Genomic DNA, 144,179 nt, shown 5'->3' on the forward strand with positions numbered 1-144,179 from the left:
TAATCCTGGATCCACCATTTATTCATCTTTAGTCATCCCCCCTCCCAGTCCCACAGCACTTATGTTCATAACTGTAATCTATTTATTTATATTAATGTCTGTCTCCCCCAACCTCTAGATCATAAACTTGTTGTGAGAAGGGAAGGTGTTCATTTATTGTTATACTGTACTCTCCAAAGTGTTTAATGCAGTGCTTTACACACGGTAAGCACTCCATAAGTGTGATTGAATGAATGAATGAACCATTTGCCTGCTGTGTGTTCTTGGGCAAATCACTTAACTTCTCTTTGCTTCAGTTTCCTTATCTGAAAAATGGGGCTGAAATACCTGTTCTTCCACTTTACATGGAGAGCCACATGGGAGACAAGGACTGTTTCTGACCTGATTATCTTGTAGCTGTCCCTGTGCTTGCTACAGTGTTTGGTACATAGTAAATGCTTAAATACTTCAATTATTGGCATTTGTGTTGGAAATTCCATATTCCAGGACTGTGACAGAATATTAACCCTCTCAGGATTGCACCTGTAGAGTTTCCAATACTTTAACAATCTTGGCTTTGGGAGGGAGAGACAAGCAGAGGCATACTTATTCCATTCCTAGCTTGGACACTGGCTAGCGAGTGGAAGGCAATCTGCTAAAATTCAAAACTCACCTGTGCTGGGCAGCAGCGGCATGGGAGAGAGTCAAGGGTGGTGATTCAAGTTTACTGCATGAAAAAAGGCAATGGTAAACCTCTTCCATATTTTTAACAAGAAAACCCTATTTATTCATTCAGTTGTATTTATTGAGCTCTTACTGTGTGCAGAGCACTGTACTAAGCACTTGGAAAGTACAATTCGGCAACAGAGACAATCCCTACCCAACAATTCATTCATTCATTCATTCATTCAATCGTATTTATTGAGTGCTTACTGTGTGCAGAGCACTGTACTAAGTGCTTGGGAAGTACAAGTCGGCAACATATAGAGATGGTCCCTACCCAACAATGGGCTCACAGTCTAGAAGGGGGAGACAGACAACAAAACAAAACATGTAGACAGGTGTCAAAATAATCAGAACAAATAGAACAAATGTGCAAATAGCTATATGCACATCATTAACAAAATAAATAGAATCGTAAATATGTACAAGTAAAATAAATAGAGTAATAAACCTGTACAAATATATACAAGTGCTGTGGGGAGGGGAAGGAGCTAGGGGCAGGGGGGTTGGGGAGGAGGAGAAGAAAAAGGGGGTTCAGTCGGGGAAGGCCTCCTGGAGGAGGTGAGCTCTCAGTAGGGCTTTGAAGGGAGGAAGAGAGCTAGCTTGGTGGATGTGTGGAGGGAGAGCAGTCCAGACCAGGGGAAGGATGTGGGCTGGGGGTCGATGGCAGGAAAGGCGAGAACAAGGCACAGTGAGGAGGTTAGTGGCAGAGGAGCGTAGTGTGTGGGCTGGGCTGTAGAAGGAGAGAGGGGAGATAAGGTAGGAGGGGACGAGGTGATGGACAGCCTTGAAGCTGAGAGTGAGGAGTTTTTGCCTGATGCGTAGGTTGATTGGTAGCCACTAGAGATTTTTGAGGAGGGGAGTAGCATGCCCAGAACATTTCTGCACAAAGATGATCTGGGCAGCAGCGTGAAGTATGGATTGAAGTGGGGAGAGACATGAGGATGGGTGATCAGAGAGGAGGCTGATGCGGTAATCCAGTCAGGATAGGATGAGATACAATGGGCTCACAGTCTAGAAGGGGGAGACAGACAACAAAACAAAACAAGTAGACAGACATCAATAGCAACAAAATAGATAAATAGAATTATAGCTATATACATACCATTAATAAAATAAATAGAATATTTAATACACTAATAATTGATAAACTAAATACTGATATACTACCAGAACGATTGCAGATTGAGGTGAGGCATTCTGGGAGAGATGTGTCCACAGAGTCCCTGTGGGTCAGAGACAACTCGACAGCATAAGACAAGAAAAGACTAAGTACTGCCACAAAATCATTTGCAAACTGTGAAATGATTTGCCAATTTATGGGACATATGGCACTGGAGCTGTATTCTCCTTTATGTTCTCTCATCCTTCCTGTTTCTACCAGTGCCTAGTCATCATTATCATCACAAGAAGCAGGGTAGTATAGTGGAGAGAGCACAGTCCTGGGAGTCAGAAACACCTGCATTCTAATCTCAGTTCCACCACTTGTCCGATACGTGACCTTGGGCAAGTCACTAAACTTCTCTGGGCCTCAGTTCTCTTATCTGTAAAATGGGGATTAAGACTGTGTGCCCCAGGTGGGATGTGGACTGTGTCCAGCTTGATTAGGTTGCATCTACTCCAGCGCTTAGTACAGTGCCAGGCACATAGTATGTGTCTAACAAATACCACAAAAAGAAAAAAAAAATAACCTAAATTCAAGTTCTAAGACTTTAATAATAATAATGATAATAATAATTATGGTATTTGTTAAGCGCTTACTAGGTGCCAAGCACTGTTCTAAGCACTGGGGTTGATACAAGTTAATCAGGTTGTCCCACGTGGGGCTCACAGTCTTAATCCCCATTTCAAAGATGAGGTAACTGAAGCACAGAGAAGTTAAGTGGCTTGCCCAAGGTCACACTGCAGACAAGTGGCATAGCTGGGATTAGAACCCATGTCCTCTGTCTCCCAAGCCAGTGCTCTTGCCACTTCTTTGTGCAAATGGCATGGCATGGCAAGTAAGGAGCTAACTAAACATATGACATCTTTGTTTTTAACCTGTCCCATGTTATTTTAGATCTGTATAAGCATAAATCTGTCCATTGTCAAAGATCAATCAATTAATAGTATTTATTGAGTACTTATTCATTCATTCATTCAATCATATTTATTGAGCACTTACTATGTGCAGAGCACTGTGCTAAGCACTTGGGAAGTACAAGTTGGCAACATATAGAGACGGTCCCTACCCAACAGCGGGCTCACAGTCTAGAAGGGAGAGGTAGACAACAAAACAAAACATATTAACAAAATAAAATAAATAGAATAGTAAATATGTACAAGTAAAATTAATAGAGTAATAAATCTGTACAAACATATATACAGGTGCTGTGGGGAGGGGAAGGAGGTAGGGCGGGGGGATGGGAAGGGGGAGGAGAGGGAGAGGAAGGAGGGGACTCAGTCTGGGAAGTCTTCCTGAAGGAGGTGAGCTCTCAGTAGGGCTTTGAAGGGAAGTCCTACTCTTCACTTCAAGGGTACTCTGTGAAGAGCACCCGGGGGAGTACAATAGAGTTAGCAGATTTGAACCCTGGCCTTAAGGAGTTTTACAGCCAGGATAGAGAGACAGATGAGGTGTAGATGAAAAGACCCTTACATGACTGACACTCCATTCCACACAAAGTCTGTCCTCTGCCATGATGATTCATTTACCTCTTGCCATGCCCTGTGCTGCTTTCGATTCTATATCATGGTCTCAGAGTCTTCCTGAAGACTCTTCTCAAAGCAAGTAAAGTCTCTCTTAATTGCTATACATCATCTCTGATGAAAAGTTTATGGGCTACCATTTCTGTGAAATAATTTTTAGGTAAATTTTCCCTCTCAAACTAGATTGAATTCCTATGGCTTCCTTATATTCACTTACCCCTTACAATTTTACAAGCACTCTAGCATTTTTTCAGTACAAGTTTCTCTGCCATTGGCAGTGTTGCTTGGGAACAACCTTTAATTTTTCTGCCATTTAGTAGAACAGCAAAGAATTCTTTAATCCTGAAAACCTATGAACCACCCACAAGACCAACGTCAATCATTTCTAATTCATTCTGTGGTTCAGAAACCAGGAAAAGGTTTCTGGTAAATACTTGAGTCTGTTTTCAAAGTACATCAATCAATCAATCAATAGTATTTTTTGAGTGCTTACTGTGTAAAAAGCACTGAATTAAGCGCATGGGAGAGTACAATATAACAGAGTTGGTAGACATGTTCCCTGTCCACAACAATAACTTACAATAGTAATAATAATAATGGTGTTTATTAGGAACTTACTATGTGCCAAGCACTGTGCTAAGCTCTGGGGTACACAGAGAAGCAGTGTGGTCTAGTGGATAAAGCATGAGTCTGAGACTCAGAAGGACCTGAGTTGTAATTCTGACTCTGCCATTGCCTGCTTTAAGACACTGGGCACTTCAGTTCTCTGTGCCTCAGTTCTCTCATCTGTAAAAGGGGGATTAAAACCGTGAGCTCCATGTGGGACATGGACTGTGTCCAACTAAAGCATGAGTCTGGGATTCAGAGGACCTGAGTTCTAATTCCAGGTCTGCCACTTGCCTGTTCTGTGATCTTGGGCAAGGCACTTCAGTTCTCTCTGCCTCAGTTCTCTCATCTGTAAAAACGAAGATTAAAACTGGGAGCTCCATGCGGGACATGGACCGTGTCCAACTTGATTAGCTTGTATCTACCCAGAGCTTAGTACGGTGCCTGTCACATAGTAGACATTTAACAAATACCGTTAAAAAAAACAAACAAAAATCCGGTAAACAGATCATTCCAGTGGCTGGGATAGTAGAAAATACTAACCTACTGTATCACCATACAATAAAAACTCACAGAACATTCTGGTTGTGTTTTTCCACATATCTTCAGATGCTGCTGCTTCTGGGTCACAATCATGAAAAACTGGGGTTTCATTCTGGGTTGCAGATTTTTAAGAATAATTACAAAATATATTGATGAGAAGTTGGAAAATCCTATCATCTCTTCCTCAAAGGGCCACCTAGGCCTTGCTGAGCGGCCTGGGTGACTCTGTGACATAAGCCATTCTAGTACATTGTGGCAACGATCCCCTTGGCTGGAGTTTGAAGGAAGCAGGTAGCAGAGGTGAAAACCAAAGCAGGTCTGGAGTGCTCTCTGGGGCTGAGGGCCGGGCTGCCTTGAAGGGTTCCATGACACTGCGGTACAGTCAAATCCTTGAGTTGTCAGTCAATCGCATTTATTGGGTGCTTACTGTGAGCAGAACACTGTACTAAGTACTTGGGAGAATACAGTGTAACAATAAACAAACACATTCCCTGCCCACAATGAACTGACAGTCTAGAGATGAGCTTGCAATCTGGAGTTGTCCCATGCTGGCATCATTGGATAGCAACCAGTAAACCTACCCTTCCTTATTCTGTCCCTTTTCCTCTTCCGGCTTGCCCTGGCCCACCAGTTTTTAAAAACTCTCTCCCTTTCTCCCCCTCTCTGTAAATTATATGTTTTTTCCCTCCTTTCTCTGTGACTCCCATGCAGCTCCCACCTCTTATGCTCCGAAACCCACTGCCTCCCTGCCAATCAGTTCCCTGCCCTCATAGATCTCCATTTTCCCCACATGGCTGGTGCTGGATTGTAATAACAATAAAACTGTGGCATTTGTTAAGTGCTCATGATGTGCCAAGCACTGAACTATGCACTGGGGTGGATACAAAATAATCAGTGCTGCACAGAGCCCACAGTCTAAGTAGAAACAGATATTGACTCCCTATTTTACAGGTGAAGGGAGTCACAGAGAAATTAAGTGACTTGCCCAAGGTCACACAGCAGGGATGTGGCAGAGCTGGGATTAGAACCCATGTCCTCTCTCAGGCTTGCGCTTTTTGCACTAGGCCAAACTGCTCCTCTAAATCAGTCAAGGAATGCCTCCTACTGGTGGGGGTTTTGGAGGGCTCTGAATATGGGGAAGGATGTGACTAAGAAAATTGATTTTACGTTTGACCATTTTGATTGGCATGGAAACAGGACATGCTTGTAGTATTAAACATTGGGGTTCAAGGCTTGTCGGGGGATTAAGCATAGACTTTGTTCCAAGCTTACATGGGCAAGGTCTGTTTTGGGACATTGCTGACCAGGGACCAAAGAGGCGATGCAGCTTCTAAAAGGTAATAAATAATAATAATAATTGTGATATTTGTTAAGTGCTTACTATATGCCAGGCACTGTACTAAGCACTGAGGTGGATACAGGCAAATTGGGTTGGACACCGTCCCTGTCCCACACAGGTCTCGCAGTCTTAACCCTCATTTTATAGATGAGGTAACAGCCCCAGGGAAATAAGTGACTTGCCCAAGATCACACAGCAGGCAAGTGACAGAGCCAGAATTAGAACTCAAGGTCCAATCTTCCCCTCAGAAATTTGATTCACCCTGGCAGGATTAATAATGATTTTTAGATTTATTAGTTCTCACCATTAGATTCTCAGGGAGCAGCAAACTGGGGTTGTTTTGGGTGAGCTCCAAATTTAGGGCGAGGGGTTGGGGCACGCACTTATATACATATCTGTAATTCATTTATTTATATTAATGTCTATCTCCCCCTCTAGACTGTAAGCTCCTTGAGAGCAGGGAACCTGTCTACCAACTCTGTTATATTGTACTCTCCCAAGCATTTAGTACAGTGCCCTGCGCACAGTAAGTGCTCAATAAATATGATTAATTGATGTCTTTTGGTGGTTTGTCTGAAAGCTACTGACGCTGGACATTTTCCCTCTGGAATCACCACCCTGGAAAATCTAACTGCAAAATCCCCAAGGAGCAAGTTCCATTCTATAAAAAGTCAGAAAAGTGTTTCTCCACTCTACTAGTCCCTGGATTTGCCCTGGGCATGATGAATTGCCAAAATCCCAGAGAAGAATCTCATTTTATTGGGCTGAAGCAATGGGCTGGTAGGTTGTCATTTTTTATTCAGATCTGATACTATGGATCCATCTGTCCTAGGACATGTGAGCAATACTAATAAATGATAAAATGTCTTGCTGTACATGTAACAAAGATGAGCTGTGATAAACAAACTGGATTCTAGCAGTTCTCCCACACTACTCATGAATCAATGGGCTTGATTTTTCCACGTTTGGCTCATGATCCATTGTGGAGATTTGGAATGGCTAGTTGGATGCCCAGATTAAACAACTCTGGACTTCTTTTGGGAAAATGCAATCAATTATTTATGAGATAAAGCCAAACCTCCTTCAGGTTTGATGCAGATATTTTGAAAGGGATTAGCCAACACAACATTTGAGGAAAGGTAATCCAAGCCAAATGGACTCAGAGCATCAGCTCATGTAAGAAGCTGGAAACTTTATATATGAGATTTTTAAACTGAAGATAAAAGAATAAACCCATGCCTAAAAACTGTGGATGGTACTATCAAATGTGAATGGGTGGGGAATCTCATGAATAGGAGAAATGGCGGGAGGGAAGTCTTGCCCTGTTTCCAATCCACTTCAAAATCAGGAAAGAATTTGTCAAACTTGGAAAAATTATTTAAATGCATGTCTTACCCACCTGCCCCCTTCATTTTCTCTTTTCTTTTCTGCAATTCACACAGATGTGAGTGCAGTTGGAGATAAAGTATGCTCTCCTTCTGGATTGTTTTACAAATATTTCCTAGCAACAAATTTCATAGCAACAAAGTTTTCACATATTTGTCATATTTTTCCTGAATCATTAATCTCTGAAACCACTGTCACTTTGCTGGTTCCATGAAATGCTATTACTAGACACTCACTGAGCTGCAAAATAATAAGATAAATGCACTTTAAAAAAACAGTGTAAAAATAAGTGGTTCAATTGTTCATGTAAAATCAATATTTTTTTCCAGTTTCTATGAATGTATTTATCTTAGCTAGTTATTCTTCTGCTACTCCTATGGAATTTTTCCAAAATTTTGTGATTCTGCCATCCCCTGTCCTTGGTTATCCAGATTTTCCATTTTTAAAGGCATTTTCAGATATCTATTGCTACAGAAAGATAGCCTTTGTCTAGAGTTTATGACATGAAACAGTCGTGATTCTGAATCCAAGTTACTGAGCTATGATGAGGAAATATGCCCAGCTAGCTTGATTTCTGGCAATTGTGGGCTACCTATGCCTCATCTGCAGGCAGCCAGGTTGTTAAATGGGTCAGGGGGCATCCCTAACTCAGTTGTACCATTTGCTGGGTTACAAATTAGGAAAATTACAGGCCTGCATCAGACAAAATGACTTCTAATGAACCAAAATCATTTGCCTCTGCATCAAAATGATTGTCCAATTATATGGAAAAAAAAACCCTTTTTATGTTTTCAATAACATCAATGTTCTGTAAAAGGGGACCATGAAAACAAGGTGGTTTTCCCAGGGGTCAGATAAGCCGAATTGTCAAGATTCAACAGACTCCAAATTCTGGTCAAAGGTTATTGTAAAACATTTCATTTTTTAATCATTATTGTGGAACTGAACCTTTGCCCACAAACTGTAAATTATTAAAAACAAATCCTCTGTCTCCTCAAAGATGCTGCCTTGGTAGTGTTTTTGCTTTCTTTAATTGCCTCCTGGCAGTTTCCCATTTCAAGTTAACTGTTTAAGCTAACTTTTTGGTCAGTATTTTCACTGATGCAGTGAGGAAGTGTGGGCTAGTGGAAAGAGCATGGGCCCCAGCCCGTCAGGGGAACTGGGGTCTACTTTCGGCTTTGCCACTTGCCTGCTGAGTGATCTCAGGCAAGTCACTTCACTTCTCTGTGGTTCAGTTTCCTCACCTGTGAAATGGGGAGTAAATACTTCTTTTCTCTCCCCCTAGACTATAAGTTCACCTCCGTATCAAACAGAAATTCTTCACCATTGGCTTTAAAACACTCAATCACCTTGCCTCCTCCTACTGTACCTTGTTACTCTCCTACTACAACCCAGCCAGCACACTTTTCTCCTCTAATGCTTTCTCACTGTACCACAATCTTGTTTATCTCACCACCAACCTCTCCCCACATCCTGCCTCTGGCCTAGAATGCCCTCCAACCTCATATCCTACAGATGATGATTCTCCCCCACTTCAAAGCTTTATTGAAGGCACATCTTCTTCAAGAGGGCTTCCCTGACCCAACCCTCCTTTCCTCTTCTCCCATTCTCTTCTGTATCCCCCCTCCCAGCCCCACAGCACCTATGTACATATCTGTAATTTACTTGTTAATATTAATGTCTGTCTCCCCTCTAGACTATAAGCTTGTTGTGCTCAGGGAATGTGTCTGTTTACTATGTACACTCCCAAGAGGTTAGTATAGTGCTCTGTATACAGTATGTGTTCAGTAAATACAACTGATTTAATATAACTGATTTACTGACTAACTGCCGGGGACTGTGTCCAATCTGATTATCCTGACATCTACTACTGCTTAACACACAGTAAAAATTTAACAAGTACCACAGTCATTATTATTATTAGTATCCTGATGCATTCAGTCTAACAAAATTTCTAGGTCATTTCTGGACCTCTTCCCATTTACACTTCAAAAATCTGGTAACCGATAGCAAACATTTACTCTGGGCTAGAATTTGGCACTAGTTCCTTAAAGGACCTATTTTTGCATGGTCTAGTGGATAGAGCACGGGCCTGGGAGTCAGAAGGACCTGGGTTCTAATCCCAGCTCCATCACTTGTCTGCTGTGTGACCTTGGGCAAGTCACTTCACTTTTCTGTGCCTCAGTTACCTAATCTTTAAAATGGAGATTAAGAGTGTGTGCCCCATGTGAGACAAGCTGATTAGCTTGCATCTCCCCCAGTGCTTAGGACAGTGCTTGACACATAGTAAGTACTTAAATACCATTATCACTGGAGAAGCAGTGTGGCTTAGTGGAAAGAGCCCGGGCTTTGGCCACCACTTACCAGTTGTGTGACTTTGGGCAAGTCACTTAACTTCTCTGGGCCTCAGTTACCTCATCTGTAAAATGGGGATGAAGACTGTGAGCCCCCCGTGGGACAACCTGATCACCTTGTTAACCTCCCCAGCACTTAGAACAGTGCTTTGCACATAGTAAGCACTTAAGAAATGCTATTATTATTATTATTATTAAGGAAAAGGAAAGCGCTTAGTACAGTGCTCTGCACACAGTAAGGGCTCAATAAATATGATTGAATGAATGAATAAATATCAGACCCTTAAACATCTCTACTGCTAGTTGATCAAGTCAGACTCCATTAATTCCATTAAGACTTAGCTTGACTAAACTTGTGTTGCTAGAGATAGGAACAGAATCAACATAGGTAATCTCAAAGTATTTTGCTATATGAATTTAGATTTTTCTTGAATTTACTGTTACAATTTACTCTTCTTTCTACTGCATTTGATTTTTGTCTTTGAGTGCAGACTTCTGAATATAATAACAATAATAATAATAATAATAATAATAATAATGGTATTTGTTAAGTGCTACTGTGTGCCAAGGACTGTTCTAAGTGCTGGGGTAGTTACAAGGTAATCAGGTTATCCCATGTGGGGCTCATTCATTCATTCAATCGTATTTATTGAGTGCTTACTGTGTGCAGAGCACTGTACTAAGCGCTTGGGAAGTACAAGTTGGCAACATATAGAGACGGTCCCTACCCAACAGCGGGCTCACAGTCTAGGAGGGGAAGACAGAGTACAAAACATATTAATAAAATAAAATAAATATAAAAGAGTAATAAATATGTACAAACATATGTACATATATACAGGTGCTTTGGGGAGGGGAAGGAGGTAAGGCGGGGGGGATGGGGAGGGAGATGAGGGGGAGAGGAAGGAGGGGGATCAATGTGGGAAGGCCTCCTGGAGGAGGTGAGCTCTCAGTAGGGCTTTGAAGGGAGGAAGAGAGCTAGCTTGGCGGATGTGTGGAGGGAGGACATTCCAGGCCTGGGGGATGACGTGGACAAAGCGGGGGTTGAAGAAGTCGGCCCTGTTGCTCACATGCAAGGGACCCTCCAGGTTGAGGCTCATAGTCTTAATCCCCATTTTACAGATGAGGTAACTGAGGTACAGAGAAGTTGAGTGGCTTACCCAAGGTCACACAGCAGACATGTGGCAGAGCCAGGATTCAATCGTATTTATTGAGCACTTACTGTGTGCAGAGCACTGTACTAAGCGCTTGGGAAGTACAAGTTGGCAACATATAGATTAGATATAGGATTAGAACCCATGTCTTCTGACTCAAGCTCTTTCCACTAAACCAAGCTAGTGACTCCTGTCATGCTTACAAGGATACTTGAGGGCTTCTATTTATCCTTTTTGATTTATACTTAATCCACTTTCATGCTTTGGGCCATAAAACAAAATTAAAGATGCCAATCGAGGGCAGTGTAGGTCACTGAGCTCTCCTGTGCCTTAGGCTTTGTCCTGCTGTTAGTGGATTTGGAATGCACTAGTGCAGAGAGGTTCTGTCCCAGCTGCCTTTTTTCTACACCACCTGCTTGACCTGGACTCTCGCTGCCAACGATAGCTAAGATGACTGCAGAGATGCGTTTGTAGATGCTAAAGTGACTCAGGGCCTTGGTCTTTTCCATTTTACCTTAGAGGCACTTTAAATAGTCTTTATTTCTAGGGTAATTCAGCCTGCCCCACCTGATGAAAGATTCCAATATTGAATGGCGGGTCAACATCTGTATCCGCTCACACTACTGTCACCGACTTCCAATACAGACCCATGTTACAGGGCCCAGCCATTTGGTGATGCTGAGCATCAGTAGATTGGGAAGCTCCTTGAAGGCAGGAATCAGGTCTACCAACTCTACTGTATTGTATTCTCCCAAGCACTCAGTGGTACAATGCAGTGCACAGTGTAAGCACTCAATAAATGTTACTGGCTGGTTGACTACACCTCTAAAGATAGAGAAGCAGCATGACCTAGCGGAAACAGCATGTGCCTGAGAGTCAGAGGACCTAGGCTCTAATCCTGGCTCTGCCATGGGTCTTCTGTGTGACCTTGAACAAGTCACTTAACTTCTATGTGCCTCAGATACCTCACCTGTAAAATCGGGATTAAATCCTATAAGCCCCATGTGGGATAGGGACTGTATCCAACATGATTAACTTGTATCTACCCCAGCATTTAGGACAATGTTTGGCACAAACCAAGTGCTTAACAAGCACTATAATTAGTACTTGTGCTACAGTTTTTATTATTTCCTTTCTCGCAGTCTCATTCCCAAGCACTTAGTACAGTGCTCTGCACACAGTAAGCACTCAATAAATGCAATTGAATGAATGAATTTCTTCCAGGCCCTAAATCCCTAGGGCCAGTGTAATATAACCAGATGTGCTCATCCTCTGCTTTCTCAATCATGCATCCAATACTTTAATGAACAGTTAAATGGCCTTCTTCATGGCATTGATTCAGATTTATCTTCCTATGTCAAATTATTTCCATATGTAGAAAATCGTAAGACAGTTCATCTTCAACTGAGGTTTCGCTAGCAAATTACCAAGGCCAATATTATTACTCAATAATGTTAAAGGGGAGGAGTAGAGACCCTAACAGATGCTTTGGCAGTTTTCTACTATAATAAGAATTCCTTGGAAGCTGGTCATATTAAGTATCACCAGGAGTCGTGGAACAGACACATCAGATACGCCTGGTCAATAAAATTGCTTAGTAGCATGACATTCAATTGATTGCAGGTAATTAGAGCTGAGAAGCACTGGGGAGGTGAAAAATGAAGCAAAATGAAAAGATCTGAGCAGGCTGAAGAGCAGAAACATCAGCAAGGGAAAGCCATTAGCCCCAGAAAGTAAATGAGGCAAAGACAGGCTAATCCCTGAACTACCAAACTGGGTTTGTATTGAACACCTTCTTCGAGCATTTGGAACCATCACTCCTGCTCAATTCAGGCCCTATTGGCAGGTCTAGCTCTCCCCACACATCTCTTGGAGTTGGCCATGCTCATGTTCCTTGGGCCTCTCCTTTCATCAATTCCAACTCCCATTCCTGCCTGCCATAGATTGCTCCACCCCTGATTCCATCCCCTCATAGCCCTCACCACATTGCACCACCTTGAACCCCAAGGGCCTCCTTCTCACCTCTAGGTCACCTGTCAAGACCTCTGACAGTGTGGGACTACCCCCGACCCTCACCAAATACTGCTCTTTCTCTGGGTCCTGAACCACCAAATAATAATTATAATAATTACAGTACTTGTTAAGCACTATGTGCCAAGCACCGTTCTAAACACAGGGGTTGATATAAACTAATCAGATTGGACACAGTCAATACCCCCATATGGGGCTCACAATCTTAATCCCCATTTTACAGATGAGGTCACTGAGGCCCAGAGAAGTTAAGTGACATGCCCAAGGTCACACAGCAGACTTGTGGCAGAGCAGGAATTAGAGCCTGGGTCCTTCTGACTCCCAAACCCATGCTCTATCCACTAGGCCACACTGCTTCTCAATTCTGTATCCTTCATCCTCCTTAATATTAACCCTGCCTACACCTCCCCTTTAGTCCAGCTGTGCTCCCCTTTCCTCTAGCTCTGACTCCCAGCCACTCCAAAAGCACTACCAGAACTCTATCGTTGCTGCCCACTCCAAATTGTTCCCATGTCCTCCCAAGAATTCTGGGTCTCCTTCCTGTCCCAACCCCAAGCTGTCTTTAGCCCCTTATTGGGGTTTGTGTTCACACTATCTGTAAAACAACTTCAGATTGCATCAGGTAGGACATAAGAGCTGTGCCATAACCAGAGTCAAGACTCAGTAAAAATGCAGAGGAGGTTAGTGGTAAACATTTTTTTTTAAAATAGCATTTGTTCAGCTCTTACTATGTGCCAGGCACTGTACTATGCCCTGAGGTAGATACAAGCTAATCAGGTTGGACACAGTCCCTGTCCCACAAAGAGCTCACAATCTTAATCGCCATTTTACAGACGAAGTAACCAAGGCCCACAGAAGTGATATGATTTGCCCAAGATCACACAGCAGACATGTGACAGAGCCAGGATTAGAATCCTGATCCCTCCAACTCCAAAGCCTGTGCTCTATCTACCAGGCCACACTGCTTCTCATTCAGCTGGGAAATGCAGTTGGAAAATCCAGGGTATAGAAATGTTGGCCCACCATTCCCAAGACCATTCAGGGTTTAAGCAAGTGAGAGAAGTTTTGGGACAAGAACTCTTGGAGTAGAGGGCAGGGAAGCAGGGCAATTGGGGGTTAGGATCATTCATTCATTTTATTTATTGGGCACTTATTGTGTGCAGAGCACTTTCCTAAGTGATTAGGGGAGTATACTATGACAATAAACAGACACATCACCTGCCCATGGGCCCTGGGAAGCAGGGAGGAGAGGAAGGGGCTACTCTGGTTTTCATTTTTGAGTCATGTTGATCAGAATCACTTAACATCTGGGATGTGAGTTTTGCCTTGATGACAGTCCATATGTTGATATTTTGATTTTGCAACATCAAGGGAGAGGGATGACAGAGCTACTACTTGCTAGAGGTTTCAGTGTGACGTTTTGAAACATACATAAGGATAAAAGGTTGGTCTAAGGCTAAAAATGCCATTTTACCAGGGGTCAGAAATCAGTCAGTAAATGGTACTTTTTGAGTGCTTATTATGTGCAGAACTCTGTACTAAGCTCTTGGAAGAGTACAACAGAGTTAGCAGATATGTTTCCTGCCCTCACCGCGCTTAGAGTCTAGAGGAATGCCTAGGAACGTTTCTAAAGTGCAGCTGGCCTTATCCATACCAACTCTGTCATCTTTCTGGGTGAGAAATCAAATCTTTCTTCAAATTTCTACCCACTGTCCTGTAACTGCCTTAAAAATACCCGTAACAGCTCTATTCCAGTAGACTGTGAGCTCCTTAGGGACAGGGATCCTGTTTACTACCTCTATTGTGCTTTCCCACTTAGGCTTAGTGGAAAGAGCCCAGGCTTGGGAGTCAGAGGTTGTGGGTTCTAATCCCACTTTCACCACTTAGCTGTTTGACCTTGGGCAAGTCACTTAACTTCTCTGTGCCTCAGTTCCCTCATCTGTAAAATGGGGATGAAGACTGTGAGCCCTATGTGGGACAACCTGATTAACTTGTATCTACCCCAGCTCTTAGAACAGTGCTTGGCACTTAGTAAGCGCTTAAACAAATACCAACATTATTATTCTTATTATTACTTAGGACACCTGCTCACTGTAAGCACTCAGTACCATTGCTTGATTGATATTGTAAATATCTACCAAGAGTTTTTTTTCCAAAATAGACCCAATGTGGGCAAGGTTTTGGGCTTTGTTAAAATTGCTATTTTAAAACTATTTTTTACCCTTCTTATATAAATGTCCTCAATTACATAGCAAGCACAGTAGTTAGAATTATACACAGCTACTTTTGTTCTTCATTGGTGAACAAAGGGAGGTAATTATCCTTATTTTCAACATTTCCTCCCCCTCTTTCCAGGCAGCAATCTGGCCAGAGTTACTCCCACCGAGACAGGCCCAGGGAACACTTACTGGGAAAACTGGATTCAGTGATGATATTCTGTTGGATGAATGAAACAATAATACAGTTAGCCCTTTGTTTTTCTTTTCAGAGCAAAGAATGAAGGGCTAATATCTTGCAACGATTCATACTTTTTAAAACTCAAAACAGGGAGAAACAGTAGCTTTTTAAATAGTGGATTTAATGGCAAACTAATTCTTCAGGGAAAAAAAAAACTAATTCTGAGTTGTTTCTTTAAAGATTTACAAAACCACCACATCACGATAGTTTAGTAAGGTCAACACAATTGTGGCAATGTGCTATTATTCTTAAAAAACAAAACAGAACACAAGAGAAGCAGCTGTAAGCTTGAAAACTATGATTTGGATTAATTACAGTTAAGTGAGGAGAGGTTGGTGATCCGTATGATACAAATGTAGAAAAAGTGATTTCTTCTTTCACCAAAATTTATTTACTATTTCAGTGCTTATTTAGAGTGCTTACAAGAGATGTGATGGCTATGAAGTGATGACTTGATTAATATAGTGCACTCCAGATAATCTGATAACATTTCCTCCATTATTTTCCCTAATAACTGCCCCTCTCCTTTAATATGTACCATCTATCACAAGCTATTCTGGCTTTATGACCATCTGAATTACAAAATCGGAATGTAACTGTTAATTTTGGCTCGATGTCTCTGGGAAATGCATTCAGCAATCCAGACAATATTTCTCATTTCTTGTTCCTTCAGCTTTATGTATGCATAAAATACTCCAAAATGGAATTGCCTGTTGAAGGCGAGCACATTCATTTGAACCTAAGACAAAAAAAGAAATAAATATATTAATCTTGCATTGAAAATTCTGAATTTATGAAAAGGCACTGAGTATGGCTTGGTCAAAAATATTTCCTCATCCTGCTGTTTTACACTCTCACATTAAAGTCAGGACCGGTCAATGTTTTGGACCCAGATAGCCACTCTTGACAACTTGCCTGGCACTCAATGATGAAGTCAGTTAGCCAATAAACATCAGGTTCTCCAAAAGTAAAACAGAAAGGTCCATCTGCTGAACACACAAGTTGCAAAAAGCCTTGCTTGGTCCACCAGCTTTTTTTGACCATTAGCATTTGTTAAGCTATGTGCCAAGCATGCCAGGGTAGATTCATGTCAATTAGGTTTGACACAGTCCCTGTCCCACATTGGGGCTCAGTTTAGAGAAGACAGAGGGGTAGAGGAGCCAGGGGGCCTCTCCTCTTTCTTACTAAAGGCATCTGAGGTGAGGACCTCTAAGTTGGGTTGACTTGATGCTCCTCTTGAATGTAGCTAGAGCTGCAGGGAGGGGAATTAATAATAATAATAATAATAATGATGGTATTTGTTAGGCGCTGACTGTGTTAAGCACTGGGGTTGATACAAGCTAATCAGGTTGGACACAGTCCCACATGGGGCTCACAGTCTTAGTCCCCATTTTCCAGATGCGACAACTGAGGTACAGAGAAGTGAAATGACTTACCCAAGGTCACACAGCAGACATGGGGTGGAGCCACTGTGGGAGGAAGTGATTGGGGGAGAAAATAGTGCTCTGTCCTGCCTTTCCCACGTGGGACAGGGACTAAGTCCAACCTGATTTACTTGTATCCACCCCAACACTTAACACAGTACCTGCCACACAGTAAGTGCTTAACAAATACCAGAATTATTATTATTATTATATATGACAGTCCACCACTCCTGATCAATAGATGGCATTTGAGTGCTGACTGTGCACAGACCACTGTACGAAGCACTTGGGAGAATATTATATGGGTTGGAAGATATACTCCTTGCCCATGAGGAGCATAACTCTCCCCATTTGCAAACCCCTCCTAAAAAATCTGCATCTGCGCATCAGGCAGAAACTCCTCACCCTGGGCTTCAAGGCTCTCCATCACCTCACCCCCTCCTACCTCACCTCCCTTCTCTCCTTCTACAGCCCAGCCCGTACCCTCCGCTCCTCTGCCGCTAATCTCCTCACCGTGCCTCGTTCTCGCCTGTCCTGCGTCGACCCCCGGCCCACATCATCCCCCTGGCCTGCAATGCCCTCCCTCCCAACATCCGCCAAGCTAGCTCTCTTCCTACCTTCAAGGCCCTACTGAGAGCTCACCTCCTCCAGAAGGCCTTCCCAGACTGAGCCCCCTCCTTCCTCTCCCCATTGTCCCCCTCTGCATCCCCCTGTTTTACCTCCTTCCCTTCCCCACAGCACCTGTATGTATGTATATGTTTGTACATATTTATTACTCTATTTATTTATTTATTTTACTTGTACATATCTATTCTATTTATTTTATTTTGTTAATATGTTTGGTTTTGTTCTCTGTCTCCCCCTTCTAGACTGTGAGCCCACTGTTGGGTAGGGACTGTCTCTACATATTGCCAACTTGTACTTCCCAAGCGCTTAGTACAGTGCTCTGCACACAGTAAGTGCTCAATAAATACAATTGATTGATTGATTTAAAAAATCAGCTCTCCTCCAAGAGGGCTTCCCTAAGTCTTCATACCCCTACTTGCCGTCCCCTCAGTCACCTATGCACTTTGCTGTGTATCCCTAAGCACTTTGGTAGCCACCTCAACCCCAAAGCACATATGTACATTATCCTTTTATTCTACTTATTTCCCCCTATTTGTAATTTATTTTAATGTAGACCGTAAGCTCCTGGTGAGCAGGGATAGTGTATACTGGCTTAGCATGGGCCTGGGAATCAGAAGGATCGGGATTATAATCCTGATTCCACCATGTATCTGCTGTGTGACCATGGGCAAGTCACTTCACTTCTGGGCAAGTCACTTCACTTCTCTGTGCCTCAGTTACCTCATCAGTAAAATAGGGATAAGAATGTGAGCCTTATGTGAGGGACTGTGTCCAAACTGATTAACTTGTATCTACCCCAGTGCTTAGAATAGTGCTTGGCATATAGTAAGTGCTTAATATGTACCATAATTATTATTATCATTGTTATAACTTTCCCAAGTAATAACAATAATAATAATAATAATAATGGCATTTGTTAAGTGCTTACTATGTGCCAAGCACTATTCTAAGCACTGGGGGGATACAAGGTAATCAGGTTGTCCCACATGGGGCTCACGGTGTTAATCCCCATTTTACAGATGAGATAACTGAGGCACAGAGAAGTTAAGGGATTTGCCCAAAGTCACACAGCTAAGTGGCAGAGCCAGGATTAGAACCCCTGACCTCTGAGTCCCAGCCCATGCTCTTTCCTTTGAGCCATGCTGCTTCTCTAGTAGAGTGCTGTGCACCCAATAAGCACTCAGTAAATGTCATTCATTGATTGATCAATCCTGGTAGCCCTGTGCTCCCAGAAGACAACCTCATTTTGTTGACCTGTGTTTATTTTGATACAAGGCACAATAAGCAACAAGAAGCACGATCCAGAACCAGAAATAAATGTAAGATAACAGAATAATGGATTTTATACTACTTTTCTTACCTCATGTTCATAAAATGCATCTTCTAGGGTTTTTCCTCCACTGCCATCCCCTAATGCTTCAAACAAAGGCTTGTACTCCTTAACAGAAAAGGGAAGTTTCTCAGTCATGAGTTTTTACAACATCCAAACAATACTGCATCAAATACTTCTTCAAGATTAATGGAGGGAGAGTCTAGAATCTTTCACTTCTCTTCACCAGTAGGGAGAAACTATTTTTGGATGCACTAAAAGGAACAAAGATTAAAATTGCTCAATAAAGAGTGTATATTTTATTATATTAAAGATCCATTTCTAAACTCAGTTGGGAGAACATGGTAGCCCCCATAGGAGAAAATAGGCTGCAGGTGGTCACCATGCATACATACCCCATAATAATCGGCCACATTCTTCATTTGCTCAAAATCTTCTGCTTGGGCGAGGAGGCGTAACCCTTCTGGATAAAGTTTACCACAGGTTGGATACAGAGTCTCTCGTTCACTTTTGGTCAGCTCAGTGCCAAATGAATTAAGCGTGATGATAAAAGCACGTCTGTCGGCCTCAAACTTAATTGATAAAACATAAAAGGTTTCAGAAAAAAAAAAAATCAAGCCATCTGCTAAACTCGATTCATGTAACAGTAGACCATTTTGCCAATCCATTTCTCAAGCAATTTGTTTTCCTTTCCTGACATCTGGATATGGGGTAAAAATGTGGCCATTGGAGGTTTTTAAACAGGGGGTGGATTATATAGCTGGAGATCATTTCCCTTGTCCTTGCCTACAAGTGTACAAAAATAACATTTATCAGGCTTCCCTTGCCAGCAAGCAAAGCCTCAGAGATAAGAAAGTGATTACGCTTATCTAAATGACTCTCCATTGATGAATTGTCACTAGAAAGTTCAGTGGTGATAGATACTCATTAACTACATCTCCCTTTTAAAGTCCAGGGTTGAAGAAAGGGCAGATTGGAGCAGCTCCTTCTTCCTCCAAAGAGGACATTGCTGGAAGATATTTAAGCCAACTTTGGCCAAGGATGAGAGAATACATTTTATTCAGATTAGAGCTGGGCTCCTCTCCACGCTTCCCTTTCACGTGCAGATTCACCTTGAATACTACAGAAATGGGAACTCAAGGCCCAGACGGACAAGCTGGAACATTCCAACAACATCAGCAGGCAAAAAACCAATGGGCGTTTACTGAGCACAATCCAGGGAGGCTGAAAATTACCAACATACTTCCCAGCCAAAGTCTGACTGCTCAATTTACTCTGGTATTGTTGCATTCCTGCACATGGTTTAGAGTAATTGCAGGAAAAGAAGCCTCATGGGTTAGAAAGGGAACAGGTAAATGCTTTAAAATAACTGAGACGCCTCTAATGTACATCTCTTGGCATAAATTGGCATATGTTGCCAACTTGTACTTCCCAAGCGCTTAGTACAGTGCTCTGCACACAGTAAGCGCTCAATAAATACGATTGAATGAATGAATGAATAAAAAAAAAATGAAGACTGCTTTCTTACCTCCAAAATCGGGCACATTATTTCTGCTGTGACATCCCCATGAGCTTTGCAGAATTTGTAGAAAGCTTCAAGGTAAGACTTTAAAAAAAGAAACAAGGTGCAAAGAACTATGTGTTTGACTTTTAGAAATCTGAGAGATCAGCTCCTGATTATTTTTCTGGGTATGGGAATAGCAGCCCCCTCCCAGCACCCCCGCCCACACCATCCATACATACACACACACACACACACACACACACGCACACACACACACACACACACACTCTCTCTCTCCAAATTATTCCTCAAAATTACATTTGGCAAATACATTGAATGCACACATTTCACAACACAGACTGGAACACAGGGTTAATGTTATCAGGGATTGTGTCCCACAGGCAGGGTCAATATTGGGGGCATCACATACAAGTCCCCTAACTCTAGGAACCTTGAGATCACCACATCTGCCTGAGGATTGGACTGCAATGTTGGATTTTCCACATGCAGCCATATCTCCCCACCCCACTGTGACCCCGGGGAAAGGAGGAAACGGGGAAAGTATGGGAGGTCAGACAGACTGTCAGGGGGATAAAAGAAGGTAAAACCAGCAGCAGTCAAATAGGTGGACTTCCAAGTGAATTGGGATGGAGGCCTGAGAATGAAATCTCTTGGAAAAATACCCTGCCAACAATACCTCAGCCTAATGTTTCTCAGCCCTCTGAATTGAATTGTACCAAATGCACCAAGATCAAATCCGGTATCCTACCTGGCTCATGAGGCAGGGACACTAACACGGTTGCGAGCCAGACAGAGTCATGAGAAGGATTTTCATTTGTTCAAACCCAGCTGCTGTGTAAAGCTTAATCAATCAACTGTACTGAGCGTTGACTGTGTGCAGAGAGCTGTACTAAGTGCTTGTACAATATAACAGAATTGGCTCATGTTCTCTGCTCAAAACCAGCTTACAGTCTAGAGGAGAAGTTATAAAGCTATACATGTTTGATGAGTTGAAATCTGTGCTGCGGACAGCCAGCCCTCAGAATGCTGGAGGGACACCGATTTCTTGCGGAGTACACAAAATCAAACCTTAATCTTAATTTATTTTGCTTATAATTAATCCAAAGAGCAGCCAGACTCAAAGAAGTGTGTGAATAATAATAAAAAACAATAACTATAATTATTAAGCACTTATGTGCCAGGGACTGTAGTGGAGACAAGATAATCAGATTGGATAGTCCCTGTACCACAGAGGACTTGTGATGCAAAAAGCAGGGAAACAGGTGTTTTATCTTCCTTTAACAGATGAGGAAACAGAGAAGTTCCATGACTTGTCCAAGGTCACTCAGCAGGCTAATGGTGGAACTGGGCCTTGAACCTGACTCTGGATCCCACAGTTCCATGCTATTTTCTACTAGGCAATCCTTTCTTTAATTTTAAAAATCATCCTTAAAACATTCACCCAACAATTCTCATTTTAGCCTCAGCAAATGATTAAAATTGTTGCTTACACAGTAAGATGGTGCTTGACCTTTGTAGAAAGATAGTGCAGGCGTGAAAAATTTGTCTATGACAGTCTCTGAAATTACCCTAAATAAACCTAAAGACATCAGAATAGGGCCCATGCTACAAATAAACTAAAATGGGGTGACTTCACACTAGGGCTTTGAAGTTCATACTGCTGTTTGGATTATTGGAGACTGACATTGGCTATAACTCGTTTTAGTACCATAATTTCTTCCTAAGAGCTCATTTTCAAAGAACTATAAACAACTACATATTTCAAGAAATATTTTACCTTGTATAACTTGTTACGCATAATTTCAATATTCAGTTCATTAAGAGTATTTTCAGACATGCAGTCTTGGAAAAAAGGAGCTGAAAGAAGAGATGTCACAGGATAAAACCATAAGCACTAACTGGGAAAACCTTTGATCCAAATCCACATAAGCACTTTTCTCCCCTCTGAGAAGAGACTGGGGGGAGAGGTTCTTTGTTATTTTACAGAATTAATGGAGACTTCTTTGAACGAGAAATATGCAGAAAGATATAATCACTGTAATAATTCCTTTGTGTTCTGTAACAGGAACTGACCTTTATAATGAGTGGCTGGCAGGTCTAATTGCTAAGTGGGAAATTGTATCAATCATTCTTTGGGCCTTTTATTTTAAACAGTTGTCACCACAACAAATGACAATATAGTATGAAATTTTGAAAAAAAAATCAATTCTCACAGATAATTGAGAGAACCTGCAGAGCAGCTGATAAGTGTCAGTTCTGTACTGGAATCTCAAGTAGGCCAGTGAAACTGCAAGGTGAAACTGCAAGGTTAAATTACTGTTCCTGCAAATACAACGTTTGCAAAAATGATGAGGGTGTTTTTTTTTAATGGTATTTGTCAAATTCTTTGTGCCAGGCACTGTAAAGATACAAACTTGTCAGGTAGGACACAATCCATACCCCACATGGAGATCACAATCTTAACCCCCATTTTACAGATCGAATAACAGGCACAGAGAAGTTAAGGGACTTGCCCAAGATCACAGCAAAAATGACAAAGGCGGTTTTAAAACTCAGGTCCTTTTGACTTTCAGGCCCATGCTCTATCCACTAGACTGTGCTGCCTCTTTACATTCTATTGCCATCCACCCATCACCTATTCATATTCATGCAACCATCACATTCCCTATGAAATAAGTGTGAACTCAAATGAGCTTTCCAAACACTTGGAAGACACCCGAAGACAATTATGGACTATCTGGCATTTTAATACCTAATGGTGTTTCAACCAGAACAGCATTAAACAGATCAGAGGATGTCTCAGCAATGTTGACCGCTTCCATTTCCATGAAACTGCCCAAAGGGTGGCACTTCAGAAGAATTTCATTTACAGACTTTTTTTGCAATGTCCCATTGATCAGCAGAATCACATTGTCAATCATGTAACTGCACCTGGTTTGGATAGAAAAATGATCTTACTAAGGATAGAAATGGCTTAACATCAACAAGAACAGCCCAACCATAAAGACCAAATGCAGCCTGGGTGTTCAACACTTTCTAATACAAAATTTTATTATGATCATTTGTGCTTTAATTCCCTGTTGAATCTTAAAGTAGGTTCATGGCTGGTCATTGGAGTTTGAAATGAACTCAGTCATGGAGGACTAAGAGTTTGACACCACAAGAGGATAAAGGTATTTTTTTCCTCCAAACTTAATAATAATAATAATAATAATAATAATAATAATGGTATTTGTTAAATGCTTACTATGTGCCAGGCACTGTCCTAAGCGCTGGGGTTGGGCACAGTCCCTGTCCCACATAAGGCTCACAGTCTTAATACCCATTTTATAGATGAGGGAACTGAGGCCCAGAGAAGTTAAGTGCCTTGCCCAAAGTGACATGACAAGTGGCGGAGCCGGAATTGAAACCCATAACCTTCTTACTCCTAGGCCTGTGCTCTATCCACAAGGCCACATTCTCAGCTTCTTCTTCCCCAGACATTGAAGAGCAAAGTCCTTAGATTCTTGATATTCCCACTTCTTTCATGTTCTCTTTGGGAATTTATAGTAATAATAATAATAATAATAATAATAATAATAATAATAATAATAATAATGGTATTTGTTAAGCACTCTCCCACTTTCCCAGACTCACCGGAAAAGGAGGAGGTGTCAGTTTCCTCCTCGCCCCCCAGTGTCGCTTTCGCACTATCCCTCCTCCCCCTTCCCTTCCCTTCCTTTGAAGCTCACATTCGCCTCTACCACCCCCTCCAGATTCTTGTAGCCGTCATCTACCGCCCCCTCCCCCCGGCCCCACCTCCAACTTCTTTAATAATTTTGACCCCTTCCTCACCTTCTTTCTCTCCTTTTCCATGCCCACTCTGATCCTCAGAGACTTCAACATCCACGTGGATATCCCTGGTGACTCCTCTGTCGCCCACCTTCTATCTCTCCTTGATGCTGCCAACCTCTTGCTCCACCCCACCTCACCCACTCAGCAACTTGGTCACACCCTCGACCTCATCATCTCCTACCACTGCACTGTCTCCACCCTCCCCAACTCTGAAATCCCTCTCTCTGATCATAATCTTCTCACGTGCCTCCTCACTCACACTCCTTTCCCCTGTAAATCCATATTACTCCCTCACAGAGATCTCCACTCGCTTGACCCCATCCATCTTTCTGAGCACCTCATACCCCACCTCGCCTCCCTTTCCTCTCTACCCAGTCTTGATGATCAGATTACTTTCTACTGAGCTAGACTCGCTAGCTCCCCTTTCCCTTCGCCACTGTCGTACCACTAACCCACAGCCCTGGATCACTGCCACTGTCCGCCTCCTTCGCTCTTATGCTCAAGCTGCCGAACGCTGCTGGCGAAAGTCTAAACACCATGCCAACCTCGTTCACTTCAAGTTTATCCTTTCCTGCCTTAACTCAGCCCTCTCCTCTGCCAGACAAAACTATTTCTCCTCCCTTATTGACACCCATGCCCATCATCCCCGTTAGCTCTTCCGTACATTCAACTCCCTTCTCAGGCCCCCGGTTCCTCCCCCTCCTCCTTCCCTCACTCACAATGATCTGGCCTCCCACTTCATTAATAAAATTAAATCCATCAGGTCTGACCTCCCCAAAGTCACTCCCCACCCTTCTCCAACCCTCTGGCTCTCAACACTCTCCGCTACTCTCCCATCCTTCCCAGCAGTATCCTCAGAGGAGCTCTCCTCCCAAGTGCTACTCTGGCCACCTGTGCTTCTGATCCCATTCCCTCTCATCTCATGAAATCTCTAGCTCCATCCCTTCTCCCCTCCTTAACTTCCATCTTCAACTGCTCACTCTCCACTAGTTCCTTCCCCTCTGCCTTCAAACATGCCCATGTCTCTCCCATCCTAAAAAAACCCTCTCTTGACCCCACCTCACCTTCTAGTTATCACCCCATCTCCCTCCTACCATTCCTTTCCAAACTCCTTGAACAACTCATCTACACGCGCTGCCTCGAATTCCTCAACACCAACTCTCTCCTCGACCCCCTCCAATCTGGCTTCTGTCCCCTACATTCCATGGAAACTGCCCTCTCAAAGGTCACCAATGACCTCCTGCTTGCCAAATCCAACGGCTCATACTCTATCCTAATCCTCCTTGACCTTTCAGCTGCCTTCGACACTATGGACCACCCCCTTCTCCTCAACATGCTATCCAACCTTGGCTTCACAGACTCCGTCCTCTCCTAGTTCTCCTATCTCTCCGGTCATTCATTCTCAGTCTCTTTTGCAGGCTCCTCCTCCCCCTCCCATCCCCTTACTGTGGGGGTTCCTCAAGGTTCAGTTGTTGGTCCCCTTCTGTTCTCAATCTACACTCATTCCCTTGGTGAACTCATTCATTCCCACGGCTTCAACTATCATCTCTACACTGATGACACCCAAATCTACATCTCTGCCCCTGCTCTCTCCCCCTCTCTCCAGGCTCGCATCTCCTCCTGCCTTCAGGACATCTCCATCTGGATGTCTGCCCGCCACCTGAAACTCAACATGTCTAAGACGGAACTCCTTGTCTTCCCTCCCAAACCCTGCCCTCTCCCTGACTTTCCCATCTCTGTTGACGGCACTACCATCCTTCCCGTCTCACAAGCCCGCAACCTTGGTGTCATCCTCGACTCCGCTCTCTCATTCACCCCTCACATCCAAGCCGTCACCAAAACCTGCCAGTCTCAGCTCCGCAACATTGCCAAGATCCGCCCTTTCCTCTCCATCCATACCGCTACCCTGATCGTTCAAGCTCTCATCCTATCCTGTCTGGACTACTGCATCAGCCTTCTCTCTGATCTCCCATCCTCATGTCTCTCCCCACTTCAATCCATACTTCATGCTGCTGCCCGGACTGTCTTTGTCCAGAAATGCTCTGGGCATGTTACTCCCCTCCTCAAAAATCTCCAGTGGCTACCAATCAATCTGCACATCAGGCAGAAACTCCTCACCCTGGGCTTCAAGGCTCTCCATCACTTCGCCCCCTCCTACCTCACCTCCCTTCTCTCCTTCTACAGCCCACCCCGCACCCTCCGCTCCTCTGCCACTAATCTCCTCACCGTACCTCGTTCTTGCCTGTCCCACCATCGACCCCCGGCCCACGTCATCCCCCAGGCCTGGAATGTCCTCCCTCTGCCCATCCGCCAAGCTAGCTCTCTTCCTCCCTTCAAGGCCCTACTGAGAGCTCACCTCCTCCAGGAGGCCTTCCCAGACTGAGCCCCTTCCTTCCTCTTCCCCTCGTCCCCTATCCATCCCCCCATCTTACGTCCTTCCCTTCCCCACAGCACCTGTATATATGTATATATGTTTGTACATATTTATTACTCTATTTATTTTACCTGTACATATCTATTCTATTTATTTTATTTTGTTAATATGTTTGGTTTTGTTCTCTGTCTTCCCCTTTTAGACTGTGAGCCCACTGTTGGGTAGGGACTGTCTCTATATGTTGCCAACTTGTACTTCCCAAGCGCTTAGTACAGTGCTCTGCACACAGTAAGCACTCAATAAATACGATTGATTGATTGATTGACCGCACCTGGAGAGTTTTCAGTACTCAACTAGTCTCATCTGCAAGAGGGAAAGTCAAGGAGAGGCATACCCATTCCATTTCTAGCTTGGAATATGTTGCCAACTTGTACTTCCCAAGTGCTTAGTACAGTGCTCTGCACATAGTAAGCACTCAATAAATACGACTGAATGAATGAATGAATTGGGCAGTGGCTAGCGAGTGGGAGGCAATCTGCTACAAGTCAAAACTTACCTGAGCATGGGAGAGAGTCGAAGACAGAGACTCAAGTTTACTGCACAGAATCAGGCACTGGTAAAACACTCTCATATTTTTACCAAGAAAACTCTATGGATACACTACCAGAATGATTGTAAATGGAGGTGGGGCGTTCTGGGAGAGATGTGTCCATGGAGTCGCTATGAGTCGAAGATTACTCGACAGCATAAGACAAGAGAAGACTGTGCTGAGCATTGTTCTAAGACCTGGGGTAAATACAAGATATTCAGGATGGACATAGTCCCTATCCAATAAAAGATTCACAGTCTAAGTATGAGGGAATAGGATTTAATCCTTCCTTTCAGATTAGGAAACTGAGGCCCAGGCAAGTTACATGATCTGGCCAAGATCATGTAGCAGACAAGTAGCGGGGGCCAGGATTAGAATCCAAGCCCTATGACTCCCAATCTTGTGCTGTTTCGCAGGCCACGCTGCTTCCCACCAACTTTACTTGCTAGCTAGATTGCTCCTTGATACTAAACCACCAGGCCTGCTTTATCACATCTCTTGCACTGGCTCCAGATATGTTATGTGCAGCTGTCTCTCCTTGCACAACTGCCCTCTTTCTGATCATCATCATCATCATCATCAATCGCATTTATTGAGCACTTACTGTGTGCAGAGCACTGTACTAAACGCTTGGGAAGTACAAATTGGCAACATATAGAGACAGTCCCTACCCAACAGTGGGCTCACAGTCTAAAAGGGGGAGACAGAGAACAAAACCAAACATACTAACAAAATAAAATAGAATAGATATGTACAAGTAAAATAAATAGAGTGATAAATATGTACAAACATATATACATATATATATGTGCTGTGGGGAAGGGAAGGAGGTAAGATGGGGGGATGGAGAGGGGGATGAGGGGGAGAGAAAGGAAGGGGCTAAGTCTGGGAAGGCCTCCTGGAGGAGGTGAGCTCTCAGTAGGGCCTTGAAGGGAGGAAGACAGCTAGCTTGGCGGATGGGCAGAGGGAGGGCATTCCAGGCCCTAGACATCCTGACTCCCAAACAATGCTTCCTCATCTCTCATCACTGTTTCCCACTTCAGTGAGTGACCAGCAAAACCCCCAACCCAGGGTTAGGGTTAGGCTCCACAACTTCTTTGCTGTGTGACTTTGGGCAAGGCACTTAACTTCTCTGGGCCCCAGTTACCTCATCTGCAAAATGGTGATTAAGAGTGTGAGTCCCACGTGGGACAGAGACTGTGTCCAACCTGATTAATTTGTATCTACCCCAGCACTGATAACAGTGCTTGGCACGTAGTAAGTGCTTAACAATTACCATAATTGTAATTATTGTTTTTAGATGGCAATAAGGGAAGCTCTATCCCCTTCAGGCAGCCACATGTGCGTGCGCGCACACACACACACTCTCCCCCTCCTGCAAAAAAAAGAAGCAGCACTTTAAGAGATCAAGCATGGCCTAGTGGCAAGAACACGGGCTCGGGAGTCAGAGGACGTAGGTTCTAATCCCAGCTCTGCCACTTGTCTGCTGTGTGACGTTGGACAAGTCACTTGTCTTCTCTGAACCTCAGTTACTCCATCTGTAAAATGGGGATTAAGACTGTGAGCCCCACTTGGGACAACCTGATTACCTTGTATCTACCCCAGTGCTTAGTACATAGTAAGTGCTTAACAAATACCACAATTACTATTATTATTATTATTATTACCTACCTCTACCTCACACTCCCACTCACTCAACTGCACATATAGCAACCCCCAGACACACACAAATGCATTCTCAAGCTATCACCCCTCCGGAGGGCCTGGACAAGCTAAGTTCTGGTCGCTGCCACAACAGCTTCCATGGGGGCCAGCCAAAGTTTGAGGTAGGGGTCCACTCTTCTCCACAGCATCAGCCTCACTTCTTCCTCCCTCTCACAGGGGCAACAGAGCCTTGTTTCTAGCCTCACTGGCTCCTGGTCAATCAGTCAAGCAATCAATGGTATTTATTGAGTACTTCCTGCAGATCACTATAGTAAGTGCTTAGGAGAGTACAATATAACAGACTTGATAGAGAATTCCCTGCCCACAGTGAGCTTACACTCTAGAGGACTAGTCCACCCTCCCTCTTCATAGCTGACAATTACTCTCTCAGCTTTTAAAGTCTTATTGAAGGCACATCTCCTCCAAGAGGCGTTCCCTGACCAAGCCTTCATTTCTTCTTTGTCCACTTCCTTCTGTGTTGCCCTGATTTGCTCCCTTTATTCACCCCTCTCAGCCCCAAAGCACTTAAGTACCGATCCATAATTTATTTATATTAATGTCAGTCTCCCCCTCTAGACTGTGAGCTCATTGTGATTATCCAGGACTACTTACCATTTATAAAGAAAAATTGTGTAAGCTTGTTTTGCAGGGAACGTATCTACTGACTCTGCTGTATTGTACACTCCCAAGCATTTAGTACAATGTTCTGCACCCAGTAAGTGTTCAATAAATACAATTGATTGATTGGTTCTTGCAGGGTTTCCAAGTGCTCTCACTTCCATCAGGACTAGGGTAACCACTAGCGATAGTTGTCTGATTTTATAATGGACCAGTCGAACTTTTGTGCAGTACAGAGACAAAGGAGCTGTCTATATCTGGCATTTTTTTCTTTCTAATTTTCAGTACCCAACTTTCTCTGAGGCATGCCCTGCCACTGAGCCCTGAGTCTCAGACATGTTGCCTGTGTAAAGTCAGTCATATTTATTGAGCCCTGTGTGCAGAGCACTGTACTAAGCGCTTGGGAGAGTACAATAATAATATGAACAGACATTTCCTGTCCACAACGAGCTTACCAAGCCTAGAGGAAGAGAGACACATTAATACAATAAAATGAAAGATAAGTACCTAAGTGCCGTGGGGCTGTGAGAGGGGGATGAATAAAGGGAGTAAGTCAGGGTGACACAGAAGGAAATGGAAGAAAAGGAAAAGAAGGCTTAATCCAGGAAGGCCTCTTAGATGAAATGTGCTTTCAAAAAGGTTTTGGAGTAGAGAGAGTAATTGTCTATCCCTGAGGGACTTGGGAGGGAAATGCAATAGTTCTGGAGTCAGAAGCTCCCCAGAGAAATGCTCTAGGTTTGGGGGAAATCAGAGTACATTTTTAAAACTGGTATTTGTTAAGCACTTTCTATGTGCCAGGCATTGTACGCCAAGCACTGGGGAGATACAACTTTATCAGATTGGACACAGTCCCTGGCCCAAATGGGGCTCAGGGTCTTAATCCCCATTTTACACATGAGGGAACTGAGGTTCAGAGCAGTTAAGTGACTTCCCCAAGGTCACAGAGTAGACAAGTGGCAGAACCTGGATTAGAATCCAAGTCCTAACTCCCAGGCATGGGCTCTACCCACTAGGCCATGTTGCTTCTCATCCTTTCACAAAGTGGTACCTCGGATGTTACCGTGTTTACACTGTGTAATCAGCTTAATGCACAGGGGATCAGATGGGTCTCTATGTCCAGGGTTCTTGACAGAAATCAGTGGCCAGCCTTACCTGGGGCCCAGCAAAAACTAGAACAGCACAGGAGGAACAGGTGAGAAGAGAGGGCTCGGGGAAGACTCAGCACCTGCCATAGCTGCAGAGGTGGTAGTCCTGTGGACAGGGCATTTGTCTGTTTATTGTTATACTGTAGTCTCCCAAACGCTTCATACAGTACTCTGCACACATTAAGCCCTCAATTAAATACAACTGAATGAATAAACGAACTATGCATTCCAAAGCCCCAGATACAATCATAGGCTCTCTGTGCACAAGCCCAGGGAGACAGTTATATACACAGAAATAATCACAGCCCCTGTTACAACTGATGCCACAGAGAACAAAGGGCCAGAAGCCCATGGTGGATTGTCCTGGCTCACACATTTGGATACAGAAAATGTCACACCTCAATCTAGACAAACACCATGCTGCAAACCCTCACTCTTCTTGTCATCTGGATGATAAGTGTCCAAAACACTGTTTCTAGCTGCAGCACTTTCTAGTTTGAGTAGGAAATGTCACTATTTTTGGCACTGGCAAAGTAGGGTAACTCTGTTTTGCAAATTTTTAAAAATCAAATCTGCTCCTGCTATATAAATAGGAAGTTTCACGATGCTTTAAGTAACAGCTGTGGTTTGGACCTAACAATTCTCTGTCTGTACCAACAGAAGCAGATGGGAGTTAAAAGAAAAAAAAACCTGTGAAACTATTTCAAGCTCACTTCTCTCAGTTGGTCGACCAGCACTGAGCTCTCATTCCCTAAATCAGTGACAAAGCTGCTGTCAGGAGACCAGAATGATGTGCAATTTTCTTCAGATACTTTTCACACATAAACCCAGACCTAGGGGGACAGTGTGAGGAAGCAAATGGAATGCCAATTTTCACAGCACCTGGTCCAACTCTCCTCCAAGGATTCATTGCTGGAAACCTTTTTCCAAATCATAAACTTTACCTACAGGAGGTGTCTGGATGACAGTGAAAATCAGGGAAGATTTTCAAGGTGCATTCTGGGATGTTACGCACATCTAGTTCTCAGCTCTGAAGAGTCTGCTGAGCTACATAATTTTATATGAAAGAATAGGAATGCATTTGAAATAGTAATAATAATAATAATGATGGCATTTATTAAGCACTTACTATGTGCAAAACACTGTTCTAAGCGCTGGAGGGGATACAAGGTGATCAGGCTGTCCCACGTGGGGTTCACAGTCTTAATTCCCATTTTACAGATGAGGTAACTGAGGCTCAGAGAAGTTGACTTGCCCAAGGTCACACAGCAGACATGTGGCAGAGCCGGGATTAGAACCCATGACCTCTGACTCCCAAGCCTGTGCTCTTTCCACTGAGCCATGCTGATCTCCCCATCTAGATTGTAAGCTCACTGTGGTTAGGTAAGATGTCTACCAACTCTGTTGATCCTGCTAATATAGATGCAGCTCAGCTAGTGCTGGCACATACAGCTCTAGCTGGGATGGTTTAGTTATGTCAGGTGGCTGGGACATCTGCACAGAAGTAGCATGGCCTAGTTAATAGAGCATGGGCCTGGGAGTCAGAAGGTCCTGGTTTCAAATTCTGGCTCCTCCATTTGTCTGAGTCCCAGAGAAGTTAAGAGACTTACACAAGGTCACTTAACAGACAAGTAGAAGAGCTGGGATTAAAACTCAGGTCCTTCTGACTCCCAGCCCCATGTTCTAGCCACTAAGCCATGCTGCTTCTACTCTTCCCCAGTGCTTAGTACAGTGCTCTGCACAGAGTAGGTGCTCACTGATTCTTTTGAAAGAATGAAATGCCAACGAAGGACCATGAAATCAAAGCAGAGATTGTTTTCATCAAAATTCTGGTTCAGTGAGCATTAAGACCGGAGTTCCCCAAATTCTTTCTTTCTTAAAAATTCTGGAAGACTTAAAGTCTTTTTTTACTCAGCTTTACACATGTGTAAGTCTGTGAAGCACTACCAGAATATTTTCAGCTTCTCCCTATCTCTTGGTGACTAACTGGGGGCTGCCTCTTTGCAGGGACACAGTTTCACTTACGTAATAAAAGTAAAGAATGTGCTGAGTGGCTCCAAGGAGTGGTTTCTGAAATAGTGAAATTCTGCACATAATTTCTTCCTCATTTCATTGTCAATGGTAGAAACGGTGAGAGGGCCTGTTTGGCTCTCCAAGAAATTTCCATAGTCAGTAGTCTGGAGATGGATCTTCAGATCTGAAATAAAGCCACAAGTCAATAGCCATCCTTTGTGAAAAATATATGAGTAATCACTACTTGTCTGTTGCTTTCACAGTATTTCAAAATTTAAAGAACACAATGATTAAGAGAAGCTGTTGCCCTTCATTTTAAACACGTTGTGTTGAAGTGGATATAGTTTCAATGCTGATAGACTGACAATTCCAGGAGCTTACTATTTGCAATCCTAATAATGATTGTGGTCTTTGCTAAGAACTTATGATGCACCAAGTACTGAGGTAGACACAATACAATCAGATCAGAGACAATCCTTTTCCCACCCAGAGCTCATAGTCTAAGCAGGAGGGTGAACAGTTATTTAATTCCCACTTTACAGATGAGGAAGCTGAGGCACAGAGATGTTACCTCACTTGCCCAAGGTCACACAACAGGCAAGTGGCAGAGCTGGAATTCTAATCATTAATAACGTTGATAACAATAATAGTATTTGATAAATCCTTACTATGTGCCAAGCACTGTTCTAAATACTGAGGTAAACACAAGTATATCAGATCCAACAGCATCGCTGTCCCACATGTGGCTCACAGTCTAGAGGAGAGAACAGGAATTTAATACCCATTTTACGGATGAGGAAACAAACTCAGGTCATCAGATTCCCAGTCCTGGATTTCTTCCACTAAGCCATGTTGCATCTTTTTCATTAAAGACAATCCTGTCTTTTGATTTAAATGGCATACGATATAACTACACATATGTTTCCACATCCAGGCACCATAACCAAAGTTGACCAGCACTACACCTTCATTTCACACTGATACTGTACTCTATTCAGTAGACTTGTGTAATTTGGCTTTTCATATTTATTTTACTACTTTCAGACCATCACTGGATAACTTTGCCTAAGTAGCAGAAGTCACTGATAGAATTCAATTCTGGGTTGCCAGTGAGAATCTTCGTGAGCCCTTCGGAGCCCCTCTGGGAGGGCTTTCCTCATTAATTTTATCTCCCCACCTTACTGGCCAAGAGAAGCAGCATGGTCTAGTGGCAAGAGCACGGGTTTGGGAGTCAGAAGTCATTCGTCTGCTGTGTGACCTTAGACATGTTACAACTTCTCTGAGCCTCAGTTTCCTCATCTGTAAAATGGGGATTGAGACTGTGAGCCTCACGTGGGAAAGGGACTGAGTTCAACTTGATTACCTTATATCTACCCTGTATATATGTTTGTACATATTTATTACTCTATTTATTTATTTTATTTGTACATATCTACTCTATTTATTTTATTTTGTTAGTATGTTTGGTTTTGTTCTCTGTCTCCCCCTTTTAGACTGTGAGCCCACTGTTGGGTAGGGACTGTCTCTATATGTTGCCAATTTGTACTTCCCAAGTGCTTAGTACAGTGCTCTGCACATAGTAAGCGCTCAATAAATACGATTGATGATGATGATGATCTACCCCAGTGCTTAGAACAGTGCTTGGCACATAGTAAGTGCTTAATTACCATAATTATTATTACCCCTTCCTCCCACAGCCACCACTTTAGCAATCAATTGCACTTACTGAGCACTTACTGCATGCTGAGCACTGTACTAAGTGCTAGGCTACTCAGCCTCACATTGCACTTATGTGCATCTCTAGACTGTATTGCTTCCTCCTACTTGTTCTTTAGTGTCTCTCTCAACTGCTAGGTTGATTGTAAAATCTTTGAGGTCTGGGATCATGTCTACTAATGCTATTGCACTCTCCCAAGTGCTTAATTCAGTGCTCATTACAGAGTAAGCACTCATATTTATTGATTGATGCTTTAGGACTGCTGCTGGTCCGGGAAAAGAGCATGCCTCAGATTAAGCACTTAATGCAGTGCTCTGCACACAGTAAGCGCTCAATAAATATGACTGAATGAATTCAGGACACTTGGATTCTAGTCCAGGTTTTTGCTATAGTAATAATATGCCAAGTACGGTACTAAACCCTGGGGTAAATACGAGACACAATACCTGTCCCAAATAGAGCTCACAATCTGAGGAAGAACAGGAATTTAATCCCATTTTAGAGATGAGGAAATTGAGCCACAAAGAAGTTAAGTGTCTTGCAGAAAATCCATAGCAGGCAAAAGGCAGAGCCGGTATCAGAACTCAAGTCCTCTGACTTCCAAGGCCCGGGTTCTTTCCTCTAGGCCACTTTGCCTCCCCAGTGACAACCAATGAGAGAGGAGACCACACAAACATTACAAAAATGTGCTTCATCTGCTTCTCCCAAGGTCTCGTTCTTTGCTCCCCCCAAGTCTGTCTTCTAACTTTACTTCTGTTTTGACTCTCCAACTTTCTACCCCTTGCTCATACTGTTCCCCTGGCTTGGAACTGCCTCTCCTGCCAACTCTGCCGTAATGCAGTCTTCCCCCATCTTCAAAATCCACTTAAATCCTACCTGCTCCAAGAATGGCTCCTTAAAATTAATTTCTAACACCCCAATCCAAAAGATAACCAGGGCATTCATACCCATTCACAGCATTTATGCATATTAAATTTTCCCCTGGCTTGGAACTCCTTCCCTAAATCCCTGCCCTTTATTCTAAACCCCTTTAACATCCCACCTCCTCCAATGAGCCTTCCCCAACCTTCTCTAGTATTTATGCATATTGATTAGATTCATGTTGGGTCCACCTTCACAACATCACTTAAAATCCATCCTTTCCTCTCCAAACTGCTACTATGTTAATCCAATCACTTATACTATACCATCTTGATTTCTGTATCAGCCTCCTTGCTGACCTACTAGCCTCCTGTCCTTACTTCACTCTGCTGCCCAGATCTTTTTTTCTACAAAACCGTTCAGAATATGGTTCCTCCTCCTCAAAAATTTCCAGTGGCTGCCCAGATCATTTTTCTACAAAACCATTCAGACCATGGTTCCCCCTCCTCAAAAATTTCCAGTGGCTGCCCATCTACCTCCACAAACAAAAACTCCACACCATTGGCTTCAAAGTACTCATTCACCTTGCCCCCTCCTATCTTACCTCACTACTCTCCTACAACCCAGGCCACACATTTATCTCCCCTGGTGCTAACCTTCTCACTGTACATCAATCTCATTTATCTTGTGGTCAACCTCTTACCCATATCCTGCCTCTGGCCTGGAACACCCTCCCTCATATCCGAGAGATAATTACTCTCCCCCTCTTCAAAGCCTTATTGAAAGCACATCTCCAAGAGGCCTTCCCTTCTTCAACCCTCCTTTCCTCTTCTCCTACTCCCTGTGTCACTCTGACTTGCTCCCTTTGTTCACCACCCCTTCCCTGCCCCATAGCACTTATGTACATATCTGTAATTTATGTTGTCTGTCTCCCCTTCTAGGCTGTAAGCTTGTTGTGGGCAGGGAATCTGTTTATTGTTATATTGTACACTCCCAAGTGCTTAGTACTGTGCTGTGCACACAGTAAACACTCAAATACAACTGTATATTCATATATAAATAAAATCAATAAATGATTGATTACAGTGGTATTTGTTAAGCACTTACTGTATGCCAAGCACTGCAGTGAACACTGGAGTAGATACAAGATAAAGTCAGACACATGGGGTGCCCACTCAAAGGGTTGGGAGGTAGTGAATCCCCATTTTACATAAGAGGAAGTTGAGGCACAGAGAAGTACGATGACTTGCTCAGGGCCCTACAGCAGCAGATCAGAAGTAGAACCCAGGTCCTCTCTGTCCACTCTGCCATCTTGCTGCAATGGCTAATTGAGAAGGGTGGGGAATTGAATTTCCTGTGGTGTCAGGGACCCCTTAGCTTTCCAAACAATGGTATTTTTTAAGTGCTTACTGGGTGCAGAGCACTGTATTAAGGAATAATTCCCTCTTCTACGTGTCAGAAGGCTGGTTTGAGGAGAGAATATGGTTTGAGGTGGTGGAAAGTAGGCTTCCTTAGTTTTTTCTGGCTCTTAAAAAATTTGAAGTGGAACCCAAAAGAAAAGTCAATTTCTGGAAATAAGTTTTTGATAAAGAATAGTTCTCTTCCTGACACCAAGTCTTCCCAAAATAAATAGCAGGGTAATTTCAGAAGGATTCTGGACGAAGATGGTGATTTTCCTATTGGTTTTACAAAGAGAGGGAGAAATGGGAAGTGGAGGGGTTGTTCCAGACATGGGGAACAGCACGAAGTCTAGAAGGGAGATTGCCTGGCTGGCTCTGTCCTGAACTCAAAATGTTCTTTGGCTCTTTTTAAATGGCACTGTTTGAAGACTACAGTACTAAAACAAAAAACCCCACTCAAATTTCACTAAACTTGCATTTCCAAATGATTCACAAACTATCATTTATGGAGAAGCAACAAACTGCTTGAAGCTGTCTTACACATTAAATATAGTTTCAAACATCTTGATGGGGGCTTGGAAAATCCCTACCAGCTGGTAGTCCTTCTGTGCCAATTCAACATTCTTAACTTCAGTGAATTGCGCTTTTAAAATTGGCATATTGCAGATCTGTGGCTGGCTGACAACGAGGTTCTGCTGCACAGAGGAAAGTCTTCCCTCCAATTTGTACATTTAGCACTGTAAAAGCCTGGGTCTGACTAGTGAAATCATTTTACAAAAAAAAAAGCAAACACACGTGATGACTCCAAGTGTGCGCCTCCCCCCCACCCCCACACAAGTAGCCCCCTCACCACCCTGCACAGATGACCCACCCCCACCCCCCAGAATATTTTACTGCCTCTTGGTAGGTATTTTGTACTAGTTTTGATTTATAATTCGATATGGTAGCTTTCCTTCACAACATTTAAAGATTTGCCAACTGAACTGTTAAACATAATCCTCTTAAAAACACAATATTTTACTTGAGGGACATATGCTCCTTTTCAGTTGGAAAACTTTAGAAGCCTTCTGGCTACTTTACTCAATCCTTCCATCTTACCCTCTTTGGAAAATTCATCTTGGGTCTTTGCAATACATTCCAAGAAGCACAGGCTTCTTGTAGTCAGGGAAGGTATCACAACTAAGAGCAGCATGGCTCAGTGAAAAGAGCACAGGCTTTGGAGTCAGAGGTCATGGGTTCAAATCCTGGCTCTGCCAATTGTCATCTGTGTGACTTTGGGCAAGTCACAACTTCTCTGTGCCTCAGCTACCTCATCTGGAAAATGGGGATTAACACTGTGAGCCCCACGTGGGACAACCTGATCACCTTGTAACCTCTCCTGCGCTTAGAACAGTGCATTGCACATAGTAAGCGCTTAATAAATGCTATCATTATTATTATTATTATTAACTCTATTTTTTTTTGCCAAGGGCAGGGAGGTCAGAGAGGAAGCAGATGTAGTAGGCAAGGAGGGATAACAGTTTTTGGATCAGCAGAGAAGCAGTTTGGATGCAGAGGAACGGGCAAATTTTAGCAATGTTGTAAAAGTAGAACTGACGGGATTTGGTGAAAGACTGAATATTTGGGATGAATGAGAGAGATGTCAAAGATAATGCCAAGGTTACAAGCTTGTGAGATAGGGAGGGTAGTTGTGTTCATTCATTCAATTGTATTTGTTGAGTGCTTACTGTGTGCAGAGCATTGTCTAAGCACTTGGAAAGTACAATTCAGCAATAAAGAGAGACAATCGCAGCCCACAATGGGCTGTCCGTAGTAATGGGAAACTCAGGGGAAGAACAGGTTTTGGGTGGGAAGATGAGGAGCTCTGTCTTGGACATGTGAAGTTTGAGGTGTTGGTGGGACATCCAAGTAGTGATTTCCTGAAGGCAGGAGGAAATGTGAGATGCAGAGAGAGAGGTAGATTTGGGGATCATCCTTGTAGAGATAGTAGTTGAAGCTGTGGGAGCAAATGAGTTTTCCAAGGGAGTAAGTGTAAATGGAAAATGGAAAGGGACTCAGAACTGAGCCTTGGGGGACAAACATTAGATGGGGAGGTGGCAGAGGGGGGAGCCTGAGTAAAAGGCTGAGAAGGAGTGGTCAGAGACATAAGAGAACCAGAAGAGGACCTCATCAGCAAAGCCAAGGTTTGATCATGTTTCTAGCAGAAGGGGGTGGTCGACAGTGTTAAAGGCAGCTGAGAGGTTAAGGGGATTAAGATGGAGTAGAGCCCATTAAATTTGTCAAGGAAGAGATCATTGGTGCGAGAAGCAGTGTGGCCTTGTGGAAAGGGCACCAGCCTGGTAGTCATAGGATGTGGGTTCTAATCCCAGCTCCACCACATGCATGCTGTTTGACCTTGGGCTAGTCACTTAACTTCTTTTTGCCTCAATTACCTCATTTGTAAAAAGGAGATTAAATCTTACTCTCTCCATTTTAGAGTGTGAGCACCATGTGGGATAGGGACTGTGTCCAACCTGATTAACATGTATTCATTCAATTGTATTTATTAAGCACTTACTGTGTGCAGGGCACTTTATTAAATGACTGGGAAAGTACAACAGTAAACAGTGATATTCCCTGCCCACAACAAGCTCAAAGTCTACAGCACTTTCTACTCCAGTGTCCTGTATCTACCCCAGAGATCAGAACATTGCATGGTACCTAAAGAGCACTTAAATACCATAATTACTATTATCATTAGCAAGGGCAGTTCCAATGGAGTGGAGGAGTCACTGACAGCACAGGTAGAATCATCAAACTTTTTGCCCCCTCAGGACAAATAAGACCCAGGCACTTGGGTTTTCCAGGAGAAACCACAGGTAAGAGTTTGTAGGAGCAAGGCTGTCAGTATCCGAAGCCTGGAAATAAAACCTATAAGAGGAAGGGCAGAGATGCCAACAGGTTACCCTTTAGACCATAAGCTTGTTGTATGCAGGGACCATGTCTACCAACTCCTGTGCAATGTACTCTCCCAAGCACTTAGTACAGTGCTCTACATGAAATATAGGCTCAGTAAATACCACTGATTCCTGAGCCCCATGTGGGATAACCTGATTACCTTGTATCTACCCCAGTGCTAGGCACATAGTAAGCATTTAACATCAATGCCATCATTTGTTAAATGTAGAGGGCAGAGAAGCAGCATGGCTCAGTGGAAAGAGCTCGGGCTTTGGAGTCAGAGGTCATGGGTTCAAATCCCGGCTCAGCCAATTGTCAGCTGTGTGACTTTGGGCAAGTCACTTAACTTTTCTGTGCCTCAGTTACCTCTTCTGTAAAATGGAAATAAAGACTGTGAGCTCCCAGTGGGACAACCTGATCACCTTGTAACCTCCCCAGCACTTAGAACAGTGCTTTGCACATAGAGCTTAATAAATGCCATAAAAAAATGTCTTTCACTGCCCATCTTTCACTGGGCACCTGGAGGAGCTGCAGAAGCTGGAAAAGGAGCTGCAGGGTGGCAGGATGGCACCGAGTGTGGCGGGCCCGGCTGCTCCCCACTCCGCGCTGGGCCACGTCTTGGGTCCCCGCAGTCCGCTCTGCTTCCTCCTCCCACTGCTGCTTCTCTGCTCCCGGACTGGGTGTCACCATCTGCACTATGACTTCACCATGGTGTCTGAGCCTTGCCCAGGGCTGCCCCTCTGTGTGGCCCTCGGCTATGTGGACAGGAGGGTCTTCCTGCAGTTCGATGGCGACAGCCGGATGTTGGAGCCCCAGGGCCCAAGGGTAGAGGAGGGTAGTGGCCCAAACCGGGACAAGGACTGAGACAGCAAGACTGAGTATCTTCTGGATCTGGAAAAAGAATTCTCTATGGTCCTGGCGACAATGAACTAGCATGGAAGCTGTATTGGCTCATATCTCCTCCTGCCTTCAGGACATCTCCATCTGGATGTCTGCCTGCCATCTAAAACTCAACATGTCCAAGACTGAGCTTCTTATCTTCCATCCCAAACCCTGTCCTCTCCCTAACTTTCCCATCACTGTGGGCGGCACTACCATTCTTCCCATATCACAAGCCCGCAACATTGTCGTCATCCTTGACTCTGCTCTCTCATTCACCCCACACATCCAATCTGTCACCAAAACCTGCCAGTCTCACCTCCTCAACATCGCCAAGATCCACCTTTTCCTCTCCATCAAACCACTACCTTGCTAGTTCACTCTCTCATCCTATCCCGACTGGATTAATGCATCAGCCTCCTTTCTGATCTCCCATCCTCCTGTCTCTCCCCGCTTCAGTCTATACTTCACTCTGCAGCCCGGTTTATCTTTGTACGGAAATGCTCTGGGCATGTCACTCCCCTCTTCAAAAATTGCCAGTGGTTGCCTATCAACCATCGAATCAAGCAGAAACTCCTCACTCTCGGCTTCAAAGCTCTCCATCACCTAATCCCCTATCTCACGTCCCTTTTCTCCTTCTATAGTCCAGCCCTCACCCTCTGCTCTTCTGCCACTAACCTCCTCACTGTTTCTCATTCGTCCCACCGTCGACCCCTGGCCCATGTCCTACCTCTGACCTGGAATGCCCTCCCTCCACACATCTGCCAAACTAGCTCTCTTCCTCCCTTCAAAGCCCTAACGAGAGCTTACCTGCTTCAGGATGTCTTCCCAGACTGAGCCCCCCTTTTTCTTCTCCTCCTCCTCCCCTCTGTCCCCCTCCCTCCCTCTGCTCTACCCCTTCCCCTCCCCACAGCACTTATGTATATTTCTTCATATTACTTTATTTTATTAGTGATGTGTATATAGCTATAATTCTATTTATTCTGATGGTATTGACACCTGTCTACTTGTTTTGTTGTCTGTCTCCCCCTTTTAGACTGTGAGCCCACTGTTGGGTAGGGACTGTCTCTACTGTTGACTGTTGCCAACTTGTACTTCCCAAGCGCTTAGTACAGTGCTCTGCACACAGTAAGCCCTCAATAAATACGACTGATTGATTGATCTTTATATGTTGCCAATTTGTACTTCCCAAGCGCTTAGTACAGTGCTCTGCACACAGTAAGCACTCAATAAATATGACAATGAATGACTCATTATCATTATTATTATTATTGCCACTGTACACCAGTCACAATCTATGCTCAGCAAGCCTATGTTCCTAATCAGACCAGATCAGAGCTCCCTCCTTTCTTTCCAGGACAACAAAGAACTTGTTGATACATTCACCTTGAAAAAAAAAAAATCAGCAGAACTTTGGCTTCCAGTAAAAACCTCATTATCATGAATCTGATGGGGCAGCTTTTGCAGATTTAGCTATATATAAATCCTTTCTACAGTGGTCTTTAAATCACCCAACAGGTTTCTGAGGCCCAAAGAAAATTTAATTATATGAGATTGGTTAGGTTTATTAGAAGAGAGATTTTACTGTGTTTGCATTCTCATACTTCAGCATGCAAATATGAAATTAAGCAGAGACAGTTAATCCATGATGGATGGTAAGGAACATATCATGTCTATCAACGCTATTGTATTGTAATAATAATGATGGTATTTGTTAAGAGCTTACTATGTGTCAAGCACTAAGTACCATTGATTGGGTCTGTTTCCAATGCTCACGCCCCTGCCTAGTTCAGTCAGGGACATTTCAGACACCAGTTGAAACCGGCTGAAATACAGGTAAATCCCAGTACTTTTCTAGAGTTAAACTGAACAAGGTCAGAACAAACCAATTCCTCAGGAGGAAGGTTGTTATTAGGTGAGGAGCTTGTTATTCCTTAGAAATGCAGCCCAATGTTTGCAAAACACTGAAAAGGGTGGAACTACTTCAGGAATTTGGGAGAAGTCAAATTGCTATGAGTTCCCGACTAGCCCAAAAGCCAGTGTAGGGGTGGGGAGGCAGTTGTTCTTTGGAGATCAGAGGGTTTAAACAAGTAACCAGGAGGGAAAACTTCCTACTGGCACAATTTTGGATCAATTGAGCCATTTGGGGTTTGGGATTTCCAGATAAAAATGCTAATATTTATTCAGTACAAGAGGTCCTGGCACCATTGCTACATAAAGGTACACAGAGCAAGAAATAGAAATCCAATAAAGGTCACTGAATTTCAACAGACATGAAGAAAAAGCATTTCTGGGTTTCCTCCGCCTCAAGTTAGTTCGTTCAATATTAAGATGTATAACCTCATAATGCCTAACGACTTGCAGTAGATATAAGCCCGCAGAAATCAAGAATCACTGATATGTAAACAGTGCTCAGGATAATTTTTCTTGATATAGTTGTTTGTAGTCACATTTATAACTAACATCATTGTCCCATCCCCAATTTATTCTTCATATCCCTAAAATGCAGAGACAGGCATAGTTGTAATGTATATTAAAAAAAAAAACCCACATTTCAATAGTCCTGTAGACTGTAAGCTCACTGTGGGCAGGAAATATGTCTGACATATTGTACTCTCCTAAGTGCCTAGTACAGTCCTCTGCATAGAGTAAGGGCTCAATAAATAAACCTGAATGAACTACCTGGCTCTAAGTAAGCAAGGAACACTTGGAACCAGACAACAGATGGGGGGCCGGGGCGGGGGGAGGGGAGGGGCTACAGCAGCCTATGTGGACACCACCCCACCAGGATACAGGATACCCTGAAAAATCCAGGGTATTCTGGTGAGCCAGCCTCAGCCTGAAAAGCCAAGGGGGCCTTCCTTAGTGGTTCTGGTTCATCCTGGGCCATGCTGCTAAAAAAGGCTATTAGGGAGCACATTCAGATGAGTTCTGCTCCTCACCTCTTAGCTGATCTATCAATGGTATTTATTATTATTATTAATAATAATAATAAAGCTATTTGTTAAGCGCTTACTATGTTCAAAGCACTGTTCTAAGCACTGGGATGGACACAAGGTAATCAGGTTGGACACAGTCCCTATACCACATTTGAGCACTTACTGTGAGCAGAGCACTGTACTAAGCACAATAGACTAGGCAGACATGACCCCTGCCTACAAGGAGCTCCTCCAACCACCTTGTTTTTCTAGTCCCTGTATCCGCATCTTTCTCTCACCCTTCTTCTAGCCCTTCCTCTACTTGGTGATTAGCTTTCTGGTCACCTACGGCTACGACTGTAATGAAAGCCTAGAGAAGCCAGAAGAGGGGGTGGAGAACAAAGGAATTAGTGGATAGGAGTCAAGGTGTAAATTAACACTGGAATGGAGAGAGTATAAAAATAATGCAGTGTAGGCTATGAAGTCCATCAGGGGCAGAAACCACACATGAAGATAAAATGTATGTGGACAGACAGACACTTAACAGGGACTCTCCAAAGATTAGTCAGGTCAAGGAGTCAAAAATAGAAAGTACTGAGGAACAACTGTCCTAGATAAATGTATTTTTCACTCTGACCATCTTTCATTTCAGGAAATCCACATACATATTTTATTACACTGGATGACCACATTTTTCTACTAAGTTTCTAGTACAAAAAATAACTAGAGCCATGTTTATGGCACAGTAAGGAGTACTTGCTTAAGTGTGGCTTAGTGGAAAGAGTATGGGTTTGGGAGTCAGAGGACATGGGTTCTTATCTCGGCTCTGCCACTTGTCTGCTGTGTGATCTTGGGCAAGCCACTTAACTTCTCTGTGCCTCAGTTACCTCATCTGTAAAATGGGGATTAAAATGGGTTGTCCCATATTGGACAACCTGATTACTTGGTATCTACCCCAGTGCTTAGAATAGTGCTTGGCACATAGTAAGCACTTAAATACCATAGTAATAATAATAATAGCAATTGGCCTTCCATCGTTTTGACTATAAAGGGAGCAAAGAAAACAAATGCATTCATTCTGCCACCTCCACTGAGAGATACTGTTTATTCTGACAAGACTTGGAGGGAAAATATTAAGTGTTTCATACATAGCTGCAAGACAAGAACATTCTTTTTGTCATGTGATCTCAGTTTTACATAGGGTTCAAATTGGGTTGCTAGTGCCATGTTATTTGCAGCGATTCATTTCACCTGTAAAATGGTGATGAAGAATGTAAGCCCCACATGGGAGAACTTAATTACCCTGTATCTACCCCAGCACTTAGAACAGTGCTTGGCACATTGTAAGTGCTTAAATATCATCATTATTATTATTTACACGTGATCAGTGGCTGTTCCTAAAGCAAACTTGGGAGAGAGGAAAGATACTACCCCAGCTCTTTGTTCCATGCTTGGTACACAGTTAGGCCTTAAAAAAATACCACAAATATTATTATTATTACTACTACACACCCACACTGTCCTCGGGCACTGGTTCTAACAAGCCTATTTACCCAGGTAGTCTGAGAAACAAGCTGCATTTTCACCATAGCAATTAAAGTCATCTTCCCAGATTTGTTTCTAAACTTCTAATGGGCTTTTTAGGAGAACCAGCACCACATTCATTACCAACTAGAATGAGCTAGGAGCCGTGGGGGGTGGGGGCTTGTTAAAATCAGTCATTTTACTTATTATCAATTTGTGCATCTGTGAGGTGCTCCACCTTTTTCTCATTCATTCAGTCGTATTTATTGAGCACTTACTGTGGGCACAGCATGGTACTAAGCGCTTGGAAAGAACAATTCGGCAACAAATATAGACAATCCCTACCCAACAACGGGCTCACAGTCTAGAAAAGGGGAGACAGACAATAAAACAAAACAGGTTTATGGCTACCTTTTAAAACAAAATACAAAAATGGTGATAATACCTTTTAATTATTTCTGCAGGAGCTTAAAAAAATTCCTTCTCGGGTGGGAACATTGCAGGTCCTGAATTACAATCCATGTTTTGAGCAGTTTACATGTACACTCGAGCTGTGCCTAAAGTTTGGGTAAATCGGTGAAGAAACATAGCTAAAACATTACTCCCCCTAGATCCCCGCCTCTTAGCATTCACCTCTTTGCTTCCAGTGCAGACGGGATGTTCTTACCTTCTAAGGTTTCACATTGCACCAGGTTGTTGTAATCCTGTTGGGTCAGGAGGCCGGCTTTAAACCCTCGAACCAGGCCTTCCAAGTAGCCGTGATCTGCATTGAAATAAAACTCCGCACTCTGCGGCATGGAGGAAAAACAAAAAATCTCAGCTGAAATGGACTGAGAAAGAGGGAGAGCTGAAGCCCTAGCCCACACCAGCGTTTTGCGCTGCTCCTGGTAAGGTGGGAGCCGGTGCCGATCAGGAGGAAGTGAATTTCTGTCAGCTGATGATGACTAGTTTTCACCCGTTTCCTCCAGCTGGCAGCTCAAGCCCAGCCCAGTCCTGCTCGCACATAAGCCAATCAGTCAGGAGCGCCCTTAATTCTATCTAGATAGACTGCTTTGGGAGAAACAGTGTTAGCGGAATCAAGGAAGGGTGTAGCCTCAACACAAAACTGGATCTGACATACTGATTCCTCCCCAGCCTTACAATGGAAAGATGTAAAGGGCATTTCTGAAAATCACATGATGGACTATATAAAAGAATGAAGGACTTATTATTATTGATAATCTTATTTATTGAGTGCTTTCTGTGTGCAAAGCACTATACTAAGTGCTTGAGAGGGTACCATATAACATTGGACACATTCCCTGCCCACAACGAGCTCACACCCTAAATTTCCTAAATAAAGGATTAACCTCGAGTTTTAAAATGGCAAAATTTATACTCTGTAGTCAGTGAGCGTGAAGAATGTGTGGCTCTCTCTCTCATTCAACCTACATATTCAATCTTTCACCAAATTCAGTTGGCTCTACCTTCAAAATAAGTGGTCCAAGTGCTTGTCGTATCCTGGCTTGACTATTATATCAGCCTTGTTGTTGACCTCCTGACACCAGTCTCTCCCCTCTCTAATCCATACTTGATTCTGGAATGATTGTAGACACCGGGGGATGACCACTGGTTTGTGATGAATGAAAATTTGAAAATACCCAACCCCAACCTAGAGTTACAAGTGGCACCGGTTTGGCCTAGTGGAAAGAGTACAAGGCCTGGGAACCAGGGCACCTGGGTTCTTATCCTGGCTCTGCCTTTGCCTGCTGTGTAGCCTTGCATAAGTCACTAAAGTTCCCTCTGCCTCAGTTTTTTCATCTGTAAAGTGGAGGTTCAGTACCTTATCTCCATCCCCTTTAGACTGTGAGCCCTAAGTGGGACAGGGACTGAGTCTGATCTGATTATATCAGAAGCAGCACGGAAGCAGTGTGGCTAAGTGGAAAGAGCACGGGCTTTGGAGTCAGAAGTCATGAGTTTGAATCCCGGCTTTGCCACATTTCTGCTGTGTGACATTGGACAAGTCACTTAACTTCTCTGAGCCTCAGTTACCTCATCTGTAAAATGGGGATTAAGACTGTGAGCCCCACATGGGAAACCTGATCACCTTGTATCCTCCCCAGTGCTTAGAACAGTGCTTGGCACATAGTAAGCGCTTAACAAATGCCATCATTATTATTATTATATCCTTTCTAGCCCAACATTTACCATGGTACTTGGCACATGGTTAGTGCTTAACAAATACCACAATTACTACTATATCTTGTGTTACCCCTAGGGGATTTGGGCTGATTTCTATATGACATCATCACATTATGCTATCTGTCCAACATACTGCACGTATATAACATAATGATGTCATTTGTAATGGGAGAGGAGAGGACATTTTTCCCCAAATCTGAAGCACTGAAATAAGGTTCACCATCTGCAGCATTAAATACTTATTCCTCCTCCTCCTCACTGGATTGAAAGCACCATGCTCTGCTTGGACTGTGCCCAATCCATTATCTTGTATTTACCCCAACCCTTGGCTCATAGTACACACTCAACAAATACCACAAAGAGCAACTCTTACCTGCATCCATCTCTCAACTCCCCTACTTCTGATCCCTCACTAGCCCTGTTCCCCTGGCTTGGAACTTCCTTAATCAATCAATCAATTGTATTTATTGAGCACTTGCTCTGAACAGACTACTGGGAGAGTACAGTAGGTAGTAGACAAGAACAAGCTGACAATCTAGCAGAGAGAAACATACAATAAAATAAGTTACAGGTAGGGGAAGCACCTGAATTTAAAGATATGCACCTAAGCATTATGGGGGAAAGGGACAGCATAAGGACTTAAGAGTTTGGGTGGTGAGATCTATCACTGCTCAACCCACATTCAAAGCCTTCCCCAAATTCTCCCTCCTTCAACAAGCGTTCCCTGAATTGTAAGCACAACAGTCACCCTAATATTTATGTACTTATTTATACCCATCCTCAGCACCTTTGTATACATATTTATTTAACTGTGCATTTCTCCCCATTAGACTATGTGCTCTTTGTGGGAAGGGAACATGCAACTTCTTAATTATGAACTTCCTGTGTATTTAGTACAGTGCATTCCACCCTGGGGGAGCTCAATAAGTACTATCACTACTACATAAGTCCAGGGAACTATAGTAATTATAACATCAATCTACCTGGATAAAACTAAATGTATAATAACATTTTATTCATTTATTCATTCATTCAATCATACTTATTAAGCACTTACTGTGAGCAGAGCACTGTACTATGCACTTGGGAAAGTACAATAAACATAAAGCCTCAAATCAATGTCTTTTGCATAACTGTTCTCCCTCCTTCTTAGACTGTGAGCTCTATGTGGGATTAAGACTTTTTTGATCCTATTATCTTGTATCTATTCCAATGCTTTGCACCTAGTCTATGCTTATTCAATGCTATTATAATAATTATTAGTAATAGTTGTAGTATTTGCAGAAAAAATATTTCTGCAAAAGTTTCTAGGATTGCTAAAACCTCTTGTGTTCGAGGGATGAGAAGGGCTGTGTCAGGGCCACAAACACACTGGAATTTCCCCAAATAGCTTGGGTTTCTTTAGTGAAGGCTGAATCATAGTCACAAGGGTTGTGTCCTGTTGCAGCTCTGCTCCTGCTTTGGATAGGGAAAGCTCTAACTGACATTAACCCAGATCCAGTTTCCTTCTTCTGGTACTGCTTGAGAAATAACCCTCAAAATGCTTGCATTACTAACCTATTTAGTTTCAAGCTGTATAATGGTTCTTGAAAAAAGAATCAGACACAGAGTGAACCATTAGCTTAACTGATGTTATTTTGACCACTAAGATTGATATTATCAATAAGAGTTGGCACAGAAAGTATTTTCTATGGGAGGCTTGACAATTTCTCCCACATCCTTGGGATATTTTAAATGACTGAGACCTGGAAAAGCTGTAAACGCTGAAATTCTTGTGTGAACCCTTCTTTAGTAGATAGAACATGGGCCTGGGAGTCAGAAGGACTGCTATGTGACCATGGCCAAGTCACTTCACTTCTCTGTGCCTCAGTTACCTCATCTGTAAAATGGGGATTACAACAATGAGCCCCATGTGGGACGTGGACTGTGTCTAATCTGAATACCTTGTATCTACCCCAGCCTGGTACACATAGTAAGTGCTTAATAAATACCATAAAAAATAATAACTGTGATATTTGTTAAGTACTTACTCTATGCCAAGCTCTGGGGTAGATACATGATTATCAGGTCAGATACAGTCCTGGTCCCACATGAGGCTTAAAGTCTTAGTAGGAGGGAGAACAGATATTAAATCCCCATTTTACAGATGAGGAAACTGAAGCAGAGAGAAATTAAGTGACTTCTCTAAGCTCTCATAGCAGGCAAATAGCCTGCATACAGCACAGGCCTGGTTTTAATCCCAGCTCCTCCACTTGCCTGCTGAGTGACCTTGGGTAAGTCACTTCACTTCTCTGTGCCTCAGTTTCCTCATCTGTAAAGTGGGGATTAAGACTGTGAGCCCCATGAGGGACATGGATGTGTCCAATTTGATTATCTTATATCTATCCCACACTTAGTAACATTCATTCATTCATTCAATCATATTTATTGAGTGCTTACTGTGTGCAGAACATTGTACTAAGTGCTTGGGAAGTACAAGTTGGCAACATATAGAGACGGTCCCTACCCAACAGCGGGCTCACAGTCTAGAAGTAACATGCCTGCCCATGGGAATGTTACAGATGTTCCCAGACCTGTTGCCATGCAAATCCTCCAGAAACCTGCTACCCTCCCCACATTGCAGCTCCCAAGACCCCTTTTCACAACATGCCCTGCGCATGTCAGGCTATGAGGATTTAAAGCACTGCAAAGCACCCTTCAGGCCCTTCTCTCTTCCAGACAGCCAGACGAATCCTCCGGCAACTTACCACACTTTCACTGTGGCTCCTCAGGCCTTTGGAGTCCTCATATACCTATCTGCCACCCTCCCCAGGATCCCACACCAACTCTCCTCTGTGCCACTGAGGAACTCCATTCTGATAAGCCTGCACCAATGCGGCAGGACAGAGAAAAATAGCAGCAGCATGCCACTTCCACAAAAACTTGGGAAGACTGTGGTGGCTGTTGCTATAGCAGTCACTGTGGCCAAAATTGTGACTGTGAACTCTGAGCAGCGAAATTCTGCTCCTCTACCCACAGTACCCTACTGATCTTTGTTTTGGTCTTTATGTTGTCTTCGTATTTTGTTTCATCTCTTCTTATGTGTCTGTTGTTCATCTCCTCTCCCCACACATGTTAATATTGTGATCCTCTGAAGGCTAGAAACCATGTCTAATTCCCATCTGTGCATTCCTTCCCAGTACCTAGTACCATACTTTGCACACAGTAAGCACTTATTAAATACTATTGCTACTAGAGAAGGTATGGGGGAGTGTATTTGAGGTCAGGTGACCAGACTCTGTCATCACCAACACCAACCCTCCCTCCACCTATTGCTACTTTATAGTTATCAGTTGGGAGGGAAGACCTTGAGAGAAGAAATGCAGTATGGCCTAGTGGGAACAGCATAGGCCTCAGAGACTGAGGACCTGGGTTCTAATCCCACTGTACACATAAATACTGTGTGACCTTGGGCAAGTCACTTAATTTATCTGTGCCTCAGTTCCTTCATCTGCAAACTGGAAAATCAATACCTGTTCTCTCTCCTATTTAAACTGTGAGCCTCATAGGGACCTAATTATCTTGTTTCTTCCCCAGCACTTAGTGCAATGCTTGGCACATAGAAAGCACTTAAAAAAACAGTTATTATTAAGAAAATTTGGGGATGTAAATTCAGTTTGTTCCCTTTGGGAGTCTCTGGATGCTGCCTAGTTAGGCCAAAAAACTTAAAATAGCATCGTTGGTGGGTTTGGGATTAGGGCCATGACACAGGCATGAAATTTTTCACCCAACATCAAGGGCCACCAGAGCCACCCATGGTGAGCTGGGTTTAATAATAGTAGTAACAGTATTTATTAAGTGTTGCAGTGTGCAGAGCACTGTACTAAGCACTGGGAAAGAATACCCAAGTGAGAATTAGACACAGTCCCTGTCCCTCAGAAGGCTCACAATCTATGTAGTTCCCTTGACTCCCAGACCCATGCTCTTCCCTCTAAGCCATAGACTTGCTCTTCCAAGTTTAACTCCATTGTTCTTTTCCAGGAGAAAATACTGTTACGGTTTTCATAAACATCCAGTCTACTCAGTGAGCCTACCACCTGAAGTTTAGGAGTATTCTGCAGTATGGTATCAAGCTTGGAAGAAGCATAATTTGTTTTTGAACTGAACACTGTGTTCAGGTTTCATTCAGATACATACATGAACTTTCTATTTCCAAGTGCATTTGTTCAGAAAAGGTAAAGCCTCCAAGAGCATTTTTTCCCAAACAAAATACTACCTTATTCAGGGTAATGGGGGCTGTCACAGTTTTCTAAAATCTTCACTTATAAATATCCTTATGGGACATATCTAGGAGCAGATGTATTCAATTCTGCAGGTAGCTATGAAGGTAACAACACAAACATTTTCCCCCTCTATACTAAACTATCTTTGATTGCTATTAATAAAAAACAACAATATGGGCTATTTAACTATGTAGAAACTATTTCATCGTAGAAAAAAGTTGGGTTTATCAACAAACGGCCTAATTCATGTTCCTGTAGTCTGCAGATTCTGGCATCTCTTAATCAATCAATCAATCAATCAATCAATTGTATTTATTGAGCAATTACTATGTACAGAGCACTGTACTAAATAATTGGGAGACAACAGCAGAATTAGCAGACACTTCCCTGCCTATAAGAACTTATAGTGATTGCAATGAGTAAACCCAGCAAACATATGTCTGTTTTCTGTATGGAAAAAAATGCAGTCACATCAAGCAGATTATTTCCTGACATTGATTCAAAACAGTTATCCTGATTCTCAGAAAAAGAAAGTTCTGTTTGAGGTCCTGTGGAAAATTTGTTAAGTAACATCAGAGTTGTTGACTTTCTGACTTCTGAGATAGAACAGTGAGTCTATTGTTTCCTAATTTTGCCTAATTTGTTTTGTAAAGAAGGATTTACAGAAGGCACTTTGATTCTATCTTTGAATGCAAGCCTACAGAGAAAATTCAAGGGTTCTCTCCCCTATTTGGTTAGTGATATGCTATTAGCTTTAATGACATTATTTGTCCTTACAAGATATTTTTACTTTGATAAGAGAGTTATATCAAGAAATGACTTGATTCCTTTCCTCTGAGGATCTCAGAGCACTTCAGTCAAACTATTTAATTTCTTCTCAAAGCATTTTTGTTTGGGCAGGTATTTTTAAGAACATTAGCTAAACATAGCGATCAACCAAACTCACTGTGTTTACATTTGAGTATTTAGTTTGTAGAAAAATAATTTGGCTTAAAATTTTCCATGTGAGGACAAAGCTGAGAAATTCAAAAACAGGCATTGTCCAAATATGTCGAGATGCTCAAATGCACAAATAATAATAATAATAATAATGATAATGGCATTTGTTAGGCGCTTACTATATGCCAAACACTATTCTAAGTGCTGGGATCTATCTATCTATACAAGGTTATCAGGTTGTCCCACGTGGAGCTCACAGTCTTAATCTCCGTTTTACAGATGAGGTCACTGAAGCACAGAGAAGTGAAGTGACTTGCCCAAAGTCACACAGCTGACAAGTCTCAGAGTTGGGATTGGAACTCATGACCTCTGACTCCCAAGCCTGGGCTCTTTCCACTAAGCCATGCTGTTTCTGTAGAAAGCTGGGACAATATAAACGTTGTGCATCTTCCCTTTCCCTCTATGAGACTGGTAGAGTTGGGGATGAGGCAAGAGAGTGGTTAATGTGTACCAGCACTCCAAAATGCCAGTACTATACCACAAGTCCCAGAATGCTTTGGAGCCTAATTTGAGCAGACTCAGAAGCCCAAGCATTTACACTGAACAAGAGCGGTTGGCTGTTGGCCCAAGGTAACCTAACCAGTTATCCCGGACAGTCCCAATCTCTGGACATTTAAATATTTTCTAAATTGCTAGGAACAGTATACAGAAAGCCCATTTGATCCAAGTTAAAGCAGGTAATCTATCAGCCCATTACTCCAGAGAAGTATTAGATCTATTAGAAAATATGCTCTCCCCATATGAGAATGAGGTTGAAAATACCCATCCTTGACCAACAATCCATTTCATACTATGAGCATACAAAACTTGTCTTTAGTGGGGCTGATTGATGTATATGCCACTTTAAGGCCTTAACGATGTTTTAGCATCCATCTCTTCAGCTAACAATAATGATAAAACAATATTAATAATAATTTGATATTTGTTAAGCATTTTCTTTGTGTCAAAGTGCTGGGATAGATAAAGTATAGTCACATCAGACATAGTACCCGTATGGGGATCACGGTCTAAAAGGGAGGGATAAGAGGCATTTAATCCCCATTTTTCAGATAAGGAAGCAGATACTGAGAATTTAAATAATTTGCCCAAGATCACACAACAGGCACGTGATTGAGCTGGGATTAGAATCCAGGTCTTTTGACCACCAAGTCATGTGCTCATTCCATAGGTCAAGCAGCTTCCTGGTTGAACTCTAAATCTTTCTGAATCAATCAGTCAGTCAACTGTATTTATTGAGGGCTTACTGTGTGCAAAGCACTGTACAAGAGAAGATTGGGCCCATTTTAAAAAAAATAGTATTTGTTAAGTATTTACTATGTGTTAAACCCCGTTCTTTCCTCTCAGGTTCACACCTGGAGAGTTTCCAGTACTCCACCAGTCTTGGCTATGGGAGGGAGAGTCAAGCAGAGGCCTACCCATTCCATTCCTAGCTTGGGCAGTGGCTAGCAAGTGGAAGGCAATCTGCTACAAGTCAAAACTCACCATTGCTGGGCAGCAGTAGCATGGGAGAAAGTCAAGGGCGGAGACTTGGGTTTACTGAGTGGAAGTATTTTTACCAAGAAAGCTCTATGGATACACTACCAGAAGGATTGCAGATGGAGAGCAGGGTGCTCTGGGAGAGCTGTGTCCGCGGTGTTGCTATGGGTAGCAAATGACTCAATGGCATAAGGCAAGAAGAAAACACTGTTCTAAGCACTGGGATAGATACAAATTTATTAGGTTGGACACAGTCCCTTTCCCACATGGGGCTCACAGTCTAAGTAGGAGGGAGAACAGGTATTGAATCCTCATTTTACAGTTGAGGAAACCAAAGCACACTGAAGCTAAGTGGGTTTCCCAAGATCACATGGCAAGCAATTGGAAGAGCAGGATTAGAACCCAGGTCCTTCTGACTCCCAGGCATGGGCTCTTGCCTCAAGGCTATGCGTTCCTCATTACTGGTTATAGATTTCCAGTTTGGTGGTGAAACCCAGCAACTGGTCATTAGCTCACATTGTGAGCTCCCAAAGGGGCCTGTTGGCCCTTTTGATTTAATTTTCAACTTATGACAATAATAATAATGATAATTATAATAATAATATTTGTTAAGCTCTTACTCTGTGTCCAGCACTGTACTAAGCCCTAAGTGTAGATACAAGATAATTAGATACAGTCAGACACAGTCCCTGTCCCACATGAACCTCACAGTTTAAGTAGGAGGGAGAACAGTTATTAAATCCCCATTTTACAGATGAGGAAACTGAGTCACTGAGAATCAATTAATTGATTAATCACTTGTATTCACTGAGTGCTTACTTTGTACAGAGCACTGTACTAAGCACTTAGAATGTGCAAAATAATAGAGTTGGTAGACATGCTCCCTTCCCATCAGGAGTTTACAGTCTAAGGGAGGAGCTTACATACTGGAGGAGTTAAGTGACTTACTTCAGGTCACACAACAGACACCTGGAAGAGCGGGGATTAGAATCCAGGTCATCTGATTTCTAGGCTCGGCTCTTTCCACTAGACCACATTGCCTGTCTAGTCTTGCACTGCTGGACTACTCTTCAAGTAGCAGAATTTGGTGACAACATTAAATTCTCTTTTGCTGATGAAAATACCAACCTCTGTTTTCTTCGTGTTTATTCTCAACGTAGTAGTTCATATTCATTTGCATATTTTGTTGTGAATATGTCTAAAGATTACAGGCCTCAACATTCAGCAATCCCAGGGGATTATTTCAAAGAACTTTGATGATGCTCATAGCTTGTTGTGTTGGAAGAGTTCACGGATGATTAGGAAGTGAATTCTGACACCAGCTTCCAGATTCCTTTTCTTTTTTTTGATGGCATTTATTGAGCGCTTACTATGTGCAAAGCCCTGTTCTATTCCTTTGTATCCTCAAGTATGATGGTCTAGATTAGGTTGAACAGGCTTGGACATAGCAGTGTCCTGATTTACACTGGCGGTGAGAGGATTGTAAGAGTGTTTTGTAGGTAACACAGAGGCAAATAATATAAAAATTTCCCGGTGTGAGTCTCATAAACATATATCAGTCTTCTAAGGATCCAGACTCCTCTAAATAACACTTTGGCTTATACCCACTAGGGGTCGCCATAACACAATAAACTGGGGTCACCAGCTAACTTTACCCGTGAATTCCAAGCTAAACAATCCTATCAAATCCCCATCAAACCTAGGCTAACAGTGTCTAAACATGTTTTGCTAAATTCTTCTTTTATAATCTGATTGAATTTCAGAATCTCATTTTAATGTTTCTCCGCAGTTTTCCCCTCCCTTGGTGCACCGAGCCAGTAATAATAATAATAATGATTATGGTACTTCATTCATTTATTCATTCATTCAATCGTATTTACTGAACACTTACAGTGTCCAAAGCACTGTACTAAACGCTCGGAAGAGTACAATATAATGACAGATACATTCCCTGCCCACAGTGAGCTCACAGTTTAGAGGGGGAGAAAGACATTAATATACATACATAAATAAATAAACTACAGATATAGTACTTGTTGAGCACTTACTATGTGCCAAGCACTGTTCTAAGAGCTGGGTTAGATACAAGTTAATCAGGTTGGACACAATCCCTATCCCACATGGGGCTCACACTCTTAATCCCCACTTTACAGATGAGGTAACTGAGGCCCAGAGACATGAAGTGACTTGCCCACCAAGGTCACACAACAGACATGTGGCAGAGCTGGGATTAGAACCCAGGTCCTTCTGACTCCCAGGCTGGGCTCTATTCACGAAGCCACACTCCTTCTCCAGGGTTTCTTGGCTCTTACCATGGAAACACTTGAACTTATTTTCTGCTTCCCCCTAACAAAAATATGCTCATTCTACTCATTTGAAAAGATCCTCCAATACCTAATCCTCACATTGCTCTCTTCAGTGCAACCATGGTTTGGGCACAGAGAGACACCCACAAGCATCAGGATCCTTGGATAAAACTGAATTGATATGCTAGTTATTGCTGGGAGATATCAGGCTGCTATTACACAGTTCCATTATATTCAGTCAATCGTATTTATTGAGTGCTTCCTATGTGCAGAGCATTGTACTAAATGCTTGGGAGAATACAATATAACAGTAAACAGACACATTCCCTGCCCACATTACCTTACAGTTTAGAGGACTATATTCATTTTGACTCCATTAGGGCCAATGTTTCAGAGCGGGATAGACACGAAACAGAAATAGGATAAGAAGATTTAGTTATAAATTCAACAAATTTCAAAAACAGGAACCAGGAAAAACTTCTGCCAATGCATTCACTATCGTCCTGCTGTTTTAAAGCTTCGTACTTTTTGTTTGTTATCTTTGTTAAAAGTCACAGGGGAATGTTATACTAAATCATTTGGTTAAAGAGGAAAATAATCTGACTCCCTGTAATGAAGTCACTGGGCCAGGGTGACATAGAAAATAGTAGGATTGCTCTTGGAGGTGATGTAATTACAGTTTGGCAATTTTTGTTGATATTTACAATACTGTACAAGCCAAGAACTGCTTGTCATTAGCTCCTACACACTAGGATGAAGGTACAGGCATTGAAACTCAGAGGTGTCATATTCAAAACAAAGGAAAGGAAAGCCAGCAGGTGATAACAGAGAAGCAGTGTGGCTCAGTGGAAAGAGCCTGGGCTTGGGAGTCAGAGATCGTGGGTTCTAATCCCGGCTCCACAACATGTCTACTGTGTGACCTTGGGCAAGTCACTTAATTTCTCTGAGCCTCAGTTCCCTCATCTGTAAAATGGGGATGAAGACTGTGAGCCCCACGTGGAACAACCTGATCACCTTGTAGCCGCCCCCCCCCCCCCCAGCTCTTAGAACAGTGCTTTGCACATAGTAAGCATTTAACAAATGCCATTATTATTATTTTTATTATAACCATCAGTGATACCAATGGAAGTTGTGCAGGCAGAAAGACTTGATCAGTGGCTTCATGAAGAGCTTGGAAAAGCTAATGGTTGAGCAGGCCAAAATGGATTATTAGAGGGAACAATGAGCATGTTCAAAAATTTATCCCCACCATGCAAGTACCTTCAAGAAACCTGAGCAGGAGGGACCACTCAGTCTGCCCCACTAATGACAATGCAGGTGTATGTGAGAAGCAGCGTGGTTCAGTGGAAAGAGCCCAGGCTTGGAAGTCAGAGGTTGTGGGTTCTAATCCCTCCTCTGCCACTTGTCAGCTGTGTGACTTTGGGCTAGACACTTCACTTCTCTGTGCCTCAGTTCTGTCATCTGGAAAATGGGGATTAATCAATCAATCAATCAATCGTATTTATTGAGCGCTTACTGTGTGCAGAGCACTGTACTAAGCGCTTGGGAAGTACAAGTTGGCAACATATAGAGACGGTCCCTACCCAACAGTGGGCTCACAGTCTAGAAGGGGGAGACAGAGAACAAAACAAAACATATTAACAAAATAAAATAAATAGAATAGATATGTACAAGTAAAATAAATAAATAAATAGAGTAAAAATCTCCAGTGGCTACCAATCAATCTGTGCAACAGGCAGAAACTCCTCACCCTCAGCTTCAAGGCTCTCCATCACCTCGCCCCCTCCTACCTCACCTCCCTTCTCTCCTTCTACAGCCCAGCCCGCACCCTCCGCTCCTCTGCTGCTAATCTCCTCACCGTGCCTCGTTCTCGCCTGTCCCACCGTCGACCCCCGGCCCACGTCATCCCCCAGGCCTGGAATGCCCTCCCTCTGCCCATCCTCCAAGCTAGCTCTCTTCCTCCCTTCAAAGCCCTACTGAGAGCTCACCTCCTCCAGGAGGCCTTCCCAGACTGAGCCCCTTCCTTCCTCTCCCCCTCGTCTCCCTCTCCATCCCCCCGTCTTACCTCCTTCCCTTCCCCACAGAACCTGTATATATGTATATATGTTTGCACATATTTATTACTCTATCTATTTATTTATTTATTTTACTTGTACATATCTATTCTATTTATTTTCTTTTGATTAATATGGTTTTGTTCTCTGTCTCCCCCTTCTAGACTGTGAGCCCACTGTTGCATAGGGACTGTCTCTATATGTTGCCAACTTGTACTTGTCAAGCGCTTAGTACAGTGCTCTGCACACAGTAAGCGCTCAATAAATACGATTGATTGATTGATTAATAAATACGTACAAACATATATACATATATACAGGTGCTGTGGGGAAGGGAAGGAGGTAAGGCGGGGGGTGGAGAGGGGGAGGAAGGAGGGGGCTCAGTCTGGGAAGGCCTCCTGGAGGAGGTGAGTTCTCAGTAGGGCCTTGAAGGGAGGAAGAGAGCTAGCTTGGCAGATGTGGGGAGGGAGGGCATTCCAGGCCAGGGGAATGACGTGGGCTGGGGGTCGACGGCGGGACAGGCAAGAACGAGGCACGGTGAGGAGATTAGTGGCAGAGGAGCAGAGGGTATGGGCTGGGCTGTAGAAGGAGAGAAGGGAGATGAGGTAGGAGGGGGCGAGGTGATGGAGAGCCTCGAAGCCGAAGGTGAGGAGTTTCTGCCTGATGCGCAGATTGATTGGTAGCCACTGGAGATTTTTGAGGAGGGGAGTAATATGCCCAGAGTGTTTCTGGACAAAGACAATCCAGGCAGCGGCGTGAAGTATGGATTGAAGTGGGGAGAGACAAGAGGATGGGAGATCAGAGAGGAGGCTGATGCAGTAGTCCAGACGGGATAGGATGAGAGCTTGAATGAGCAGGGTAGCGGTTTGGATGGAGAGGAAAGGGCGGATCTTAGCAATGTTGTGGAGCTGAGACTGGCAGGTTTTGGTGATGGCTTGGATGTGAGGGGTGAACGAAAGAGCGGAGTCGAGGATGACACCAAGGTTGTGGGCCCCTGAGATGGGAAGGATGGTAGTGCCGTTAACAGTGATGGGAAAGTCAGGGAGAGGGCAGGATTTGGGAGGGAAGACAAGGAGTTCAGTGTTGGACATGTTGAGTTTTAGGTGGCGGGCAGACATCCAGATGGAGATGTCCTGAAGGCAGGAGGAGATGTGAGCCTGGAGGGAGGGGGAGAGAGCAGGGGCAGAGATGTAGATTTGGGTGTCATCAGCATAGAGATGATAGTTGAAGCCGTGGGAGCGAATGAGGTCACCAAGGGAGTGAGTGTAGATCGAGAACAGAAGGGGACCAAGAACTGAACCTTGAGGAACCCCCACAGTAAGGGGATGGGAGGGGGAGGAGGAGCCTGCAAAAGAGACTGAGAATGCTGTGAGCCCTGTGTGGGACAACCTGATGATCTTGTATCCCCCCAGCTCTTAGAACAGTGCTTGGCACATAGGAAGCACTTAACAAATGCCATCATCATTTATATATATATATATATATATATATTTATATTAATGTCTGTTTCCCCCTCTAGACTGTGAGCTCATTGTGGGCAGGAATGTGTCTTTTGTTATATTGTACTCTTCCAAGTATTTAGTTCAGTGCTTTGCACACAGTAGGTGCTCAGTAAATACTATTAAATGACTGAATGAATCCTATGTCTGCATATCTTCCTAGATCAGTTTCCTCAAGAAACTCCTGTGGTTACCCATCCACCTCCGCATCCAACAGAAACTCCTCACCACTGGCTTTAAGGTATTGAATTACCTGTTCCCTCCTACCTCGCCTAACTATTCTCCTACTAGAACCCAGTCTGCACACTTCGCTCCTCTAAGGCTTACTTTCTCATTGTAGTTCAATCTTGTCTATCTCGCTGCCGACCCCTCACCCTCCTCGGCCTCTGTCCTGGAACACCCTTCTTGCTCAAATCTGAAAGACAATTACTCTCCCAAACTTCAAAGCCTTAATAAAGGCACTGCTCTTCTAAGAGGCTTCCATGGCTAAGCCCTCCTTTCCTCTCCTCCCACTTCCTCTGCATCACCTTGACTTGCTCCCTTTATTCATCCCCCCAGCCCAGCCCCACAGCACTTATGTACATATCCGTAATTTATTTATTTATATTAATGTCTGTTTCCCCTTCTAGACTGTAAGCTCGTTGTGAGCAGGGAATGTGTCTGTTTATTTTTATATTGTACTCTCCCAAGCTCTTAGTGCAGTACTCCGCACACAGTAAATGCTCAATAAATACAACTGAAGGATTGAATGAATGAATGACTTCTTACTTGGCTGCAAAATATGAATATTTACCACTGGTTTTCCCACAGTAATGAGAGATCCTCTTCAAGAACAAACTCGTTAGAAGGGAGCATTAGTTTGCTTTAGGATTCTATCATATAAACACTAGCATTTTATAAATATCTGTCAATATATATTTCCCGTGAATCTCTGGAAACTTAATCCTGATTTGTCTCAGCACCTTTATCTCAGAGAAAGACTTGACTCAGAAAAGAGTCTGCCAAAACTGAGTAATGAATGTTTATACCATTCTTATTCCACAAAGAGCTGGTTCATTATTCTTTGTTTACTGGAGGAAATCACATGGAAGATTCCTGGGATGCTACTTCCACAACTCCCAGGGTTTGGCAGAGAGGCTACTTGTCATTGCAAACACTAATTCTACACCTTACTGAAAAGAAACTGGATAAAACCTTTGTTTCCAAATGAATATTTCAGGGGTGAGATTATTTTGAAGAAAACCAGGCCCAGAAGGAGGACTTTATAATTTGAAGAAATTCCCGTTGCTTTAAGAAAAAGTAATCCAAAATGAAGCTAAATCCTAGCTTTAGCTACATCAAATTTACCCTTTTGTTCATAGTTGGTTACTTATTTTGAAAACATATAGTGATTCACAATTGTAGAATTCCTTTCACAATTACCAAATCTTGATCCTCATTCCACATACTGACAGGTGTCACGGTGTTTTGCAAAGGCTGATGATTTGTAGTGAAGGCAAGAACCTATGATGATAATGATGATGATGATGATGGCATTTGTTAAGCGCTTACTATGTGCAAAGCACTGTTCTAAGTGCTGGGTGGGATACAAGGTGATCAGGTTGTCCCGCGTGGGGCTCACAGTCATCATCCCCATTTGACGGACGAGGTCACTGAGGCCCTGAGAAGTGAAGTGACTTGCCCACGGTCACACAGCAGACACGTGGTGGAGCATGGATTCGAACCCATGACCTTGGACTCCAAAGCCCAGGCTCTTTCCACTGAGCCATGCTGCTTCTTAGCCTATAACACTAACCATCAACTTTCCCACTTCATTAGTGGCCAGCAGTATGGAAACTGACTCGACAGGAATGGGAGTCTGGTTCTTTAGCTAGTTTTTCTGGTTAAGGAATTGTTTCCTGCCATCTCTGCTGGGGAGTAACACTCTCTAGGTTTGATGAGCCATTTTACTGAAAAAAAATAGGCACTGGAAAATCAGAACTAGAATCAGGATCAGCATTATCTCCCTGCTCCTAGGCCATTTTTTTCTCATTTCTGTCTGGGGTGCCAGCTCCAACTGGGCAAGGGAATCAATCAATCAATCAATCGTATTTATTGAGTGCTTACTGTTTGCAGAGCACTGTACTAAGCGCTTGGGAAGTAGAAATGGGAAGCCATTGCTCTGATAGAACTGGCACTGTGGGGCAAAACCAATAGCTATCCTGCCCTGGAGCAGGATGCCGCTAGAAGTGAAGCCAAATTGGTGATGTAATTTTTAACCCCTTTCTGGCAGGCTAGGGTGCAGATAATAATAATAATTATGGTACTTGTTAAGCGCTTACTATTTGCCAAGAACTATTCTAAATGCTGGGTTAGCTACAAGATAATCAGGTTGGACACAGTCCCAGCACTAAATGGGGCTCATGGTCTTAATCCCCATTTTACAGATGAGGTAACTGAGGTCCAGAGAAATTAAGTGACTTCACCAAGGTCACAAAGTAGACATGTGATGGAGCTGGGATTAGAACCCGGATCCTTATGACTTCCAGGCCCATGCTCTATCCACTAAGCCACACAGATCAGATTAGCTCCAGAGACCTGCTGGAATCCAAGACAACACTGAAGCCTCTTCTCACCCTCTGGTCCAACCCTGAAGCTGGACAGGACTCTGAGGATGAGCCATGGGCTTATCTTGTCCTTAACTTGACCAGATAGATCCAGCAGATGCAGGACTTCAAGGCTCTGGCCCAGACAGGCAGTCTGGCTAGGGAGTTCCAGATTTTTAGGATTCTGGGCTCTTCCTGAGTCGGCACTCCAAAGTCTAGGTGATTTCCTCTTTGCAGTAAGTACCCCAACCGAGGGCCAGGGTAGGGAGAGATGAGGCAGGTTGGAGGGTGGGGCTACAATCAAACCCACTTTCCTAGGCTTCAGGAACCATGCCAATGTACCTCCCAAAGGTTTCTGAGGGGGCCTGATCTCAGGGGGATTTCCCTGCAGACTCCCAAGGCACCCTGGGATCTCCCTCCCAGGATGAACTCTTCCTCTGCCTCCCACCCTCTGATAGTGGCAATCCTTCAAGGCTCATTTTGGGGTCTCCTTCTACACTCACTTCCTTGGAGAACTCATTCGCTCCCGTGGCTTCAACTACCGTCTCTATAAGAAGCAGCGTGGCTTAGTGGAAAGAGCCCCGGTTTGGGAGTCAGAAGTCATGGGTTCTAATCTCAGCTCCACCACTTATCAGTTGTGTGACTTTGGGAAAGTCACTTTAACTTCTTTGTGCCTCAGTTACCTCATCTGTAAAATGGGGATTCAGACTCTGAGCCCCACGTGGGACAGCTTAATTACCTTGTATCTACCTCAGCCCTTAGAACAGTGCTTGGAACATGCATAGTAAGCGCTTAACAAATACCATCATCATCATTCCCAAATCTCCACCTCCAGCCCTGACCTCCCTCCCTCTCTGTTGTCTTGTCTTATGCTGTCTGCATTTTCACATTTCCCACATTTCATCTCTACTATGTTGTCCTGCAAACAGCTCAAACTTAGCATGTCCAAAACGGAATTCCTTATCTTTCCACCCAAACCTGTCCAACCCGAGACCTTTCCATCACTGTAGACAGTACCACCATCCTTCCTGTCCCACAACCCCGTAAACTTGGCATTATCCTTGGCTCATTTATCTCATTCAACCCACATATTAAATCTGTAACTAAACTCTACTGGTTCAACCTTCACCACATTGCTAAAATTTGTCCTTTCTTCTCCATCCAAAATGCTACCACTCAATCCAACACTTATCCTACCCGGCCTTGATTACTGTATCAGCTTCCTTGCGGACCTCCCTGCCTCCTGTCTCTGCCCACTATAGTCCATTCTTCACTCTGCTGGCGGGATCATTTTTCTAGACGAACGTTCAGTTCTCCACTCCTCAAGAACCTCCAGAGGTTGTCCATCCACCTCTGCATCAAACAGAAACTCCTTACCATCAGCTTTAAAGCCCTGCATCATTTTGCCCCCTCTTAATTCACCTCGCTACTCCTACTACAACCCAGCCAGCACACTCCTCTCTAATGCCAACCTACTCACTATACCATGAGCTCATCTATCTCGCCACTGACCTCTCTTCCACATCCTGCCTCTGGCTTGGAATGCCTTCTCTCATCACCTCCAACAGACAATCATTCCTCTCCCCACCATCAAAGACTTATTAAAAACACTTCTCCTCCAAGAGGCCTTCCCTCTTTTCCTCTTCTCCCATTCTCTTCTGTGATTATGCCCTAAAACTTGGATTTGACCCCTTTATTCAACACTCCCTCAGCCCCACAGCACTCCTGAACAGATTCTTAATTTACTTAATTATATTAATGGCTGTCTCCCCCTCTAGGCTGTAAACTCACTGTGGGCAGAGAATGTGTGTATCAACTCTGTTATAGTTGTGCTGTCCCAAGCACTTAGTACATTCATTCATTCAATTCTATTTACTGAGTGCTTACTGTGTGCAGAGCTCTATACTAAGCGCTTGGAAAGTACAATTCGGCAACAGAGACAGTACAGTGCTCTGCACACAGTAAGTGCTAGATAAATACGTTGGATTGATAGATGGATTGATGGATTGAGCTGCCAGAGCCGTCTGAGAAAGCCCAGCCTCCCTGGAAAGCCTCATCACCCTTGCTGAGAAGCAGCAAGAGAAGCAGCGTGGCTTAGTGGAAAGAGCCCGGGCTTGGGAGTCAGAGGTCATGGGTTCTAATCCCATCTCTGCCACTTGTCAGCTGTGTAACTTTGGGCAAGTCACTTGAATTCTGTGTGCCTCAGTTCCCTCATTTGTAAAATGGTGAAAAAGACTGTGAGCCCCAAGTGGGATAACCTGATTACCTTGTATCTATCCCAGCGCTTAGAACAGTGCTCGGCCTATAGTAAGCGCTTAACAAATGCTATTATTATTATTATTGTTCTTATTGCTCGGGGGTCGCCAGGGTCTCGAGGCCCTCCAGGCTTCTCCAGGGTGTCAGGGTGTCCCTGCCCCGGGGGCTGCGGGCGGGAGGGGTGGTCGGGGGCGGGGCGGCCCCACAGCTCGGGGCAGGTGACCCCGGGTACCCTGGAGACCCCGGCACCCCGCCGGCCGCCTCCAGCGCGCTCTGCCCTCCGCTGCGGCCGGGCACATCAGGCAGGGGTGGCCGGGTTCCCCGGGGTCCTCGGGGGCGGGGGATGGGCTGTGGGGCCAGCCGCAAAGTGTCCCCGGAGCCCGTGGGCCTGGGGGAGGTCCCGGGGGGCGGGGGGCGGCTCGGCCGGGGGGCGCCGGACAAGGCCCGGGAGGAAGAGGCCAGGACGGAGCAGGCGGCCAGGTGCCAAGCACACTTCGACCGCCGGGTCACCGCCAGGTACCGCCCGCTCCAGCTCGCCCCGGGGCAGGCCGAGGGGGGTGCCGAGGGGTTGCCGAGGGGGGGTGCTGATGGGGGTGCAAAGGGGGATGTTGATGGTGATGGAGAGGGGGATGCTGATGGGAGTGCAGAGGAAAATGCAGAGGAGGGGTGCGGAGGGGGATGCTGATGAGGTTGCGGAGGGGGACGCAGAGGGGGGTGAAGAGGGGGATGCTGAGGGAGATGCTGATGGGGGTGCTGAATGGGGTACGGGGGTGCTGAGGGGGGGTGCTGGGGGGTGCAGAGGGGGGTGCAGAGGGGGGGATGGGAGAGTGGGGTGCAGGGGGATGTGGAGGGGTATGCGGATAGGGATGCGGAGGGGGATAGAGAGGGGGATGCTGAGGGGCGTGCAAAAGGGGGTGCTGATGGCGGTGCAGAGGGAAATGCGGAGGGGGATGCTGAGGGGAGTGCGGGGGGATGCTGAGGGGGGGGGGGGGGGTGCTGATCTGGGTGCAGAGGGGGATGCGAGGGGATGTTGAGGAGGTTGCAGAGGGGGATGCTGAGGGGAATGGAGGGGGATGCTGAGGGGAATGCTGGGGGGATGCTGAGCGGGATGGAGGGGGGATGCTGAGGGGGATGGAGGGGGGATGCTAAGGGGGATGGACGGGGGATGCTGAGGGGGATGGACTGGGGTGCAGAGGGGATGCTGAGGCGGATGGGAGGATTGGGGTACAGAGGGTGTGCAGAGGGGGGATGGCGGAGTGGGATGCAGGGGGATGTGGAGGGGTATGTGGATGGGGATGTGGAGGGGGATGCGGAGGGGGATGCGGAGGGGGATGCAGGTAGGGATGCGGAGAGGGCTGGAGAGGGGGATGCTGATGGGGGTGCAGAGGGGGTGCGGGGGGATGACGGAATGGGATGCAGGGGGATGTGGAGGCGGATGTGGATGGGGATGCGGAGGGGGATGGAGGCGGGATGCTGATGGAGGTGCACAGGGGGATGCGGGGGGGATGTAGAGGAGGTTGCAGAGGGGCATGCGGAGGGGGATATGAGAAGAAGCATGGCGTAGTGGATAGCGCACTGGCCTGGAAGTCAGAGGACGTGGGTTCCAAATCCAATTCCACAACTTGCCTGTTGTGTGATCTTGGGCAAGTCACTTCTCTGTGCCTCAGTTCCCTCATCTGTAAAATAGGGATTGAGACTGTGAGCCCCACATGAGATAGGGATTGGGTCCAACCTGATTACCTTATCAACCTGAAGCAGCGTGGCTCAGTGGAAAGAGCCCGGGCTTGGGAGTCAGAGGTCATGGGTTCTAATCCCCTCACTTCACTTCTAAGTCACTTCACTTCTCTGTGCCTCAGTTCCCTCATCTGTAAAATGGGGGTTAAAACTGTGAGCCCCATGTGGGACAACCTGATGACCTTGTATCCTCCCCAGTGCTTTGAACAGTGCTTGGCACATAGTAAGCGCTTAACAAATGCTGTTATTATTATTATTTGCTTGTACCCACCCCAGTGCTTAGTACGGTGCCTGGCACATAGTAAGCGTTTAACAAATACCATCATTAGTGTTACTATTGATGGGGATGCCGAGGGGGATGCGGATGGAGAGGGGGGCTGGGGACGGACCCACAGACAGACAAGCAGACAGGCAGCCCGGAAGGGCTCGGAGCAGCACCACGGGGGTGGGGGGTGGGGGCGATGGGGCTGCAAAACCCGCCCAGGTCCCAGAACCCGGACCAGTGCTGTAAAACAAACATGGGAGAAATGCCTGGGGTTCACCAGACAGTCCACTGATCGAGCTCATACTGCGTGCAGAGCTCTGTACTAAGCGCTTCCGAGAATGGAGTGCAACAGAGTTGGTAGACACTTCCCCTGCCCACAAGGAGGTTCCAGACTAGCTGGGGAGACAGACTGCAAAAGAAAATACCGGTAAAGGAAGCAACCGCGTTTGACGATATGAACGTAAACGTAGTGAGGGGTGGGTTAGTTGGACTGAACCTCAGAAGGAGGGATTTAGGGCAGGCTCGGAAAATGCTTTGAACGGCAAGGAAGTCCGAGTGGGAGTGCCCTTTGGCTGTGGGATCTCCTTCAAGGTGTGATTATTCATTCATTCATTCATTCATTCATTCGTATTTATTGAGCTCTTACTGTGTGCAGAGCACTATACTAAGCGCTTGATAGGTTAGTTTCCCTTTGGTCTGGGATGTTTGGGATTTCCCTTTTGTGTCCCACACTGTGGTTTAGCAGAGAGAAACAATTCTAGACCCACACAAGTGCCACCTCCCGAGTGGGGTGGGGGTGGATAAGAGGGAGCTGGGGAGCTCCATTCAACTACTCCTCTGTTACCTTAGGGCTCTGTCTTAGACTCAGTACTCTCCAGTCAAGGCACCTGTTGGGAACTTGGGTGGAATCTCAAGCTCAGCGCTTTTGGGGTGGCTAAAGGAAATACTCCCCTCTCAGGGTCACATCTGGAGAGTTTCCAGTACTCTACCAGTCTTGACTATGGGAGGGAGAGTCGAGGAGAGGCATACCCATTCTATTCTTAGCTTGGCCAGTGGCTAGTGATGATGATGATGCCATATATTAAGCGCTTACTATGTGCAAAGCACTGTTCTAAGTTCTAGGGAGGTTACAAGGTGATCAGGTTGTCCCATAGGAGGCTCACAGTTAATCCCCATTTTACAGATGAGGGAACTGAGACACGGAGAAGTTAAGTGACTTGCCCAAAGTCACACAGCTGACAAGTGGCGGAGCCAGGATTTGAACCCATGATGTCTGACTCCAAAGCCCGGGCTCTTTCCACTGAGCCATGCTGCTTCTAGTGAGTGGCAGGCAATCTGCTACAATTCAAAACTCACCTGTGTTGGGCAGCAGAGGCACAGGAGAGAGTTGAGGGCAGAGACTCATTTACTGCACAGAAGGAGGCAATAGTAAACCACTTCCATATTTTTACCAAGAAAACTCTATGGATATACTACCAGAACAATTGCAGATGGAAGTGGGGAGTTCTGGGAGAGATGTGTCTGTGGCATCGCTATGGGTTGGACACAACTCTACCACATAAGACAACAACAAAGGACATGCACTATTGTTTGGTTACTGTATGGGGGAGCTGCTGTCTTTATTTGATGGGAGAAAGACCCTGGCATTGCTCTTTCCAGGGCAAGCCAGGGTTCATGGCTGCTGTTCAGTCAATCAGTCAATCGTATTTATTGAGCACTTACTGTGTGGAGAGCACTGTACTAAGCGCTTGGGAAGTACAAGTTGGCAACATATAGAAACGGTCCCTACCCGACAGGCTCACAGTCCACAGCTGTTCAACCATTTAAGGCCTGGAGGGTATTGGGGTGGCAACTGCTCTGCTTGGCATCTCCTCATCCCGTCTGGGCCTGTCTCATTTGCTGCTTTTATCTGGGCTTAAGTCTTCTGCCAGTTCTTAATCTCCTTGACCCATTCTCCCTCAAATAATTTGAGTATTAAAGCAGCTTACCAATGTTTAAAACAGCATCAAAATTTGTTTTTTTTCAAATGGTTAATTTGCCAAAGAATGATGATTGAGATAACAAATGGATCTGTCTTACAGTCTGAGAGCAGCGTTTTAAATTAGTATTTCCAGAATGCTTTTTATCTCCATTAGATTGAGTGAAAAAAATCATATGGGCAGGCTGCAAAGTGGTAGAAGTTAAAATTCCCACAACTGCCAGCAGGCCCTCACTGACCGTCCATGTGATTAAAAACCAACGTGGATAGGTGAGAAAAGAGACAAGGAGAGAAGAATGGGAAAATGTACCCATCATCATTTTTTCAGTAAGCAGTAGAAAACTAAAGAATAAGTAAGGAGGTAAAAAGGGAAAACTAGAAAATAAAAAAGCTTTACGTTGCTATAAAACACAAACCTACAACTTCGAGATGGAATTCCTATACTACTGCATCATTCTATTGGTTTAGTAATTCAAAGAGAGTGTTAGCACTGCCACATTCTATTTTCCTAAGAATTCAGGCCCTTGCTGACTTTTACAAGGTCACCTAGCACATCTGGGACACCTCTCTGACAGGAACAGGCTCTAAATTTCCAGTTGCTCATTCTCCTCTTAGCCATAATGTGCTTTCAAACCACTTGATCTGTCATTTTATTTTCTAGAACACTTGTATTATTTGCTAATGAGAAACTGTGTGCTCTAGTGAATAGAGCACAGGCCCGGGAGTCAGAGAACCTAGGTTCCAATCCCAACTCTGCTACTTGTCCACTGTGTGACCTTAGGCAAGTCACTTCACTTCTGCACCTCAGTTACCTCACCTGTCAAATGGGGATTAAGACTGTGAGCCCCGTGTGGGACAGGGACTGTGTCCAACCTGATTAACTTGTGTCTACCCCAGTGCTTAATACAGTGTCTGGCACAGAGTAAATAAATACCATACCATACAAATACCATAAAAATTGCTTAGTGATTAACAGTGCCTTTTATTTAGATTATATTTATCACAGATGTATTTTTCTTCTTAGATATGACATCAAGGCTGTCATTGGAAGGGGTAGCTACAGCAGGGTTATGAGAGTGGAACAGAAGGCTACCAAGCAGCCTTTTGCCATAAAACTGATTGAAACCAGCAGAAAGGAAGGCAGAGAAGTGTGCACATCTGAATTGAGTGTCCTCAGGAGGGTCAGCCACCGCAACATCGTTCAGCTGATAGAGGTCTTCGAGATCCGGGATCGTGTATACTTAGTGATGGAGTTGGCTACCGGAGGAGAACTATTTGACCGAGTCATCGCCCAAGGGTCTTTCACAGAACAGGATGCTACCCGAGTTCTCCAGATGGTTGCTGATGGAATAAGGTACTTGCACAGTTTACGGATAACTCATCGGGACCTGAAGCCTGAAAATCTCCTGTACTATCACCCGGGGGCGGAGTCCAAGATTTTGATCACGGATTTTGGGTTGGCTAGTTCTGGCAACGTGAGTAGCGACTGGTTCATGACCACTCTTTGTGGGACTCCAGAGTACATGGCACCTGAGATTGTGCTAAGGAACCCTTACACCAGCGCTGTGGACATGTGGGCTCTTGGGGTAATTACTTATATTTTACTGAGTGGCATGTTGCCTTTTGAAGATGAAAATCACTCAAGGCTTTATAGAAAGATTCTGAAGGGCAAATACAGCTACACCGGAGATGTAAGTAACAATTCGGATCTTGTGAAATTTTTTGAGAAGAAATATTTGACCAGGTTGATCACTCAGTTAATTCATTTCAATCACATTTATTGAGTGTTTACTGTGTGCAGAGCACTGTACTAAGCACTTGGGAAAGTACAATATAACAATAAAAGGCACCTGCCCACAGTGAGCTTACAGTCTATAGAGCTTACAGTCTAGAGTCATACAGTCAGCAGTCAATTATTCAATGGTATTTATTGAGCACTTACTGAGAGCAGAGCACTGGTATGAAGTGCTTGGAAAAGTACACCATCATAGAGATGGTAGATGTGATCCCTCCCCTCAAGGAGTTTACAATCTAGCAGGGGGTGAAAACTGGGGAAATCGTAGAGTATAAGGATATGTACATAAGTGCTGTGGGGCTGGAGTGAATATCAAAGTGCTTAAGGTATACCCAGCCACGCCTTTCCTCTATCCAGCCAGACGGATAGAGGAAATGAGGGCTTAGTCGGGGAAGGCCATTTGGAGGAGATGTGATTTCAGGATGGCCTTTGAAGTGTAGCTGTTATTTCTTTCAAAGCAATTAATTTGTTTGTCACCACATGCAGCCCAGAACAGCTGGATATGCAAGCATATACAGCAGTATCCTCAGCATGATTCCTAAGAGTTTGGTGAGAGATTTTCTACTTTCTGAGTGATTGCAGACCTCCCTTCTCTAGCTCTTTAGTACAGCATTGTTATCGCAGTGGCAGTGAGATTTTCAGCCTCTCTAGGAACTTCCTTACTTTTTTAACCCTCCGATTTGAAAGGATTGTTAATTGATGATTCTTTGATCCCAAAATAAGTGAACTATTCAAATGGCATTGCATTTGGGAAAAAATTTGGCCCTATCACTTGCAAATTAATTTAGAGGAAACTGATCTTTTTAATCTTATCTGAATCTCAGATCAAGAACACCATTGCAGTGTGGCTTTCTAATTAGCCCTTCTCTCTGGAAATCTGAGGTAAATATCAAGTATTCACCTGTGGGGGAGGAATGTAGTTTCTTTCATAAAGACACTGTGAAAAAAGACAGAAATAAGAATGATATAGAAAACAAATGATGTGATGAGAAATGTTTAGGACTTCATCAATCTCAAAGTTTTAAGTAGAAGCCACTCCTGTGAATGAATAAAACCCCACTCCCATAATAAATTGCAAAAGATGGACTGCATTTTACTGATTTGAATGAACTCCTCTCCTAGGTTACTGCTGATCAGGAAAGACCAAACCATTAAACTGTATTTTTTTTAACTCTTTGCTTCCTCTTACTGTTTGGAGAAAAGCAGACTTTCAATATATATCTGACAATCTAACCAATTGACTTTTTTATTAGGATATGAAAATAGCCAAGCAACTTTCTGGACCCAAATTATTCAAAATTTTTGGCATCTGAAATTTGGAAAAGAACATTTAAAACTTTCCTTCTCCCTTCACATTGTTTCTAGGTGCAATCATGTCTAATGACTGTACTAAGTGCTTGGGAGAGTAAGTTTACCAGTAGCAAGTGTTCAGCTAGTACTTTGCCCTGTGTTTCACTGTCTTTAAAACCTTTGTTCTGACCTCCTGCATCTGCTAGATTGCCAAAACCTTGAAGGTAGGGATTAGTTATATTAACTGTATTATACTCTTCTAAGTGCTGGAGATCTACAAACTGTACGCATCAATAAATACTATTGATAGATTGGTATGCCCCTTTTCAGTACACTATAGAATAGCTGCTTGGGGAATTTTGTTGTTAACCATTATACTCAGGTGTCCCACCCAGCAAAGTTGTGCTGTAATGAATATTACCTCTATGGTGATGCTTTCCAGGTGATTGCATTCCAGGATCTTATGGAGGAGAACCTTGCACTGTCATTTGCATAAAACTCATAGGGGATGGCAATAAAACTTCTGGAGAAGGTAATTGGACTTTCTGTGTGGGTCCAGATCCCACAACCAGCTCTGCTTTGTAGTTTGATATGAAACTTTTCCAGTCCACGAAGTAAAGTTGGCATAGAGTCTTGCATGAGCTGAAATCCTGAGCCTCAGGAACATATTTCTTTTTTTGATGCCTGCTTACTTGTATTGATGTCTCTGTCTCCCGGCCCACCCACCCCCCGACTGTGAGCCCGTTGTGGGCAGGGATTGTCTCTCTTTATTACTGCATTAAACTTTCCTAGAACTTAGTACGGTGCTCTGCGCACAGTAAGCGCTGAATAAATGCAATTGAATGAATGAATGAATGTGGACTGATCCTTGTGGGCTTCAGGACAACATTCTGAGCCATCTCTTCACTGGTGTTGGAATATTTGGGAGTGGTAGGGGGTCTCTCATCAGAGAGGCAAAAATCATTTCTTTTCAAATTCAAAGCAGAATTTCAGCTTTATTGAATTTGACTAAGAAGCAGCCCCCACCTTGTCCTTCCTAACCCTTTTTTTAAAAAAAAAAGTTTTAGTGGCACTTGTTAAACACTTGCTATGTGCCAGGCACTGTACTAGGCACTGGCATAGATACAAGCTAATCAGGTTGGATGCAGTCTATATCCCACATGGGGCTCACAGCCTTAATCCCCATTTTACAGATGAGGGAACTGAGGTACAGAGAAGTGAAGTGATTTGCACAAGGTCACACAGCAGACCTGTGGTAGTGCTGGGATTAGAACCCAGGTTCTCTGACACCCAGGCCTATGCTCTATCCACTAGACTGTGTTGCTTTTCATGCTGTTTCCTCCCACCACCTGCAATCCACCTGCCTCTTGACTGGAAGCAGGAAAGACAGTGGAGGGAGGGACTCCAGGTGGTGAGATCTGCAGGGGCATTAGAGTATGTTCTTGGGGTGGAGGGTGGGGGGGCAGCTGCAATCAATAAATCATATTTATTGAACATTTACCATGTGTAGAACACTGTACTAAGTGGTTGAGAAAGTATAGTAAAACAGAGTTGGTAGACCTGTTCCCTTCCCACAATGACCTTATTGTCTAGAGGAGGAGACAGACAATAATATAAAGTATGGTGCAGTATGGGAGGAATTGATCAAACATTCAGAAGGGGGAGGGGGTGAGTGAGTCCTGGGTGTGGAAAGCTGACAACTGCCAGGGAGGAGGGGAAAGAGAGAAGGGGATGGGACACCGAGGTTTACCCAGTTCAAATTGCAAGGGTTCTAAAATAAAATAATGTAGGCCCCTAAACCAGTGAAAGTGATCCTCTGCCTGTAGACCTTGTGGGGGGCCATAGTACATGCATCACAATGGGGAAATGGATAGAGCACAGGCCTGGGAGTCAGAAGGACCTGGGTTCTAATCCTGGCTATGCCACTCATCTGCTGTGTGACCTTGGGCAAGTCATTTCACTTCCTTTGTGCCGCAGTTACCTCACCTGTAAAATGGGGATTGAGGCTGTGAGCCCCACAAGGGACAGGGACTCTGTCCAAGTTGATTTTCTTGAATAATAATAATAATAATAATGGCATTTATTAAGCACTTACTATGTGCAAAGCACTGTTCTAAGTGCTGGGGAGGTTATCAGGTGATCAGGTTGTCCCACGGGGCACTCACAGTCTTAATCCCCATTTTACAGATGAGGTAACTGAGGCACAGAGAAGTTAAGTACCTTGCCCAAAGTCACACAGCGGACAATTGGCAGAGCCGGGATTTGAACCCATGACCTCTGACTCCAAAGCCCATGCTCTTTCCATGCCCCAACCCAGAGCTTAGTACAATGCCTTGAACATAGTAAGTGCTTAACAAATACCATAATTATTATTATTATCAGAAGTTTCCAAAAGCTTCCAAAATGCTTGTGCATTCCTGAACACAAATTCCGGAGGCTTTTGAACCATGTAAGACTCATTTTTCTGGTAAGGGCCATCCTCAGCCATTGAGGACTTCATCTACAGGGAGGCTGCTCTGTTCCTTCATCCTACTGGGAAAGGTTGCAGAGCTGGGACCCTTAGGGCTACCACACCATCTGCCCTGACTGACTGTTCCTATTTACAACAGAGGCACGAGCTAATGTTTTAGCAAAAATGCCAGTGGCACTAGCTCATTGTCTATCCTTAGCTATTGTTAGGGGTGATCTGCCCTCACATTTTAATCTAGATATAATAAAGGGGGAAAATGCTCCTCCTTAAGTCATTTCTAGAATGACTTGTCACCCGCAAGGTGATTTTGCCTAGTCTGTATTTAAGAGGATTAGTGCTTTCATTTTATCCTTGTGTATGCTGGAGAGCAGATCATGGAGTCTTGCATCTCTTTGATGTTATTTAATTACAAAATAAAATATTTTAAAAAAATTTAAATTCAAAGTATATAAATATGAAGACAATTGTTGGAAGGTCTTCTCCAGCAGGAGTCTCCCATAAAGTTGCAGCTAGGGACCAAGCCCAAAGACAAAGCCATCAAACGGAAGCTAAGAACTCTTCCGCCTCCAAAATACTGGCTCTTTCCCTGGCACATATGATAAAATGAAAATACTCTAATTAATAAGGAGCAGGGTGGATTAATGGAAAGAGCATGGGTTTGGGAGTCAGAGGTCATGGGTTCTAATCCTGGCTCCTCCACTTATCAGCTGTGTGACTTTGTGCAAGTCACTTAACTTCTCTGTGCCTTAGTTACCTTATCTGTAACATGGGGATTAAGACTATGAGCCTCACATGGGACAACCTGATTACCTTGTGTCTACCCCAGTGCCTAGAACAGTGCTTGGCACATAAGTGCTTAACAAATACAATTATTATTATTATTATTAAGGGCATTGAATTGAGAGTTAATTACCTAGATGCCTGCCACTGCACATTCTGCAAAACTGGATAATGTCTATCCCAGGACTTTCGCCTAGGTTGATAACAACAACTCTATCCTCGACCCCCTCCAGTCTGGCTTCCATCCCCTACATTCCATGGAAACTGCCCTCTCAAAGGTCACCAATGACCTCCTGCTTGCCAAATCCAACGGCTCATACTCTGTCCTAATCCTCCTCGACCTCTCAGCTGCCTTCGACACTGTGGACCACCCCCTTCTCCTCAACACGCTATCTGACCTTGGCTTCACAGACTCCGTCCTCTCCTGGTTCTCCTCTTACCTCTCCGGTCGTTCTTTCTCAGTCTCTTTTGCAGGCTTCTCCTCCCCCTCCCACCCTCTTACTGTGGGGGTTCCCCAAGGTTCAGTGCTTGGTCCCCTTCTGTTCTCGATCTACACGCACTCCCTTGGTGACCTCATTCGCTCCCACGGCTTCAACTATCATCTCTACGCTGATGACACCCAGATCTACATCTCTGCCCCTGCTCTCTCCCCCTCTCTCCAGGCTCGCATCTCCTTCTGCCTTCAGGACATCTCCATCTGGATGTCTGCCCGCCACCTAAAGCTCAACATGTCGAAGACTGAACTCCTTGTCTTCCCTCCCAAACCTTGCCCTCTCCCTGACTTTCCCATCTCTGTTGATGGCACTACCATCCTTCCCGTCTCACAAGCCCGCAACCTTGGTGTCATCCTCGACTCTGCTCTCTCATTCACTCCTCACATCCAAGCCGTCACCAAAAACCCGCCGGTCTCAGCTCCGCAACATTGCCAAGATCCGCCCTTTCCTCTCCATCCATACCGCTACCTTGCTCATTCAAGCTCTCATCCTATCCCATCTGGACTACTGTATCAGCCTTCTCTCTGATCTCCCATCCTCGTGTCTCTCTCCACTTCAATCCATACTTCATGCTGCTGCCCGGATTATCTTTGTCCAGAAACGCTCTGGGCATATTACTCCCCTCCTCAAAACTCTCCAGTGGCTACCAATCAATCTGCGCATCAGGCTGAAACTCCTCACCCTGGGCTTCAAGGCTCTCCATCACCTCGCCCCCTCCTACCTCACCTCCCTTCTCTCCTTCTACAGCCCAGCCCACCCCCTCCACTCCTCCGCTGCTAATCTCCTCGCCGTACCTCATTCTCGCCTGTCCCGCCATCAACCCCCGGCCCACGTCATCCCCCGGGCCTGGAATGCCCTCCCTCTGCCCATCTGCCAAGCTAGCTCTCTTCCTCACTTCAAGGCCCTACTGAGAGCTCACCTCCTCCAGGAGGCCTTCCCAGACTGAGCCCCTTCCTTCCTCTCCCCCTCGTCTCCCTCTCCATCCTCCCATCTTACCTCCTTCCCTTCCCCACAGCACTTGTATATATGTATATATGTTTGTACATATTTATTACTCTATTTATTTATTTTACTTGTACATATCTATTCTATTTGTTGTACTTTGTTAGTATGTTTGGTTTTGTTCTCTGTCTCCCCCTTTTAGACTGTGAGCCCACTGTTGGGTAGGGACTGTCTCTATATGTTGCCAATTTGTACTTCCCAAGCGCTTAGTACAGTGCTCTGCACATAGTAAGTGCTCAATAAATACGATTGATGATGATGATGATAAAAATCTAAGGATAGGGTAGGGGATGAATTGATGTGATTCAATGATTTGGAGTTGGGTAATCACAAGCAAAATGAATGGAACAGAGGGTTCAGAGACTCAGTGAAACAAAAACAAAGAGATCTCGATGTAGATGGCTGAGGTGAAGGAGTGGAGATAGATCAGGTGCACTGTGGCAAATTGTCACTTTTTTATGGTATTAGTTAGCACTTATTATGTGCCAGAAACTGTTCTAAGCCCTGGGGTGGATATGAGCAAATCAGGTTGGACATAGTCATTCATTCATTCATTCATTCAATTGTATTTACTGAGTGCTTACTGTGTGCAGAGCACTGTACTAAGCACTTAATCCCTATTTTACAGATGAGGTAACTGAGGCACAGAGAAGTGAAGTGACTTGCCTAAGGTCACACAGCAGACAAGTGGCAGAGATGGGATTAGAACCCAGGTCCTTTTGACTCCCAGGCCCATGCTCTATCCACTAGACCATATGTTCTATATACCATAGAGGAAGAAAAATTTGAACATCGGCTGGGAGGTTTCAAAAAGCTCACCCTCATGTCTACTGTAGGATAGGGAGGCTCTGGAGAAAGCAGGCCAATTTGCAGGGCTTGTGAGGTCATGTCTTGGAAGTTCTCCTGAGCTGTTTGTACTGCACAGTTTTGAGGACAGAACAATCTAATTCCCCTTCTGCAGACACCTCCACCCATCCCAGGCCACCCCTCCACATCTGTCTCATGGCAGCCTCACCCCCCCGTGCCCCACCTTACCAGTTCGTCATTGCTGAGAACCAGCTGGTGGGCACTGAGAATATTCAGCTTTCCCAAACTCTTCTGGGGCCTTCCCTCCTGCCATATCATACACACTTTGTCCTCCTCCTCCTCCTCCTCTTCCATTTCCCACCACTTGTCCAGACCTATCTCCCTCCCACTGGCTGGCCTGGGCTCCAATCTTTCTCTCTCTCCCTCATCCACTAGCCTGACAGCTTACTGTCCATCACCCAAGCCTGATCAGTAGGGGACTGTAAAGTGTGATCAATCCATGTTTGTCCCAAGTTTCCCACAGACTTGAGCTTCAAGTGCAAAGAAAATCTACAAAATTTATTCAGTATAATGCTGTGTTTAGTACAGTGTTCTGTACACAGTAAGCTCTCAATAAATATGATTGATGGATCAATTCATTGATTCAAACTTAGATTCTTAATGCCCTCATCCAGTTCTTGGGATCTTATTAATGTCTTTGAGTTGAAAAATAACTTAGTTTTGGTTCTTTCTGAAAAGCAGTATGTCCTAATGGAAAGAATCTGGGTTCTAATCCTGGCTCCGCCACTTGCCTGCTGCGTGACTTTGGACAAGTCACTTTTTTGTGCCTAAGTTCCTTCATTTGCAAAATGGGGAGTCAATACCTCTTCTCCCTCCTAGTTAGACTGTGAGCCCCATGTGGGACATGATTATCATGTACATACCTCAGCACTTAGTACAGTGCTAGGCACGTAGTAAGCGCTTAACTGTTATTATTATCATTATTATTATTTATAACTAAGGCTGCTGATCTGGAAGTCTGAGAACCCCAATCACATGCCCTCCTTCTTAGGATTTCTTCTTTAGTTCTAAAACGTCCTTCCTCTCAGCCTCCTATCTCTTTCCAACCTCCTCCTCCTCCTCATCATCAAAAATAGCTACCTTGATTGAAGCCCTTCTCTAGGCTGTAGTCGTAGTAGTAGTAGAAGCATTTACTGACCACTTGGTGCAGTAAACTATACGGGGCCCTGCAATGCACAATAGAAGTAAGCCATGGTCTCTGCCCTCAAGAAGTTTAAAGTCTATTGGTAAGATAAGTAGGCTTGTCTTGTCTTATGCCATCAAGTCGTTTCCGACACATAGTGACACCATGGACACATCTCTCCCAGAATGCCCAGTTCTCCATCTGCAATCATGTTGGTAATGTATCCATAGAGTTTTCTTGATAAAAATATGGAAGTGGCTTACCATTGCCTCCTTCGCGCAGTAAACTTGAGTCTCCACCCACGACTCTCTCTCCCCTGCTGCTGCTGCCCAGCACGGGTGAGTTTAGACTTGCAGCAGTTTGCCTTCCACTCGCTAGCCACTGGCCAATCTAGGAATGGAATGGGTATGCCTCTGCTTGACTCTCCCACTCGTAGCCGAGACTAGTAGAGTACTGGAAACTGTCTAGGTGCAACCCTGGGAGGGGGATAAGTAGGCACACAATGCAAAAACATAAAAGAGTCAGAGCGTTGATACAAATAAGAACCGAAGATTAAATGCCTAAAAGAAAAATGAGTATACTGACATACCCAGGAATGCTAAGGTATCTGATGGTTTGGCATAAAAGAAGAGGCATTGTTCAAGGAAGGCCATTTAGAGGAGCTGACTTTAGTAGGGCTTTGAAGATGGGATGGGAAGGGATGGGATTTGGTGGACTTGAGGCAGGAGGGAGTTTTGTGCAGCTGTAATGGCTTTGAGCAATGGATCCGAGATGGGTGAGCCAGAAACAGGCACAATTAAAAGGGTAATTTAGGAGAAGCAAAGAACAAGGGAAAGTGAGAGAAGAGATGGATCCAGGAACATCCTCAATTGCTGGGTTCTGAGTAAATAAACCAATTCTTCAAGAAATTTGTTTTTCATGTTAAGTATACAATACCCTTTTCCAGTTCCTAAATTCATTAAGCTGTATAACAGTGCTTTAGGTTTGTGGCAGGAACACTCCTTTCCTCCCTCAACTCCTAAGGGGATTAGAAACCAGCCAATGCAGGGCTCTTCCAAGACCACAGCTGGCCTGGGCAAGGAGCAGCTCCCGTGGGTAGTCCAAACTGCAGCAAGTTCCCCTGGCTGCCACCCCGGAGGCACAGCCACAGAAGTCAGCAAAAATACCAATAATCATTTTAATTAACCTTAAATTCAGCATAGACAAAAGGACAAGTGAACTTTGCGTAGCTCAATTATAAAGTGCAGTTCCATGTAAGTAGATAGAAGGGTATCTCTGTGGCAGAGGGTGCTACCACTCATAAGAAGAAACTGGAGGGCTGGTTGGGCTTCCAAGGGGACTCAAAGGAGCCAGTTCCACTCCAAAAAAAATTCAACACCAGAGGGATCACTGCAAGCCTTCTGAGGGTTGGAAACAAGGCCCAGGTGTTCCAAGCCCCTGGCAGTCAAAAGTCTGGGGAGGAAGGTTAAAGAGAATCTAACAATCAACGTGTTGGTGCAGACACCTTTTCCAAGTGACCCATCTAGTAGGAGAGGCCCCAGCTTTATTAAAACCACCTCTCCTCCAACAGGCCTTCCCTGACCAGTTCCTCATTTCCTCTTCTCCCATTTCCTTCTATATTGCTTTGGGGCTAGGATTTGTACACTTCGTTCAATCTTCTCTCAGTCCCATAGCATATCCAATGGCCTTTACTCCATCCTAATCCTCCTCATCCTCTGAGCTGCCTTTCATTCATTCATTCATTCAGTCAGTCAGTCATATTTATAGAGCACTTATTGTGTGCAGAACACTGTACTAAGCACTTGGGAGAGTGCAATAAAACAGACACATTCCCTGCCCACAATGAGTTTACAGCCTAGAGGGGGGCAGACAGACATCAATACAAATAAATAAATTTTGGATATGTACATACATGCTGTGGGACTGGGGTGAGGGGAAGAGAAAAGGGAGCAAGTCAGGGTGACGCCAAAGGGTGTGGGAGAAGAGGAAAGGGGGACTTTGTCTGGGAAGGCCTCTTATAGGAGATGTGCCTTCAGTAAGGCTTTGAAGTGGGGGAGAGTAATTGTATGTCAGATTTGAGGAGGGAGGGCATTCCAGGTCAAAGGCAGGACATGGGCTAGGAGTCGGTGGCAAGATAGACAAAATCAAGGTACAGTGAGTAGGTTAACATTAGAAGAGCCAAGTGTGTATGCTGGGTTGTAGGAGAGTAGCGAGGTGAGGTTAAAAGCCAATGGTGACGAGTCTGTGTTTGATATGGAGGTGGATGGGCAATGATTGGAGTTTTTTGAGGAGTGGGGTGACATGTCCTGAACATTTTTATAGAAAAATGATCTGGGCACCAGAATGAAGTATGGACTGGAGTGAGAAGAGACAGGAGACTGGGAGGTCAGCAAGGAATTTGGTGCAGTAATCCAAGCAGAATAGTATTAGTGATTGTATTAATGGGGTAGCAGTTTGGATGGACAGGAAAGGACAGACTTTATTTATGTTGTGAAGGTGGGACCAACAGGATGATTGAGTATGTAGGTTGAATGAGAGAGAGGAGTCAAGGATAATGCCAAGATTGCGGGCTTGTGAAACAGGAAGGATGGTGGTGCTGTCTACAGTGATGGGAAAGTCAGGGGGAGAACAGGGTTAGGGTGAAAGGATAAGGAGCTGCCTTTACCATTGTGGACCATCCCCTTCACCTGGAAACATTATCCAATGTGAGGAGGCCACTAACCTCCTCACTGTGCCTTGTTCTCGCCTGTCCCGCCGTCGAACCCCTGGCCCATGTCCTTCCCCTGGCCTGGAATGCCCTCCCTCCGCATATCCACCAAGCTAGCTCTCTTCCTCCCTTCAAAGCCCTACTGAGAGCTTACCTCCTCCAGGAGGCCTTCCCAGACTGAGCCCCCTCCTTCTTCTCCCCCCCCATCCCCCCACCCTACCTCCTTCCCCTCCCCACAGCACCTGTACATATGTCTGTACAGATTTCTAACTCTATTTTACTTGTACATATTTACTATTCTATGTATTTTATTTTGTTAATATGTGTTGTTTTGTTGTCTGTCTCCCCCTTCTAGACTGTGAGCCTGCTGTTGGGTAGGGACCATCTCTATATGTTGCCAACTTGGACTTCCCAAGCACTTAGTACAGTGCTCTGCACACAGTAAGCACTCAATAAATACGATTGAATGAATGAATGAATGAATCCAATCTTGGCTTCATTGATTCTGTCCTCTCCTGGTTCTCCTCATCTCTCTGGCCATTCATTCTTAGCCTCCTTCACAGATTTCTCTTCTGCCTTCCACCTTTTAACTGTGGGGATCACTCAAGATTCAGTTCTGGGTCCCCTTCTATTTTTCATCTACACCCATTTCCTTGGAGAACTCATTTGCTTCAATGGCTTCAACTAGCACCTCTATGTAGATAATACCCAAATCTACATCTCCAATGCTGACCTCTCTCCCTCTGTCTGGTCTCACATTTCCTCTTGCCTTCAAGATATCTACTTGGTTGTCCTCCCATCACCACAAACTTAACATATCCAAAACAGAACTCCTTACTTACCAACCTGAACCCTGTCCTCCCCCTGACTTTCCCATCACTCTAGATGGCACCACAATCCTTCCTGTTTCACAAGCCTGTAACTTTGACATTATACTTGACTCCTCTCTTTCATTCAACACATATATTCAATCCTTCACTAAATCCTGTCAGTCCCACCTTCACAACATTAATAAAATCTACCCTTTCCTCTCCATCCAAACTGCTACCACATTAATACAATCACTCATCCTATCCTGCCTGGATTACTGCATCACCCTTCTTGCTGACCGCCCAGGCTCCCGTCTCTCCCCACTCCAGTTCATACATTACTCTGCTGCCTGGATCATTTTTCAACAAAAGTGTTCAGGACATGTCATCCTGCTCCTCAAAAACCTCCAGTGGTTGCCCATCTATCTCCACATCAAACAAAAAGTCCCCACCATAGACTTTAAAACACTCCAGCACCTTGCCCACTTCTTATAGCACTGATGTACTTATATGTAATTTATTAATTGAATTGATGTCTGTCTGCCCCCCTCTAGACTGTAAGCTTGTTGTGGTCAGGGTATGTGTCTGTTTATTGTTGTATTGTACTCCCCCAAGCTCTTAGTGCCATGCTGTGCACACAGTAAGTGTTCAATAAATATGATTGAATTGAATTCACTATCAATAATTTTATTAATTTATTTATATTAATGTCTGTCTCCCCCATTAGACTGTAAACTTGCCATAGGCAGGGAATGTGCCTAGAGACTCTGTTATATTGTACTCTCCCAAGCGCTTAGTACAGTGCTCTGCACACAGTAAGGTCACAGTTAATGTGATTGATTGATTGACTTTCCACTTTGTCAGTACCCAGGGCAACCTATGGAAAGTTCCTTTTGGTTGTCGATTTCATGAAATTTTACAATCACACCAACATCACTTCTCCCATTGATGGAGGGGAAGTGGAATCCTGAAGAGTTACATAAATACATCAATCAATCATATTAATTGAGCACTTACTATGTGCAGAGCACTGTCCTAAGCACTTGGGAGAGTACAATATAACAAAGTTGGTAGGCACTTTCCCTGCCTACAAGGAGCTTACAGTTTAGAAGGAAGAGCTTACAGGTTTTTATAAACTAGGTCATTTGGCTGTTGTGGAGAAAGCTGCCCTGATGTCTCAGTAATTATTTGTATAGAAGCAAAAAGGATGAGAAGCCCTTTGGCTACAAAAGCCTCATTGTTTTGTGTTTTATTTTCCTTGCCTGTTGATGAGCTGCTCATTGAATAGAATACATTATAAAAACCCAAACTTTTTCCCAATGCTTCCTCTGTTCACTGTGGGATTGGGGAAGGGAGAAGAGGGGATGGCTTTTTCATTTTTATTCTAAGAAAATGTATTGCTTCACTGATATACCTTCAAAAGATAGAGGAGCTGTGCTAGACACACTAGAAAAATAGACTGGTTTTTTTTTTTCAGGCACAGTGGGTGGAGCCAAAATTGCAACTTTTTTCATCTGCTTTTAGGTAGCACGCATGATTGATAATACATCCAGTTAGATATTCACAGCTGATTTGCGCTTGAATTAATTTTAAAATACTGTAGTCATAGCCAATCAGGCCTATAATGCCAAAGAGCTGAGCAGGCTAACTGAACTGTCAAAACCCTTCCACATTCTGAATCCCAGTTGTAATTTAACTGGTTGAAGACAATGGGAATTCTTTGTGATCAGTAGAGAACCTCCCCATTGAAATGAACCAATTAGAGAAATCAAACATTCTTTTAGTTGAGGACCCTACAAAATGTTTATTCTTGCATCAGTTTCTTACTGAAGGGGCAATAATCTATAGAACCAAATAACTACTAGCTCTGATTTCTTTCCCCTTTTGTCTTCTCAGCCCTGGCCAAATGTTTCAAACTTGGCAAAAGACTTTATAGACCAGTTGCTAAACGTGGATTCCACTTTTCGCATGTCAGCAGGACAGGCCCTGAACCACCCTTGGGTCTTGGCCACAGCGACTACATCTTCTATGAAGAACCTTCACCGGTCCATATCCCAGAACTTAATGCACAGGACACCCATCCGTTCTCGGAGCTTGAAGTCAGCACCGTCTTCTGAGTCTTGTAATTCAAACAGGTCAAGACCCACCTGAGGGAAGGAAAATTCAAAAGGAGAGATTTATCCTCGACTTTTCTCATGGGAATCCAGGCTACCCATCAAGGCGTGTTTTCCCAGTGTGCAGCCTTGGTCTAGATGAAAACCACGTTTTTGGGAAAGCAGGATTAACTACTTCCAGGCCTCTAAGTTATTCGTCATTTGCTACCTAAGGTTATTAAATGAGGCTTTAGTGGCCTCAAAGGATTTATGGACTTTCCCAAATATCTTACTTTTTCCTATAATATTGTAGGCATTTAAAAAATCTGGATTATAGTTTGGTAAAATATTAACTCTTTATTTTCTGCATCTATAATTTTTCTGACAGATATGTCTATAGGTGAACATTGATGGGACAAATGTGAGTTATCTGGACCAAGGGTAGTTTTATAAATGAAAAGTTTTATAAATAAATGTTTGGATAGTCAAAAATGTTGGGTATGCCCTTGTCTGAAAAAGTCAACGTTATGTTCAGTTATGGTTAAGAAAGCAGCATGGCCTATTTGAAAGACCATGGGTCTGGGAGTCAGATGACCTGGGTTCTAATCCCTGCTCTACCCCTTGCCTGCTGTGTGACCTTGGGCAAGTCACTTAACTTCTCTGTGTCTCAATTTCCTCATCTATAAAATGGGAATTAAATACTTTTTCTCCTTTGTACTTAAGACTGTGAGCCCCATGTGAGACAAGAACTGTGTTCAACCTGAGTAATTTTTTATCTGCCCTAGTTTGGCACATAGTAAATGCTCAATCAGTCAATGAATGATATTTATTGAGTGCTTACTGTGTACAGAACACTGTACTAAGTGCTTGGGAGAGTACACTACAACCGAGTTGGTAGACATGTTTCCAGCCCACAAGGAGTTCACGGTCTAAAGGAAAGTTTACAGAGCAGAGGACGGTGTGAAATGGCAGTGAAAAGGAAGAGGAGGACCTAGAGGTGAAAGACTTGGGCTATAGAGAGAAGTAAGTACCAATCTGAAATAGGACAACATAAAAGAACCCAGGACTGTGAGGCGGAAGATATGGGTTCCCAGGGTTCCAAGTTCTGCCACTTGCCTGCTTGGGCAAATCACTTGTATCAACATCTTAACAAATACCAAAATTACCACCACCATCATCTAATCACTAGTATTTATTGAGCACCTATTGTACTCTAGCTTTTTAGTTGGAGTAAAAGACATAGTCCCTGTCCTAAAGGAACTGAGACTCTAGTAGGGGAGACAAGCGGAACAAATTTCAAACACACAACAGGCAAGAGTTAAAGCATAGTTACAAATGATAAAAGCAAAAGTTAATTCAGTTAATAAATATTCACTTAGGTTAGGGGCACAGGATCAGGTTCAGTGCTGAGCTTCAGTCATCTGGACTTATTTAACTCCCAATTAGCTTGAGTAATCAATACTTTACTACAGAGCGTCCTCCAAAAAAGGCAGTTATGAAGAATTCTCAGAGGAATGAAGTTTATAATTTCATATTTAACATAGGCAATGCATTACATATTTTTTCTCAGAAAATTCCTAATATTACAATTCAGTTTCCTCACGTTAATGAGGAACTTTGTTAAGTATAAAACTGTATTACTATGTAATGAGCTTTCATTTCAAAATAAAGATTTCAGATACAAGAAGGAACTATATCACTAGCCTAGCTGAGTGTTAATGTTCCTAAGTAGTTGTTCAGTAGTTAACTCCGACTTACACTTATCTAAACAACCAATGTGAAAGTTGGTGATTTACAATTATCATGGTACATCAGAAGTCCTTGAGACAGTCAACCATGATCTACCACCTGCTGATTACTGTAATTTAGAAGGACTCCAAGAAGAGGCAAGAGATTATGGACTAATATACAAGGGCCATACATTGCTGCAAACAGCCAAATATTAATAACAGCATCTCTTAACTAAAAGTTGCCAAAAAATTCTGCTTCCTGGACAGTACACATCAGGATAATGGACATTAAGACAAATAAGTAGAAAATGTAATCAAGAAAGTATTAGACTCTTTCTGGGGAAATCAAATTTGGGACACCTTTGCTGTATAGCCATAAACAAGGATCAAATTTAGTCACTTACATTTAGCATTACTAAAGGAACTAGAAACTCAATCAAGGATGACCTTGGAAAATATCTACTAATCCTGTTGTGTTGTACTCTCCCAATTGCTTAGTACAGTGCTCTACACATAGTAAGTGTAGAGCAATTTAATGTTTACAGTCACTGAGGTTTAAGACTGTTAGGGCTAAGGTAAGGATTTGACTAACAAAAGTTGTGCAAAAGCCTTTTGTTGAAATGTGTGCAAGGCTTGCAGAAAAAAGGCTGGGAATTTTGTTTAAAATAAGCAAATAATAATTTATTTTATAATAAAATAAAGTAAGATAATGAGCGAATTAAGATAACAACCCTCTCTAGCTTCCTTTTTACACTAGGTAAAGCTTAACAAAAAAAGAATATATTTACCATAGGAAGGTATCTTCTGGTTGAGTTTCAGGGCAACAGTTGCAGACAAGCGGTTAGGCAAGCCATCAGGCAAGCTCTCACAGCCAACAGGAAGTTCCAATCTCTCACTTCTCCTCATTCTGCTCTCTGGAGACCTCAACTCTGGCTCTCCCACCCTGAGGGGTTAGGACAGGAGCTTCTTATTGCTGGAGTGAGGTGTCAGCCCCCACTCATAATATTCCAAACAATTCTCTTGGGAGAGTAGTTTGTCCTCCTATCAGCCTTGTGACCTTGCTCTCTTAACCCAAAGCAGTATTTATTTTTGAAAGACATGCAAACAGAATACCGCAACAATATGGCAAAACCAAGTTCAAGGTCTTTGGAAGAGTGGTTTTGGTCAACATTCCTTATGACTGTGAGACTAAGAACTGGGATTCGGGTCACGTGCTCAGCTTGGTGGGTAGGGTTGGAGAGTATCTTAAAGTTGAGTGGAATAATGAGACACTTGGAATTCTCTAGTTGGGAATTCTGGTGTTGGGGTCGTCATGACAACTCATCCATGTTGCTAATAATTTCAGGGTCCCTGAATTCCATTTTTCAAACTGGAGGAACAACTTTCCCAACTCATTCATTCATTCATTCAATCAATCGTATTTATTGAGCACTTACTGTATGCAGAGCACTGTACTGAGCGGTTGGGAAGTACAAGTCAGCAACATATAGAGAACGTCCCTACCCAACAACGGGCTCACAGTCTAGAACTCCTTCCCCTTACCCCTTTTCACAATTCCTTCCCCTTAGATAAGGGTCTGCTTATCCAGAAGTCATTTGGTCACTGCCTGCGCATTTGCACTGAGTGCTTGGATTTAAGCAATAATTTGAAACAACTCCAAACATGTACAAATCTCTCAAGTTTCTTAATGTTAGTTTGGTCTAGTCAGGAACTGAAATAGTTCCACTTACTTTTCTCCCTGGGTCTCAGTTTTCCATCTCAATCTCTTTTATTCCCAAAATGCAATCAATCCAACTTGGTTTTAATTAAAAGAAGCGCTTGGGCATTCCCCCAAGTTAAGTGTAGAACTGTTGCACACTTGTGAGTTGATGCATTTCAAGTGTTTTGGCGCTATTCTACCACCATGTGGTTGAGCTGAGATAGTGCAGCGTTGTCCAGGGTAAATTAGATGACTTTTGTTTCCTTCGTTAAGCCCTGGGCACCATAGGAATGCAGAAAAATGGAAAACTGGAACAAGTTAAACTGTCTTTAGAAATCTCGACCACATGTTTATTGTTTTACATTCCTCCATGTCTGTTTTTTTTCCCCCACGCTTTTGTTCTTTCCTCTCACCAGATGGCTTTTATGTCCATGTCGCCCTTTAAGTCCCCTTTCGTCCACTTCCCTCTTGGATGAATATTTTGAAAAGCAGAATTGTCTTTCATTGAGCAATGCTTCAACTCTAGCTGGGACACTGCCTTTTGAATTTGACCTCTACAGATTCTTTATATCAGTTCTTCTTCCTGCAATTTCCTATTCTCTGTTTCTTGCACCCCAAATATCTTAAGGTTTCTCCTAAAACCATGTACAGTTCATTCCCGTTTTGGAGTCAGACAAATAGCCTTCCCATTCTGGCATTCTGTCTAACAATGGCAATAGGATGCTTGGGTGAATGATGTGACTATATGACGACTGCCTGTGTTACCCCTGCATTAGGATTTGCATCTTTTATGCACCCCTCTATCAGCCCGATAGCACTTAGGTACATATCTGTAATTTATTTATTTGTATTAATGTCTGAATCCCCTCTCTAGACTATAAGAACATATGGACAAGGGAATGTGTCTTCCAAATTTGCTATATTGTACTCTATCAAGGGCTTAGTACAGTGCTTGATAATTATGGTATTTGTTAAGCACTTACTATGTCTTATGTACTCTTTTAGGTGCTGGGATCGATACAAGTTAATCAGGTTGGACACAGTCCCTGTCCCCCATGGGGCTCATAGTCTTTATCCCCATTTTACAGGTGAGGTAACAGGCCCAGAGAAGTCAAGTAACTCCCCCAGGGTCACACAGCAGACATGTGATGGAGTCCGAATTAGAAGTCACGTCCTCTGACTCCCAAGCCTGTGCTCTTGTCATTAGGGCATGTTGCTTCTTGGCATATAGTAAGCACTTAGCAAATACCATTAAAAAACCTAAAAACAATGAGGACATGGAGTGCAGTCAATCCATCAACATCAAAGCAGCATCAAAGCAGCGTGGCTCAGTGGAAATAGCACAGGCTTGGGAGTCGGAGGTCATGGGTTCTAATCCTGACTCTGCTACTTTTCAGCTGTGTGACTTTGGGCAAGTCACTTAACTTCTCTGTGCCTCAGTTACCTCATCTGTAAAATGGGGATGAAGACTGTGAGCCCCACGTGGGACAACCTGATAACCTTGTGTCTATCCCAGTGCTTAGAACAGTGCTCAGCACATAGTAAGCACTTAACAAACACCGTCATTATTATTATCATTATTATTATTATCTAAGCAATGCTTGTTGCATCAACCTTTTGCTGAGTGGAACAAGTGGGAGGAATGAACAACAGCAGGATACCCAAATAGCTGCTAAGTAGGCTGAAGGAGGAGGGGAACCATGAACAAGGAGGACAGAAGAAACCTTTTACACTGAGTCTTATAGACTCATGACTCCGCTGTAGATGGTTGGGTGATTGAAGTAGAAGATAGACTCGTCTGGTGTACACCCATTATAAATGGAGTAATTCAGTGACTTGAAGAATTGAGGCTTTCAGAAGATCTTGGCACCCAGAAGCAGATATGAAAATGGCCCAGGCATATAGGAAGTATGTGCTAAAGGCCAGCTGAGGTAATCTTTACAAGGATTGTCAGGCACACATTGGTAGTTCCAGTTGTACACTGATAAAAGTTCACCATTTGTAGTATTATCCTTCAGTATAGAAGGTCAGCTACAGAAATGTGTATGCTTTTTTAAATGACATTTATTATGCCCGTACTAGGTACAAGGCAGCCTTCACCCTCCGCTCTTCTGCTGCCAATCTCCTCACTGTGCCTCATTCTCGCGTGTCCCGCCATCGACCCCCAGCCCACGTCCTTCCCCTGGCCTGGAATGCCCTCCCTCCGCACATCCGCCAAGCTAGCTCTCTTCCTCCCTTCAAAGCCCTACTGAGAGCTCACCTCCTCCAGGAGGCCTTCCCAGACTGAGCCCCCTCTTTCCCCTCCCCACAGCACCTGTATATATGTTTGTACAGATTTATTACTCTATTTATTTTACTTGTACATATTTACTATTCTATTTATTTTATTTTGTTAATATATTTTGTTTTGTTGTCTGTCTCCCCCTTCTAGACTGTGAGCCCGTTGTTGGGTAGGGACCGTCTCTATATGTTGCCAACTTGTACTTCCCAAGCGCTTAGTACAGTGCTCTGCACACAGTAAGCGCTCATTAAATACGATTGAATGAATGAATGAATGAATGAATTTCAGATACAATACGTGATGTATTGGGGAATCTTTTACACTAGATGGAGCTATAAGATACTCACATGCTAGTGTTTTAAGCCCGTTCCGAAACTGGAAGATTTAGGAGGAAGTTTATGTTCGTTAAATTTTAAAATATGTTTATCTTTTAAGCTTTTCTCATGTTTTCTTTCTTTACTAATAGACTAAATTTATTTGAGAAGTGTCTTTTGAAGGATGTTAATTCTAAAGGTTTTTCACTGAGAAAGAGATTTCTCCTTCTGGACTTCAGAAGGTTTTAACTTTTTCAAGTTTTTTTTTTTATTAAGAACTCATCCAATTCTTACCTAATCTGTGAAATGTTCTTGGGTCAAGATAGTTATGACTTGTTTTCTGTAATTTGGATTTGCAACTTTTCTTTCCTGCTAGTTTGAAAATGGGATGCCATTTTGTCCACTTGTTAAGAACTTTTATTAGCAACATGGGATGGTGCTAGGAAGTGAAAAAAACAAACAAACCAGAAGTAATTCATCACCAACGTGCAACTGAAATATTATGACTGAGTTCTAGATCAGGTCCTGGATAGATTAGGAAATATTTGTTCCTGTCTCCACCAGGAAAGAAAACTGAGGTTTTCAGTTTTGTATTTTAGATATCATTTCCCTGTGATTAGGGAATGTATCTGTTATTTTAAGGTTAGTGGCAAACTAAGTGGAGAGTCTTGGTCATAGGGAACTACGAGAAGATTGGCTTTCAAATTCCTCCCTGAAGCTCCTTTATCCCAACTCTTTCTTTGGCCCTTCTGTACATCTCATTAAATGGGTGACAGGCATTAATCAATCAGTGATATTAATTGAATGTTTACTATGTGCAAAGCACTGTACTAAGCATGTGGGAGAGTACAATAGAGTTGGTAGATAGGCTCCCTGACCTGTTGCCCTGCTGTTTAAGTCACTAAGCCACTCCAAAGGCATATTTGTGACTGTTTTCTGGGTTTCCCCTATGAAGAAATAGCCTGTCTTCCAAAAAGGGTGATCATACTTCAACTCCAAGACAGCTGTAGCCAAACTAGACTGCCCTCCAATGGGATTTTTTAAAAAATTTTTAAGTATGAATCTTGTTTTCCTGGGAAATCTCAAAGGTTTTTTTGTTTTGTTCTTAATTCTTCCTGTTTCCTCCCAGTACCTATGAAAAAATTTCAGTGACTGTAGGATGAGACATGGAAACTTGTGGGAATTTTTCATTGAGGTTTTGAAAGCAACAATATAATTTGATTGCAAATGCCCTTTATTTGGAAGTTTATTTTGGAAAGATGAGCAATTACTGTGGAGCAACCACGACTCCTATCAAGGGATGAAAATTAATCCCAGCTTTCTGAATCAATGAAATGTCTCTGGCTTGGGGATTAAAAGCAAGGAGTTTGAGAAGCAGTATTGCCTAATGGAAAGGGCATATGTTCATGAGTCAAAAGACCTGGGTTCTAATCCCAGCTCTGCCAACTGCCCAAGGTCACACAGCAGAGTGGTGGAGCTGCCATTAGAACCCAGGTCCTTCTGACTCCCAGGCCTGGGCTCTATCCATTAGGCCATGCTGCTTCTCCTCCCAGAATTATGGGATAAAATAATGATACCTTTGAAGGAAATCAAGACAAGTCCAATTTTTAATTAAAAAAAAACAGAATTGGGTAATCCTTCTACAAAACACAATACTCTCCCTCTTTGCTTCTTTTTCCTCCACCCCTCCTATAAAACTCACCCAAACCAGGTCTCTGTTGCCAAAGCAAAGCAGAAAGTTGAGACAAATATTTGGATAATGTAGGTGAAAGCCCCATGGACCCAATGCCAGACTTAAATAAGGCACATGCTGAGTTGGGCTTGAGATGGTGTCAGAAAGTTTTGGTGGAAGGAGTTTTGTGATTTGAATTATGTAGATAAATGTCTCAACCTTCTACTGCCTCAGCTTCTGGGGTCAACTGCAGCCCATATAACAAATGACCATTGTGATGATAATGAGGAGCACCCTCTGCTCCTCTGCCACTACCCTCTTCACTGTACGTCGTTCTAACAGGTCCCTCCATCAACCCCCAGCCCACACCCTTCCCCTGGCCTGAAATGCCCTCCCTCCATACATCTTCCAAGCTAGCTCTCTTCCTCCCTTCAAAGCCCTACTGAGAGCTCACCTCCTCCAGGAGGCCTTCCCAGTCTGAGTCCCCTTTTTCCACTCCTCCTCCCCACCCCCCCACACCCTACCTCCTTCCCCTCCCCATAGCACTTGTATATATATATTTGTACAGATTTATTACTCTGTTTTACTTGTACATATTTACTATTCTATTTATTTTGTTAGTGATGTGCATATAGCTTTAATTCTATTTGTTCTGACGATTTTGACACCTGTCTACATGTTTTGTTTTTTGTCTGTCTCCCCCTTCTAGACTGTGAGCCCGTTGTTGGGTAGGGACCGTCTCTATATGTTGCTGATTTGTACTTCCCAAGCGCTTAGAGCCGTGCTCTGCACACAGTAAGTGCTCAATAAATAAAATTGAATGAATGAATGAATTGTTCAGAACCCCTGATAAAATAACACACTCAACTGTTTTCAAAGAATGAAATACAGTCCACATAGAACCTAATGAAGTTCCTGAAGTTCCTGGTACATGCTTGCTTTAAACTGATTTTATAAAACTGTATTAGCAGTTTCATACCACACCCCTCTGAAACACTGTACAAAATAATCTAAAGCAAATAACTTGGAAAGATAGGAGACAGGTACAGTAAATACAACCTTTTCAAGTCACCTGGTACTGGTGGTGGAGGATAAATGTTAGATAAAATGTCTATTGTGCTAGTAAATGATAACTTTCCTAGTGAAAGATTCCAGAGGGAGTATTAAAGAGAAAACAGATTTGAATGTTCTGGATATTTATGAATCAGTCAATCAATCAGTGGTATCTACTGTACACTCACTGTGTGCAGAGTTTAATAAAATTTGACTGGTATTTTGATAATAATGTGTAGGGCTTTCAGCAAGGCAATCCTGTGTGATCTTGGTCAAGTCACTTAGCTTCTCTATTCCTTGGTTTCTTCATCTGTAGCGAATGGGATCAGTTTTCTCCTTCCCTCTTAGATTATGAGCCCCATGTAGACAGGGACTGGGCCTGACCCATTTATACTATACTCACCTTAGCTCTATACCACTTCATTATAATCCTCTTAAAAATTGCTTAGGTGCTCATTCTGTGAGGTCCTCGGTAACTAAATGCATGCTCCTCTTTTTCTTTCATGCCCATTTTCATTGTAAGCAAATTTATCGTGTGATCTTTGCTAGGTGGATTCTTCTTCTTTGTAATCCAGATCTTTCAAACTTTTGACTGAATCACTTCCTCAAACATTCAGTTCCCTTTCCCCCACTAAACAGCACTGGAGGAGCTTATTAGTTTTCTTCTTTTTGATACATTGGAAGAGCCTTGTTTTTCCCTTCTTTTCCAAGCCACAACCCCCACAAGGTTGAATTCACACTGTCACCAGTGTCATCTTCATGTTCGGAGGGGAGTCTACCGCTAGTGTGATTCTATACAACTGAGTGACTGGAATTTGAGGGACTGTTTTTTACACATTGTGCTTACATGAATATAACACAGCTCCTCATCTATGTTGGGGGTGGTGAGCACTGCATTCCTAAATAAGACTCCTCAGACAACAAGGGAGCTGTGATAAAATTTATGTGTTGGGCCTCTCTGGTACTTTTTCATTCCTTATGTTGCTGCACACCAGTATTGCAATGAGGTGTGAAATGGTGAAAGACTACTCCACCATTCTCCATCAATTCAACATGGTTCCCTCGTGGGAATAGCATGGCGTTTCAGCCAGAGGTACCTCTGTATCTTTACCACTCTGAGTCCCAAGACTCATTTCCATCCATCTAATGAGTTCATCACTGTGAACCATCTCCCCTAAGTCTCCCCAGAAAGTTCCTACAGTGAGGAACATGTCCTGTTTTAGATCATTCTGATTATGAGTGACCAGACCATTGCCCTGTTGAGAAGCAATGGACTGCTGGGATTGACCAGACTGCTTTCCAGCAGGCAAGATTACCCTTCCTCTTGGGGCAAATTTAGTAAATTATCATTATTATCACTACACTTATTCAGCACTTACTCTGTGCTGAACATTGTACCAAATGCTGGGGCAGATATAAGATAATCAGCCAGGAAACAGTCCATATCTAACACAGGGCTCACAACCTAAAGGGGAGCAAGAACAAGTATTGGATCTCCATTTTACGGTCAGAAAACTGAGTCACAGAGAAATTAAGTGACTTGCCCAAGGTCACAAAGCAGGCAAGTGATGGCATAGAATTAGAACCCAGCGTCCCTGACTCCCAGGCCCATGGCCTTTGCACTGGGTCATGTGGCTTTTTTGCACAGAGAGTATTTGGGGTGATATACTCTGAGTGGGGTGTTTGGAGGCTGCTATGGGTGGAATCAAAGGCCTCACCTTGCCCAAATCAGTTGGAGTCTTGATGATTTGGTCCATTCAGTACATCTTTACATTAAATATAAGAACCAGAGGGAGGAAGGTAAGGGGAACTTGCCCTAATAATCATAATAATAATTGTGGTATTTGTTAAGTGCTATGTGCCAGGCACTGTACTAAGCACTGAGGTGGATAAAAGCAAATTGGGTTGGACATGGTCCCTGTCCCACATGGGGCTCACAGTCTCAATCCCCATTTTACAGATGAGAGAACTGAGGCACAGAGAAGTGAAGTGACTTGCCCAAGCTCACACAGGAGACAAGGCCTAGAGCGGTTCAGCCTAGGTGATGATGGATAAAGGGAGTCTGCAGTGAGTGGCCATATCTGATAGATTTCTGGGCTGCTGACTGTAGTCCAGCTGGCATCTCAACCACTTATATTCAATACACTTTGAGGGCAGGGGCTGTGTCTTTTAAACAGTCACACAATCATATGTATTGAGCAGTTACTGTATACAGAGCACTGTAATAATAATTAATTATGGCATTTAAGAGCTTACTATGTGCCAGGCACTGTACTAAGCACTGGGTACTAAGGGCTTGGGAGAATACTATACAACAGATTTGGTAGACATATTCCCTGCCCACAAGGAGCTTACAGTTTAGAGTGAAAAACAGAAATTGAATAAATTACAGATACATACTTAAGGGCTGTAGGGGCTGAGGGTGGAGTGAATTGAGGGTACAAATCCAAGGACAATGGTGTTACAGAGGGAGAGGGAGCAGGGGAAATGAGGCCTTAGTTGGGGAAGGCATCTTGGAGGAGATGTGCTTTTAATGAATCTTTGAAGGTGGGGAGAGTGACAATTTGTTGTATAGGAAGAGGGAGAGTCTTCCAGGCCAGAAGCAGGATGTGGGCAAGGGGTCAGTGCCAAGATAGAAAAGATCAAGCAACAGTGAGTAAGTTGGCATCAGAGAAGCAAAGTGAACGTACAGGGCTGTAGTAGGAAATCAGCGAGGGAAGATAGGAGGGGTCAAAGTGATTGAAAGTTTTAACTGCTTTTACTTTTATTATAGGCTTCCAAGTGGTTAGTAGAGCACCTTGCCCATAATAGGCACTAAGTATTGATGATAGGGACCTCTTCTTCCATTACTCCACAATCCCATGCTAGAGCTGGTGGAGTCATCCGCCAGAAGCAACAGGTGAGTCTCATCCTGAGATTTCAGCACCAAGAACCTGAGCTGAGGAATTGCTTATAGTGCTAGTGTTTCACGCCACTCCATTCACACTCAGCCCTGTCAGTCGTGTTTCTGCTAGGCCATGAGCAAGCAGGTGGGGAGGGTATTCGGCACAGTGAGAAGGAGTGCATGTGGTAGTCTTCAACCAACCAATCAATCAATCATATTGAGTGTTTGTGTGCTGAGCACTGTACTAAGCACTTGGGAGGGTACAATTTAGCAGAACTGGTAGACGTGTTTCCTTCCCTCCCTCTTCATATACAACAGACCAGCTAACAGCCTAGGGGGAAGGTAGACACTGATATAGATAAATAACAGTATGTACATAAGTGCTGTGGGGCTGAGGGAGGGATGAATGCTCAGTGGAAAGAGCATGGGCTTTGGAATCAGAGGTCATGGGTTCAAATCCTGGCTCTGCCAATTGCCAGCTGTGTGACTTTGGGCAAGTCACTTAACTTCTCTGTGCCTCAGTTACCTCATCTGTAAAATGGGGATTAAGACTGTGAGCCCCCCGTGGGACAACCTGATCACCTTGTAACCTCCCCAGCACTTAGAACTGTGCTTTGCACATAGTAAGTGCTTAACAAATGCCATTATTATTATTATTATTATTATTAATAACGGAAGCAAATCCAAGTGCGAGTAAGCCAGGCACAGGCAGAATGAGGCCTAGAAGCTAATCTCCCGATTCCCAGAGCAGTGCTCTTTCCACTGGACCAACAGCAGAGCTCTCCTTAGAGCAGAAACCAAAATTATCCCCCCCAAACACCTCAGATTTTAAGTCCTTGGGGGAACTTCCCAAAGTTGATATGATAATGATGGTATTTATTGAGCGCTTTACTATGTGTCAAGCACTAACATGCAATGGCTTCCCTAGGGGCCTGGCATTGTTGCTGTTAGGCTAATGCTATTTTCTGGCAACAAACTTTCACCTAAACTAGTTAATCTCTGAAGAGTCAATCACAAATCAGCACATTTGCAGATCAATACAGATACTTTTTTCTCCTGTTCGTTCAGGCGGTCTAAAGGCTCTGGATTTTCTAACTCAAATAAATGTAAAATGCTCATCAAAAATGAAGGCAGAGATGAGTTGGAAGACAAATATCTGTCAATACAGAGACTCTTCTGGCTCCAGGTTACAATTTTTTAGAAATTAATTATTATATACCGCACAATTTTTCCCAGAGAAAGCTAAGGCTTCCCTAACTCTGTTAACAGTCATCAGCACCGCTACTAAGCCTTAAGGTTTGGCTGATGCTTCAAATTCTGGTCATTCCCATTTAATTATTTTTGTCTTTCTGTCATTCGCATGGTAGAATCATTTCCATGGTTTATATTAATCACAAATCTTTGCCTGACACACAATTATTCAAACCTTCCTTCGGGTTTAATGTGAAAGGATTCATACACTGAACTCAGACCAGTGTGTCATGTCTGTATTCCAGAGCTGACCTATGTTTCTCTGTCTCCTCCACAAGTTAACAATATCATTTTTGAATCAAACTGGCCTCCATCCCAAGTAAATGTATTTGCATCTCATTGTTTAGGGGATAGTGTAAATGTTTGCACAGAACAGAAATGGAGAATCATAGGATGAGATTCAGTTTATGGAAATCTTTAACCTGTACATTATTTTAGTCCATCCTTTGCCATTTATTTATTATTTATATTCGTGCTGCAAGTCCCTGTTGACGGCACTACCATCCTTCCCGTCTCACGAGCCCGCAACCTTGGTGTCATCCTCGACTCCGCTCTCTCATTCACCCCTCACATCCAAGCCGTCACCAAAACCTGCCGGTCTCAGCTCTGCAACATTGCCAAGATCCGCCCTTTCCTCTCCATCCAAACTGCTACCCTGCTCATTCAAGCTCTCATCCTATCCCGTCTGGACTACTGCACTAGCCTTCTCTCTGATCTCCCATCCTCGTGTCTCTCTCCACTTCAATCCATACTTCATGCTGCTGCCCGGATTATCTTTGTCCAGAAACGCTCTGGACATATTACTCCCCTCCTCAAAAACCTCCAATGGCTACCGATCAATCTGCGCATCAGGCAGAAACTCCTCACCCTGGGCTTCAAGGCTCTCCATCACCTCGCCCCCTCCTACCTCACCTCCCTTCTCTCCTTCTACTGCCCAGCCTGCACCCTCCGCTCCTCCACCACTAATCTCCTCACTGTACCTCGCTCTCGCCTGTCCCGCCATCGACCCCCGGCCCACGTCATCCCCCGGGCCTGGAATGCCCTCCCTCTGCCCATCCGCCAAGCTAGCTCTCTTCCTCCCTTCAAGGCCCTGCTGAGAGCTCACCTCCTCCAGGAGGCCTTCCCAGACTGAGCCCCTTCTTTCCTCTCCCCCTCTCCATCCCCCCGTCTTACCTCCTTCCCTTCCCCACAGCACCTGTATATATGTATATATGGTTGTACATATTTATTACTCCATTTATTTATTTATTTATTTATTTATTTATTTATTTTACTTGTACATTTCTATCCTACTTATTTTATTTTGTTGGTATGTTTGGTTCTGTTCTCTTTCTCCCCCTTTTAGACTGTGAGCCCACTGTTGGGTAGGGACTGTCTCTATGTGATGCCAATTTGTACTTCCCAAGCGCTTAGTACAGTGCTCTGCACATAGTAAGCGCTCAATAAATACAATTGATTGATTGATTGATTGATTGATTATTCTAAGCCCTGGTTGCGCATACAAAGCAAAGGAGATATAGCAATTTTGGAACTGTTAGAATTCCTTCCAGGGTTTAGAATACACTTCCCTTGTATCTACAGGGACTCTACTAACTTAAGAAGTTGTGATCCCATTGTTATGTCCCAGTGTCCTCTCTCTCCTCTTACACTGGAACTATTGATGTGCAGTGGGACTGCTACCAGTTACACTGCTCTCAGTGCCTAATACTGTCTTATACGTCTCTTGGATTTGATCAGATATTAAAGGCAATGTACAAAATCACATTATAGTCACCATTTGGTCAAAAAAAATGGGATTCGCTGAGGCATAATTTATCATCCTGGCTCCGCCGTGACCCTGCTGTGTGACCTTAGGCAAGTCCCTTAATATCTCTGTGCCTCAATTTCCTCATCTGTAAAATGGAGATCAAATGCCTGTTCTCCCTCCTATCTAGACTTTGAGCTCCATGTGGGGCAGAAACTGTGTCTGACTTGATTATTTTGTACTTAACCCAGGGCTTAGTACAGTGCTCACCACTGTACTTATACACTGTACTTGTAATATTTTTTGAGTGCTTATTATGTGAAGAGCACTGTACTAAGTGCTTGGAAGAGTACAATACAATAGCCTTGGTAGACATGATGCCTGCCCTCAAGGATCTTTGAGTCTATCAGAGGAGACAGACATTAAAATAAATTATAAATTGAGGAAATGGCAGAATATATGGATATGCACAGAAGTGCTGTGGGGTTGGGGTATCATGATGGCTAAGTAGTACAGACCCAAGTACCTAGGTAGCACAGAAGGGAAGGCAAATAGAATGGGGAATCAATCAATCAGTTGCATTTATTGCATGTAAGTGCTCAGTAAATACGATTGATTGAATGAATGAGTGAATTCATTGAGCTTACTGTCTGTAAAGCACTGTACTAAGAGCTTAGGACAGTACAATATAATAGGGTTGTTAGACATGTTCTCTGCCCACAAAGAGCATACACTCTAGAAGAAGAGACAGACATTAAAGTGAATTACATAAATGTAAATAAGTGCTATGGACCTGAGAGTGCAGTGAATAAAGGGTATAAATCCAAGTGCAAGGGTGATGCAGAAGGGAGAGGGAGTAGGGCAAATGAGGGCTTCGTCAGGGAAGACCTCTTGGAGGAGATATGATTTTAGGGCTGAAAATCAGGAGAATTGTGATCTGGCAAATATAAAGGAGAAAGGTGATCCAGGACAAGGGAAGACTTGGGCAAGGTGTTGGCAGTGAGACAGTCAAAATTAAGGTACAGTGAGTCAGTTGGCATTAGAGGAGGCACTTCTATGTGCCACAGTTTCCTTATCTATAAAATAAGAACTCAATACCTGGTCTCCCTCCAACATAGACTGTGAGCCCCATGTGAGACAGGAACAGTATTCATTCATTCATTCATTCAATCAACTGTATTTATTGAGCACTTACTGTGTGCAGAGTACTGCACTAAGCACTTGGGAAGTACAAATCGGCCACATATAGAGATGGTCCTTACCCAACAACGGGCTTATAGTCTAGAAGGGGGAGACAGACAACAAAACAAGTAGACAGGTGTCAATACCATCAGAATAAATAGAATTATAGTATCTAACGTGATTATCTTCTATCTACCCCAGAGCTTAGCAGAGTTCTTGGTTCACAGTAAACACTTAAGAAATATCACAATTATCAATATAATTATTTTCATTGTCCTCTTTATGATCATTAAGAAATTAGCAAGGTAAGATAGGAGGGGGAGAGCTGATTAAACGCCTGAAAACTGATAGGAAGGATGGAAAGCACTTATCAAATACCGCAATAGTTATATACATATTTCAGATACATCTTCTCAGTTCACCAAAATTAGATGAATGAATGAATCAATGGTTTTTATTGAGAGCATAACCCTTGCAGAGCACTGTACTAAGCCCTTGGGAGAGTACAGTAGAGGTAGAAGACATAATCCCTACCCTCAAAGTGTTTACAATTTATTGGGAGAAAATCACACAAAATCATTTGTATATATGAGGAAAAGGAAATAGTAAGATAGACGTGGATAAATAAGTGCTTAAATAGCAGAGACTATCAACTGATACGCATAAAAGTTCTAAATGAGGAATTGCCCAAGTCCCATAACTAATTTCCCCTCTAAGGCCTTATTACCCTTATTTCATTCAGAACTTCCTCCTCCTAGTAGCTTCCTGAACTTAGATACAATTTCCCTCTGCAATTTGCCCCTTCCAATTTTCTATTAGCTACTGTTTGTGTCTCAGTTCTAAAGTTAAAGTAGTGAACATGTGGTCCCAAGAAAATTCACTTGATCATCTGAAACTGGAACAAGGGAGAGGATGATCAGTCCACCTAGGACAATGTCGAAAGAGTGACTGGGCTGGAATGAACCTCTGTGATAATGATAATAATAATAATAATAGTATTTGTTAAACGCTTACTATGTGCCAAGAACTATTCTAAGCACTGCGGTAGTTACAAGGTAAATCAGGTTGTCCCACGTGGGTCTCACAGTCTTAATCCCCATTTTACAGATGAGGTAACTGAGGCACAGAGAAGTTAAAGCAACTTGTCCAGGGTCACACAGAAGACAAGTGGTGGAGACGGGATTAGAACCCACAAACTCTGACTCGCAAGCCCGTGCTCTTGCCACTAGGGCATGCTGCTGATGCCTCATCAGGACAGAGAATGGAAAACTAAACTGCCAGACTTTTCCAGAAGGTACAACCAGTGTGGCTCCTTCCTCTAACCTTTGTCCCTGTGGACAGGAAACAGAAGCTGTAGGATGTAAGTGGTGGCATGAGGAAAGAGAGGTTTGATGAAGAGAGCTGGGGCAATTTTGAAGTATCTAAATCGCTGAAACAGGGGAAACATGGAAACTTTTAGGTTCCATTAGCTATGGATAATCTGTGATTCACTTTTAAGGTTCTATAATATAAGGTTTTGCTGGAAAGAAAGTCCGATCAGGTCCTGGCTGGAAAAGACATTCATTGCAGAGACTCTGCTCTGTAGTTCTCGAGTCCTTGGTCAAATATTTTTTAAAATATGATGCTTCACCCAGTAGAATGAAAGCCTCACCATAGGTTGCACCCTTGATTTCCTGTGCTAACATGTATTCATAGTGCACAGTACTTAGTGTCCTTCACAGTTCTGAAATTTCCTCCTTAGGAGCAGGGCACAGGGGAGAGAATTCTTCTAGACTGTGAGCTCGTTGTGGGCATAGAATGTGTCCACCAACTCTATTATATTGTTATATTGTACTCTCCCAAGCTCTTAGTACAGTGAGCACTCAACACAATTGTTTGATGTGTTACACCTGTATATATGTTTGTATATATTTATTACTCTATTTATTTATTTTACTTGTACATATCTATTCTATTTATTTTATTTTGTTGGTATGTTTGGTTTTGTTCTCTGTCTCCCCCTTTTAGACTGTGAGCCCACTGTTGGGTAGGGACTGTCTCTATATGTTGCCAGCTTGTACTTCCCAAGCGCTTAGTACAGTGCTCTGCACACAGTAAGCGCTCAATAAATATGACTGATTGATTGATTACAGATCACAAAAATGTAGGATACTAATTATAATAATTGTGGTATTTGTTAAGCACTTACTATGTGTCAAACACTGTTCTAAGCTCTGAGGTAAATTCAAAGTAATCATGTCTGACACAGTCCCTGCCCCACAATGGGTTCACAGTCTAAGTAAGAGGGAGAATAGGGATTGAATTCCTTTTTTGCAGATGAGGAAACTGAGGCCCAGAGAAGATGTGGCTTGTCCAATGTCATACAGACAAGTGGAGGAGCCAGAATTAGAATCTGAGACTTCTGATTCTCAGGTCCATGCTCTATCTGCTTGGCCATGCTGCTCGTTTGGTAATAGATGGTGTTTCCATTCCCCTGTGGATGAGAGGGCAAGCGTGGGGAATATGAACCAGGTTCCTCCCCTTCCCCTTGATTTTGCCTTTTCCATGCTAACTCCCCGAGTCTTCTCAGCTTTTTGCCCTCACAGGAAGTGTTTAAACTTGGTCTAAGGAGGACTATGAGCAAGATGAATGGCATTCATTTGCCATCACCACTCCATTCCCCTGAGAGGCAAGAAGAAAAATATGCCCAGAGTGAAGTGTGGATAAAGAGTGCCAGCTAGAATGGATGGGACTGCACTTTGTGAATGATTAATGAAATGAAAGACCCTGGGAAGAAAATGTACCAGACTTCAAGCTCTCACTGCTGAGCCTACACAGAGTCAGAGTGTTCACCAAGCTGGAACAGACTCACCATAAATGTATATGCCACCCTCCCCATGGGAAGATAGCATTACTTAAATGCAAATAGGCTTTGTTTTCCACCACCTGTACCCTACAGTCATCTAACAGGATTAAATTTGATGTTTTTTGAGGTCTGAATCTGCCACCAGCCATTTTGCCTGGCACAAAAACAAAAATGGCCACTCATTGAGAAATAAAGTTACAGGTGGAAGAGGTTGTGGTACAAAGGTTAACATCAGTAAAGAAAGTGACTCTTTATCAAGTCTTTCTATTTTTCAAATGAACAAGTTCAAGCAGAACTCTCAACTCAAAAAACTAAATAATAATAATAAAAATAATAATGCCATTTGTTAAGCTATTACTATGTGCCACGAACTGTACTAAGCACTGGGTTAGCTACAACATAATTAGACTGGATACTTCTCTGTCTCCCATCTGGCTCCCTAAGTAGGAGGTATTGAATCCTGTTTTACAGATGATGAGACTGAATCACAGAGAAATTAAGTGGCTAGCCCAAAATTTCAATCTTGGATCTACTGGAGTCCTTCTGTTACCTGATCCAATTAGATCACCATTCTCTGTAGCTGTTTCTTCCTCCCCGGAAGCCAGAAAAAAAAAGCCCCTTGGGGAAGTGGGAGGGTAGAGGGACTATCCCAGGAATTAGCTTCCAGATCTCCTGATCCTGGTGCCCTGCTCTCAGAGGTGATGGCTTTTTGGTAACATAGTACTTTATCCTAGTAAAAAGGCTATGCCTATTGGGTTAAATGTTGACCTGGCTGTTGACAGTGCATACAATTTACCCTGAAGTGCCTGCTACTAGCAATTTTATGACCCCACATAATTTTTTTATCTTCTTTCACTGCCCCTACTACTCACTATTTGACTAGAACAGCTTGTTGGGTAGTAACTACAGTAACTAAGGAAGAGCTTTGGGACTCTAAATCCACTGTGTACTGTGAGTTTTTCTTTATATAATTGCTCCAGGCTTACACTAAACTGCCATCTCAGAAAACTCCTCAACAAATTCCATCTTCACTTCTGATACTACATTTTATCAGTGGATTTTGGAAAGGTGGGATGACAAAGATGGGCTATGAATCTCAGGAGCAGACATTGGGCTGTAATCAATCAAACCTTCCTTTTGTCTGACCTTGGGTGCATTTTAAATAAACTTTTGATTTCTATAAATGCCTCCCTGATTTTTAAGCTCATTGTGGGCAGCAAATGTATCTGTTGTACTCTCTCAAGTGCTTAATTCAGGGTTCTGTACACAGTAAGAGCTCAATAAATATGATTGATTGATTTAGAATTGCTAGTCAGTTGTTTTCACCTTTAATTCATGATCCTCCACAATATGTCGGCCCCAAGCTACAAAGTTGTTTCCCTTCCACACCCCTATTTCCAAAGTCATTTAATTCTCTACGCAGGAGATTTTTGTAGTGAGGATGTGTGAATTCACTAGAGGGAGTGATTGCAAAGCCCTATGCCTGACATCAAATAAGGAAGAGATGGAAATTCGCTCTTGTGTTTCAGTGCAAAGAAGGCTTTCACCAGAAGTTGCAGCATACTCTATTCACTGGGTGATCAACATGGGGATATCAAACACCCAGAGGTTGAAATGAACTCTAACTCATATTTAAAGGAGATGATTGGAGGGAATAAAAGTCTTGAACTCCCACATATGTGCTCTAACAGACAGGTGGAAGTTTAGCTAGAAACATTTTGCTAAGAAGAAGAATGTTTCCCGGATAGCTGGACTAATCTCAGAGTGGTCAGGATTAATTATTGTGCTTTTTGTTAATAATAATAACTATTATATAATAATAAATAATAACTATTAATAATAACAATTATTATTATTATTATTATTATGGTATTTGTTAAGCACTTAACTATATGGCAGGCACTGTACTAAGCGCTGGGGTGGATACAAGCAAATCAGGTTGGACACAGTCCTTGTCCCACGTGGGGCTTATAGTCTCAACTCCCATTTTCCAGATGAGGTAACTGAGGCCCAGAGAAGTGAAGTGATTTGCCCAAGTTCACACAGCAGACAAGTAGTGGAGCCAGGATTAGAACCCATGACCTTCTGACTCCCAGGCCCATGCTCTATACACTAGGCCATGTTGCTTCTCAACACTAATTAATCCTTATTAACAACTTAACTTGTTCACAATAACTTGTTAACTTATTAATGCTTATTATTTGTAATAATAATAATAATATTAATAATGATGGTATTTGTTAAGCACTTACTACATGCAAAGCACTGTTCTAAGTACTGGGGAGATATAAGGTGATCAGGTTGTCCCACGTGTGGCTCACAGTCTTCATCCCCATTTTACAGATGAGGGAACTGAGGCACAGAGAAGTTAAGTGACTTGCCCGAAGTCACACAGCTGACAAGTGGAGGAGCTGGGATTATAACCCATGACCTCTGACTCCCAAGCCCGTGCTCTTTCCATTAAGCCATACTGCTTCTCAAAGTGCTCTGCTAAGCCCTGGAGCAGATGCAGGATAATCATTAGACTGAGTGCCCATATGGGACAGGGACCGTATCCAACCTGGTTAACTTATATCTACCTCAGCAATTAGAACAGTGTTTGACACACAGAAAGCACTTAACAAATGCCATTATTATTATTATTATTATTATTAGTAGTAGTAGTAGTAGTAGTAGTAGTAGTATTTTTATTGTTCACAAACTCTCACACTTACTAGTTCAATCGGCCAAGCAGAAGTAAAGGAGAAAGTACAGTGAGTAATCAGGAGGGAGTTCTTTAGGAGTGAGAAGAGCAAGAAGAGAGTACAATGCTTTGCACACAGTAAGTGCTCAATAAATACAAATAATAATAATAATAACCATCTATTCCCAGATCATAACAGAGTTATATAACCTGGATTCTGGAGATTGTAGTAGCCACAGGTGTAAGTGGGTCTCTGTGGGTAAGGATCAGGGCTGCAGTAACAGCTGCATAAATTGGGAACAGCCACACTGACCCACAGACACTGGAGAGGCCTCCATCAATCAATCAATCCATGGTATTTATTGAGTGCCTACTGTATGGAGAGCATTGTACTAGGTGTTTGGGAGAGTACCATATACCAGATTTTGTAGACATAAGGAGTTTACAGTCTAGAAGCATAGCCATTGGCAGTAGGGTTCCTGTAGCTCTCCAACAGCACCCCCCTCCCTCCCTCTCTCTCCCTCCCTTCCTCTCTCTCTCCCCTCCCTCCCCCTTTCCCTCCCTCCCTTCCTTCTTTCCTTCCTTCCTCTTTCTCTTTCTCTCTCTCATTCTTCTCTCAGCTGCAGCCATGGCTGGGCTAAAAATTGCCCCAACAGGGTTAATAGCTAGGACTGAGGGGGCTGGGGGTAAGACCAGGGGTAGGAGGCATGCATGTGTGGGGTCAAGGACACATGTGTGCCCACAGAGGGGCTATATAGACAGAATGGTAGGATACTTGGACATGTGGAGGTGGGGGGTATGTATTTGGCCTAAGTGTAATGCCTTCTCCAGGCCTAACTCAGGGCAACACAGCCCAGAAAAATTTGAAACCCAGTCTGCCCCAAATTTGAGTTTCATGAAAATTTTCTGGCACAGTAGGGCTAACCCCTTATCAGAAGTTTGCACTCTCTCTTGCTCTCCCTCTCTGAATGGCTGCAGGCAGCTAATTCCAGGTTGGGTGGCTGGAAGGATCTGTAACAAGCAGGTACTTTTATATTACAGTATTCCTGAAAGGAGATAAATGTGCATAAAAAGGAATATTAAAATATTGCCTTATACCCCACCCTTCCCTTCAGCCACCTTCTCCACCTTCCCCTTACTGCCCTGTTGAGCAGGGATAGAGAGCTGGGGGTCAGGGTGGTGAGGAGTTCCCCAAGTTCAGGTTGAACTTGCATTCACTAGACCTTGAGCCTGGCTGGACTTGACCCAAAGGCAAGTCCTGGCCTGGGCAGAATCCACCAAGTTTACCGGAACTTTATTGTGGCTCTGGGAAAAATGCTGGTTAAATCAACAACAGACCATGAGGCTATGCTCAACCAGAATCCTCCCTTTCACCCCACAGAGGATAATCAATCAATCAATCAATCAATTGTAATTGTTGAGCACTTACTGTGTGCAGAACACTGTATTAAGCGATTGGAAGAGTACAATATAACAATATAACAGACACATTCCCTGCCTACAGTGAGTTTACAGGGTTTTCATATCTGTCTGCTTCTTGGATCCTTTTTCTTTCCTGACATCCAGCCTAATTCTCATGCTAGGAAATGCTAATGTTCAGAACATCTTAGAAGGAAAATCTTATATTGCAGTGGATAATAAGGAACCCTTATAATGACACATTAGGGGGAAAATCACTTACCCAAGTGAAATGTGCATTTCGTTTAGTTTATTTCATTATAGAGATTTACTGCCGCTGAGATGCACAGCAGTAAGAATGGACCTGGGGAAAAGTTTTTCCAACCAAGCATTATTTCTCCACTGTCTTGTTAAACTAGCTTGTTGAAGCCTGTCTTGGGAGCACTCTTCCGAGAAGACTGGTTACACACCCATTCAAACCAACAAGCTTGACTCATTATTAATCTAATGTTAGGTGTGCAGAATACTGAGAATAACTCACTTGTAAATAAAATCTAATGCATCAGCATTTTTATTGCTCCCTGTTGTTATAGATTCATCTGGAGGAAGAAGGAAGAATGTTCCACTAAGAATTATAAATTCCCTGCATATTTCATTCAGAATAAAGCAGTTCTTTATAGTAAGGATTCATGCTGTAATTGGAAAGAGTATGAATGGTGAGAAAAGTGTAAGTTCAAAATATGGCCTAGGAATAAGCCTCATAGAAGCAGTATGGCCTAGTGGAAAGAGCATGGGTCTGAGAGTCAGAGGACCTGGGTTCGAATTCTGACTCTGCCACTTGCTTGCTGTTTGACCATGGGCAAGCCCATTAACTTCTTTGTGCCTTAGTTCCCTCAATTGTAAAATGGGGATTTAGAACCTGTCTTTCTCCTACTTAGACTGTGAGCCCCAAAAGGGACAGGGACTGTGTCCATCCTAATTAACTTGCACCTACCCCAGCACTTAGAACAGTGTTTGACACATAGTAAGCACTTAACAAATGCCATAAAAAATAAAAATAAAAGTAGGAACTTAAGAAATGCTCAAGGTCAGTACCAGGGTATGTGCAGTCTGCAGGGCTTCAAGGAATTGAGGAATGGTTAGGGAAGTAAGTTCTTACATCTTTACCTTGTCCCTCTACTAGCAACCTTTTGAAACAGCATGGCTTAGTGGAAAGAACCCAGGTCTGGGAGCCAGAGGACCTGGGTTCTAATTCCTACTCTGCCATTTGTTTGCTGTGTGACCCTGCGCAAGTCATCTAACCCCTCTGTGTCTCAATATCCTCATCTGTAAAATAGATATGTTCTCCCTGTTTTCCTGCCCCCTTAGACTGTGAGCACCATGCAGGACAGGAACTGCTTCTGACTGGATTATCCTGTATCTAACCAAATAGTACAGTGCCTGGCACAAAATAAGATTTTAAATACAACATGTTATTATTATATTACCTTATCTTTTAAACATGAACCTGTCTAAACTGTTTTTGAGCCTTCCAATATCTTTAATACATCTTTTAGGAACCAGTATTGCATCCCATGCATTAATTTATCTAAATCTTTCTTGAACCTGCAATCAATCAAGAAATAATATTTATTGAGTACCTACTGTGTGCAGAGCATTGTTCTAACTGCTTGGGAAAATTATGCTATGTATATATATATATATATATATACATACATATCTATAGATATATAATAGTGGCATTTGTTAACCACTTACAATGTGCCAGGCTCTGTACTAAGTGTTGGGGTGGATAAAAGCAAATTGGGTTGGACAGTCTCTACCCTTTATGGGGCTCACAGTCTAAATTATATATATATATATATATATATATATATATATATATTACATATATATGTAAATGTATGTATATATAGTATATAGATCTCTCCTTTGAATATTCCAAGAGAAAAATAGATGATCCCTGTCCTCAGAGAGCTACCACTCTAATAAACAACTATTTAATTTCTTGCAGTAATGAACTCCACAAGCTTACCACTCACCGTGGGAATTCCTTTTTTAAAAAATAGTATTTAAGTGCTTTCAGTGTGTCAGGCATTGTACTACACGCAAAGAAGACAGGTATGAACACCCTGTAAACTCACTGTGGGCAGATAACTTGTCTGTTATATTGCTATATTGTACTCTCCAAGCTCTTAGTACTGTGTTCTGCACACAATAAGTGCTCAATAATTACAATTGATTGATTAATTATCCTCTGTGGGGTGAAAGAAAGGATTGTATGTACTAAGCATAGAGACAAGCTAAAAAGGTTGGGCACAGACAATATAATAATAATAATGATGATGGTATTTGTTAAGCACTTACTAGGTGCCAAGCACTGTTCTAAGCACTGGGGTAGATACAAGGTAATCAGGTTGTCCTACAAAGGGCTCACAGTCTCAATCCCCATTTTACAGATGAGGTAACTAAGGTCCAAAGGAGTTAAGTGACTTGCCCAAGGTCACACAGCAGACAAGTGGCAGATCTGGGATTAGAATCCAGGTCCTTCTGTGGCCTGTGTAATATTTACTACAATACTCCTTCTGTTTGCTCCTTGTGAGAAGGGAACTTGTCTAATAACTCTATTGTATTATACTCTCCCAGAGCTTAGTACAGTACTCTGTACACCACAAGCATTCAATAAATACAACTGATTGATTTGCTTTGAATCTAACACCTTTGAACTTCAGTAAGTGCTCCCTCATCCTGTGTCTTTGGGTGGGATGGGTGAGGGGGGTCAATGGTTGGGATTTGTTGATTATCAACTTTGTGTTTGCACTATTGACCCAGTCCACACCCTTCATGCCTTTGTAGACAATATTCATTCTTTCAATCGTATTTATTGAGCACTTACTGTGTGCAGAGCACTGTACTAAGCGCTTGGAAAGTACAATTTGGCAACAGAGACAATCCCTACCCAACAATGGGCTCACAGTCTAAAAAGTAGATACAAAGTAATCAGGTTAGACACAGTCCATGTCCAACATTGGGCTCACAGTATTAATCATCATTTTTTTTAACAGATGAGGGAACTGAAGCACAGAGAAGTTAAGTGAGATGTCCAAGGTCACACAGCAGAAAAGTGACGGAGCTGGGACTAGAACTCAGGTCCTTCCCACTGTTGGGTAGGGACTGTCTCTATATGTTGCCAGCTTGTACTTCCCAAGAGCTTAGTACAGTGCTCTGCACACAGTAAACACTCAATAAATACGATTGATTGATTGATTGATTCCAATCACTTAATATTAATTCATTCATTCAATCATATTTATTGAGCGCTGTGTACAGAGCACTGTACTAAGCACCTGGGAAGTACAAGTTGGCAACATATAGAGGCGGTCCCTACCCAACAACGGGCTCACAGTCTAGAAAGGGTAGACAGACAAAGTCTGTATTCTTTGCCCACAAAAAGAGGAGAGCAGAGATTTCAAGTCTTTTTATTTACAGAAAAAGTTACCCAAGAGGATTTATACTGATCTATACCACTAAATTTGATGAATGTTTTTAGCAGAAATTCAGGTCAAGAAACAGCATGTATTTATGAGCATATTAAAGAGCCAGATCATTTCTGAGGACTGTTACAGGTCAGTGAGCTGGAGTAAGAAATTAGAAATTCATTAACAAAAGGAAAAGGACAGCAGAGAAAAATTTTCTCCCTAGCCAGTTCCCAAGTGGATGTCACCTCTTTTTCACAGCATCAGATTTATTCCCAGATCAACTCCATCATGACATGACAGAGAAACAACTGACTGCTTCCTTTTCTGAAGTCTGAATGCTTATCCAGCATATAAGTGGTTGGCTATGGGACTCCTTGACATCTTCCTTTCTCACTACTTGGAGCTCTGGGTAAGTTCTAGGAGAAAGTGTATAAGGTGGATCCTAATCCTTCCTAATCCAAGGAAGTGGAATAATAATAATAATAATAATGGTATTTGTTAAGCACTTACTATGTTCCAAGCAGTGAATTAAGTGCTGGGGTGTGTTAGGACACATGGGGCTCACAGTCAAAGAAGGAGGATGTAGGATTGAATCCCCATTTTACATATGAGGAAACTGAGGCACAAAGAAATGAAGTGACTTGCCCAAGGTCACACAGCAGAGAAGTGGTGGAGCCATGGTTAGTGCGCAAATCCTCTGATTCCCAGCCCTGTGCTCTTTCCATTAGGCCACACTGCTTCCCTACCAAAATCTATCAAATAATACATAAATACGTATGTGGTGTACTCAAAGGTATACTTGTAGGCTCTTTTCCACAAATGAGTCATTTTTATATGGCTGGGGAAGTTTTCATCAAAATGGATTTTGGGCTGAGCTTTAAATGACAAAAGGATGTGATTTGGCAGGGAAAAAGAAGGAGGCTTTAACAGATTTGTCTACAGGAGTTTGCCCAGCTAATCGTAAAAATCCTGCATCTCTGCAGGCACTCTCACAGGCTCTTTTATTCCCCTGAACACCTTCAGGCGACTTTAGAGGATCAACTCCATCATGACATGACAGAGAAACAATTGACTGCTTCCTTTTCTGAAGTCTAAATGCTTATCCTGCATATATTATAAGTGGTTGACTCTTGTAGGCCCTTTTCCACAAATGAGTCATTTTTACATGGCTGGGGAAGCTTTCATCGAAATGGATTTTGGGCTGAGCTTTAAATGACAAAAGGATGTGATTTGGCAGGGAAAGAGAAGGGGGCTTTAACAGTTTTGCCTACAGGAGTTTGCCCTCCTAAGCATAAAAATCCTGTATCTCTGCAGGCACTCTCACAGGGATAAGTGGAATATGAATCAAATCCAATTTCAAATGCTCAGGTCACCCTTTTCAGGGGCATAATTCTGTTAAGAGGAAATATATTTGGATATTTTAGGTTGTTGCCCATTGGCCTTTAGATCCCTCATTCACTTCAAAATGCTTACTATTAGATGGATTTATTTTGCTTTGTTTCTGTGGTTATATGATTAGCTCTTCAGAAGCCTAATATTTTGCATTGTATACAGTTTCTGAAGGAAAGGTTCACAAGTATAAAAATCTAACAGTTGAAGGCCTAGTTCAATAAAATGTAGCTGTGATGCTGCCAATGCAATCTTAAATGTCTCAATATAGAATATCTCTTTCAACAGAAATAGTTGAATTGAAATTTTGAGAGCTATAGGTCAGAATGAAGCCAAGAAAAAGTCTGTCTTCAAGCCTTGAAAAAAACTTGAAAAAAATTGCTCGACTTCAGTGATAGAAAAATAGCTACCCACAATCAATCTCTTCTGAAATTGTATTTTTAGTCTTGAAGACTCCACCACTCATTTTTCCCTTAAAATTCTTGATTATAGCAAATTTTAATCAAGATAAAAGCTTGCAACCACCTTAAAATGCTGACTGTATAACAATTGATGTCCTACAAAGTCATATAATAGTCCATCTAACTCTAGTGTAGGTATAGTCCCTCTAGGCTATAAGCTCCTTGTGGGCAGAGAAGATGTCTACCATCTCTGGTACTTTTCCAAGGGCTTAGTACAGTACTCTGCACACAGTAAGTGCTCAATAAATACCATTGCTGCTGCTGCTGCTGATGATATGGTCCATTAAATGGGGACCTTGTTGCCCTTCTTGACTTCTGATTTCATGGTTATGGATGGAATTTTCTCTCTAACTGCCCTTTATCAATCTTTTGCGAGAAGCAGCATAGGCCTGGGAGTCAGAAGGACATGGGTTCTAATTATGACTCCACCACTTCTCTGCTTTGTGATCTTGGGCAAGTCACTTCACTTCTCTGGCCCTCAGTTACCTCAGCTGTAATATGGGGATTGAGACTGTGAGCCCCACATGGGACAGGGACTGTATCCAACCCAATTTACTTGTACCCATCCCAGTACTTAGTGATTAATAGTAAGCATTAAACAAATACTTTAGTTATTATAATTGTCCTTGAATTTAACAAAATCCCTCTTGACTCCACTTGATATTTTCATCCTACACAACTTCCTGTGGTGATGAATTCCATATATTTACTCCCTGTTGTGTGAAAAAGTGTTTGCTAGTTTGGAACCTACCACCTTTCCATTCTAGTCTGAGCTTTGCAATTACCCTTTCTACACCTTTCATCAATCAGTGGCATTTACTGAGTGCTTACTGTGTGCGGAGTTGGTCAGGGGGATCCCTTCCTGAAAGGAGCTTATAGTCTTCAATCATGTCCTCTCTCAGCTTTTGTTTTTCTAGATTGGAGTCTTAACCTTTTCAAGTCCAGTCCTTTGAGGCAATCTTCTCCATTCCTTATTTATCTTGATTTCCCTTCCCTGGACCATTTTTACTCTCTGGATCTTTCCTAAAATGGGTGACCTGAACTGTATCTGTAGTTCATCATCATTATGCAGGGACTTTATTGTCCTGGTGAACTTTGAACAACTGTACATAGCATTGAACCACAGTAATGAACTTTAAACATTACTGTAGCTTAAAACAGTGAGTTTGTGGGATTTTTCTTGCCTCTTCAGCATTTGAATTAAGTATAAGTTGTATCCTTATACTATAACTAATGTTATATGTATGCTTATACTAAGATAACAAAGTGATTTTCAGCATATAATAATTGTATCTCAAGTGCTTACTATGTGCCAGGCACTGTACTAAGCGCTGGGGTGTATACAAGCAAATCAGGTTGGACACAGTCTCTGTCCCTCACGGAGTTCACAGTCTAGATCCCTGTTTTACAGATGAGGTAACTGAGGCACAGAGAAATGAAGTGACTTGCCCAAGGTCACACAGCGGACAACTGCCGGAGTCGGAATTAGAACCCATGACCTGACTCCCAGGCCTGTGCTCTATCCATTGGGTCATGCTGCTTCTGTAATGAAAATGCGTGAACTAAAAGTGATTTTCATATATTGTATGTCCCTTAATTATTGCATTTATAAATGTTCCCTGCAGGTATAGAATGTATATTTTTGATTATCATTCACCTGCTCAAATTTTCCCCAAAGCTGTGGCACCATCAATCCCATTAGTCCCTTGAATTTTTGGTCCTTTCGATCCCAGTTTTGCCATCCATGGACTTTCTGGAACCTGATCTCAAGTGCTTGACCAGGGAAAACTTTATTTATTTTCAGGTTGAGGCAGTATATGTAAGTGGAAATGAACCGGAATCAGCAGGAAATATTGAGCTAGTGAGCAGGGACTGAGGGGGTCAATAATGGAGGTAGAGTGACTAACCAAGGAAGGGAATGAAAGAAGAGCAGAGCTTCAGGGTGGTGGGTTAGGAACTCCCTGTTGCCAATGGGCCAAGAAGGAGAAGAGGAGGCGGTCTCACTGTTAGAGAAAAAGCAGCAGAAGACAGATAATTGCTCTCCCCTACTTCAAAACCTTTTTGAAGGCACATCTCCTACGAGAAGCCTTCCCTGACTAAGCCCTCCTCTCCTCCTCTTCCACTCCCTTCTGTGCCACTCTTACTTGCTCCTTCATTCAACCTCCCTCCCATCTGCACAGCATGTATGTATAGATCTATTTAGTATAACTATAGTATAAATTTATCTATTTATTTCTTTATATTGATGTCTGTCTCCCCCTCTAAATTGTGAGCTCATTGTGGGTAGGAATGTGTCTGTTGTTACATTGTACTCTCCCAAGCGCTTAATACAATGTTTTGCACACAGTAAGTGCTCAATAAATATGATTGAATAAATGAATAAAAGACGGAAAGAAAGGAGCAGCCACGGCATTCCAGGCCCTGGACTGCTACATTGAGGTGGGGATTGGCTCCAGACTTGTATGCTTCATTTTAGGTCTCCCACTGACATTCCATATTGCACAATGGATGAGTAAATGCAATTCTACCTACCTCATTTTTCAGATCTCAAATTGGGACTCTAAGTGTCATTGCTGAAGTGGCAAGGAGCACTCAGGTGAAAGAAGTTGCAAGTTTTCAAGGTATTATTACTATGTTTGTCAGAAGAGAATGGACAGAAGTGAGTTATGAAATCTTCTCTTAGAAAATAAGATCTATCATTAAAATGATGCAAGGGAGACTACTGAACCTAACCCATAGTTTCTGTGTTACCTTAACTTTGATGTATAATGCCTCAACCCAACAAAGGTAGTAACAATAGCCACATTCACAGGGGCATATAAGCACACACATGCTCACACAAACACACACACCTCTCCAGGACAGCAAATTATTAGACTGGCTTTCCCAAGTCACTATTTTACAACAAGGCTTAAAAGTGATTATTTTATGCCTCACTCCACTACAAGATTTTCCTCTTGGGAAAATTGGTATCATACTAAGAAATAAGCAAACTCCCCAGAAAGATTCCTTAAATCTTAAAAAACAACAACAAATAGAACCAAACAGACAGGCAGGGAACTTGGTAAGATCATGGGGAGAAAGAAGGAGAGTGACTGGTGTAAAGAACGCAGAGGTCAGAGCAGGGTCTAAGAATTCATTATTATTATTATAGTATTTATTAGGCACTTACTGTATACCAAGCACTGCACTAAATGCCAGGGTATAAACAAGATAACCAGTTCAGGCATTCTCTCTCTCCCTGTAATGCATAAGGCTTGGCCAAGCACAGTTTGGGAAGGGAATGTTTTGGTTGAAAATTCTGTTTGGGGTCTAAATTTGCACAGAGCAACTCTAACATGTCATGTCAAGTGATTTTAAGGACTCCTGAGCTGAGCAGATGAAAGATACCTTCAACCACAACTTCTTGGTCCCTCCTTCAGGTTTACTCTGGGAACCCTAAAGAGATCAGAATTCTCCTTGATTGGCAGATAACATTTTGGGCTTTTCTACCCTTAATCTTGTCCCTCCATCTCACTGTTACCTTGGATGTCCTCAGAAAAGATCAGAGCCCTGATAGAAGAGCCTGGGAGCTGGGGTGAGGGCCAGGGTCATTCTAAACACTCCCTAAGCAGCTGTGATCCCTCTCAGGGTCACACCTGGAGAGTTTCCAGTACTCTACCAGTTTCGACTATGGGAGGGAGAGTCAAGCAGAGGTCTACCCATTCCATTCCTAGCTTGGGCATTGGCTAGCAAGTGGAAGGCAATCTGCTATGTCAAAACTCAACCTGCACTGGGCAGCAGTGGCATGGGAGAGAGTCGAGGGTGGAGACTCAAGTTTACTGGGCAGAATAAGTAGGTGGTAAATCATTTCCATATTTTTACCAAGAAAATTCTATGGATACACTACCAGAATGACTGCAGATGGAGGTGGGGCATTCTGGGAGAGATATGTTCATGGTGTCACTATGGGTCAGAGATGACTCGAAAGCATAAGACAAGACAAAATAGCTGTGAACCAGGTGGACTCCAGGGCCAGTCAAGAGGCATACAGCGACTCTATGCAAGGCCAAAATCATACTGTCTGCCTAAGCTAAACCTGTTCTTTTGGGCCCCCTTGGCTGACACATGAAGTTCTGGAAGATATTAATCTTTTCCAGCAAGATTAACACACCAGAGACATTAGCATGGTTCACTGATTCCATGACTCTTCTTTAACTTGCTATCTGGTTTGTCCACCATCACTGATTCAGAACTAAAGTTATACATTTTCCCCAGATGATATAAGGCAATTTATTTCAAATACAAGATCTTCACACTGTTGTAATTAGGTTTATTTAAACAATTATGATTCAGCTTTCTATCCCCAAAGACAGAAGTGAATTCCAGCATAAGTCACTTTGTCATGGGTTTGTGAGAAACAACTACTTTCCAAGCCCTCCCTGGACTCACGGGGAACGTTTTAATGTTGTATGTATGTAGGTAGAGAGGGCGATAGAGAAAGAAAAGGACAGGAAGAAGAAGAGGGAGGATAGAAAGAATGAGAGTGAGTTGGAGGGAATGGGAGAGAAAGGGGAGAGAGAGAAGAGGTGTGAGGCAGTTTATTCATTTATATTAATGCCTGTCTCTCCCTCTAGACTGTAAGATTGTTGTGGGCAGGGAATGTGTCTGTTTATTTTTGTTTTGTACTCTCCCAAGTGCAGTGCTTTGCCCACAGTAGTGCTAAATAAATATGAAGTGAATGAATGAAAGGGAGATAGCAGTTGACAGATTTTATTATATTTGCTAGTGCGGCTAATATCAATCAATGCTTACTGTGTGCATGGCACTGCACTAACTCTTTGAGAGAGTACAGTACTGTTGGTAGACATGATCCCTGCCCTCAAGGAGCTAACAGCCTAATGGGGGGAAACAGAGATCAATTACAAGTAATAGTACCAACAATAATAATTACGGTATTGTTAAGCACTTAGTATGTGCCAGACACTGTACTAAGCACTGTGGTGGAAACAAACAAATCAGGTTCAACACAGTCCCTGTTCCACATGGAGCTCACAGTCTCAATTCCTCTTTAATAAATGAGGTAACTGAGGCACAGAGAAGTGAAGTAACTTGCCCAAGGTCACACAGCATACAAATGGCAGAGCTGGGATTAGAACCCATGACCCTAAGGTACTGCGGGGGGTGGGGTAAGTACCCATGTGTTTATGGGGTGGGTGTAAGTGCATGGGAGATGCAGTATGGAGGGAAAACAGGGTGAGGGATAGGAATGAGAGTTTAGTCAGGCTAGTCTTCCTGAAGGCGATATGATTTCACAAGGGCTTTAAAGACTGGCAGAGTGCTGGTCTGTTGGATAGGTAGGGGGAGAGAATTCCAGTCAGGAGTGAGGGTGTGAACAGTTGAAAAGTAAAGCAAGATTTCCACCTCTGATTTACAGCCAATGATATTTCCATCTCTACCCTGAAATGCATCTCTTCTTTCATTCATTCAATTGTATCTATTGAACACTCACTGTGTGCAGAACACTGTATTAGGCTCTTGGAAATTACAATTCAGCAACAAATAGAGACAAACCCTACCTAGCAATGAGCTCACAGTCTAGAAGGGGGAGACAGACAATAAAACAAAACAAGTAAACAGGCATCAATAGCATCAAAACAAGCATCTCTTCTTCAGTGCTTACAATGGATACCATCAGAGGGACCCATTCTGGGGTTTTCTTGTGAACATAAAAACATCTGTTGGCTGATATAAAGGAAGTAAACAAGTCATGCTGTGGCTTTCAAATCTATTTCATTTTCCTTGAAAAACCAAGCCTCTGATGTTATTCAGAGTGGCACAGTTTTGGGTGATTCTACATATTGGTAACAAATCCTTCAGCTGCAATTTTAGTGGATCCTGAGAATATAAAGAGTAATAATTAGGGAAAATAGATTTTATTTTATTATCCCAAGACAAATTTGCAAAGCCTTAATTACAAATAGCCGTATTTATCCTATTTTCCTGGGATAGGGGCAGGGAGGAGCAGGCGGAAGGAGTGGAGAGCTTGGAAACCTGCTGAAGGAGGCCTTGGGTTTTGTGGAGGAGAGATTGTCTCTCCATACATTCTCCCCTCCCCCCAGTCCTGCTGTAGAGCCGTGATATGGTCTTTCCAATCAATCAATCAATCATATTGATTCAATTAATCATACTTGTTGAGGGCTTAGGGTTTGAAGAACACCATACTAGGTGCTTGGGAGAATACAATACAGCAGAGTTGTGATTCTTGCACAATCAATCAATCAATCAAATCAATCATATTTATTGAGGGCTTATTATGTGCAGACCATGGCACTAACTGCTTGGGAGAGTATAATTTAACAGAGTTGAAAGACATGTTCCCTGCCTACAAAGAGCACGGGCTTTGGAGTCAGAGGTCATGGGTTCAAATCCCGCTCTGTCAATTCATTCATTCAATCATATTTGTCAGCTGTGTGACTTTGGGCAAGTCACAACTTCCCTGTGCCTCAGTTACCTCATCTGTAAAATGAAGATTAAGACTGTGAGCCCCCTATGGGACAACCTGATCACCTTGTAACCTCCCCAGCACTTAGAACAGTGCCTTGCACGTAGTGCTTAATAAATGCTATTATTATTATTATTATTATTATTAATAAGCTTTACAGTCTAAGGGGCAAAGGAGCTCACAGTTCAGAGGAGGAGACAGACAGTAATATAAACAAATAAATTATGGATATATGTAAGTGTTGTGGGGCTGGGGGTGGGGTGAATACAAAGTGCCCAAAGAGTACCAAGAAGCCTTGGGTGAGCTTTTTGAAACCACTCAGCCGATGTTCAAATTTTTCTTTCTCTTTATGGTATCTAGAGCAGGTGGCCTAGTGGGTACAGCATGGTCCTAGGAGTCAGAAGGACCTGGGTTCTAATCCCCACTCTGCCGCTTGTCTGCTATATGACTTTGGGCAAGTCACTTCCCTAGGCCTCAGTTCCCTCATGTGTAAAATGGGGATTAAATCTACCCCAGAGCTTAGAATAGTGCTTGACACATAGTAAGTGCTTAACACATACCATCTTTAGTTAAAGAATTAATTCAAATCCAAGTCTAACCCCAGCAAGGGGCAGACTTCAGATATGTTGGAGAGGGGTTAGTATGAGAAGCATCTCTGGGCTCCCAGCAATCACTGCCTCAAGCTCTGGCCAGAGGCATCTCAAAGCTTATGCTTGTTATGTACATTGTAATGGTAACAACAACAACAACAACAACAATAATAATAATAATAATAATAATAATAATAATGGTATTTGTTAAGCGCTTACTATGTGCTAAGCACTGTTCTAAGCACTGGGGTAGATACAGGGTAATAGGTTGTCCCATGTGGGGCTGACACTTTTAATCCCCATTTTACAGATGAAGAAACTGAGGCACAGAGAAGTTAATTGACTTGCCCAAGGTCACACAGCACAAAGTGGCGGAGCTGGGATTAGAACCCACTCCTCTGACTCCCCAGCCTGTGCTCTTTCCACTAAACCATGCTGCTCCTAATGATACGACAAGGGACTTGGGAGCTGGCGTCAAATGCCATGAGCATCATCAAAAGCCTTTGAGAAATGCATCTAGGATTTGTTGTAAACTGACGACTGTGCTCTTGAGGCACACACCCAAGAGGAAATGCAGACAGAGATGAATTTCCAGTTAGCATGGCCCAGGGGACAGCCAATAAGCTTGAAGGGATGATGCTTTGAACCTACTATGTACTCTGCACACAATCAGAGGTGTACATTAATGAACTGAGAACATAATTGTCAGGGAATTCTTACTTAGGGAAGACTCCTTTCCAGTGGTACACTGATAGACAAAGATATAGGAAACCTGAAAGCCAGAATGGCTCTTGGGAGAATGACCTAGTTGGGTGACAACAGGGCATCAGACTCACAACTGGTCTCAGGATGTCTCAATTTAGCTTGAGTTTGTGAGTTAGTTGAGCCGAGGAATCAATATCTTTGAGTTCTAATTTTGATTCTGCTTCTCCCTCGCTGGGTAACCCTGGGTGAGACAGGTAATGTCTCAGGACTATAATTATCCTTGCTATGAAAATGGAATGATACAACTGATGTGCTTTTCAAGACTCAAGACATGTGGATTGGGAGCTGGTATTTTCAGACTCAACAGCACCACAATGCCAACGAATACAATTAAGGTTTATGGATAGATCAGGAAGTAACAAACTTGTTCTACAACTTCAGTTATCTCCTCCCACTTACTTCTCACAACATTGTATTGAGAAGTAGTGGAAAGAGCTCAGGTCTGGGAGTCAGAGGACCTGGGTTCTAATCCCAGCTCCATGACTTGCCTGCTTTTGTGACCTTGGCCAATTTCTCTGTGCTTTTTCTCTTTTGGAAGTTTCCTCAACTGTAAAATGGGAACTCAATACCTGTTCTCCCTCTTACTTAGACAGCTAGCCCCTTGTAGGACAGGGACTGTGTCCAACCTTATTGATTTGCATCTATCCCAGTACTTAGAACAGTGCTTAACACATAGTAAGCACTTAACAAATATCATTTACAAAAAGCAAACAAAAAATCCCCCCAAAATCATATCTTTCCTGGAGGATAAAAGGAGCAGTCATGAGTTGATGCTACTGATGCCTGTTTACTTGTTTTGATACCTGTCTCCTCCCTTCTAGACTGCGAGCCCGTCATGGGCAGGGATTGTCTCTACTTGTTGCTGAATTGTACTTTCCAAGCATTTAATACAGTGCTCTGAACAGAGTAAGTGCTCAATAAACACGATTGAATGAATAAATGAATGACTATATTTTTTTGCTTTGCAAGACTTATAGTCTCATTCATAATTTTTAATATATGATCAGCGATCCCTGAAAGTTAGATGTAAGAGATTTATGGGCAGGAAAATGCCACTTCTTTAATCTGTACTTCCTAAATGCTTGATAGACTCACCACTACTGCCACTAGATTAAGATGTCTTGATCTGTGCACTAATCAATTAACCTACCCTATTCAACCAAAGGGAATAGGAAAGACTGAGGTTCATTGGAGATAAGACTTCTATCTGTGACCTTTGGACATCTGGTATTTGTCCCACCCACAATCCCACAACTTTAGTCCCATATCTTTAAATTATATATTATAAATTACTTCTTTATTTGTATTAATGTCTGTCTCTTTAGACTATAAGCTTACTATGGGCAGGGAACGTGACTACCAATTATTTTGTATCATACTCACCCAAGCAGTTTGTATAGTGTTCTGCATTAAATAAATATGAATGATTGATGGATAAATCTATTTCATATATTACCAGTGCAAGGATAAAAGTTGGTTATCTGGGCACCACATCGGGAATGTCTAACCAGTCAATATCCAACCTGAAGAGTCACAGTCCAGGAGAGGTTGAGGGATAAATGGCAAAGAGCCCTGTGAATCCCTGCCCCAGCTGGGGTGGCCAACATTCCACTGTGGCTCCACTGCCATGGCTTTTGGCTCCCTCCCTCTTGTACTCCCCACACTGAGTTCACTGTGGGCAGGGAATGTGTCTCTTGTATTGTAATGTATTCTCTTGTAATGTGTCTCTTAGAGAAGCAATGTGGCTCAGTGGAAAGAGCCTGGGCTTGGGAGTCAGAGTTCATGAGTTCTAATAATAATAATAATAGCATTTATTAAGCACTTACTATGTGCAGAGCACTGTTCTAAGCGCTGGGGAGGCTACAAGGTGATCAGGTTGTCCCATGGGGGGCTCACAGTCTTCATCCCCATTTTACAGATGGGGTAACTGAGGCACAGAGAAGTGAAATGACTTGCCCAAAGTCACACAGCTGACAATTGGCAGAGCTGGGATTTGAACCCATGACCTCTGACTCCCATGCCCGGCTCTGCCACATGTCTACTGTGTGGCCTGGGCAAGTCACTTAACTTCTCTGTGCCTCAGTTACCTCATCTGTAAAATGAGGATTAAGACTGTGAGCCCCACATGGGACAACTTGGTCACCTTGTATCCCCCCCAGCACTTAGAACAGTGCTTCGCACATAGTAAGCACTTAACAAATGCCATTATTATTATTATTATTATTATTGTACTCTCCCAAGCACTTAGTACAGTGCTTTGCACACAGTAAGCACTCAATAAATACGATTGAATGAATGGGGCTATTACACTCACTGAGGAATAATTGTGCTTAATTCCTAATAAACTGAGTCACAGGACTCTGTGCATCTTTAGACTGTAAGCTCCTTGTGAGCAGGAACTGATCATGCCTACCAACTCTATTGTGTTGTACTCTCACAAGTGCTTAGCACAGTGCCCTGCAGAGAGTAAACACTCACTGAATAACACTGGTTGATTGACTGCTCTCTAAGAATCCATTTTAGAAAAGTATAAATTAAAATTTGAGCTTCCTTTACTCAGGAACTGTAGTGCTTTTCATGGTATTTGTTAAGTAGTGTTTACTATGTGTCAAGAACTGTTCTAAGCACTGGGGTACATACAAGTTAATCAGGGCAGGGACAGTCCCTGTCCCACATAGGGCTCACAGCTTAAGTAGGAGGGAGAACAGGTACTGAATTCCCACTTTGCAGTTGAGGAAACTGAGGCACAGATAAGTGACATGCTCAGAATCACACAGCAAGCAAGTGGTGGAGCTGGGATTGGAACCCAGTTCCTCTGGCTCCCAGGCCCATGCTATATCCATTGGGTCATGCTGCTCCCCTCGTAATATTTTAATTTAGTTGGTAATTTAAAAGAGCAACAGTGATTCTGTTGTCTAGTGAAACTCCCTCACATTCTCACTGCAGTCTACATCAATAGCTGCTCAGTAACCAGGGTTTACCATGATGCACAATGTGAGCCAGGAGGAAATAGTTTCCTGCTCAGAAGTTGGTGGAAACCGACCAAGTTTGTAACAAGCAAATATTCTTTGAAATGTTTAACAATATTTCACCTCATCTATATCCCTAAAAACAATTTTTGGACTCTGGACTTATAAATATAAGTCTTGGTGTTCATTTTCTTTCTGTCACATTCAAAATTTCTCATTACCAAATATGTACAGTCTTGGCAAATATTTGGATCACTAACAATATGTGCAAAGGTGAAAATGAGGTGAGGCTGCTATATTTATTCCTCACAATTTGATAGCATTGGCAAGTGTCTATGGAAAATCTCTCCTTAAATAGGATGATGCATCCCAAGATGTTGGCAATACAGGAATGAGAAGAAGCAACAGTTTCCTGGACAGTTTGGGAATCTATTTCCTGACCATTTATTGCCCAGAAGAGGACCTAGCATCCTTAGTTACAGGCCGCAGAAAACTTATGAGTGGGAGGGGAGCATATTTTTCAAGGGCTTTTTGTGTCAATACAAATCAATCATAATTAGTGATCATGACAAACAATATTAATATTATGGCATTTACTAAGTGCCAAGTAATAAACAATATTAATATTATGACATTTATTAAATGCTTACTGTGTTCTAAGTTCTGAGTTAGAAATGAGTACAGAGGTCACAATCTATCTCATTCCCATTTTACAGATGAGGAAACTGAGGCCCAGAGAGATTAATTCACTTGCTGAAGATCACACAGTAGGGAAATGAAGGAATTAGTACTTGAACCTGATTCTCCAGACTTCCAGTCCCATGTTGTTTCTGCTAGACCCTGCCACCCTAGAGAAAATCTATGCAGAAAATCCTGAAAAAGAACTGTGGAGTATTGCAACCTTTCTCCGTCACTGAGTTCACCAGTACTGAGGCATGATGAAATACAGCCTGGCCTGAGAAGCAACAAGGCCTAGTGGATAACACAAGAGCTTGGGAGTCAGAAGGACTTGGGATCTAATCCCAGTTCTTCCACTTCTCTGCTGTGTGACCTTAGGCAAGTCACTTCACCTCTCTGTGCTTCAATTCCCTCATCTGTAAAATGGGATTAACATTGTGAGCCCCCTGAGGCACAACGACTGTATCCAACCTGATTAACTTGTATCTAACTTGCTCCTTTTATTCTGACTTGCTCCCTTTATTCATCCCCCATCCCAAACCCACAGCACTTAGGAACATATCTGTAATTTATTTATATTGGTGTCAGTCTTGTCCTCTAGACCGTAAACTCATTGTGGGTAGGAAATGTGTCTGTTTATTGCTATACTGTACTCTCCCAAGTGCTTAGTACAGTGTTCTGCACACTGTAACCACTCAATAAATACAATTGAATGAATGAACGAATATCTATCTCAGTGTTTAGTATAGTAGCCGGCACACAGCAAGGGCTTAATACCATAAAAAAAAAATACAGACCTCCCTCCTCCCTGGAGCTAAGTGTTTGCTATTCCTATTGGCTGCTGAATGGAAAACTGGAACAGATATCATTTAGGAAATTGTTGTACTAAGCCAGGCAAATTCTTCTTCTAAGCAGTGAGGTCAGTGACGCCTCACAAACTGATCACTGTTACATTGTATTTGGGTTCCACAGCCCACTGGGAAGATCATTTTTTCCTGACAAGGCATCTGTGGAAGTCTTTCTCTCCTTTCACAAGGTCCTTCTGTCAGCCTTTGTCCCTGATGCCTTTGTTAAAAAAAACAAAAAAAACCCATAAAATCTTCAGGGATTGCCATAAAAAATGCCATGTTGGGGGAAAACTAAGGAAGAAAATGGGCTGAGAAATAAGCAGGAACTAGAGTCTGCAGAAAAGCAAATCACCATCCACAAATCATGGAAACAAATGAGTTCATTAACCAGCAAATCCACAGTTTACACTCTAGGGAAAATGTCTTTTGCTATTTACATGAAGAAGTCAGAGCTCCTAGTAACCCAGGTGTGAAGGAGAAGGCAGGAGGTGATTTGTATTTAACTAGCAATTAATGTGATGTATGAACATAACTGATTGGTCTCTGTTGATCCTGACAGAAGTTAGAAAACAATTTTTGGTTAAATTGCAAAGAGTTTCCTATGGAAAACTCCCCAACTGCCCAAATACCCACTGCTTCATTTCAGGAATATCCAACTATTGCTCTGAATCCTCAAAGACACAATCTTCGTACACCTGAATAAAACTACTTTGAGTCCACCTAGCTAATCTGCAAAACCTATGCTCTTGGTACTATTTCCTGCGTTGTAAACAAAGATGCTTCTGTATCCCAAGAAAATATCATTTTTTTTCTGAAATAATAACAACTGGAATTTATAGAGTGCTTTTCTTTATCCAAAGAGTATTTTTGATCTTACTCATCAGTCAAATGACAGATCTTTGTGGGCAGAGAATGTGTCTGTATTGTTATACTGTATTCTCCCAAGTGCTTAGTACAGTGCTTTGCACACAGTAAGCACTCAATAAATATGATTGAATGAATGAATGAATAAATTTATTGAGCCACAGCATTGTACCAAGAAGTTGGAAGACTACAATAGCCGTAAAAACATAATTTCTACCCTCAAAATCAAATGTGGAAGAGACAGATATAAAAGTATTTATAATTAGGAGGAAAAGAGAATAGAAGTGTAGATAAGTGAATAAATAAGTACTTAAACAGTAAATAGTAAAGAGCTCTTAAAAAAATCAGTATGGATGTAAATAATAATAATGGCATTTATTAAGCGCTTACTATGTGCAAAGCACTGTTCTAAGCACTAGGGAGGTTACAGAGTGATCAGGTTATCCCACAGGGGGCTCACAATCTTAATCCCCATTTTACAGATGAGGGAACTGAGGCACAGAGAAGTTAAGTGACTTGCCCAAAGTCACACAGCTGACAATTGGCAGAGCTGGGATTTGAACCCATGACCTCTGACTCCAAAGCATGTGCTGTTTCCACTGAGCCACGCTACTCTAGGTAGCTCTGAGTACACAAGTGTTGAGGTGGTAGGTGGAAGGGCAGTCCTGGGGAGAAGAGGATTAATCCAGGAAAATCTCCTGGAAAGGGTGAGCTTTCAAGAGGGCTTTGAAGATGGGGAGAGCTATATTCTGGGAGTTTGAAGGGGGAGGGAGTTGCAGGCAGAGGAGAGCATGAGCAAGAGTCTGGAGATGGGAGAAGTGAGGGTGAGGGACAGAGAGAAGCTTTGCTTGGAAGGAACATAGATCCCAAGCTGGGAAGTAGCAGGTGAGAAGGGCAGAAAACTGAGAAAGAGGAAGCTAGTGCAGAACCTTGAATTCAGTGTTTAGGAGTTTCTGCTCAATATAGAAGGAAACTGGTATGCAATAGCGGTGTTTCAGAGATGTGAATGGAGTGACGTTTAAGAGATCTATCACCTCCCTTCAAAGCCTTACTAAAGGCACATCTCCTCCAAGAGGCCTTTTTTATGGCATTTATTAAGCACTTACTATGTGCAAAGCACTGTTCTAAGTGCTGGGGAGGTTACAAGGTGATCAGGTTGTCCCACAGGGGCTCACAATCTTAATCCCCATTTTACAGATGAGGTAACTGAGGCACAGAGAAGTTAAGTGACTTGCCCAAAGTCACAGAGCTGATGGAGCTGGGATTTGACCTCTGACTCCAAAGCCCTTGCTCTTTCCACTGAGCCACGCTGCTTCTCAGACTAAACCCACTCTTTTCTCTTTTCCCACTCCCTTCTGCCTCACACTGACTTGTTACCTTTGTTCTTCCTCCCGACCCCAGTCTCATAGCACTTATGTACATATCTTTCATTTATTTATTTGTATTGAAGTCTGTCTCCTCCCACTAGACTGTAAGCTCATTGTAGGCAGGGAATGTGTCTGTTTATTGTTGTGCTCTCCCAAGCACTAGTACAGTGCTCTGCCAACTGTAAGTGTTCAATATGATTGAATGAATGAATGAATCCCATTTTGTCCTAACAATATCTCTATGAGGGAAGTGTTATTAAACCCATTTTCCAGATGAAAAACTAAGACCCAGAGAGGTTAAATCACATAATTAAGTCAATTAATGGTTTGGGTTGGGTAACCACTTGTGTGAAGAGGTCTACACTAAGGCTCTCCAAATTCCAGCCTTGTGCTCTGCCCACTAGGCTATACCACCTCTGGCAAGTGTCAGGGATGGTATGGGTTAGCAGCCAGGACCGTTGCTAAGGTATGTTAGAGAAGAACATGGCTTAGTGGATACAGCATGGACCTGGGAGTCAGAAGGACCTGGGTTCTAATCCCACCACATGTCTGCTGAATGACTTTTGGCAAATGACTTAACTTCTCTGGGCCTCAGTTACCTCATATGTAAAATGGGGATTAAGAGTGTAAGCCCCATGTGGTACAGGGACTGTGACCAACCTGATTAACTTGTATCTGCTCCACTGCTTTCCCTCTCAGGGTCGCACCTGCAGAGTTTCCAGTACTTTACCAGTCTCGACAATGGGAGGGAGAGTCAAGCAGAGGCATAGCCATTCCATTCCTAGCTCGGGCAGTGGCTAGCGAGTGGAAGGCAAACTGCTACAGGTCAAAACTCCCCTGTACGGGGCAGCAGCGGCATGGGAGACAGTCGAGGGCAGAGACTGAGATTTACAAAATACCACTTCTGTATTTTGACCAAGAAAACTCTATGGATAATCTACCAGGATGATTGCAGATGGAGGTGGGGCATTCTGGAAGAGATACGGCCATGGCGTCGCTATGGGTCAGAGACGACTAGACGCCATAAGACAAGACTCCAGTGCTTAGAACACTGCTTGGCACATAGTAAGTGCTTAATAAGTACCATAATTATTATGGGACTCAGAATGGCCTAGTGGATAGAGCACGGGTCTGGGAGTCAGAAGGACCTGTGTTCTAATCCTAGTTCCACCACTTGTCTGCTGTGTGCCCTTTGGTGACTCAACTTCTCTGTGTCTCAGTTGCCTCATCTGTAAAATGGAGATCAAGACTGGAAGCATGGACATGGACTGTATCAAATCTGATTATCTTGTATCTACCCCAGCACTTAGAGCAGTGCTTGACAGATACAAGAGCTTAACAAATACTGTTATTATTTTTATTATTATTACAACTGAGGCAATTGTTCCAGGTGGCCCTGGACCTAGATGTCCCATATCTGAAGCAGCGTGGCTTAGTGGAAAGAGCATGGGCTTGAGAGTCAGAGGTTGTGGGTTCTAATCCCAGCTCAGCCTCATCAGCTGTGTGGCTTTGGGCAAGGCGCTTAACTTCTCTGTGCCTCAGTTACCTCATCTGTAAAATGGGGATAAAGACTGTGAGCCCCATGTGGGACAACATAATTGCTTTATAACTACCCCAGAGCTTAGAACAGTGCTTGGCACATAATAAGCACTTAACAAGTACCAACATTATTATTATTATTATTATGCCTCCTAAAAAGTGAGTTTTCAGATACATGCCATTTCTTTTGGCTTTTCCCTCTGCCCCTTTTGGAATCACTCCCTGATCAGAAGGAGAACCCCTAGAGGAAACAGGGAGGGCTCTGGGCTCTCTGAGTTCTGCTGGAGGAGGTGAGGCGCTGGATAGGAGCTGTGGGTTTGCCAGCATCACAGGGAAAGGCAGGATTTCCATGTGGTGGGCTTCAGGAACATCAGGATCTGTTCCCTACTCTCCAAGGGGTTTCCAGATTGGCTTTAGCATTAGCCAAGGACATCCCAGAAGTGTTATATGCCAAGGTCATAGAGCCAGCCCATTTTTCTCAACCTGTTGTCAGGATCAGCAGTGTGGGAAGCAACATGGCTTAGTGGAAAGAGCCCGGGATTGGGAGTCAAAGGTCATGGGTTCTAATCCCAGCTCTGTCACATATCAGCTGTGTGACTTTAGGCAAGTCACTTAACTTCTCTATGCCTCAGTTACCTCATCTGTAAAATGGGGATTAAGACTGTGAGTCCCACGTGGGACAACCTGATGACCTTGCATCTACCCCAGCACTTAGAACAGTGCTTTGCACATAGTAAGTGCTTAACAAATGCCATTATCATTATTATTACCACCCAGAGCAAACATGTGAAGATGTAAATTTAAGTTGATAGTGAATGCATCTGGAGGAGAAAAGACAACCCATTTTGTTCCATGAATCCCAAGCCCTGGAGGAAAGCAGCTGCTGTTTTTTGCCTCAGATGAAGCTTCTTGGAAAGGTTTTCAGAAAGTGCCAGTTAAATCTGTTTCTTGATTGTTACCAGGATACAGGAGGACACAGACTCTAAGGTACTGTTCATAGAATAAATGTTAGAAATTCCATAATATGTGTCTCAGCCTGGTTCTGGCTCCTCTCCATAAAGATGACCAAATGTCTCACATCAGACAAGACAGTGTTGCTTTTTGAAGTCCTGCCCAGACCTCTGACAGGCCTGAGGTGGTGGGTCCCAGAATGATGATGACAGTGTGGCAGCAGCTCTCATCGATACCAGTGGAGATCAGGCAGAAGAGTCCTTGACTGCTGTTGCTGCTATGCTTGAACCAGCCTTTCCAGGACAGAGATGGGAGTTTCTGGCTGGGCTGGACACACATCATCCTGCTGTGTCGCAAACTCCCATCACCAGCGCAGACATGAGAATGAAGACACCAGGGAACCACAGAGAAGCAGCATGGTCTAGTGGATAGAGCATGGACCTGGGAGCCAGAAGGACTTGAGTGCTAATCCCAGCTCTGCTACTTGTCTTCTGTGTGAACTTGGGCAAGTCACTTCACTTCTCTGTGCCTCAGTTACCTCATTTGCAAAATGAGGAATAAGACTGTGAGCCTTTGTGGGACAGGGACTGTGTCCAATCCAGTTACCTAGTATCTACCCCTGCGCTAAGTACAGTGCTTGGTAATAATAATAATAATAATTATGGTATGTTAAGCGCTTACTATGTGCCAAGCACTGTTCTAAGCACTGGGGTAAATAAAAGGTAATCAGGTTGTCCCACGTGGGGCTCACAGTCTCAATCCCATTTTACAGATGAGGTATCTGAGGCACAGAGAAGTTCAGTGACTTGACCAAGGTCACATAGCAAAGTGGCGGAGCCGGGATTAGAACCCATGACCTCTGACTCCCAAGCCCGGGCTCTTACCACTAGGCTATGCTGCTCCTCTGAGCAGCATAGTACATAGTAAGTGCTGAACCGATACCATAAGTATTATTATTATTAGTCAAGAGGCTGCCTTCACCACTGTCTGCTACTGTCTCTGTCTGCAGTCTTGACTGCTTACTAACACCATCCACTGTTGTTGCCACTTCCCACAGCCAGCAGTCGCTGGACTTAGAGGGCAGCATCTCTGGGGGAAGATGATGACCTAAACTCCTTGACCATCGGTTGGGATGAGAAGGCAGATGGAGATTGACAACGGAAGAGGAGAAGGAGAAGTGGATAGGGTCCCGGCCTGGGAATCAGAAGGACCTGTGTTCTAACCCCAGCTCCTCCACTTGTCTAATGCATGACCTTCCGCGAGTCACTTAACTTCTCTGTACCTCAGTTGCCTCAACTGTAAAATGGGGATTCAGACTGTGAGCCCCATGTGGCTATGAACTGAGTCCAACCTGATTAATCTGTATCTATTCCAATGCTTAGTACAGGGCCTGGTACATAGTAAGCACTTAAATACCATAAAAAAGAGGTAGGTGTCCCCCACATATTTATGCCCTACCACAGGAGTCCTTAGCCCCAGATAATTTTAGATCATTTGTGTGACATATTTAATCAATGGAGCCAGTGCTCAGTCCTGGCACATCTGGAATTGGCAGTTCCTAGGCCTGGCACCTCTGAGCTTTACAATTTGCTTATAAAAGTAAAAGTAAAAATCTAAATTTTAAGGTATGTAAACACATTGGTTGTTGAAAACATCAAAAAATATAAAAATATTATCCCAGTAGGTAGCTCCTTCAAATAAGCAAATCATGAGAGAATATGAGGTGGTTTTAGTGTTCCTGTTCACTATTATTACAAAATCAAAAAATAAAATGATGCCATTCTTTGAACCCCTGCACCTCTTTCATGGCTTAGTGGAAAGAGCACTGGCTTGGGAGTCAGAGGTTGTGTATTCTAATCCCAGTTCCACCACTTATCAGCTGTGTGACTTTGGGCAAGTCACTTAATCAATCAATCAATCGTATTTATTGAGTACGTACTGTGTGCAGAGCCCTGTACTAAGCGCTTGGGAAGTACAAGTTGGCAACACACAGAGACGGTCCCTACCCAACAGTGGGCTCACAGTCCTCTGTGCTCAGTTACCTCATCTGTAAAATGGGGATTATGACTGTGAGCCCCTTGTGCGACCCCCTGATTACCTTGTATCTACCCCAGTGCTTACAATGGTGCTTGGCACATAGTAAGCTCTTAACAAATACTGTTATTATTACAAGGTCAGTTCTGGATGGAACAAATTATGTCACTGTCCAAGGCAGTCAGAAGTGCTCCTTGAGGTAGCCCCAGTGAGTTTGATACAATTTCTGTAGCAGCCCAAGACCCAGTACTGTCATTCAAAAATAAGCTAAAGTCAAGTTTTTTTTTTTTCAGACAGCAGCTAAGCCTCAGCTTACTCCCCATCTGCAATAAGCTGTCCTTCTGTCAGCATATAGTTGAGTCTGGCAGATTCAGGGCAATCTGAAATACACTTCTCTAATGAGTTAGTTTAAAAAAAAAAGAGCCACCCTGACAACTGGAAACATCCTTTGTATAGGAGTGATATGCTGTTTCTTTCAAAAACCTCATTAGAACCATCAGAGACAATATTTTCCTTTCAGTGAGATTCCAGAGGAGGCTGATTTATTAGAAGTGTAACTCATAGAAGGAGGGTCTGTGGAAAATAGAAGGGTCAATCAATTGTATTATTGGGTGACTACTGTTTGCAAAGACCCATAATAAGCACTTCTGACTATACCATAGAAAACAGACACAGTACCTGCCCTGGCAAACTCACAGTTTAACAGGTGATCAGGTCAGAAAGAGTCCTGAACTATTTTTATTCTGAAAGAATTTTCACTCCAAATGCTATTGAATTTCCATTTGAACATTAAGTTCAATGAAAGAAAAATACTGGTTGGAAAACCTCACCATCAGCTAGTGTCTTACTTAGATGTAGAAGTCACTCTTTCATATGCATTGAGAATTAGAAGGAAAAATGATTAATTTCTTCCATTAAAATGATAGAAACTGTTATTGCTGGCTATGTCATTTTCATAGTAGTAGTGATTCCTCATTTTTTTCCTCTTATTGTCACATCTTGTCACATTCTACTGCTGGGTTTCAGATTTCCCTAAATCTATGCTGACTTTCTGAAAATTGTTCTCCAAATATTGCAACAGGGCTATGGAAAGTAGCTCTGGTTTCTGGTTGAATATTACACACAGATGGAGAAGTAAGGGATGTTCTGAATCAAAACCAAACCTATGATTCTATTTTTACTGGATATGCAATTCTGATCTCCCTCCCTGTTTAGAATGCTGCTCCAAGTCTACAGGGAAAGTAACTACACAACACCCCCAACTCATCGTTCTGACTTCCCCAGTGAAACAATCAATAAGTTGTATTCACTGAGCGCTTAATGCGTGCAGAGCATTGTACTAAGCACTTGGCAGAGTACAGTATAACAGTAAACAGACACATTCCCTGCCAGTATGAGCTTACAGTCTAGAGAGGGAGACAGACATTAATATAAATAAATAAATTATGGATATTTACGTAAGTGTGGTGGGACTAATTCTCCCAGCTCAGAGGGGAATTACCCAAAACTGTGACAGGGTTTGCCTAGTTCATTTCACACAAGCACTGATTTTCAGAGATCTCACAACTAATAACTACAAAATTGCTCTTCTAGCCCTGAGTGGAGAAAGATTCTGTTAGTCAGATTTATGTCTGTTAGTGTGGGATTAGTTTCTAGTTTGTCAGAAGTTGACTGAGTGAGGGTGTTTTTAAAGACGGTGTTTTAGGGAATTGTGATGATGATGATGATTTCATATATCTTGATCCTTTTAATTTAGAGTAATATTTTTATATATCTTTCCCAGAAACATAAAGGGTTCTACAGGCCACACCAGGGCCAATGGGGTGATGGAATAGTACTGAAGGTGGGAGGAGAAGTCATAAGGGAAAAGGCATGGGAAAGTCTGTTCTTGCTTTTTCATGAGACAAACCTATTAGCAAATTGGAAAAATGGACTTGAGACTGTCGAACACCTCCCCAAAGGGAGATTTGCAACTAATTTTTTTAAAATCACAATTTAGCTCAGGAGAGCTAGAAAATGTCAGGTTATGCACATAATGTTGTTTAATGAGGAATTATGCCCTTGGGGGTGCCATCTGCTTAGACTGGAAGTTCACTAGATTCATCACTCATGTCTAGGGTGTCCATAGTCTCCTCACCCTCCTCATCCCACAGATTTGGCCAACTCCCCCCTAACCCCGCATCCCACCCTGTCCTGCCCTTTCCCATCCAGTTACCTCCCAGCCTGCTCCACCCCACCCCTCCTGTCTGTTGCAGGTGTCCCCCCGCCCCCTTCACCAACTGTTCTCCAGAGTTCACACCTCCTTGTCAACAGCTTGAGTTGCACAAGCAAGCAGGGGTGGTATTAGATATTATATAGTATGTGAAATCACTTTGAGTTTTTTAGAAGAAAGTAAAAAGTTTAGTCCAAACAAGTGGACTTAAACCAAATCCAACAGCCTCTACTCCATCTTAATTGTCCTTGAATTCTCAGCAGCCTTTGACGCTATCCCCTTCTCCTGGAAACATTATCTAATCTTAGCTTCACTGACACTGTCCTCTCCTGGTTCTCCTCCTAACCTTTTTGTGACTACTTCTCAGCTTCTGTCAAAGGCTCATCCCTTTACCTCAGTAGGTTTGACACGGTAGGATACGTCCAGTACAGAACTCATCTTCCCACTGAAACATTTTGCTCCTTACTGTCTTTCCCATCCCTGTAGTTAACAACATCAGCCTACCTCTTTCAAGCCTGTAACCTTGGCATTATACTCTACTCATCTCTCTCATTCAACCTGCACATTCAATCTGTCACCAAATCCTATTGGTTCTACCTTCATAACATCACTAAAATCCACCCTTTTCACACCATCCAAACTGCTACTAAGCTGATTGAAACATATCCTGCCTTGACTACTGTCAGCCTCCTCACTGACCTCCTTGCTTCCTGTCTCTCCCTGCTCCAGTCCACACTTCACTCTGCTGTCCAGATCATTTTTCTAAAAACATTCAGTTTTTAGAAACTCTTGACTTCTCAAGAACTTCTACTGAGTACTCACCTATCGCCACATCAAACTGAAATGCCTTACTATCATTTTAAGCACTCCATCAGTTCTCTCTCTCCTACCTCACTTTGCTGATTTCCTACTATAGCCACAAAAATGGCAGCACAAAAAAAATGGAGAATGGTGCAGTTGGAGCCGTGCTGTCCTGCACTGGCCTTCTCAGACTCACATGCGCTCATTAGTAAATGTCAGTGTCAGTGACATCAACTTCAATAATGATGGTATTTCTTAAGTGCTTACACTGTAACAAGCACTGTTTTTAGTGCTGAGGTAGGCACATGTCAATCAGTTTGAAATAGGCCCTGTACTACACAGGGCTCACAGTCTAAGTAGGAGGGAGATTAGGTATTGAATTCTTATTTTACAGATGAGGAAACAGAGAAGTTAAGCGATTGCCCAAGGTCACACCACAGGCATTTGGCAGAACCAGGATTAGAATACAGCTCCCAGGCCAATGTGCTTTCTAGTAGGCCATGCTCCTTCAATACAAAGGCCAACACTCTCTCTATGTGGTCATATATCATAGATACCTAAGGATATAGACAGTTATAGCTACTTATAGATATATACACATTTCACAAGAAATGTGTTTTTAAAATCACTGGCCATGAATTAATTTCCCTCTTTTGGGATTTTAAGAATAGCTATTTTAAAAAAAACTTTAAAAATAATTCTTCTTTTCATTTAAGCCACTTATCAAACAAAGGAAAGCATCTGCCTTAGCTCGGTTCATTGAGATGATACAGAAGCTAAAGACATTTGGCCTCACACTTTACACTATGCTGCTGAGGCCAAAAACATAGCAGACAGTTCATGCTGTTTAAGTGTGTCTGTGTTTATTTTATAAGCAACTGGAAGCATATAGGCTTGCTACAGGATAGTCCAAGTGTGATAGGCCACACACTGTTTAGCGACTTCTATCACTGCAGGGTACATTAGCTACCGGATGGGACCCCCTCAGCAGTTTCATTATCAATATTGCAAAGTAAAAAACAAAATCATGGCATGCAAAGAGCAAAGGACCAGTGAAAATTTTCCTCTCCACTCTGTTTGAATGGAAATGAGTTCTAAGGACAATTTGGTATTTGGTACTAGGGAAGCAGCATGGCCCAGTGGATAGTGCATGGAACAGGGAGTCAGAAGAACCTGAGCTATAATTCTGGCTCTGCCTCTTGTCTGCTTTGTGATCTTGGGCAAGTTGGGCAAGTCACTTAAGTACTTTTTGCCTCAGTTCCCTCATCTGTAAAATGGGAATTAATACCGTGAGCCCCAAGTGGTACCTGGACTGTGTCTAGCCTGATTTACTTGTATCTACACCAGTACAGTACTTCATACATAGTAAGCACTTAACAAATGCCATTAAAAAATGGTATTGAGCTGAGTTAGATTCATATATGACTGTAATCTTCCACATGTACTATGTCTGCCAAACCCATATCTATTTCAAGTTGTGAAATACCACAGTTCTACCAGCATCACTTTATGTGCTATGTTGAACTTGAAATTGCATGTCAGGATCAGAAACCAAGAGATACCCACATTCAGAACTCCAGAATTCGCAGAAGTTCATGACATCACACCTTTGCTAGGTAGGAGAAGGGAGAACAGTAGATGGCAGTAGGATATCAAAACCTCTGTCCTTTAGTGAGTTGAAATGGGGAAACAATTAATGTAGAAAAAAAGAAAAGTGTTAAAGCCCATTTAAAGGAATATCTCAGTTGATGTGGCATAGCAGTGGTGCAATGTTGGACTGTAGCAGACAGGTCAGCCTGGTGAACACAAACCAGAAATGGGGGGAATTTTCAGAGTAGCAGTTTTAAGATTGGGATACAAAGAGCAAGAAATGAAACTGGCACCAGGAACCTTGACTGACTCTCCTGATAGAGTCTCTAGGGCCTTTTGATAGGGGACCTGGGTTCTAATTCTGGCTCCACCACTTGTCTGCTGTGTGTCCTTGGTGGGCAAGTCACTTAATTTCTCTGTGCCTCATCTGTGGAATGGAGTGTAAGACTGCGGGACAACGATTGTGACGAATCTGATCATCTTGCGTCTACTCCAGTGCTTAGTACAGCACATGACACATAGTAAGCACTTAACAAATACCATAAAAAAAAGAATAATATATGAACTTTAGTCCTAAGACTGCAATCAATCAATGGTATTTATTGAGCACTTACTATGTACAGAGAACTGTACTAAGAACTGGGGTAGATGCAAGCTAATCAGGTTGGACACAGTCCCTGTCCCACATGGGACTCAGTCTTAAGCCCCATTGTATTTTACTTTTACTTTTTACTCTTTCCTCTCCATCCAAACCACTACCTTGTTGGTACAACCTCTCATCCTATCCCAACTGGATTACTGCATCAGCCTCCTTTCTGATCTCCCACCCTCTTGTCTCTTCCTGCTTCAGTCTTTACTTCACTATGCTGCTTGGATTATCTTTCTACAGAAATGCTCTGGACATGGCACTCCCCTCCTCAAAAATCTCCAGTGTTTGCCTATCAACCTTCCCATGAAGCAAAAACTCCTCACTATTGGCTTCAAAGCTCTCTATCACCTTGCCCCCTCCTACCACACCTCCCTTCTCTCCTTCTACAGCCCAGCCCACACACTCTGCTCCTCTGTTGCTAACCTCCTCACTGTACCTCGTTCTTGCCTGTCCCACCATCGACACCTGGCCCACATCCTTCCTAAAGGCCTGGAATGCCCTTCCTCCGCACATACGCCAAACTAACTCTCTTCCTCCCTTCAAAGCCCTACTGAGAGCTCAGGAAGCCTTCCCAGACTGAGCTCCCTCCTTTTCCTCTGCTCCTCCTCCCCTCCCCATCACCCCCACTCCCTCCCTCTGCCCTACCCCTTTCCCATTCCCACAGCACTTGAGTATATTTGTAAATATTTATTACTATATTTATGATGCATATATATCTGTAATTTTATTTATTTTGATGATATTGACACCTATTTGTTTTATTTTGTTGTCTGTCTCCCCCTTCTATACTGTGAGCCTGTTGCTGAGTAGGGATTGTCTCTGTTGCTGAATTGTACTTCCCAAGCGCTTAGTACAGTGCTCTGCACACAGTAAGTGCTCAATAAATACAATTGAATGAATGAATGAATGATTAGAGCCACATCCTCTGACAATAATAATAACTATAATAATAATGGCATTTGATAAGCACTTACTATGTGCCAAGCACTGTTCTAAGCACTGAAGTAGGTGCAAGATTATCAGGTTGGACACAGTCCCTGTCCCTCTTGGATCTCACTGACTTTTAAACCTTGGAATTGTAGGTTCCACTTCAACCAGATCCTTTTAGGTGACAAATATAGGTTTAAACCTTTTAAAAAAGCAAAACGAAACAACTCTCATCTCAATTCCAAGGTAAAAAAAAAACCCTTATAAAGTGAGATCTGGCTAATGACTGCCTCTAGGGAACATGTGCTTCTGAAGCTTTTATTACCTGTGTGGGGCAGAAAAAGTAGCTTTAATGTTTTTGTACCAGACCCAACAGCTGAAATGTCTTGTTTGAAGATCTGGTTAAAATACCATGTTAATCCATAAATTAGTCCTCCAAGCCAGGTTTATTAAAAAAGTCCTGTATTATGTCCATGTCTATTTATACTGGCAGGCTTTAATCTCCAGATTACTGATAATGAACAGCATTACAGCTCCCTAAGGGTTGCGACAAGGATAAGGTTCCACTGGGTGAGTGATTTTCATGGGTTTAAAACCTATTTATTTGTTTTTCTAATAATTGTCCCATGTAATTTTTACTTTCTTACTGCTAAAGTCTCACAGGGACACTCTAGGCTGTAAACTCCTTGTAGGCAGGGAATGTGTCTATCAAATAAGTCTGTGTGTCTATTGCATTGTACTCTCCCAAGTGCTTAGTATAGTGCCCTGCACACAGTAAGCGCTCAATAAATATGAGTGATTGATTGATAGCTGGAAGTTTTGTTTAGTCAGCTAGTAGAGCAATATTCCACAATGGGCCTGGTGCTCAAAGGCCTGCTTGTGTCTTTGACGATATTCCAAAACAGCGGCATACTAAACATAATTGATCAATATTCCCAGATGTTTGTTATTACTGCTAATAATAATGATAATTGTGATATTTGTTAAATGCTCTTAATGTGTCAAACACTGCACTAAGCACTGGAGTAGAGACCAGATAATGAGATGGGACACAGTCCCTGTCTCATATGGGGCCCCCCAATCTAAGGGTGAGGGAGAACAGGTATTGGATCTCTATTATACTCATGAGGAAACTGAGGCACAGAGAAGTGACTTGTCCAAGGTCACATAGCAGTCTAGTGGCAGAGTCACGTTTAGAACCCAGATCCTTTGACTCCCTGGCCCACGCTCTTTCCATCAAGCCACGCTGCTTCCCAGAAATGTTACTGTTATTATCTTTAACATGATTCTCTTCCCCAGTGGCCAGCACATGCCCATGACACATGGAACACAACTTCTTGTGACCATGATTCTCACCACGTGGCCTTACATGCAGACATTCTTCTAGTCATCCTGAGGCATCCCTACCCCTTTTCTCCTTTGGTTCCCTGAGTCTACCTTGCCCTGTTTTTTTAAGAACACAAAGAAGTTTCCATGAAAAATGCCTGAGAACTCCTTGTGGGCAGGGAACTTGGCTCTCAGCTTTACTGTATTGTTCTCTACCAGGCATCTAGTATAGTGCTTGGCCCACAACAAGTACTGTGAATAAAATACCATTGATTAAGATGCCAAGGCCCACAGAGACACCAGGAGGAGGAAGAGAGAAGTCTTTCTCTAGCAGCCAAGTGGCTGCATGCTTGAATGGTTTTGGAGGCTCTCAGGGCCACTTTGTTCAAATACCGAATTTCCTCATCCCTGTTTATGTTCCCTCATTTTTCCCGGTGTCACCATGCTGTGGATGGAATTCTCCTTGTAGGCACTAAATGAGCTCACTGCAAGGAGCATCAGAGAGAGCTTGCCAAATTGAATAAGGTAACCATCTTCTTGGGAACTCAGAGTATGGTGAGGACAGGACAAATAGAGAAATATTCAGAGATAAAGAAAATTAAAAAAGACTGGGAGATCAGGGGAGGAAGGAGGAGACAAGTAAGAATGAAGAATAAAGCGAGAGATGAGGGCAGGGGGTAATGAGACTAAATAAATGGAAGCAGAAGGGGACAGGGTGGGGAACAAAGATAGGGAGTGATCATAAAGAGGATAGAAGGAAAGAAACATATTGGGAAAAAGAAAAAGGGAAGGAATAACCCCTTGTCCCTGTCAAACCCACAAATATAGACACAGATTTATGTAGTAATTACCTTGTTTCCTGAAACAAGCATCCCCACCTGGCCCAGACAATCTGTGAGACTGTAAACTCCACTAGATTGTCAGCTTCTTGAGTGCAGAGATCATGCCTACTTACACTATTTTACTCTCCCACCACCCATCACACCAAGCTTTTAGTACAGTGCTCTACACACAGTAAGCGCTCTCTCTCTCTGTCTCTCTCTCTCTCTCTCTTTATATATATACATATGTATACATATATGTAAAATGGTATTTGTTAAGCACTTAATAATAATAATGGCATTTATTAAGTGCTTACTATGTGCAAAGCACTGTTCTAAGCACTGGGGAGGTTACAAGGTGATCAGGTTGTCCCACGTGGGGCTCACAGTCTTCATCCCCATTTTCCAGATGAGGTAACTGAGGCACAGAGAAGTTAAGTGATTTGCCCAAAGTCACACAGCTGACAGTTGGTGGAGCTGGGATTTGAACCCATGATCTCTGACTCCAAAACCCTTGCTCTTTCCACTGAGCCACGCTGCTTCACTTATGTGCCAGGAATTTTACTATGTGCTGGGGTAGATAGGGTAGATATAAGCTAATCAGCTGGACACACTCCATGTTCCACATGGAACACTCACAGTCTCAATCCCCATTTTACAGATGAGGTAACTGAGGCATGGAGAAGTGAAGATCACATAGCAGACAAGTGGTGGAGCTGGAATGAGAACCCAGGTCTTCTGTTTCCCAGGCCCATGCTCTTTCCACTAGGCTATGCTGCTTCTCACAAGGCCACACTGCTTTAGTGTGGCTCAGTGGAAAGAGCACAGGCTTGGGAGTCAGAGGTCATGGGTTCAAATCCCTGCTCCGCCAACTGTTAGCTGTGTGACTTTGGGCAAATCACTTCACTTCTCTGTGCCTCAGTTACCTCATCTGTAAAATGGGGATTAAGATTGTGAGCCCCACATGGGACAACCTGATCACCTTGTATCCTCCCCAGCACTTAGAACAGTGCTTTGCACATAGTGAGCACTTAACAAATACCAAAATTATTATTATTATTATTATTACTTGTTGATTTATTATGTTGTTTCTGTGGACTGGGCTGGGCCAGTGGAGCACCTGCTACTAGCTAGAGTCAGAAGATTGCAGCGTAGAATATGCCATAGTGGCCTCACCAAAAACCTCCAGGAATTTGATGAGGAGTGGCCTCTTTCCCTAGTGCTCCCATTCCCTGCTTCTGCTAGAGTCAGGTCCCTGGAAGCCAACCTTGCTAAAGGCCAGGGTAGGTCTTGCTGGAGGCTTTACAGGTGACAGGACAGACTCCATAATTCCTGACCTTCCTGCCTAAAGCAGAAAATCTGACCACATTCACTATGTAACAATCAATCAGTGGTATTTATTGTGTCTTTACTATATCCTCCTTGTTTGGGAAAGTACAATAAAACAGAGTTGGTAGACACATTTACTGGCCATAACGAGCATAGTCTGGGAAGGGGGGAACAAACGTTAATATAAATACATAAATTATGCATATATGATTGGCTTTTCCAGAAAGAGGAGATGGTGAAGCTTTAGGTCTGTCCAGCCTGAGGCAAGTTTACCGCTGAAGTTGCCGACACTGGAAACTTTGCTTTGTCTGGAATCAATTCCAGTGAACTTTGGACTGAAACTTGGGAAAACCTCAGCACTAAAATTCTCAGGAAGAACAGGTTTGGACCCCTTTTCCACTTCTTAAGACCCTTTTTCTTCTGCCTAGGTTCAGATGAGTGATTCCAGATTACCCACAGCCCAATAATGAGTTGTGGGAATAGGTACCCAGCAGCCATGATGCCTGGAGGAAGGAGCCACCCTCTGGGCTGTGAAGTAGAGGTAATATAATAGCAGCTCCATGCCCAGGAGTAGGCTGTGAATGAAATGGTAAGGAAGAGACTGGAGGTGATGCCTAAAAAGGAATCAATCAATGGTATGTACTGACTGCTTACTGTGTGCAGAGCACTGCACTAAATGCTTGGGAGAGTTCAGTACAGTAGAGTTGGGTAGACATGACCCCTGCCCATAAGGAGTTTATGGTCCTTGCTGAGTAGTAGTTGACTTATTGAGTACTTACTGCATGAAGAAAGCTCGACAAGTAACTTGGGATCATCTCCATGAAAGCGACAACTGAAACCAAGTGAGCAAATGATGAGCTTCCCAAGAGAATGAGCAAGAACAGTGGAGGATTCAAAACTGAGCCTTAATCAATCAATCAATCATATTTATTGCACACACCCTGTGTAAAGAGCACTATATTAAGTGCTTGGGAGGATACAACAAAACTGGTAGATATGTTCCCTGCCCACAATGAGCCTTGCAGGATGTCCACAGTTTAAGAGTGAGGGGAGAGGGGTAATGCCAATGCAAAGAATCAATCATCCCCACCACAATCCTATTCCAAACACTGTTCTGAGCACCGAGAAGCAGTATGGCCCAGTGGAAAGAGCACAAGTCTAGGGGTTAGAGGACCTGGGTTCTAATCCTAGTGCTGCAACTTGTCTGCTGGGTAACCTTGGGCAAGTCACTTAACTTCTCTGTGCCTCAGTTTCCTCATCTGTTAAATGGGGATTAAGACCCATGTGGAACAGGGGACTGTGTGCAACTCGGTTACCTTGTAACTACCCTAGTGCTTAGTATAGTCCCTGGCACATAGTAAGCACTTAACAAACAACACTATGATGATTAATATTATTACTGACCCACTACACTGTACTCAACAGAGAGTGGACCAAACTTGGCTGGATAGTTCAAAGCCTTTCCAGGCCTTGCTGTTAAGGAGAGCAGCAACCTGAGGTCCCAAAGGCCTTGACCCATCCACATACTGTTTGTAGTAGTAAAGGTATTTATTGAGCAATCCTGGGTGCAATGTGCTGTATTGAGCCCTACAGAAAGTATAATAGAAATCTGGAGCACATATCCCGCCCAAAAAGGAGTTTAAACTCTGGTGGGGAAGGCAGATGTAAAAATATTTGTAAATCAGATAATAATAATAGCTATAATAGTAGTATTTATTTCTTAAGTACTTACTATGTGTCAGGCACTGTTCTAAGTGAAGGGGTAGATACAAGCTAATTGGGTTAGACACAGTCCCTGTCCCATGTGGGGTTCATAATCTTAATCTCCATTTTATTTTACAGTTGAAGTAAATGAGGCCCAGAGAAGTAAGGGACTTACCGAAGGTCAAACAGCAGACAAGTGGCAGAGCCATGGATAAGAATCCGTAACCTTCTGACTCCCAAGCCTGTGCTGTATCCACTATATTCATTCATTCATTCAATCATATTTATTGAGCACTTACTGTGTGGAGAGCACTGTACTAAGTGCTTGGGAAGTACAAGTTGATCATGCTGCTTCTCTAATAAGAACAGTGATTGTGCAGTTGATCACACAGACATACCCGAATGCTGAGGGAAGATATACATGGATAAATTTGCAAGTGTTTAAAGTGGCTGACGTGACTTGAATTTGGGAAATTAACTGGGGAAGACTCTAGGAGGGCTTTGAAGTTAGAGAGAGCTGTGGCCTGTTGGGTAGGGCAGGGAGGGAACTCCAGGTGAGAGAGGAGATAAGGCCGGAGAGTAGGCAGCAAGTTACAGCTAGAAGACTGGCTTGCAAGGAATGAAGAAAGGGAGCTGGAGAGTGACAGATGAAGAGTCCTGATATGTAAGATGGGGAAACTTGGTGGAGAGCCTTGAAGCCCATCGGGGGAGTTTTTCTTGACGAGGAAGGAAATGGAAACTACTGAAGGGATTTGAGCAGAGGGGAATGTGAGATAAGTGACTCTCCGAGAAGATGATCAGTACAGCAGTTGCATAGTATTCGATGGGAGGGTGAGGACAGGCTGCAGACTGGAAGACCAGCCTGAAGAAGCAGAGTGGTCTTGTGGAAAGAGCCCCAGCCTGGGAGCCAGAGGACCTGGGTTCTAATCCTGACTCTGCCACTTGTCTGCTGTGTGACCTAGGGTGAGTCACTTCACTTCTCTGGGCCTCAGTTACCTCATCTGTAAAATGGGGATTAAGAATCTGAGATCCATGTGGCACACAGATTGTGTCCGACCTGCTGAAAAGGAGTTCGGGGTTGGGGGGAAATCAAGAGACTAGCAGAGTTTAAGATAGGCTGGGCAGGGCAGGATGGGAGAGTTTAAAGGTGTGGATACATCATTCATTCATTTAATCGTACGTATTGAGCACTTACTGTGCACAAAGCACTGAACTAAGCGCTTGGGATAGTACAACAGACATTCCTGCCCACAGTGAACTCAGTCTAGAGAGGGAGGCAGACATTAATATAAATAAATAATAAATATACCATTCCTCTACACGTCTTCAAGAAAATGCTAGAAAAGGGAGAAGGAATAGGCTACAAACAACAATGAAAAAAAACCCAGAAATTGTCCTTCCTCCTGCCCCAGTCAATCCATGATGTGGTAGAGTGTAATGTTCATGTGTCATTCTCATCAGCCACCCCTCAGAGGAATGGATGAAGTCTTATTTTCAGTGCTGCCATGATGCCCCCATCCCAACACACACACACACACACACACACACACACACACACTACTGCCTTTGTATGTGTGTGTCTATGCATATACACAGAGTGTAAGCTTCTTGAGGGCAGTGATTTCTGTCGATTCTACTGTTCTTTCCCATGTGCTTAGTACAGTACTTGGCACAAAATAAATATCATCGATTGATAGATGAATTTATACAATCATAAAATTTACTAAGCACTTACTATATGCTGGACCTCAGACCAAATGGGGAATAAAAATTACATATATATATATATATATATATATGACCCATGCAAAATGTTACCTGCTTGGTTCTCACTGAAGGAAAAAAACATTAAACAGCCACTGTAAAGTGAAATCCAGTGTTGTCTGGTGGTTAGAGCATGGGCTGGGGAGTAAGAAGGACCTGGGTATTAATACCAGCTCCGCCACCTGTCTGCTGTGTGACCTT

At 43.2% G+C, this 144,179-nt stretch overlaps 2 protein-coding genes and 4 non-coding genes across 6 annotated transcripts; 5 read left to right on the top strand and 1 right to left on the bottom strand.

The window, feature by feature from the left end:
* The first annotated feature begins 504 nt into the window (after positions 1-504).
* LOC119927521 lies at positions 505-642 on the top strand. The gene has a single exon (XR_005450516.1). It is a non-coding gene; the product is annotated as a small nucleolar RNA SNORA7 (small nucleolar RNA).
* Positions 643-15,357: 14,715 nt separating this feature from the next.
* ATP6V0D2 (ATPase H+ transporting V0 subunit d2) lies at positions 15,358-45,596 on the bottom strand. The gene is made up of 8 exons (XM_038745993.1): positions 45,344-45,596; positions 32,453-32,624; positions 22,916-23,094; positions 21,941-22,020; positions 20,167-20,244; positions 19,034-19,210; positions 18,669-18,746; positions 15,358-15,996 (listed from the first exon to the last, which is right to left on the bottom strand). Exons 1-8 carry the CDS (start codon positions 45,471-45,473, stop codon positions 15,835-15,837), a joined length of 1,056 nt encoding a protein of 351 aa, XP_038601921.1. The 5' UTR covers positions 45,474-45,596; the 3' UTR covers positions 15,358-15,834.
* Positions 45,597-53,452: 7,856 nt separating this feature from the next.
* On the top strand, positions 53,453-53,590 carry LOC119927621. The gene has a single exon (XR_005450607.1). It is a non-coding gene; the product is annotated as a small nucleolar RNA SNORA7 (small nucleolar RNA).
* An 8,079-nt stretch (positions 53,591-61,669) lies between these two features.
* PSKH2 (protein serine kinase H2) lies at positions 61,670-83,885 on the top strand. Its single transcript, XM_038745648.1, has 4 exons — positions 61,670-61,695; positions 64,424-64,810; positions 69,296-69,962; positions 83,505-83,885. The coding sequence occupies exons 1-4, from the start codon at positions 61,670-61,672 to the stop codon at positions 83,757-83,759; spliced, it is 1,335 nt and encodes a 444-aa protein (XP_038601576.1). The 3' UTR covers positions 83,760-83,885.
* A 31,501-nt stretch (positions 83,886-115,386) lies between these two features.
* LOC119927725 lies at positions 115,387-115,524 on the top strand. Its single transcript, XR_005450701.1, has one exon. It is a non-coding gene; the product is annotated as a small nucleolar RNA SNORA7 (small nucleolar RNA).
* Positions 115,525-127,020: 11,496 nt separating this feature from the next.
* On the top strand, positions 127,021-127,158 carry LOC119927864. Its single transcript, XR_005450830.1, has one exon. It is a non-coding gene; the product is annotated as a small nucleolar RNA SNORA7 (small nucleolar RNA).
* Positions 127,159-144,179: the final 17,021 nt, after the last annotated feature.

This window comes from Tachyglossus aculeatus, chromosome 4 (assembly GCF_015852505.1).
Source record: "Tachyglossus aculeatus isolate mTacAcu1 chromosome 4, mTacAcu1.pri, whole genome shotgun sequence".
Classification (NCBI taxonomy): Eukaryota; Metazoa; Chordata; class Mammalia; order Monotremata; family Tachyglossidae; genus Tachyglossus; species Tachyglossus aculeatus.

Bases quoted from the DNA above. Each gene is read 5' to 3' on its own strand.
- PSKH2 (XM_038745648.1), top strand. From the start codon at position 61,670: ATGCCGCTAGAAGTGAAGCCAAATTG. The intron at 61,696-64,423 runs GTGATGTAATTT...GAGGCCCTCCAG, and splicing joins CTAGAAGTGAAGCCAAATTG to GCTTCTCCAGGGTGTCAGGG. The intron at 69,963-83,504 runs GTAAGTAACAAT...TTGTCTTCTCAG, and splicing joins AATACAGCTACACCGGAGAT to CCCTGGCCAAATGTTTCAAA.
- ATP6V0D2 (XM_038745993.1), bottom strand. From the start codon at position 45,473: ATGCCGCAGAGTGCGGAGTTTTATTTCAATGCAGATCACGGCTACTTG. The intron at 22,021-22,915 runs GTATTAAAATGC...CTCTTCTTTCAG, and splicing joins TCTGGTTGAAACACCATTAG to CTCCTTTTTTCCAAGACTGC. The intron at 20,245-21,940 runs GTAAAATATTTC...CTTTTTTTAAAG, and splicing joins TGCGTAACAAGTTATACAAG to TCTTACCTTGAAGCTTTCTA.